General features: G+C 36.5%; 2 protein-coding genes across 4 annotated transcripts; both read right to left on the reverse strand.

Moving 5' to 3' along the window:
• Positions 1-1,186: 1,186 nt before the first annotated feature.
• On the reverse strand, positions 1,187-90,452 carry LRRC69 (leucine rich repeat containing 69). 3 transcript variants are annotated; one of them, XM_067711799.1, is made up of 8 exons: positions 90,270-90,452; positions 77,701-77,827; positions 76,090-76,162; positions 73,219-73,414; positions 70,468-70,539; positions 24,696-24,797; positions 20,449-20,628; positions 1,187-1,297 (listed from the first exon to the last, which is right to left on the reverse strand). In XM_067711799.1, exons 1-8 carry the CDS (start codon positions 90,450-90,452, stop codon positions 1,187-1,189), a joined length of 1,044 nt encoding a protein of 347 aa, XP_067567900.1. The 3 variants fall into 3 exon arrangements, 2 of the variants coding, with proteins under 2 accessions (XP_067567900.1, XP_067567901.1); XM_067711800.1 differs by lacking the exons at positions 70,468-70,539; positions 73,219-73,414; positions 76,090-76,162; positions 77,701-77,827; XR_010936292.1 differs by lacking the exons at positions 1,187-1,297; positions 20,449-20,628; positions 24,696-24,797; positions 90,270-90,452 and adding an exon at positions 73,977-74,040 and having other exon boundaries at positions 67,375-73,414; positions 76,090-77,965.
• An 8,699-nt stretch (positions 90,453-99,151) lies between these two features.
• Positions 99,152-115,575, reverse strand: OTUD6B (OTU deubiquitinase 6B). Its single transcript, XM_067711801.1, has 7 exons — positions 115,360-115,575; positions 114,540-114,691; positions 112,197-112,277; positions 106,871-107,183; positions 105,205-105,266; positions 102,283-102,389; positions 99,152-101,497 (listed from the first exon to the last, which is right to left on the reverse strand). Exons 1-7 carry the CDS (start codon positions 115,439-115,441, stop codon positions 101,413-101,415), a joined length of 882 nt encoding a protein of 293 aa, XP_067567902.1. The 5' UTR covers positions 115,442-115,575; the 3' UTR covers positions 99,152-101,412.
• Positions 115,576-144,179: the final 28,604 nt, after the last annotated feature.

Below are 144,179 nucleotides of genomic sequence, written 5' to 3' on the forward strand. Positions count from 1 at the left end.
GTAGATAACTAATAAGGACCTGCTGTATAGCACAGGGAACTCTACTCAGTACTCTGTAATGGCTTATGGGGAAAAGAATCTAAAAAAGAGTGGATATATGTCTATGTATAACAGATTCACTTTTCTGTATACCTGAAACTAACAGAACATTGTAAATCAATTATACCCCAATAAATTTTTTTAAAAAAATTACAAATAGAACTATTACATGATCCAGTTCTTCTACTTCTGGGTATTCATCTGAAGAATATAAAAACACTGGTTTGAAAAGATATATGCCCCCTATGCTCACTGCAGAATTATTTACAATAGCATATATATATATATATATATATATATATATATATACTACTCAGTCATAAAATATAAGATGCAATCTTTCCATTTGCTACAACAATGATAGACCTTGAGCATATTATGCTAAGTGAAATAAGTCAGAGAAAGACAAATACCATATGATTTCACTCACATGTGGAATATAAAACAAGCAATAATAAAATAAAACAAGCAAAACAAAAACAAACACACAGATACAGAGAACATATTAGTGATTACCAGAAGGGAAGTGGGGTGGAAGAGGGTGAAATGGGTAAAGTGGGTTAACTGTATGGCAATGGATGGAAACTAAACTTTTGGTGGTGAGCACACAGCAGTGTATATGGAAGCTGAAATATAATGTTGTATACATGAAACTTAATGTTACAAACTGTTACCTTAATAAAAGAAAGAAAAAAAAAGATGTTAGTGACACTTAGAAAATAAGAACTCAAATGAAATCATACAAATATAGTTGAACTATCTAGCACTAAAAAGTGATTCCTTTTCATTTGCAAAACATGCATAAAATAAACACTTGTCCCCATCAAAGTCCTTAATACTATTTAGAAATGGAGGGTGGTATTCATAAAATGACAGAAGAAAATAATACTCATTTTCCACATTGATCTTTATTTTTCCTTTTTTATTTTGTTTTTAAGTCAAAGAAGAAACAGCACACTTAGAGTCTAAACAATCTAAAGGTAGACTGTAATGCTTAAATTGGGACCTTCACAATTAAATTATTTTTCTTCCTTTACTCAAGGTACTGACAAAGAGAAGAGTATGGTATCCTAAGTAGGGCATAATCTGACTGTGCAGAGCTGACGCGGCAAGTCATGTGAGGCTCTAAATGAGCTTCTTACCTGCTCTACACTTGAGCAATTCCAAAGACATTAGGGTCACGTTGATTAAAACATTTGTAAGAACAAATTAATATTTGAAGTGGTACCAGCTGTAGATTTCTGCTTATTTTCCAGTTCTAAAAAGTAAAGATTAAAAATAAAATTAAGGCAGTACTCAATAAATATTTTTGAATAAAATAAATATTAACTATCTCAGAGATTTCAGAACATTGGTTTCTAAAGAACACACTAAAGTATTTATGCTTGATTTGCTCTTTTCCCACACACAAATAAACTTAACTAGCTAAGAAGGGCATACACAACACTAAACAAAATTCAATGATAAAAGATTATCTATTCTTTCATCCAAAGATATTATTACATTGCCTAGCTGTAAAGTGTTTGGGATGAAGGTGAAAAAATATACAGAATCCACACAAACCTGATTCTGATCTACAGGGATGTTAAGTTGATCAATCAGCAGAGACTAATTGAACACTCAGTAGACATCTCAGTTTTACCTGTCTAGCATCCATTTCTCATGGAAATTAATCTTGCTAATACTCTGTTCATTGTCTGCAATGTTCATTAAGATCTTCACTGGCTGGGTTTCAGGCAAGTTGACCAATATATGACTTAAGTTTTTGTACTTAAAATATCTCTGATCTTAACTTCTCAATGTACAAAAAAAAGACAGTCAAAAACCCTGTCAGCCAACTTAGTATACATGTCCTGACCACTATTTTGAAATAATGGCAACCTCAAAGCTTACTATTTATATGTTTTATAAACAACTTCTGAAGTTGTTTATAAACAACATAGCTCTCAGAGAGAGAATCCAAAACAGAGTCACAGTTTAATTTGTTGATAATGCTACTTAGTTTTATCATAACCCACTGGGCTATCATCATCACAATCCACAGTGAGAGATTTCATTATTGTTCTGTTCACTCTTCCATAAAAGAACTTTGAGGGCCTATTCAAAGGTTCAAGCACCTAAGCATAGTTATTAATCCATCCTTGAGAGAGTAATAACCTTTCAGCTCTGGTGATAAATCAATGGGGAGCCAAAGTCATACATCATATCACATTTACATCCACCTCCAAAAGTGACTAAGAAGGGCTCAGAGAATACACGGCACTATTCTAACAAGTATTTTGGATGAAGGTGAAAAAATGGAATCTCTACAAATCTGACTTCTTTCCTAGAAGTTTATGTGATCAACCAGGAAACATTTACTGAAATTCCCAATGGGCATCTTGTTTTTGCCTGTCAGCATCCATTTCCCATCTGTCAGCACAAAAGCCCACCTTTTCCTTTAAGGAACTACCCATTCTCCAATTTCAGTGCAAATGTCATGAAAGAGAGAGGGCAACTGATCCCACCCCCCCGTCTCAAGACATAACCATGTAACTCAGGCCGAGCACATGACCCCAAACCAATAATCATCAGCCCCAAAGCTTTCCCTGAATCTACTGAGAGAAGGAAGCTCTTCCTCTACTACTAGAAGGCATACTTTAGGGAGCTCTCACCTGAGAGCAAAGCCAAGACAAAGGAAAGCAGGAGGACAAATTCTTGATGAAAAATTTGGATACCTGATCCAGCATGACTAAATATTTAGCCAGACCCATCCCTGGACCTTCTTCATTACTTGAATTAGTGTTCCATTTCTTTAACTTGCAACCAAGAGTTCTGAAAAATTACAAGCAACCAAAAACCTGCACCCTGTTAGACAAAGTGGCAAAGATACAAAGATATATAACAAACAATTCCTGCCTCTTAGAATCTTTCAGCATCTAGTTGGAAAGATAAGACATAAACACAAAAAATAACTAGAGGGCTTCCTTGGTAGCACAGTGGTTGAGAGTCCGCCTGCCGATGCAGGGAACACGGGTTCGTGCCCCAGTCCAGGAAGATCCCACATGCCACGGAGTGGCTGGGCCCGCGAGCCATGGCCGCTGGGTCTGCACGTCCGGAGCCTGTGCTCCTAAACAGGAGAGGCCACAACAGTGAGAGGCCCACATACCACAAAAAACAAACAAACAAAACAAACAAAAAAATAACTAGAAACATAAGGCTCAATACAATGATAGGTTCTATATGAGTACAGAGAAAGGAGACACCACCACAAGCTGCACATTAAGCAAGACTTTACAATATAACAAAATGGTGAACTAGATGTTGAGGGATGTCCAGGATGTGGCTACCTGGAAAAGGTACGAAAGGACATTTAGAAAAGGTGAACTATGAGAGCAGTAATTCAAGAATGTGCTTTGGTAACTGGGGAAAAAATACAGTATAAACAATAAATGGATCATAAAATGTTGAGTCATGGGATATCAACAATAAACATATTAGTCCAGGGACAAAAAGAATTCATAAGTAGTTGTTCAATGATAAACACATTATGTATAATATTTCAGATCTACTTTATATGAGATCATATTGATTAATTAGATTATAATGGCTTAATGTTAAAATTGTGCTTGAAGAACTAGTGACAAAAGCCAAAACCTAAATGTGGCCTTTTCCTTTTCCGTATACATAGTAGATAACCCTCTCATCCAACAAGCTATTCTTGTCCACTACTGTAACCCATCTCATCTAGAACTAAAGGGCTATTAAAATAAACCATGCTACATGAACTTCACTCAACTTCTGTTTAAGAAACTAGGACAGAGGAGGTAAAAGACAAACATATACCAAGGAATTAAACGTGGCCATACAGCTATCAGATTTGCTTTGTCCAGTTTCTCCATGAGGTGAAAAGTTTATAATAGAAATTACTAAAGGCATTTTCTATTTCCACTGTGGTTTTAGCTATTTTCCCTTGGGTCATTAAGAAATAGTATGGGCAGTTTCCTTTGGCTCTTGTTGCAAGCAGAAACACAAAATGTCTGTGTCCCTCATTCTCCTACTCGAGGGTATTATTGTTTAGTTAATTAGAATACAATGTTTTATTAAACTTTTTTTAAATTTGTGGTACCAATCTGTATTTATAGTTGTCACATTCATGGTAATCTTTGTATAGGTTCAAACATTTTGACTGCTTCAAGCAGTCATTCACCAGTTACATTAATATTTTTTGAAACATCTTTATTGGAGTATAATTGCTTTACAACGTTGTGTTTCTGCTGCACAACAAATGAATCAGCTACATGTATACATATATCCCCATATCTCCTCCCTCTTGCATCTCCCTCCCACCTTCCCTATCCCACCCCTCTAGGTGGTCACAAAGTACCGAGCTGAATTCCCTGTGCTATGTGGTTGCTTCCCACCAGCTATCTATTTTACATTTGGTAGTGTATATATGTCAATGCTACTCTCTCACTTCGTCCCAGCTTACCCTTCCCCTTCTCTGTGTCCTCAAGTCCATTCTCTACAACTGTGTCTTTATTCTTGTCCTGTCACTAGTTCTTCAGAACCATTTTTTTTTTTAAGATTCCATATATATGTGTTAGCATACGGTACTTGTTTTTCTCTTTCTGACTTACTTCACTCTGTAGGACAGACTCTAGGTCCATCCACCTCACTACAAATAACTCAATTTCGTTTCTTTTTATGGCTGAGTATTACTCCATTGTATATATGTGCTCAATTTCTTTATCCATTCATCTGTCGATAGACACTTAGGTTGCTTCCATATCTTGGCGATTGTAAATAGTGCTGCAATGAACATTGTGGTACATGACTCTTTGAATTATGGTTTTCTCAGGGTATATGTCAAGTAGTGGGAGTGCTGGGTCATATAGTAGTTCTATTTTTAGTTTTTTAAGGAACCTTCATATTGTTTGCCTTAGTGGCTTTATCAATTTACATTCTCACCAACAGTGCAAGAGGGTTCCCTTTTCTCCACACCCTCTACAGCATTTATTGTTTGTAGAGTTTTTTCATGATGGCCATTCTGACAGGTGTGAGATGATACCTCACTGTACTTTTGATTTGCATTTCTCTAATGATTAGTGATGCTGAGCATCCTTTCATGTGTTTGTTGGCAATCTGTATATCTTCTTTGGAGAAATGTCTATTTAGGTCTTCTGCCCATTTTTGGATTGGGTTGTTTGTTTTTCTGATATTGAGCTACATGGGCTGCTTGTAAACTTTAGAGATCAATCCTTTGTCAGTTGCTTCATTTGCAAATATTTTCTCCCATTCTGAGGGTTGTCTTTTCGTCTTGTTTAAGGTTTCCTTTGCTGTGCAAAAGCTTTTAAGTTTCATTAGGTCCCATTTATTTATTTTTGTTTTTATTTCCATTTCTCTACGAGGTGGGTCAAAAAGGTTCCTGCTGTGATTTATGTCATAGAGTGTTCTGCCTATGTTTTCCTCTATGAGTTTTGTAGTGTCTGGCCTTACATTTAGGTCTTTAATCCATTTTGAGTTTATTTTTATGTATGGTGTTAGGGAATGTTCTAATTTCATTCTTTCACATGTAGCAGTCCAGTTTTCCCAGCATCACTTATTGAAGAGGCTGTCTTCTCTCCATTGAATATTCTTGTTTCCTTTATCAAAGATAAGGTGACCATATGTGTGTGGGTTATCTCTGGGCTTTCTATCCTGTTCCATTGATCTATATTTCTGTTTTTGTGCCAATACCATACTGTCTTGATTACTGTAGCTTTGCAGTATAGTCTTAAGTCCATGAGCCTGTTCCTCCAGCTTTATTTTTCTTTCTCAAGATTGCTTTGGCTATTCAGGGTCATTTTTTTTTTTAAGAAGATGTTGGGAGTAGGAATATATTTATTTATTTATTTATGCTGTGCTGGGTCTTCATTTCTGTGCGAGGGCTTTCTCTAGTTGTGGCAAGAGGGGGCCACTCTTCATCATGGTGCACAGGCCTCTCACTATTGCAGCCTTTCTTGTTGCAGAGCACAGGCTCCAGACGCGCAGGCTCAGTAGTTGTATCTCACGGGCCTAGTTGCTGTGTGGCATGTGGGATCCTCCCAGACCAGGGCTCAAACCTGTGTCCCCTGCATTAGCAGGCAGATTCTCAACCACTGTGCCACCAGGGAAGTCCTCAGGGTCTTTTGTGTTTCCATAAAAATTGTGAAATTTTTTGATCTAGTTCTATGAGAAATGCCATTGGTAGTTTGATAGGGATTGCACTAAATCTGTAGATTGCTTTGGGTAGTACAGTCATCTTCACAATGTCAATTCTTCCAATCCAAGAACATGGTATATCTCTCCATCTGTTTGTGTAATCTTTAATTTCTTTCATCAGTGTCTTATAGTTTTCTGCACACAGGTCTTTTGCCTCCTTAGGTAGGTTTATTCCCAGATATTTTATTCTTTTTGTTGCAATGGTAAATGAGAGTGTTTCCTTAATTTCTCTTTCATATTTTTCGTCATTAGTGCATAGGAATGCATGAGATTTCTCTGCAGTGATTTTGTATTCTGCTTCTTTATCAAATTCATTGATCAGTCCTAGTAGTTTATGGTAGCATCTTTAGGAATCTCTGCATATAGTATCATGTCATCTGCAAACAGTGACAGTTTTACTTCTTTTTTTCTGATTTGGATTCCTTTTATTTATTTTTCTTCTCTTATTGCCATAACTAAAACTTCCAAAGCTATGTTGAATAATAGTGGTGAGAGTGGGCAACCTTGTCTTGCTCCTGATCTTAGAGGAGATGGTTACAGTTTTTCACCATGGAGAATGATGTTGGCTGGGAACATATTTTACCAAAGGCCATTATCAGCTTTGTATTGAATAGGAAACTTTGCTTGCGATTATTCTCTAACTTAATAATTACTATTTCTGATATTATATCTCTCATGGCTAGTAATTGTTTCCTGGAAATTTTACTGAGAAAAATGGACTCATCATAATTCCTTGGTAACATAGTTTTCCATCTAGAGTCATAGAACTCAATAATGTTATATGAGAAAAGAACGTCTCTAATACCTTATCTCTTGATACCCATTTAAGTTTCTATTTTCATTTGTGGCATCATCTCCAGTATGACATATATTTCTACCAGTATAAAATATGTCCATTTGAAATAAGCTTTTACAAAGGAATTACAACACACATTCTTATAGTAGACATGTCTTCACAAACCTCAATTAACAAAACCTCACAACTCTGTCAAAGATAATTACTGCTTTGGTCATTGTTTACAGTTAGAAACTGAAACACTAAAAGATCCTTTCTGTCAAGCCAAAGTCAGAGAAGAGGCAAAGGAGTTGGTCTATGATTAGACATACTTTTATATCTTTTTATCCAAAGCTTTAAAATGTGAAATGCTATATAAAGTCTAATTTTCATTCTTTACTCTTTACAGTGAAATGCATTATTTCCTGAAACAAATAAACATATGATTATAATCTTCTTGCTATTTTATGGAAAAGTAGTCTTGTGCTTTAAGTTTGAATATGCATGTTTACTAAGTTTTATATTTGTTGAATGGTGGAATTGAGAGATGTTTTTAAAATATGCCTAAGTGATAATCACTACCATATTTTAAACTTTGAGAAATCAAAAATTAACTACATATATATTTATATCATACAGTATATCATTTATATCATACAGTATAAAGTAAATCTTTGGATAAAGTTTCAATATTACATGAAGCACAAGGACTAGGAAAGAAGAGATAGATGGTTTCCTATTTTCTCAATAAAAGTTATAATGGTAGGCAGGATAAAGGCTCCCCAAAGATGTCTAGGTCCTGTGACTACATATGTTACCTTACATGGAAAAAGTTAATCACACTTTGCAGGTGTGATTGACATAACTTAAGTATCTTGAGAGCAGGGGGTTATCCTGAATTATCCAGCTGGACCCAATTTCATCACAAGGATCATTAAAAATGGAAGAGGGAGGCAGAAGAGAAGGTCCAAGGGATGGGGTCTGAGAAGAACTAGATCTGCCAATGTTGGCTTTGATAATGCAGGAAGGAGACCATGAGCCAAGGAATGTGGGTAGCCTCTAAAAGCTGGAAAGAGTAAGAAAATGGATTCTCCCCTGGAGTCTCCAGAAAAGAATGCAGCCCTTTGATTTTAGCTTTGATTTTAGCTCAGTAAGACTCATATTGGACTTCTGACCTACTAAACTATAAGATAATAAATTTTGTTTTTAAGACTCCAAGATTATAGAAATTTGTTACAGCAGCAATAGAAAAGTAATACTAGCATCATGTTCCAAATTAATACTAGCATCATGTTCCAAATTAACAGGACCAAGAAAGGCATGACTATGAGAGCCCCTCTTCCCATTATGGAATCAAGGCACTCTGGAGCTAGAAGAGACTTTGGTCTAATCACTTCATTGTCCAGATGAGGAAACTGGTCCAGATATAATGACAAGTAAGGTGACTTACCTTAGACCTCATAGTTCGAGGCAGAGACATGACTAGAATATAATTTCACTAAATTCTAGATTATTTTTAGTCATAGTATGCTTCCCAGCTTCTTTCACCAATGTAGTGTTTTGATTATAGTTTAATAATAATTTGCAGAACTGTTTGCAAGAATGAACAGTTATTGGAAAGTGCACATATTTTCAAATAAAGCATAGAAGAAGCATATTGCTTTGCTGTTCTGGTCTATCTCCAACTGATGGCTAAACATATTCACTTGAATTATCCACCCATCAATTGAAACTCAACAAGTCTAAAATGAAACTTGAGTTCCTGCCTCCCAAATCAGTTCCATGTGGAATCTTCTGGTTTTCTCCCTCACACCCTCTGAGGTTTCCCACATTCAATCAATCGCCAAGTTCTGCCGTCCTTCCTCCCTCATGGTGCTTCCTTTCCTTGCATTTCTACTGCTACCCCTTATACCCCACTAGGCAAGCACTCTAACAGGTCTCTGTTCCTCAGTTTCTCTTCTCTTCAAACTACAATTAACCCAGCACAGTACGGCCAAATGATTCCTTCTAAAGTACATCTTTTTTTTGTATCATTGACTTGTCCCCACACATTCAGGAGGACTCCATTTCCAAACAGGATCAAGTTCAAACTCTTTATTCTATCCTTTGACAGGTTCATAGAATTTGACCCTAATTTTTTTTTTGTCTTTCTCCCACTCCCAGGCAAAAACAAACTTAATTGATTTACTTCCTTATGAACATGACTCATTCTCCAAATTGTTCTCTTCTCCTAAAATATTTTCTCAGCTTCCTTCTCCATGTATCTGAATTCTATCTATGTCAAGGCCCTGCACAAGTTCCAGCATCTGCCTGGGCACTTCCTAGGCCTGACAACCTACAGCGATCTCACCTCACACTTTGAAGCCCTAAAGCAATTGGTCTCATTTTACATTTTGTTTTTATAACTAGTGTCTGTTACATCTTTACAGAGTTTAAACTCTTGGATTTTAGCCATGGGGACAAACTAGGTTCCCTATTTATTTGCATTGTACTTAGCACCCAGAGTTCCCTGCTTTAAACAGGTTCTCAAATATTTATGGAATGACTGAAAGTAATTTAAAAATACAAGATGAACATTCAGAATGACAACTCCTCTATTCCATCAGTGATAAGCGCCAGCAATGAGCACTCCTCTAAAGTTAACTGCTCCATTTAGGAAGTGTAGCCATACATTCAGGATTGCCTAGGACAGTCCTGGCTTCCTGATGATTTTCCAATTATTAATAATGTTGCCCACCTTCACTCTCAAACACCTCTTGACTTAGATGATACATTATATATGGTAATTCCACCCTTAGGGTAGTTTGGACTGTAGTAAGGGCAGAAACCAGAAAGAAAATCCTGCTCATGTTCCAGCCACCCATCCAGCTATGTAGCATTCACTCTACTACAAAGTGATCCTGCTCTTCATCACCATCTTGGCATAATCAGTGTCCTCTGAATTTCACGTGGGAGGTTCAAACATTTTGGTTATGCACAGCTTCAGATAAATGCGCTGCAGTGAATACATCTTAAGATTCTTTAGCAGAAAAAAAAAATCATATATACTGAATACAACTGTTAACTCTACCTAGCAGTTTAAGAACAAAAGGGAGAGTTCCCTAAAGGGAAAGGGGAATTCAGTGAATTCCCATAGAAGTAGAAGCAATCAAGGGACAGTGTGCGAGATCATTTATACTCTAATTGTTTTGCTGTTTTCTGAATAAAATGATAAGAATCATTCATGCCATCTCAATTTTTCTGAACAATAAATACACATTATTTTCAAGATTGTTTAGAATTAGAAATGTGATGCCTTCTGATCCTCTAGGTGTTCAATTTACATTAAATTAACTAACCATTGCATGTTTTAAGACCTACATTTATTTTCACAGTTGACTGGTTGAAATGATCAGTTTCATAAATGAATGTCAGTGGTATATAAACAGTAATAACTTTTTATTGCAAAGCAAGATTTTGCTCTGTAAGTAGTGAGTAAAATTATTAAATGTAATCTTATGTTTCATTACTGACAGCTTGTCATAAAAAAGGAATCAAGGCTGCAATTTTTCATTTATTTTCATAAAGTAGATCAGCTTTTTCACTCATTTATAGTGAAACCTACTCAACCTAATCTCTTTTGAATGAAGTTTTAATTACATTACATCATTCAATACAGGGCTGAGAGTTCATGTTCCATACTGTTCCCTCCCTAAACTCTACAACTTTAAAGGAATCTAGGGAAATGTTACATTCAACTAGAGTAACTACGTGAAATGAAAATATCAAATTCATATATTGGGCACTGGATCACTCAAGTATTTGGAAAGAATTTTATGAGACTATTTAGTAACCTCTAAGTCACTGGTTCAATTATGACCCAAGTTGGTAGTAACTAAAAAGGATTAATTTTTGTTGCTGTTTTGAAGCATTATATCATTAGTAGTTAATACTTAAATATCAATTATATTGAAATTATTGACAATTCTGTAATTGTTAAGGACTAACTGAATGGCAAGGGCTATAACATTTGAAAAAGACAAAAGCATCTGAATGAATTATGGTAAAAGTTAATATTTGAGATTGTGTAAAATGTTTCATCAACTATTTCCAATCCTCTTCTCACTAATTCATAAGATAAGCATGGCATAATTTCACATTCACCTGAATAGAAGCAATTACAATTGGATATTTTGTTGTGTCTAGCCTTTTATATCGAGAACAAAGTCCCATTTGTCATCGTGTCTCCCTTCTTCAACTGTGCCCTCAGATAACAAACCCATCAGAGACAGAACATTCTGTAAAGCACAACAGGGTAACTAGATGTTGGCCTTATCAAATTGGGTTCTTCCTTCATGCTAAACTCTAAAGGTTAGCATCCTGAAAAGATAATAAAAAGCTGAATTTTTTTTAACAGAAAGGGAGGCTTCTAGGCAAACTAGTCTTTGTATACTCTCCCTTTACTTAAATAGGAAAATAGCATAAAATCCTAAATGTATGTAAAAGCAACTTTTTAATAACATGGTTAATCTGATTATCATCTCTATGTATTTTCTGTATGTTCTCACTCTAGAAACAGGGAACTAAACAACTCCATTAAAATAATGTTTCACAGAAACAGACTCACAGACATGGAGAACAGACTTGTTGTTGCCAAGGGGGGTGGGGGCGAAGGATAGACTGGCAGTTTGGGATTAGCAGATGCAAACTATTATATATAGAATGGATAAACAACAAGATCCTACTGTATAGCATAAGGCACTATATTAAATATCCTCTGATAAACCATAATGGAAAAGAATATGAAAAATAAAAAAGAAATATACACACATATATATATATATATATATATATAACTGACTCACTTCACTGTACAGAAGAAATTAACACAGTATTGCAAATCAACTATACTTCAATAAAATAAGTTAATTAATTAAAAATAATTAAAAATAATATTTTGATTGCCAAGCATCTAGTAATATATATTCCAACCTAAATTTTTATCCAATTGTTAGCCATTTTTAAATATCCTTATATTTATTTAGCATAATTTATAAATTCATACTATACACTTATTCTAATTGTAATTCCATTGTCATGGAATTACATGACACATTTTTTCACTACATATACTTACTGTTACCTGTTTAACTTTTTCGATTATTTTAAAGGTTAGAATCAGTGATTGTTTCACAGCAATTTTCCTTTAGAAAATTTTCTTCTCCCCAATTTTCCAACACTTCCATGTACTCTGCCTGTCAACTTATCTAGGAATATAACTCTATATTTTGAACTATTTTCTCTTTCTACACTGAAGATATTATGCTATCTTTTTTCTGGAATCTTCTTTCAGTTCATTGTCATTTCTTTGTAGGTGATCTATTTTCTTAAAAGTTTACCTTTTGCTCTAAATAGCTTCCCTTTGGTAGTGTACATTTTTACCAAAATGTGTCTAGGTATGTATTTATTCTTATTCTACCTGGCACTCAGTGTGCTTTTTCAATGTGAGGGATCAAGTCTTTCTTCAATATTTTAATATTTTATTCCGTTAATAAGAATTCACACCCAGGTCTCTGTTTCTTTCTTTTTTTAATTGAAGTGTAGTTGATTTACAATGTTGTGTTAGTTTCAGGTATACAGCAAAGTGATTCAGTTATACAAACATAAATGTCCATCTTTTCAGATTCTTTTCCCTTATAGGTTATTACAAAATATTGAGTAAAGGTCCCTGTGCTATATAGTAGGTCCTTGTTGGTTATCTATTTTATATAGAGTAGTGTGCATATGTTAATCCCGAACTCCTGATTTATCACTCCTCTCACCGCCTATCCCCTTTGGAAATGATAAGTTTGTTTTCTGTGTCTGTGGGTCTGTTTCTGTTTTGTATATAAGTTCATTTGTATAATTGTTTTTTAGATCCCACATATAAGCAATATCACATGATATTTGTCTTTCTCTGGCTTACTTCACTTAGTATGATAATCTCTAGGTCCATCCATGTTGCTGTAAATGGCATTATTTCATTCTTTATTATGGCTGAGTAATATTCCATTGTATGAACATACCACATCTTCTTTATCCATTCATCTGTCGATGGATATTTAGGTTGCTTCCATGTCTTGGCTATTGTTAATAGTGCTGCAATCGATGCAAAAATACTCAGCAAAATACCGGCAAACCGAATCCAACAATACATTAAAATGATCCTACACCATGATCAAATGGGATTTAGCCCCAGGATGCAAGGATTTTTCAACATCTGCAAATCAGTCAGTGTGATATATCACATTAACAAATTGAAGAATAAAAAACATTTGATCATCTCAATAGATGCCAAAAAAGCTTTTGATAGAATTCAACATCCATTTATGGTAAAAAAATACTCTCAAGAAAGTGAGCATAGAGAGAACATAATAAAGTCCATATATGACAAACCCACAGCTAACATCATACTCAACAGTGAAAAGCTGAAAGCATGTCATCTAAGATCAAGAACAAGACAAGGATGTCCACTCTCACCACTTTTATTCGACATAGTTTTGGAAGATCTAGCCATGGCAATCAGAAAAGAAAAAGAAATAAAAGGAATCCAAATTGGCAAACAAAAAGTAAAACCATCATTATTTGCAGATGACATGGTACTATACACAGAAAATCCTAAAGATGCTACCAGAAAACTACTAGAGCTCATTAATGAATTCGGTAAAGTTGCAGGATACAAAATTAATACACAGAAATCTCCTGAATTCCTATACACTAACAACAAAAGATCAGAAATAAAATTCAAGGAAAAAATCCCATTTACCATCGTATCAAATAGAATAAAATACCTAGGCATAAACCTACCTAAGGAAACAAAAGATCTGAACTCCAGAAACTATAACACACTGATGAAAGAAATCGAAGATGACACAAACAGATGGAAAGATATACCATGTTCTTGGACAGGAAGAATCAATATTGTCAAAATGACCATTGTATCCAAGGCAATGTACAGATTCAATGCAATCCCGATCAAATCGCAAATGGCATTTTTTATGGAACTAGAACAAAATTTTTTTTTTAATTTGTATGGAAACATAAAAGATCCTGAATAGCCAAAGCAATCTTGAGAAAGAAAAATGGAACTGGAGGATTCAGGTTTCCTGACTTCAGACTATACTACAAAGCTACAGTAATCAAAACAGTATGGTACTGGCACAAAAACAGAAATATAGATCAATGGAACAGGACAGAAAGCCCAGAGATAAACCCACACACCTATGGTCAATTAATCTATGACAAAGGAGGTAAGAATAGACAATGGAGAAAAGACAGCCTCTTCAATAAGTGGTTCTAGGAAAACTGGACAGCTACATGTAAAAGAATGAAATTAGAACATTCCCTAATACCACACACAAAAATAAACTCAAGGGCTTCCCTGGTGGCGCAGTGGTTGAGAGTCTGCCTGCCGATGCAGGGGACACGGGTTCGTGCTCCGGTCCGGGAAGATCCCACATGCCACGGAGTGGCTTGGCCCATGAGCCATTGCCGCTGAGCCTGCGTGTCCGGAGCCTGTGCTCCACAACAGGAGAGGCCACAACAGTGAGAGGGCCACGTACTGAAAAAAAAAAAAAAAAAAAAAAAAAACCTCAAAATGTATTAAAGACCTAAATGTAAGACCAGATGATATAAAACTCCTAGATGAAAACACAGGAAAAACACTCTTTGACATAAATTACAGCAATATCATTTTGGATACTTCTCCTAGAGTAACTGAAATAAAAACAAAAAATGGGATCTAATTAAACTTAAAAGCTTTTGCACAACAAAGGAAACCATAAACAAAATGAAAAGACAACCTACAGAATCTTTTGGGATTTTTTAACCATTATGTTTTTATCTCATGCTATATTCTTATGCCACTGTGTTGCAGTTTTTATAATGCACTCAGACATATTTAATTGATTAAAATGTATTCTTACTTTTAATTTTTAAAATGAAATTATGTAGATACAAAATCTCTTTATTCTCCTATTCTTTCTTCCATCCTTATTGTTTCTTCAGTGATGACTAATGTTAAGCTGTGCACACACTTGTGTGTGTGTGTGTGTGTGAGTGTGTGTGGGTGAAATCCTGAAGGAAAATTCTTCCATCTATGTGGCCTGAATACCAGTCAGTCTATGTTCCACTCCACAAGTCAAGAGAAGAAAAGCCTCATATCTCTTTCACATGATAGTCTTTTAAACATAAGAAGGCAGCTGTTTGAATAATTGTATTGATATCACCACCAATCAATGAATTTATTTACACTTTCTCTTATGGTTCAAAATAAAAACGTGCATGCAATCTACAGTGCAGCAAAAGTGACCTGAAGGTGGTATCAGGAGGTGTAAACTAAAGTTCTAATTCTGTTATTTCATAGATATTAAATTTGTGAAGAAACTATTTAACTAACTTAGTTGCCTCACCTGCGAACGGAGACAATGAAAAATAAGTCACAAAGTTAATAAAGAGGACCGGGACTCACATTACTCAAATGTCATCTTCTCAGGGAAGTTTCCCTTAAGCCTTCTGCTATATGCTGAAGGTTTGTGTCCCCCACAAAATTCCTATATTGACATCGTCATGACTAATGTATTAGGAGGTGGGGCCTTTGGATCCAGCAGAAGAAAAAGTAAAAATAATCTTATTTCTTGCACATCTGTCTTTGATAGCTTTAAAATTTGTGGGCACTCTACCTGGTTTTGCCCCTCCCCCACTGATTGCATTTTCTTATTCTCCTTTGCTGACTCCTGCTTCTGCCCACCCTTTAAATACTGTTGTTTTCAAGGGTTCTGTCCTTCTGGCCTTCTCACTTCACTGTGTAAATTTCCTCAGGCATGGCTTCAAGTGTCACACTTACATAAACAATCTTTTAATCCAAATCACCAGCTCCAACCATTCTTTGTCAAAAAACAAACAAAGCCTCATCTTGCTACTCCACTGCTTCGACAACTATAAGTAGCTGAATTGTATCCTCCCAAAAATTCATATGTTGTAGTCCTAACCCCCAGTACTTCGAAATGTGACTGTGCTTGGAGATAGTCTTTAAAATGGCAATTAAGTTAAGATGATGTCATTAGGGTGGGCCCTAATTCAATATGACTGCTGTACTTACAAGAAGAGGAAATTTGGACACACATTTGTAGAGAAGGGAGATAATATGAAGACAGAGGGAGAAGACAGCCATCAACAAGCCAAGGAGAGAGACCACAGAAGAAACCAAGCCTTCTGGCACATTGGTCTTGAACTTCTAGCTTTCAGAATTGTAAGAAAATAAATTTCTATTGTTTAAGCTACTCAGTCTATGGTACTTTGTTATGAGAGCTGTAACAAACTAATATAGTAGCTTTTGAAATTAAGTTCAAACTTTACATACAAGAGCCATCCTGATTTCATACCTTTCTCTAACCTCATGTCCCATACTTCACACTCAGTGAGTTCCCTGTACTCACTGTACAATTTATTTGTACAATATTACCTTTGAACAGGCAGTTCCTGCACCTAAAATGCCTGTCCACTGGTTCTTTATCTATTCTTATGCCTCCCTGTCATTCAAAGCACATTTACAAGCAATGCCTATTAAAATAATTTTAATGTGTATTAGGTATTCTCCAAGTACCAAGCACAATCACTGTGCTAGGACTCAGGGATACACCAGAGAATGTTCCCATTTAATTGAGATTCCTTCTTCTCATGCACCCTGTGCACACCTCTATCACGATACCTATCACAAGAATATAATCATTCTATCTTGTCTAAAGGTATTGATTTTTAAGAATACCCTTATTAAGTAGCTACTATGTACTACCTTTATTAAGCACCTGCTGTACTAAGCACTGCCTACCTCATGTCTCACTCATAACAGCTCCGTGAGAGAGGTACTATTTTTATACCAATTTTAGAGATGAAAACTTAGCTTCAAAGAGGAAATTAAGGTGACACAGGTGGTAAATGGTAGGGCTGGTCATCAAGCCCAATTTGTCAGATTTCAATTACCTTCCTATATCACTTCTCCTAGGAATATGTAAGTTCCTGGAGGGCCAGAGCTATTATAACATTGCAATTACCCTATTTGAAATGAGACTAGCAGCTCATCAGATGATTTTGACTTGGAATCTATCAGAGCAAGAACATCTTTCCCAAGAAAGATATTCATTGGGAAAAAATGAACATGGCAAGTTGTTGAAGGTGTTCATGTCATAGCCAGTGAAAAGTAGAGTGTTTTGGAAACTTTTGCCAAATAATATGACGTGTTATACTCATTAGTGTAATAATTTACTCCAGAATATAGATTGGAATATAACAATCTATTCCAGAAGGTGATGTGAATAATTCACAGATAGATTACATAAGCAATCAAGATTACAGATGTATTCCCATCTTGAGAACCAACATACATTTCAATTTTCATTTTCCACTGATGGTCTCTCTTATCTCTTGGTGTTTAATGTCCAACTGGTTTAACTTTTAAATTTCTCCTCAACCATTATCTCACTTTGACATTATCCCTCATTGGCAACAGCTCTGCCAGATTTTTCTCTACAATACATTTGATGCAACATATTAATAACCTAATAGAACACAGGAGCTGGTATTAAAATCCAGTTCTTGGGCTTCCCTGGTAGTGCAGTGGATAAGAATCTGCCTGCCAATGCAGGGGACATGGGTTTTATCCCTGGTCTGGAAAGATCCAACATGTCACAGAGCAACTAGGCCCATGTGCCACAACTACTGAGCCTGCGCTCTAGAGCCCATGAGCCACAACTACTTAGCCTGCACGTCACAACTACTGAAGCCTCTGTGTCAGCACACACTCTGCAACAAGAGAAGCCACCACAATTAGAATCCTGTGCACTGCAATGAAGACTAGCCCCCACTCGTCACAACTAGTAAAAGCCCATGTGCATCAATGAAAACCCAACACAGCCAAAAATAAATAAATAAAAGAAAAAGTTAAAAAACAATTTTTTAAAATCCAGTTCTTGTGATTCATCAGTCATTCTTAGAAATAAAATATGTACCAAGCACTCTGCTAAGCTCTCTCTATATAATGGATGCCCATTCTAACCACTCCTATTCAACATACTACTTGAAATCCTAACCAGAACAGTCAGGCTAAAAAATAAAATAAAAGACACCCAAACAGAAAAGAAAGAAGTAAAACTATCTTTGTTTGCAGATGATATGATCTTATATATACAAAGTCCTAAAGACTCCTCCAAAAAACTGTTAGAACTAATCAACAAATTCAGTAAAGTTGCAGAATACAAAATCAACATACAGAAAGTAGTTGCATTTCCATACACTAACAACAAAATATATGAAAAATAAATAAAGAAAACAATCCCATTCACAATAGCATCAAAAACAATAAAGTTCTTGGAATAAATCTGAGGAGTAAAAAAATCTGTACATGGAAAACTACAAGACTTTGGAGAAAGAAATTGAAGATGACACAAACAAATGGAAAGATATCCCATGTTCATGAATCAGAAGAATTAATATTGTCAAAATGTCCATATTATCAAAAGCTGTCTATAGATTCAATGCAATCTGTATCAAAATTCCAATGACATTTTTCAAAATTTCCAATGATATTTTCAAAAATAGCAAATATAATCCTAAAATTTATATGGAGCCACAAAAGACCCCAAATAGCCAAAGCAATCCTGAGAAAGAAGAACAAAGCTGGACATATCATACTTCCTGGCTTCAAACTATACAACAAAGCTACAGTAATCAAAACAGCACAGTACTGGCATAAAAATAGACACATAGACCCATGGGAAAAAAATGAGAGTCCAGAAATAAACCCCTGCATATAAGGTCAACTAATATTTGACAAGGAAGCCAAGAATACACAATGAAGAAAGGATACTCTCTTCAATAAATGGGTTGGGAAAATTGGATAACTACATGCAGAAGAATGAAATCAGAGCCCTATCTTACACCATTCACAAAAAAATAATTTGAAATGAATTATAGGCTCAAATTTAAGGACTGAAACCATAAAAGTTCTAGATGAAAACATAGGGGAAAAAACTCCTTGACATTGGTCTCAGCAGTGATTTCCTGGATATGACAGCAAAAGTACGAGCAAAGAAGCAAACATAAATAAGTAGGATTAAGCCAAACTACAAAGTTTCTGCACAGCAAAAGAAACTCAACAAAATTAAAAGGTAACCAATGGAATGGGAGATAGTATTTGCAAATTATATACTTAACAAGGTGTTAATATCAAAATATAATAAGAACTCACACAACTCAATAGCAACAAATCTAACAACCCAATTTAAAAATAGGCAGAGGAACTGAATAGACATTTCTCCAAAGAAGACATACAAATGGACAACAGGTATGTGAAAAAGTATGCAATATCACTAATCATCAGGGAAACGCAAATCCAAACCATGATGAGATATCACTTCACGCCAGCTAGAATGGCTATCATCAAAAAGACAGGAGATAACAAGTGTTAACAAGGATGGAGAAAAGGGAACCCTAGTGCACTGTTGGTGGAAATGCAAATTTGTACAGCTACTATGGAAAACAGTATGCAGGTCCCACAAAAAATTAAAAATAGAACTACCATATGATCCAGCAATCCCACTTCTTATTATATATCCAAAGAAACTGAAATCGGGATTTAGTAGACATATCTTCACTCTCATGTTCACTGCAGTATTATTCACAATAGCCAAGATATAGAAACAACCTAAGTGTCTGTTAACAGATGAATGGATAAAGAATATGTGGTATGTATATATATATATATAACAATTGAATATTATTCAGCCAAGGAACATAAGGAAATCTTGCCATTTATGCCAACTTGGATGGACATTGAGGGAATTATACTAAGTGAAATAAATCAGACAGAGAAAGCTAAACACTGCACAATAACACATATGTGGAATCTAAAAAAGACAAACTTAGAGAAATAGTAAAGTGGTAGTTACCAGGGGTTGGGGGCTGGGGGAAATGGAGATACTGGTCAAACTGTAAAAACTTCCAGTTATAAGATAACAAGTTAGAGGATCTAATGTACAGCATGGTGATTATGGCTAATAATACTGTATCACATATTTGAACATTGCTAAGAAAGTAGATCTTAAATGTCCTCACCACAAAAAAGAAATGATATCTATGTGACAGGATGGAGATAGTAGCTGATTCTATGGTGGTAATCGTTTTGCATTTATAAATGTATCAAATCAACACATTGTACACCTTAAACTTACACAATATTATCTGTCAATTATATCTCAATAAAGCTGGGAAAAAAACCCATTATATCATCATAGAGGTCAATTCTTAGATACAAATGAAGTTAGTACTTGTCGACTTAGATAAGGACAAAGAATAAGAGGAGGTCTTATGCTCATATTCACACAAAAAACACCATTTACCTTTGATGGAGGAAAAAACTCAACACATTCCAGCCATGTGGTTAAAAAGGACTTTCCACATATTGCACATTTTCTTCCCTGCGAGATTATGTTCCTGACCTGTGGGTACCATTCTATGGCTTGCATTAGGAAAGGATCCTTTTCTGCTAGCTGATTCATTATAAATCTTGATGTTATTTCCTAGATTAAAAAAGAATATGGTTCCTCAGATTATTCTCAAAATAACTGGTTTATATTACATTGATTCCCATTTCACTAATTTATATTTTTGGCTTATTCCTCAGTTTCTGTTAAATTAGTTTTCAATAGTATATATAATGAATTATATTGTCAATGACTGGCATTGTAAGTTTAGTGTTCAACATTATATGAAAAGGAAGTTACTTCCATTGTAATATCTCTATGTCTCTGACATACAGGAATTCAAGTTACAATAAATTTACATTATTAGATAAAGTTTAGGTTCAAATTTTGTACCTCTCATTACAATAGGCAAGGACAATACAAATATTCAGACTGAACCCAAAAACTGAGTCTGTCATATTTACTAAGCTCTAAACCCTTACTACTTAAACTGTAGATCATGGATCAGTAGAATCTGAATCACCTAGAAACTTATTAGAAATTCAGACTTTGCTGCACTTTCAGACCTACTGAACCAGAATCTGCAGTTTAGCAAGGTTCCCCGGGTATTCTGTATGTATTCTGTATGTATGTTAAAGTTTGAGAAGCACTGGACTAAGTTATCTACTGCATTGTCTGAATTGAGACAGACTGGTAAAGAGTACAGATTTCTATTACCCAAATCTCTGAATTTGGTATGTATTAAACCTACCCACATAAATATTTCCAGATACTTCACTTTAGATAATAATAATATTATAATATTAAATAATAAAAGGGGTGGTGAGGATGGTCACGATGACCATCAACGTCATCAGCTTAAAGTAAAAATATATATATATATATAATACATAACTATATCTTCACTGACCAAGCAAACAAAATAAACATTTGATTTACTCCATTAAATGCCCCTCATTGTTTGTGCCAATAGCATGAAGTTCTGTGTAAATGTTACAAAAACACTGCATGAATTTTAATAGTGTATAAGACTTTTTTCCTGGCCAAAGTGAAAGATTTCCCAGTGGTATTAAGGTAGTCCACATCAGGTTCTGATAGGAATCTTTGGAAATACATACCTACATACATACATATTGGGTTGGCCAGACCGCTCATTTGTTTTTTTCTGTAAGATGGCTCTAGTAGTGCTTAGTTGTCTTTAACTTCATTCAAAACAGTTTTGTTAGATTGTATTGTGACAGCTGTCATATCAGCGTGCATTTAAAATAAAACTTACCAAAATTGGTGAGTTTTTGTGTAGCCATTTTAATACTGAAGATGGAAGAAAAAAAGCAACATTTTCAGCATCTAATGCTTTATTATTTCAAGAAAGGTAAAAATGCAACTGAAATGCAAAAAAAGATTTGTGCAGTGTGTGGTGAAGTTGCTGTGATTGATCGAACATGTCAAAAGTGGTTTGCGAAGTTTCGTGCTGGAGATTTCTCGCTGGACGATGTTCCACGGTCAGGTAGACCAACTGAAGTTGATAGCGATCAAATCGAGACATTAATTGAGAACAATCAACGTTAAACCACATGGGAGATAGCTGACATACTCAAAATATCCAAATCAAGCATTGAAAATCATTTGCACCAGCTTGGTGTTGTTAATCGCTTTGATGTTTGGGTTCCACATCAGCTAAGTGAAAAAAACCTTCTTGACCATATTTCCGCATGTGATTCTCTACTTAAATGTAGCAAAACATTCCATTTTTAAAACAAATTTTGACAGGCAGTGAAAAATGGATACTGTACAATAATGTGGAATGGAAGAGATCACGGGGCAAGTGAAATGAACCACCACCAACCACACCAAAAGCCAGTCTTCATCCAAAGAAGGTGATGTTTTGTATATGGTGGGATCGGAAGGGAGCTTCAAGAAAACCAAAGTATTAATACCAACAAGTACTCCTCCCAATTAGACGAACTGAAAGCTGCACTCAATGAAAAGGTCTGGAATTAGTCAACAGAAAACACATAATCTTCCATCAGGATAATGCAAGACTGCATGTTTCTTTGAAGACCAGGAAAAGACTGTTACAGCTTGGCTGGGAAGTTCTGATTCATCTGCTATAGTCACCAGACATTACACCTTCGGATTTCCATTTATTTCAGTCTTTACAAAATAGTCTTAATGGAAAAAATTTTAATTCCCTGGAAGACTGTAAAAGGCACCTGGAACAGTTCTTTGCTCAAAAAGATAAAAAGTTTTGGGAAGATGGAATTATGAAGTTGCCTAAAAAATGGCAGAAAGTAGTGGAACAAAACGGCGAATACATTGTTCAATAAAGTTCTTGGGTAAAATGAAAAATTATTTTTACTTGAAAACCAAAGGAACTTTTTGGCCAACACAATACATACAGACATAATTTTTCACTCATCTATCCCAATTAAAATCTTTTAAATAATAACAAAATCCTATAAATTCCTGTGTCTCTTTCCCTTATTTCTCTATCCATTCCACTTAACAAACATCTGGGAAAGATGCCATTATACAAAAACAGCCCTGAGCATTGGTTCCTAACTGCCTGATCCTTCAACAGCATAACCTCCTACACACTTCAGCTTATTCTCGGGGATGGTTACATAATGAGGTCATCCTCATTAGTATTATTATTAGTATTAGTATTAGTATTATAATACTACATCCTCAGTAGTATTATTTTACTACTACTATTCTGAAATACTTGATTCAAGGAGATAATTAGGTTACAAGTAATTAAACAAATTAAATACTTCAGTTTTTTAAATTATTTACAATTAAAAGTCAAGTAAGTTTTTTTTGACTTGAGAGTGGGAAATAATACTGTTTGTGGAAATATAGATTGATTCTCTGGAAAAGAATTTGGAAAGAGCTAATCAGACTTTAAAAGATGAAAGTTCTTTGGCCCAGGAATTTCACTCACAGGGATAATATAGACATAAGAAGAGGACAGTCATCGTAGCCTTGTTTATAAAGGCCCAAAAGTTATAAAATTATTAATAATCTAAACAGCCAACAGTAGGAAAGTAGTTTAAAATATTATGGTGTAATCATATACCAGAATATTATTATGTATTCATCAAAAAAGATGTCATAGGTATATTTCTTATTGATTGGAAAGATATTCACAATATTTTGAGTAAAAAAAGCGAGTCTCTAAATAGTATGTGGAGTTTGAAATCATCTTTGATAACAGAAATTTCAGGATTTATGGAAAGTTCTAGCAGAATAAGTGTCAGAGAGAACAGTGATTGTAACTCTGCATATTGGATTTCTGAGTATTTTTTTTATCAATTTCTATTGCCTTTTTTCTAATTTCTCTAAATAAGTTTGTATTACTTTTATAATAAATTTTTAAATAAGTATGGCATTATAACTAATATTTTCTTCCTCACTCATCTGTATTTTCTACTTTTCTGTATTAACCATATATTACTTGTGCAATAAGGGGGAAATGTTATTTTTTTAAACTAAATTGTCAAACAAGGTTGGTTGTTTCCTGTAACCAGGCAACTTGAATCCTATGCAATTCTTGAAAGTTTTAAGACAATTCTGCATGTTCAGCTACAGACCTTAAAGGACCTGAGGAGTCCAAATTCACAATGGAGACTCATACTCAAATGTGGAAAGATCTGAAATCTTTAACTCATCTATCACTAAAATACTCACAAAGAGAGTCTCGTAATGTATTTCCCTATTCCTTCCTTTAATATCATCAACTTGTTGACTAAAGGGAACACAGTTTCTGGATCATATTCATTTATCCACTAGGAGTGGGGACAAGTGAAAAGGGGATGGAAGAGACAAAACACCCCAGTAAGAACTAATCAAATATATCCTTAGATAATACTGAAAAAATACTTGGAGGTTAAAGTGAAAACAAATTCCTTTGTTTTCAACAAAATGTTTTCATCCAATAAAATGTTTAAATGTCTCTGAATTTGGTCACTCTGGAAATCAGATAGGATTACAATGGATTCTGCAAGCAAGTCAAAAAGATTATGACTAGGGTCCACAATGCCAATGGATTATGGTTGTATGGATCGTTCGCTGGCTTGGCAAGAATGCTTTAGAAGAAAACTCTTTAAAACTTAAATCATGGCTTTAGTTTGAAGACCTGTGTGAATGCTATAAGGCTTCACCTGTAGACTCCAGATGTCCTCGTGTTTTACAGCATTAACTGGCTGCTTCAGGAACAGTGGGTTTCCCTCACAGTAGAACTCCCTCAGCTTCAGGTATTGAAACTTTCAAAACAAAATAAAAACTTCACTACACAACAAAATAAACTTCATTTCTGAGCCTACATCGTCAATAAAATTAGACTAAAATTACTTTATTTATGACATATTCCACATTAGTATTTTAATAGCAGGGTGTACTCTAGTTATAAGAAGCATAAGAATCTTTATGTTGGCATGGATGGCAATGACCTTAGAGGTCACTGGTGACATCCCCCATACTAGACAGCTGAGAAAAGTTGTTCAGGATCAGAGAATTGTTAGTAATAGAAGAGAGGTTAATTAATAAAATGCTGGGAACAGTTTGCAAATAATACGTTTGTTAGGAACCAAGTATGATGAAAAATAACACTCTAATATACACCAAAAATTTAGGTCTCAAATACTGTCCTATGATCCATTCATTTATGATCAGTGAGGAAGGTAAGGGAAACAGAGGAACATCAAAAAATTATCATTATATTGAAGTACAGTTGATTTCTCTGTTGTGTACAATGAAAAGAAAAAAGAAAAATATATAATTCACAAGGATATTGAATCTTCTATGAAGAAAACCTAAATTCAGCTGGATTCTACCCCTTGAGTAGAAAAAAAGTAATTCTCTTATGTTCATATTATATCTTTTTGAATTATGGTTTTCTCAGGGTATATGCCCAGCAGTGGGATTGCTGAGAAAACCATAATTCAAAAAGACATACGTACCTCAATGTTCATTGCAACACTATTTACAATAGCCAGGACATGGAAACAACTTAAATGTCCATAGACAGATGAATGGATAAAGAAGGTGTGGTACATATATAGAATGGAATATTACTGAGCCATAAAGTGGAATGAAATTGGGTCATTTGTAGAGATGTGGATGGACCTAGAGACTGTCATACAGAGTCAAGTAAGTCAGAAAAAGAAAAACAAATATTGTATATTAATGCATGTATGTGGAATCTAGAAAAATGGTACAGATGAACCTATCTTCTGGGTAGGAATAGAGATGCAGATGTAGAGAACGGACATGTGGATATGGGGGAGGGAAGAGGAGGGTGGGACAAACTGGGAGATTAGGATTGACATATATACACTACCATGTGTAAAATAGATAGCTAGTGGGAACCTACTGTATAGCACGGGGAGCTCAGCTCGGTGCTCTGTGATGACCTAGATGAGTGGGATTGGGCAGGGGGAGTGGGAGGTCCAAGAGGGAGGGGATATATGTATACATATAGCTGATTCACTTCGTTGTACAGAAGAAACTAACACAACGTTGTAAAGCAACTATATGCCAAAAAAAAAAAAAAAAAGGAACAGGGTAAAAAAAAAAAAACTGTGCCAGCAGAAAAAAAAAAAAATTACACCTTGACTCCCTTGAGTTCACATGACTTTGAGCTCATGTGGTTTTCAAAGTTAAACTCATTTAGGGAGTTACTTTTCTGAGACTTAGTTTCAGCTGTGAAATTGGGACAATAAGACCTATCTTCAGTGGTGTGCAGATAAAACAGTTCTCTGGAAAGAAAAAAAAAAAAAAGCCCTGATTTGTGGCATGCTTTGATTCTATGGTGTAAATACTCCTACCATAGCTGATTCCAGTCACTGAACACAGAGTTGGGAAGAGATGTTGAAAATTGGTTCTTGTGAGCCAGGATGAGGTAGCGGCATTACACCACTGCACCTCACAGTTATGGAAGAGTTAGAGATTTCCTTGATTTCAGCCCATGGTTTGAAACACAGCACTCAACAAATTAAAAATAATTGATTTAAAACATCTTTCCAGGGCATCATGTCATCAGGTCTAAATGTCTCACGAAATTTCTACAACATAGACAAGGTTTAAAAATAAAATAAAGAGTTTAAGGCTACATTGGAATCACCTACAGACATTCTGACTTTCTTAATTCAGTTTCCTATGTTATCCACCAACAAGGAGCAACCTAGAGAGTTGAACCTAATGGTAGCCACAAGTCAGTGCTGGGTGTGCTGAAATGAAAAGAGCACTTCTTCTGCTTAATGGAAACATCATTTTTTCCTTCTGGCTCTAAAGAATAACATTCTATAATTTATACCTTAACTCACATTCCTTTTATAAAAATATGATACAAACTTGACTAACTTGGTATCTGCAAAAGCATTAACATATGTGAAACTCATTTCAAAGTTGACCACAGTTCAAAGGGCATACATTTTTCTTTAGGGGTCATGTTTCTCTTCCTTCAAATCCTATCACTATTCTTCCATCAAACATGGTAGTGAGTTACTCAGCTTGCTAACTTACTACACATAATATACCAGAAAGAAATTATCTTAATGAAAAGAAATTAATAAAGAAATTCATTAGCATGTGTTTTGCAGCAGGTAAGTTTCAATAACCTGAAGTCACACAATCTCTCAAAGTCCACTCTGAATATTCCCCAGAGCAACATTTTTTAATACCTTCTCTATATGCACTACTAGGTTTCCTGCCAGCCTAGCTTCTTAATAGAACAATATTCTTTGCTAGTCTCATCACTCCAGTAGCATAATCTCTTCTGCTAATAAAACGTTGTTACGGGGCTTCCCTGGTGGCACAGTGGTTGAGAGTCCGCCTGCTCATGCAGGCGACACGGGTTCGTGCCCTGGTCTGGGAAGATCCCACATGCCGCGGAGCAGCTGGGCCCGTGAGCCATGGCAGCTGAGCCTGCGCGTCCGGAGCCTGTGCTCCGCAACGGGAGAGGCCACAACAGTAAGAGGCCCGCGTACCGCAAATAAAAAAAAAAAAATGTTGTTACAGCTTTTCAGAGTCTCTTTGCACAGGCTTACTCAAACTACCAGTGTTATGGGTTTAATATCAACAGGAACAATTTTGTCCCTCCCGCCCTCTCAGGGGTCTATGGATATTTTTCATTGTTACAACTGGGGGAGGGGGCAGTATTACTGGCATCTATTTAGTAAATACCAGGGATGCTGCTAACCATCCTACAATGCACAGGATAGCTCCCACAGCAAAGAATTATCAGTCCCAAAAGAGGGTTGAAGTTGGGAAAACTCTGGTTTAGAGGTATAAGGTCATAAACATTCACTGACCATTTATCTGGAAAGGGGACTTGCAGCTGAAGAGAAATGACGGTTCAAATGAGGGTTTTTATTTTTTTTAACGTGAAGACTTGATCATGTAGAAGGTAAGTACCAACATAGAGAAATTAATTTAGAGGAGAAAGGAATAATTGAAAGAGTAACGATCAGGTGAAGAACACAGAAAGACTTTTGGAAATTAACATCTTTGAATTATCCTCTCCTCCGCAGCCAGAAGATGCAGGCATGAATGAGTTTGAAGGTGTGGAATTGGATGTGAAGGAATCAGACATGATCCCTTCAATTTTGTCTTTGAAATAGAGAATAAGACCATTTGCTAATTGAGTTGTGAAGCAAGGTGTCGATATGGAAGGAGGCATGAAGAAGGTGGTGAAAGTATCGAATAGGTTTTGGAAAATGAACCTGGCATGCAACAAGCAAAAATATTATACAGGGGTGCTGAGGGAACACACATTTGTGGCAATCCCTGTCCATAGATTGTGTGCTCTCCTTTAACACCCAGCAGTCTAGATACAACATTAAGAATCTGCAGAAGTATATGTCAGAAAGCAAGGGCATGAGCTCATACATATTAAAAAGTAACTGAATTGGACTGGGTCCTTTATGGTTTAGACCAGATAGAAAAAGAAATAGTACGAAGTTTTGATGGACTATGAGTAAAAGAAGATGTAGAGCGACATGAAGTCTCTGATCTAAAAGGAAAGATATGGCTATAAAGCAATAAGAGAGCTGGAACATAGGAGGAACCAGGGGTCAAACTGCCATACTGGACTTTAATTCTTCATATTTAGAGCAGCTGAAGATGATGTTGTGATCTAGACATGACTGTGATGGTGGTTTGCTGAACTGAAGACCTGAAAATCTCATTAAAATCAAGGAACTTTGAGCCTAAGTTGTTTATATTGACCACCTTTACAAAACAACTTCTTGAGTAATGTTCTCAAATATTTGGCTGCCTACTGCACATCTTTAGATGGAAGTCCCACAATCACCATAAATTCTAACATTCAAAAGTTGAACACTAATTTCCCACAGTTTTCCTTGCTCCTTTCCCCACATCAAATCTCCTGCCATGTCCTGTCAATTCTACCTTCTTAAAACTTCTAGAATTTATCCTTTCTTTCCATCCCCCTATCCACCCACCTCCTCGCCACCTCTGCACAATCTCTTCTCCTACTCCCTGACCCAGCCACTAATCCCTCTGGCTTGATTGAGGCCCTCATTTTACAGGAATTATTGCAATAGTACTTATATTGGTCTCAGTGCAAACTTTTGCTGCCAAAGTGGTCTTTTAAAATGAGAAGCTAGTCAAAATACAACCTTGCTTAAAACTTTTCAAGGCTCCCTTTAGTCCATAGGATAAATTCAAAAGCCCTAGTATATCATACTTGGTTCTTCTTGGCCTGTTTTTCCAACGATATATCCTAGTAAGCTCTACTTTCACCCTTATACAACAGCCATCCTGTAGTACTTAGGGGTCTCATAAGAGGCCTGTGTCTTAACTTACAATTATTACTCATGCTGTGCCCATTACTCAGTCCACTCCTGGATCATCTCTTCACGACTAAAATACCACCCCTGTAAGCTTCTGCAACTTCTATCAAATGTTTCTATATCTCCTTAGGCCTAATTAATCATACCACCTGTAAATACTATGAGACAATCATTGTTGAAAAGTTTGTCTTCATCTCTCAGGTTTAGTCTCTTTAAGAGCTATATCTTAAGTGACTATTTAATTCTAGCTCTAAATTCAGTACCTAGTACATAGCTGAGGCCCAATAAATAATCAATCACACACAACTCTCCCTGGGCACTCAGGATTTGCAAAGATCTTCTTCTCCAGACTTGGTCAATTGTTATAAGTGTTCCTGCAAAGCCCCAGGACTCAGGAACAATATATAAGTTCAGCAAGCCCTTCTATTGCTTCAGGCCAGCCTTAAGTAATGAGGGAGATCAGAAGGGGGCTAATTTAGGAAGAAATTTGTTAATGTAAACAAGGAGAAGGGAGGCTGAGATTTCACATGAGCTCAAAAACAGAACTGATAAATAGGTGATGGCAAATAACCATGGACCCTTCAGACCATCTCAAAGCTCACAGGGTTACACTTTAGCAAGAATTGGAATTTATAAATATGCTAACAGTTGACTTGTGAGGAGGGTAAGGTTTTAAGTGTTGGGACTATGTCATCCAAAAACATATAATTAGCAATTCTAAAAAAAGGACATGAATAAGATCTGTGACCAATGAGAAATTCAAGAAAATGTATGATAAACTTGATATCTAATCAGAACTGTGGAGTGATTCAGCTGATGATATCATTTGAACATAAGGAAGCCAAAAATTCTGTTGTGGGAACTCCTCTCTCACACACTGTGCATGAGTGGGAGGGAAAATAGGCAGAAAGTGACCTAAAATAAGAATCCTTCAGTATCTGCTGGATAGTTGACCCAAGAGAAGACCCCCGGAGGGAGTTGAAGAGAAGCTGCCAAGAGAAATCTGGAGGGAAGGAGATAACTGAACCCCCAGGATCTAAACATACACACACACACACACACACACAAACACACACACACCCCTTCCTCATTTTGGTGGCTAGGGAGAAGCAGCTGAAGGCCCTTAAGCTCATGCTTCTCCCTGCCTTCAATATCCTGGGCCTTATAGCTGATGGGACAGTAGCTCCAGCATCCTCTTCAGCCTCTTGATTTAAACATTGTAAAAAGGAAAATTGATCTGGGAGGACTTATTTGTTATTGCCTCACAATCCTCATCCATACCTGCTTAAGACCCCACTTCTATCCTTGAACCACCTGAGAACCGGTGACTGAAGAGGCCTCTGCTTCCACTCTGCCCTGTATGTTCCACCTCCAACAGTGTGATCTTACAATGTAAATCAGATCACAGCAGTACCTAGCTCAAAACCATCCAGCACTACCTTGCTCAAAACCATCTCATTTCTCATTCAGAATGAAATGCAAAGCCCTCAAGCTGGCCTACAGGACTCTGTTATGATTGGACCCTGTACAATCTCTTTGACCTTATATCCTACCATTCTGCCTATCCCTCTTCCTTTCCCCTCCCCTTCCCCCTCCTCCCTCCTCCCTCCTCCTCTCCCTCCCTCTCTCTCTCCCTCTCTCTTTATTTCTCTCTCCCCTCTGGCAACATTGGCTTTCTTTCCAAGTGTTTTTTGCCTTGGGACCTTTGCACTTCCCTCTTCTTGGAACACTTTTGTCTCAGATTTGTCCATACCATTAACACTCAGAATAAAATGAAATCATATGTTTAGCAGTTTGAGAGGGGAAACATTTATGACCCAAGGATTTGATAACCAGACAAGTTTTCATTAATGTGCAGAGGCAATGGAAAGACATTCTCACATGCATGAGCTATGTACCTTAACCAAAGAAAATTACTCAAGACACAGTAACTGAAAGAGAGTAACAAAAACCAAGAATTTGGGTAATACATTCATTTTGCCTGTCAAAATGCAAAGAATAAAAAGTCGAACGCACACTGCCCCAATACAAACAAGACTGGGGCAATCTGTTTTTTGCAAAAAAAGAAAATTTGCAATGTCATTAAAAAGTGTGAAAATTGTTTGTACTCTTTGTTAATTCTACTGATAGGAATTCATCCAAAAAAATATTTGAAATGGGAGCAAATATGTATACACGATATGTGTTTCTCAGAATTATTTAAAATTTTAAAATCCTTTCCTATATTAAAAAAATGTATGATAAGTTATATTACACATGTAATATTCAGGTATTCTGCCTTTTCACTCTCTATGTCTAGCAAAACCTAAGCCTGGGTCATCCATGCCATCAGCTTTCCCTGTCTCTGTACACAAGCAAATAAGTGCTGTTTGCAGTTACACCTTAGGGCAGGCTAGAATCACAATAAATTCATCTTCACTAACTTCCAATATGCCCTCAGTGATTGCTGGAAATTCTCCTCTAGTCAACACAACTCCATGTTTTCTTTGTTGGCTCATCTTTCTTTGCCCAACCATGAAATAGTTCTCCCCTGAGCCTAGCACATTCTCTTTTCACTTTATTTTTTTTCCCTTGGCAATCTTAACCATTTCTATGACTCAATGAAATCTCTATGCCAATGACTCTGGTTCCACACCCTACAGCCAACTGTTTACTCAAAATCTTCACTTGGATGTCTTAAATATATGTTAAATTCACTGTGTCCAAGATTGAACTCATGATCTGCCCTCCTAGAGTTGGTCTTTTTCCAGTGTTTTCTATCTTAGACTATAGAAAGTTCACAAGCCCATCACTGTTTCAAATTTACCTCGTAAATGTCTCTTGAATCTGTTCAGGTCTTTCCATTCCTAATCATATACTCTTTGTGGAATTTGAACCAAGAAACACGGAAATTTGCCATTTAGCTCTGGAAACTGGAACAGAACAACTATTATGGCAAGGAGCTGGAGAGTCCACAGTGGGCTATGTATAGATTGATGTTAAAGGGGAACAGAAACAAGGTATAAGCAGAGCAAGCATTTGGAATATGGCTACATTATTCCAACAGTATAATAAGTGTGATGAACTAACAGTTCATGCTGCTAAGAATCCCAGAAGCTTGTTGACCTGAGAACCACACACTTGCTTCAGTATCTCTGAGCTCTGCCCAGCCTTACCATATTCCCTGCTTGAATCCCCATGAGATCCTCCTTACTCTTCCTTCTGAAACTTTAATTAAACTCCATTTAAAATGCAGCCAAAGAACCAAAAGAAAACATGCACATTAATTTCAACATCATAGAATTCTCTTGCTCTACTATCAGCAGATAGACAATTCTAATGTCTCTGAATTGCTCAAAGTAACCTTCTTATGTGCTTTTCTGTGAATCCTCCTTTGCAAAACACAAAAATCTACCTCTTACTTCTCTAAATCTAGACAAGACTTCCAAACTTTAGTCACTCACTCTTTAGAAGTAATCTTCTTTTCAGGTTTTGAAAGCAAAATATATAATTAGTACCTCTCCACTGGATAGGGGAGCCATATGTCTAGAGACGCTTTTTCACCCATATTTCTAAACCTCACAGACCTGGTTACAGAGAAAAAGCAGAAAGTAGTAGTAAGCAAACTATAAAAGGCAGTAACAAAGAAATCAAAGTTCCCAACCCCTGCCCTGGGATAGTCTATGATTTAAACTGAAAAATTCCACTTTAAAATTTAGTCAGACCAGGCAACAATTCAGACCACTGAACTAGAAGAAAGATATTCAGAGTTTGTGAAAGCTGTTTATGGTCTGAAAACCAATTGTGAGATCTTTGATCTTCTATTTTTTTATTCTGACAGGAAATTAAAGTTTGAGTGACCAGATTCATAATGGGAACCACAGAAAGAACATCAGTTTGTAGCTTCTCCCTTGGTTTCCAAATGAGCCCCAATGTTGTTTTAAATAAAGCCTCTCAAAGGCGTAACACCTTTAATTCCTCCTGATATATCTTTGTTCTTCTTCATTCATATTAAATATCACTGTTTCAAGGGATTCTTGACTGTTTTTATTTACCTTCTCTTAAGTGACTGCTGTTTTAACCAAACATTCTTTTCTTTTAAGCTTTTCATATAACTTCATCTATACTTAATAGTAGAATAGAGAAAACACTGGGCTCAAATGCTGGGGACTGGTTTCAAATCCATTTCATCCACACAACCCCTCCATACAAGTCATTCAGATATCTGAGCCTGTTCTCCATGTATAAATAGATATGATAATATCCATCTCACTGGATTTTAAAGATCAAATAAGGAATGTATAAAGTACTTGGTAAACTATGAGACATCCTAGAAAAATGAGGTACTACACCGGCATGTAGTCCATTGTCTAAAGTAGGCAAGTCATATTTATTACTTTTCTCTCAACAGAAGAGTCTTGTTAGGGTCAGCTAATATTTTGTCTTCCATTTTTCTCATTACTTTGCTTCATTTAAGCTCTACCAGACAAGGATAAAGGCAATTTCATATGCTGCAAATCTGATTAGCAAACTGATACGTGTACTTCTAGTTTCAAGATGGCAAAACTAAGCACATTTAACACTCTTCCTCTCCCAAGCCAAATCCTAGAAATGATAAGAAGATAACTTTCAAGAAAATAAATAACCACTTAAAAACAGGACGATAAATTCTCACAGGAAGAGAAACTATGTGTAGACAGTATCAAGTGAAGGAGGAAGCATCAACCCAGGATGAACATGGAAGCCAAAGGAAGAATTCCTACAAAGAAATGGAATTGAGGTAACTCAGTACACAGAGGTAGTAGAGGCCTCCAGAGAAGTATGGGATAGTAGAACAACAAACAGCAATATTACTGTACTCTTTCAGAAGCAGGAAGACACGTGAACTCACCTACCCACTCTCATCCCCATGGCCACACTCTACCTCCCACTCCTATAGCTCCTTTCCCTGAATCCCACACACCTATAGCCTGGTGAGAACAGTGCTTTGAATAGAGAAAGGTGGAGGAGCTTCAAGACGGCAGAGGAGTAAGACATGGAGATCACTTTCCTCCCCACAAATACATCAAAAATACATCTACATGTGTAACAACTCCTTCAGAACACCTACTGAATGCTGGCAGAAACCTCAGACTTCCAAAAAGGCAAGAAATTCTCCACATAACTGGGTAGGGCAAAAGAAGAAAAAGAGACAAAGGACCTGCACCTCTGGGAGGGAGCTGTGAGGGAGGAAAAGTTTCCACATGCTAGGAAGTCCCCTCACTGGAGGAGATGGGAGGGAGGGGAGCCCTAGAGGTGAGGGCAGCAACAGGGGTGTGGAGGGAAAGTGGAGAGAATCCTGCACAGAGGATCAGTGCCAACCAGGTCTCACCAGAGTGAGACGCTTATTGGTTCACCTGCCGGGGCGGGTGGGGGATGGGTGCTGAAGCTCTGGTTCTGGAGGTCAGACCTCAGGGAGAGGACTCGGGTTGGTGGCATGAAGACAGCCTGAGGGGTCTAGTGCACCACAGCTAGCTGGGAGGGAGTCCGGGAAAAAAACCAGGCCTGCCGGAGAGTCAGGAATCTATTGTTGTGGTCTGCATGAGGAGAGGGGTGGGCCCGCCATAGGAGCTTCCTGCTCCGTGTGCTCACAGACAGCTGGGCACCACCTACGTGACCTCCAGAGGTGGGCACAAACCATGGCTGTTATCTCTGACATGAGAGGGGGGCAATGGCTGCCACCGCTGCCACCAAGTGTCCTGTGTGTAAGCACAAGTCACTGCCCACACCTTCCCGGAAGCCTGTGCAGCCCACCACTGCTGAGGGTCCCACAATCCGGGGCTAACTTCCCTGGGAGAACGCAAGGCGCACCTCAGGCTGTAGCAACTTCACACCAGCCTCTGTCGCCACAGACACTCCCTGCATATCCCAATTGTGACTGCCGTATCCCTCCCTCCCCTCCCCTGGCCTGAGAGAGCAAGTGAGCCCTAATCAGCCACTGCTTACACAGCCTCTTGCCTGGGCAGGGAACAGACACCTGAGGGTGGCCAACAGACAGAGGCAGGGTGAAAACCAAAGCTGAACTCCAGGGGCTGTGGGACCAAAGGGAAATCTCTCCATGCAGCCACAGGAGCAGCAGATTAAACCCCTGCAACTGGCTTGGTAAAGCCTGCATCTGTGAAATATATGAATAGACAATGAGTGTTCCCACAATCGAGGCTGTGGACTTTGGGAGCAACTGTGGACTTTGGAAGCAATTACATGGGGGAGGTAAGGCCAGATCAGAGTCTGAGCTGGTCCCACAGTGCCCACAGCAGGGCCAGAGACCTACTTAGAAATATTGGAGGATTTCCTGGGTAGGCAGGGAATAACAGTGGCTCACTGTGGGGGCAAGGACACTGACAACCAAGGCCACAGGAAAATATAACTACTATTACTATTATATATACTTTCTCTTTTTTTTATTTTGTTCTATTATTGTTCTTTTTTTATTATTCTTTTAATTTTTTAATTTACTTTTTCTTTTCTCTTTTATGCTTTTTTAAATTTTTTTTTATTTTTTGCAGTATGTGGGCCTCTCACTGTTGCGGCCTCTCCCGTTGCAGACCACAGGCTCCAGACGTGCAGGCTCAGTGGCCATGGCTCATGGGCCCAGCTGTTCCGCGGCATGTGGGATCCTCCCAGACCGGGGCATGAACCCGTGTCCACTGCATCGGCAGGCAGACTCTCAACCACTGTGCCACCAGGGAAGCCCCCCTCTTTTATGTTTTTATTTTTTAATATGTTTTTTATCTTATTGTTTTCCTATTCTACTGTACTTTTTCATTATATTGTGTTTTTTCCTTGTTTTTCTTTTTTCCTTTGTTTTGCTTTGTTTTTGTCTTATTTTTAACTAAATTTTACATTTTTCTATTTTTACTTTACTTCTTTGTTGTTTTCTATTTATCTTTTTATTTTCCTCTTTCTTCTGTTTTTACTTTTTTTTTTTATCATTTTTGTGTTTCTTTTATGCTTCCTTTCCTTTTTTTAGTTTGCTCTGCATTTGATTTGTTTTAGATTTTTTGTTTTTGTTAGTTTAGTTTTTAGTGTTTGTTTTCATTATTGGCTTTGTTTATTGGTTTGGTTGCTTTCTTCTTTTTTGTTTTCTCTTTTTCTTTTTCTTTATTTCTTTTTCTCAGTGTGGGTGTGTGTTTCTTTACATGTTTTTGTCTGTTCAGTTTAGCTTTTACCACTTGTCTTGGGGTTTTGTTTGTCTGTTCATTTTCTTTTCTTTTTTTTCTCTCCTTTTCTTTTCCCTTTTCTTCCATGCCATGCAGCTTGTGGGGTTTGGTGCTCTGGGCCAGGGATAGGGCCTGAGCCTCCAAGGTGGGAGAGCCAAGTCCAGTACATTGGACCACCAGAGAACTCCCAGCCCCATGGAATATTAATCGTTGAGAACTCTCCCAGAGGTCTCCATCACAACACTAAGACCCGGCTCCATGCAATGGCCAGCAAGTTCCAGAGCTGGACGTCACATGCCAAACAACTAGCAAGACAAGAACACAACCCCACCCATTAGCAGACATGCTGCCTAAAGTCATACTAAGCTCACAGACACCCCAAAACACACTACCAGATGCGGCCCTGCCCATCAGAGGGACAAAATCCAGCTTCACCCACCAGAACACAGGCACCAGTCCCTCCCACCAGGAAGACTACACAAGCCACTGAATGAAACTCACCCACTGGGAGCAGACACCAGAAGTAAGAAGAACTAGGAACCTGCAGCATGTGGAAAGGAAACCCCAAAAACAGTAAGTTAAAATGAGAAGACAGAGAAATATGCAGCAGATGAAGGAGCAAGGTAAAAACCCACAAGACCAAACAAATGAAGAGGAAAAAGGCAGTCTACCTGAAAAGAATTCAAAGTAATGACAGTAAAGATGATCCAAAAATCTTAGAAATAGAATGGAGAAAATGCAAGAAACATTTAACAAGGACCTAGAAGAACTAAAGGGCAAAATACAGTAATTAACAACACAATAACTGAAATTAAAAGTACTCTAGAAGAAATCAATAGCAGAATAACTGAGTCAGAAGAACAGATAAGTGAGCTGGAAGATAGATTGGTGGAAACATAAAAAGAATAAAGAAAAAAGAATGAAAGGAATGGAGGGCTCTCACACAGACCTCTGGAACATTAAGCTCACTAACATTTGAATTATAGGGGTCACAGAAGAAGAAGAGAAAGAGAAAGGGTATGATAAAATATCTGAAGAAATTATAGTCAAAACTTCCCCTAACATGGGAAAGGAAATAGTCAGTCAAGTCCAGGAAGTGCAGAGAGTCCCACACAGGATAGGAGAAACACGTCGAGACACATATTAATCAAACTATCAAAAACTAAATACAAAGAAAAAATATTAAAAGCAGCAAGGGAAAAGCAACAAATAACATACAAGGGAATCCCCATAAGGTTATCAGCTGATTTTTCAGCAGAAACTCTGCAGAGCAGAAGGGAATGGCAGGACATATTTAAAGTGATGAAAGGGAAAAAAACTACAACGAATATTACATAGCCCAGCAAGTATCTCATTCAGATTCAATGGAGAAATCAAAAGCTTTACAGATAACCAAAAGCTAAGAGAATTCAGCACCACCAAACCAGATCTACAACAAATGCTAAAGAAACTATTCTAAGTGGGAAACACAAGAGAAGAAAAGGACCTACAAAAACAAACTCAAAACAGTTAAGAAAATGGTAATAGAAACATACATATCAATAATTACCTTAAATGTGAATGGATTAAAAGCTCCAACCAAAAGTCAACTGGCTGAATGGATACAAAAACAAGACCCATATATACACTGTCTACAAGAGATGCACTTCAGACCTAGGGACACATACAGACTGAAAGTGAGGGGATGGAAAAAGATATTACATGCAAACGGAAATCAAAAGAAAGCTGGAGTAGCAGAGCTCATATCAGATTAAATAGACTTTAAAATAAAGAGTGTGACAAGAGACAAGGAAGAACACTACATAATGATCAAGGGATTAATCCAAGAAGAAGATGTAACAATTATAAATATATATGCACCCAACATAGGAGCACCTCAATACATAAGGCAAATGCTAACAGTTAGGAAAGGGGAAATCGACAGTAACACAGTAATAGTGGGGGCCTTTTTTTAGGGTGCATTTGATCTTCATTGCTGCATGCGGGCTTTCTCTAGTTGTGATGAGCAGGGGCTACTCTACATTGCAGTGCAAAAGCTTCTCATTGTGGTGGTTTCTCTTGTTGCAGAGCATGGCTCTAGGCACATGGGCTCAGTAGTTGTGGCTCATGGGCTCTACAGTGCAGGATCAGTAGTTATGGCGCACGGGCTTAGTTGCTCCTTTGCATGTAGAATCTTCCTGGACAAGGGCTCGAACTTGTGTCCCCTGCATTGGCAGGTGGATTCTTAACCAGTGCACCACCAGGGAAGTCCAAAGTTTTTATTTATTTATTTACTGGCACCAGGTCTAAGTTGTGGCTTGGAGGCTCCTTAGTTGTGGCATGTGAACTCTTCATTGCAGCATGCATGTGGGACCTAGTTCCCTCACCAGGGATTGAACCCCAGCTCCCTGAATTGGGACTGTGGAATCTTAACCACTGTACCACCCCATTTACACCAATGGACAGATCATCCAGAAAGAAAATTAATAAGGAAACACAAGCTTTAAATGATACAATAGACCAGATTGATTTAATCAATATTTATAGGACATTCCATCCAGAAAAAGCACATTGCACTCTCTTCTCAACTGCACATGGAACATTCTCCAGGATAGATCACACATTGGGTCTCATATCAAGCCTCAGTAAATTTAAGAAAATTGAAGTCATATCAAGCATCTTTTCTGACCACAGTGCTATGAGATTACAAATCAATTACAGGAAAAAAAAACTGTAAAAAACAAAAACACATGGAGGCTAAACAATATGCTAGTAAATAACCAAGAGATCAATGAAGAAATCAAAGAGGAAATCAAAAAATACCTAGAGACAAATGACAAAAACACAACAACCCAAACCTATGGGACACAGCAAAAGTAGTTCTAAGAGGGAAGTTTAGAGCAGTACAATTCTACCTCAAGAAACAAGAAAAATCTCAAATAAACAACCTAACCTTACACCTAAAGGAACTAGAGAAAAAAGAACAAACAAAACCCCAAGTTAGTAGAAGGAAAGAAATCATAAAGATCAGATCAGAAATAAATGAAATACACACAAAGAAAACAGTAGCAAAGATCAATAAAACTAAAAGCTGGTTCTTCGAGAAGGTAAAAAAAAAATTGATAAACCTTTAGCCAGATTCATCTAGAAAAAGAGGGAGAGCACTCAAATCAATAAAATTAGAAATGAAAAAGTTACAACACACACCACAGAAATAGGAAGCATCATGAGAGTACTAAAAGCAACTGTATGCCAATAAAATGGACAACCTGGAAGACATGGACAAATTCTCAGAAAGGTATAATCTTCCAAAACTGAACCAGCGAGAAATAGAAAATATGAAAAAAAAATCACAAGTACTAAAATTGAAACTGTGATTAAAAATCTTCCAACAAACAAATGTCCAGGACCAGATGGCTTCACAGGCGAATTCTATCAAACATTTAGAGAAGAGCTAACACCCATCCTCCTCAAACTCTTCGAAAAATTTGCAGAGGAAGGAAGACTCCCAAACTCATTTAACGAGGTCACCATTTCCCTGATATCAAAACCAAACAAAGATATCACACAAAAAAGAAAATTATAGACCAATATCACTGAACATTGATGCAAAAATCTTCAACAAAATACTCCCAAACAGAATCCAACAGCACATTAAAAGGATCATACACCATGATCAGGTGGGGTTTATCCCAGGAATGCAAGGATTCCTCAGTATATGCAAATCAATCAATGTGATACACCATATTAACAAATTGTAGGAGAAAAACCATATGATCATCTCAATAGATGCAGAAAAAGCTTTTGACAAAATTCAACGCTGATTTATGTTAAAAACACTCCACAAAGTAGGCATAGAGGGAACTTACTTCAACATAATAAACACCATATATGACAAACCCACAGCCAACATTGTCCTCAATGGTGAAAAACTAACCATATCCACTAAGATCAGGAACAAGACAAGGTTGCCCACTCTCACCACTATTATTCAACATAGTTTCGGAAGTTTTAGCCACAGCAATCAGAGTAGAAAAAGAAATAAGAGGAATCCAAATGGGAAAAACAGAAGTAAAACTATCACTGTTTGCAGATGACATGACACTATACATAGAGAATCCTAAAGATGCTACCAGAAAACTACTAGGACTATTCAAGGAGTCTGGTAAAGTAGCAGGACATAAAATTAATGCACAGAAATCTCTTGCGTGCCTATACACTAATGATGAAAAATCTGAAAGAGAAAGTAAGGAAACACTCCCATTTACTATTGCAACAAAAAGAATAAAATACCTAGGAAGAAACCTACCAAACGAGATAAAAGACCTGTATGCAGAAAACTATAAGACACTGATGAAAGAAATTAAAGATGATACAAACAGATGGAGAGATATACCATGTTCTTGGACTGGAAGAATCAACATTGTGAAAAATGACTATACTACCCAAAACAATCTACAGATTCAATGCAATCCCTATCAAACTACCAATGGCATTTTTCACAGAGGTAGAAAAAATATTTCATAATTTGTATGGACACACAAAAGACCCTGAATAGCCAAAGCAATCTTGAGAAAGAAAAACGGAGCTGGAGGAATCAGGCTCCCGGACTTCAGACTATACTACAAAGCCACAGTAATCAAGACAGTATGGTACTGGCACAGAAACAGAAATATAGATCAATGGAACAGGATAGAAGGCCCAGAGATAAACCCACACACATATGGCAGAGATAAACCCATGCACATATGGTCACCTTACCTTTGACAAAGGAGGGAAGAATATACAGTGCAAAAAAGAGAGCCTCTTAAATAAGTGGTGTTGGGAAAACTGGACAGCTACATGTAAAATAATGAAATTAGAACACTCCCTAACACCATACACAAAAATAAACTCATAATGGATTAAAGACCTAAATATAAGGCCAGACACCATCAAACTCTTAGAGGAAAACATAGGCAGAACACTCTTTGACATAAACACAGCAAGATCCTTTTTGACCCACCTCCTAGAGAAATGGAAATAAAAACAAAAATAAACAAATGGACCTAATGAAACTTAAAAGCTTTTGCACAGCAAAGGAAACTGTAAACAAGATGAAAAGACAACCCTCAGAATGGGAGAAAATATTTGCAAATGAAGCAACTGACAAAGGATTGATCTCCAAAATATACAAGCAGCTCACACAGCTCAATATCAAAAAATACAAACAACCCAATCCAAAAATGGGCAAAGACTTAAATCGACATTTCTCCAAAGAATACCTACAGATTGCCAACAAACACATGAAAGGATGTTCAACATCATTAATCATTAGAGAAATGCAAATCAAAACTACAATGAGGTATCACTTCCCACTGGTCAGAATGGCCATCATAAAAATATCTACAAACAATAAATGCTCTAGAGGATGTGGAGAAAAGGGAACCCTCTTGCACTGTTGGTGGGAATGTAAATTGATACAGCCACTATGGAGAACAGTATGGAGGTTCCTTCAAAAACTAAAAATAGAACTACCATATGATCCAGCAATCCCACTACTGGGCATATACCCTGAGAAAACCATAATTCAAAAAGAGTCATGTACCACAATGTTCATTGCAGCTGTATTTACAATAGCCAGTTCATGGAAGCAACCTAAGTGTCCACTGACGGTTGAATGGATAAAGAAGATGTAGCACATATATACAATGGAATATTACTCAGCCATAAAAAGAAACAAAATTGAGCTATTTGTAATTAGGTGGATGGAGTTAGAGAATGTCATACAGAGTGAAGTAAGTCAGAAAGAGAAAAACAAATTCTGTATGCTAACACATATATATGGAATCTAAAAAAAAAAAATGGTTCTGATGAACCTAGGGGAAGGACAGGAATAAAGTCGCAGACCTAGAGAATGGACTTGAGGACATGGGGAGGGGGACTGGTAGGCTGGGACGAAGTGAGAGAGTAGCATTGACATATATACACTACCAAACGTAAAATAGATAGCTAGTGGGAAGCCACTGCATAGCACAGGGAGATCAGCTCAGTGCTCTGTGTCCCGCTAGAGAGGTGGAATAGGGAGGGTGGGTGGGAGACACAAGAGGGAGGGGATAAGAGGATATATGTATACGTATAGCTGATTCACTCTGTTATACAGCAGAAACTACCACACCATTGTAAAGTAATTATACTCCAATAGAGATGTTAAAAAAAAAAAACACACATGCACCCCAGTGTTCATTGCAGCACTGTTTACAATAGCCAGGTCAGGGAAGCAACCTAAATGTCCATCGACAGATGAATGGATAAAGTAGATGTGGTACACATATACAGTGGAATATTACTCAGCCATAGAAAGGAATGAAATTGGGTCATTTTAGAGATGTGGATGGACCTAGAGACCATCATACAGAGGGAAGTAAGTCAGAAAGAGAAAAACAAATATTGTATATTAACGCATATATGTGGAATCTAGAAAAATGGTACAGATGAACTGGTTTGCAAGGCAGAAATAGAGACACAGATGTAGAGAACAAACTTATGCACCCCAAGGGGGGAAAAGGGGGTTGGGGTGAATGGCGAGATTGGGACTATCATATATACACTAATATGTATAAAATTGATAACTAATGAGAGTCTGCTGTGTAGCACAGGGTACTCTGCTTCACTTTGCTGTACAGTAGAAACTAACACAAGATTGTAAAACAATTATACCCCAATTAAAAAAAAAGAGGGACTTCCCTGTTGGCTTAGTGGTTGGGAATCTGCCTGCCAATGCAGGGCACACGGTTCGAGCCCTGGTCTGGGAAGATCCCACATGCCGTGGAGCAATTAAGCCCGTGCGCCACAACTACTGAGCCTGCGCTCTAAAGCCTGCGAGTCACAACTACTGAGCCCACGTGCCACAACTACTGAAGCCCGTGTGCCTAGAGCCCGTGCTCTGCAGCAAGAGAAGCCACCGCAATGAGAAGTCCGCACGCGGCAGTGAAGAGTAGCTCCCGCTCGCCACAAATAGAGAGAAAGCCCGCGTGCATCAACGAATACCCAACGCAGCCAAATAAATAAATTTATTATAGAAAGACTAGAGGAAAGGTGAGATTGGGCCCTGCGGGGCTAGCAACACCAGGGAAGACTGAGGACCTATCAGAATGCAGTATACCTGCTGGAATATCCAACCATTTTTGCACTCTCAATACACTGACCAATGCAAGCTCCTGTAAGAACTTTTTCTTCTCCCATAACTTGAACTGAAAAGACAGCTGGCAGTCTTTCAGGTAATCTCGAGTGTCTCAAATTAAATAAGCTGAAAATTGAAAAATGAAATTACCTGATAATCAGTGTGCCAATATCATTAGAGATAACAGATGCAAGAATTTATACCAGGAAATAAAACTAATAGGACAGGACTGTAAAATAAATAGTATAATTAATATCTTCAAACTAGATATGTGAAACATTGCTTGCTCAAAGGAAGAATAAGAACCAATTTTAAAACTTGGAAATGCTGAATTATATAAGCTTTCTGAATCAAAATTTGGCAATATTTATCAAGTCAGTAAAAGCATGCACAAGTTTTGATCCAGCAACAACACTTCAAGAAATCTTTCCTAAGGAAGTAATCAATGCCCTGTACAAAGGTTAGCTACAATGGCATTCATTGAAGCTTTTTTTTATTGTGGCAAGAAGTTTGAAATAGCCTACCTGTCAAAAAATAGAGGACTGCTTAAATATATACAATATCAATGCTATGCAGCCATTAGAAATAATGATATAGGAAAATACTTTAAACCATGGGGAAATGTTTATAATAAAAACTGAAAAGGCATGTTATGAAACACCTACATGAATAATACACTAATACAATAATATTAATAATACTAACACATTAACATGTGTGAATACTCCATTTTGGGGAAAAAAACTATATGTGCATGTGTACACATGCATTCACAGACTTTAAAAAAAAAACCTGGAAGAACAGGAAGAACCACAGTGAAAAGAAATTTTTAAATGTTTTTCCAGGAATGATATAACTTACATTACCCTAATTCTGATTACCAATCTGCAAACCTTCAGAAGATAAATTTGGGAATGGCAGCAACAGACACAGACTCATCCTATACTGGGTTAAAAGACTGGAAATACAACTACCCTGAAGTGAATAAAATTTTCCCAGGGCTAAAACTATTTCAAGGATTTCAAGAAAGCTATCTCAACATCTGTGGTGATTCTAAGATTTTCTCAGAAGTTTGAAAACTCTCCCACGTATCTTGCCCATGAAGTATAAAAGTAGGAATGTAAGAAATACTTTGTCAAGTCCTGTGCTGGTTCAGCTCATACATTTCAACAGTAAGGGTCGGAGCTGACAGCACCCCCCAAGGAGGTGAAAATTGGTTTGGGGGGAGGAGATAAAAATATTACATATTACAATGGGTTGTGGCCCTCAAAGCTCAATACTGCCTGACAGTATAAACACATATACAGTATATATCTGGTACTAAAATTTAATGGGGTTGGGGAAGGGCTATTAGGGGGAAAAATGTCTAAAATGCTCCTGGAGGTGAGGAGGACAATGAAAAAAAGGCTGAGAAACACTGGTTCAGCTTTAGAACATAAAACTCAAATTCTTTTTTTTTTCTTATAACCTCTCTCTTGGTTAGAACTTAGAATAAAAGTATTCACTACTTTTATTTTTTAATTATACATGTGCACACACATACATGTACACATGTTTCTTTGTGTTAGAAAGCTCTATCATTTGCTCTTCAATAGTTCACTTCTATATTGAACTTTCTAGACCAAAAAGAATATTTTATAAAGTGCTAGATTTTTTTCTAAGCATTGTATTGCTTTTTGTTTGCAAATATGTGTTTAAAGCTTTGAAGAAGTGTACACTTATAGCTATTAACATTACCCCAAGATCTCAAAGTTTTTTAAAGTTGACTCTGGAATCATTCACATTATTATGACTCCTGTAATAAAGCACAAATTAGGGGTTAAAAATATTTAACCATTTTTTATCACTTATTGAGTCCTTTATAATATGAAGAATATGAATTAATTAAGATATATTAATAAATTATAATATTGAGTATGCATTATAATATTATCTTCATGTTTGTCACTTTATAGTCTCATAATAGCTGATAATTCTCAATCAAGTCCAAGCAACTTAGAGAAGGAAAGATCTAAGTTGGCGAGAGGTAAGAGAGATTAGTGCGAACCAGATAAGTCTGTCCAATTTTACTGGGAAAATAAAAGTTTTCCTAGAAGTCTCACCCAAAAGATTTCTACTTATTTTTCTCTGGCCAGAGCTATGACACATGGCCACTCCCCCTGTAAGTAGTTCAAGAGAAGAAGGTTGGAGATGGGGGCTTCAACCAGCTACCCAAAAGCACTTAAGTGTCTTTGATTACATATCAGCCCCTCAAAGTGCCTTTCTTGACAGTACCACTTAGAGTAGCAGACCCCTCCTTTATGTCCTGATTTGTTCTTGCACTGTTGTAAGCACTCAGAATAAAGAGGTGCACAAAACACACAAAATGTCCTCTCCTGGGCTTACAGTGCCCTATGTGTTTTCTTTATAAACTACCTAAAATTATAATATTTTTGTTTACTTGCTTATTATCTGTCTTCCCTCCTAGAATGTAAGCTCTAACAGGGTAAGGAGTTTGTTTTATTCAACTCTGTCTTCAGATTGTCTAGAACAGTTCCTGGCATACAAAAACATGCAAATGCATACTGAATAAATGAAATACTGAAAGAGGAAATTAGGCTTGGGGAATTTAAGGGTTTCTACCCAAGATTAGACAGCTAATAAGTGGCAAAGCTAATATTTTAAGAAACTCTGACACAAAAGACATTATCTTTTAAAATTCATACCAGATCCTCCTTAACTCAATCAGCAGTGCCAAGGCTACTACTATTGATGTGCTGACTGGTATTGGCTCAGGAGAGCTAATTATGAGCATCAATTTGCAACCTAGCTTTAAGTAATATCATGTTGGTAACTTGAAACAGTCTATGTTGGAAATATTTACTCCCAGCAACTGGCAGATTCCACAAATCAGGGCTCCCTTCCCTGACCAGAGCGCTGGTTACTAAACATTTGCCAGCAAACCACTGGATATTTCCTTCCCACCCCACTTCCTTGTCTCTATTAATGCTAAAAGCACATACGTGAGCTATCCAGATTTCTCTCCCTATGAGCAGTCTTTATTTGGCTGCTTCTGTGGAACTCACTGAGTTTTCAGCATGATGCCCTTCTTTTGCTTTCCCAAATTTCCAAATCTCTAAATCTTTGAACAAGAATCACAGCTCAACCAGGGTGGAGCAAATAAAAACTAAAAATTGTGACTATTCAACAAGCAAAGCGGGCGAGGTCACTGGGATATAGGTGGGGAAAGAGAGCAACAGAATTTATAACCAGCTCTGTGTCTATGAAAATGGGCCGGAGCAGAACCTTTGAAAGACAGCTCATGGTTGGCAGTCCTGGGCTTACTCCAAGGAGGAGTTAGTGCTGGACTGACTCTATTTGTTATTCCCCAAAAGACATTCAATGGAATTTGTATTCTAAAACAGTGAATACCTGAATAAAAATTATATGGGAGTGCTGTAAAAGAATTTCATTAAGTGGCTGCTTCCACTCTAATATTAAACACTAGATATATGTTTGTTTTATTTTATCTTATTCTTGCTTTACAGAGTATGTCTTTGATCCAGGAACATAGATTATAATTCATCTTCCTGCCATACAGTTTTTTTTAAACTTCTAATATTAAATTAGATTTTCAACAATATTCATCCGGTGTTCAATTTTTTCCCAACCCTTTTTCCCATTCATTCGTTCACAGTCTGGGTCAGATTGACCCAGGTATATGTAAGGAATATGTAAGGAACCCTAACCCTAGGAGAAAAAGTAAGGGAGGAAGCAATAATTACACTTTCTAGCACAACTTATCTTAAGACCTCAACATCATGGTGGCAGTCTCATATCACTGTAATAGTGTGTATGGGGTGGGAGAACATTCTTGTGCTTTGATGGTGATAGGCAAAGATAGGAATTAGGACAAAAATAACACATAAAGCACTAGTTATGTTTCTGGTGATTTATATTTGCTAGCACAGTCATTTATCATAGCAGCCAGTATCATCTGTATTAATATCCCATTTTTTTTGGATAAGGGAACTAAAGTTCAGGGCTTTAGAAAACTTGCCTATAGTCACACAACTAGGAAGTTCCAAAACTGGAATTCACATACAGCCCATGAAAGTTCATGTGTCTTCTACTACACAATGCTGCCTCCAGTGAAGACAGCACACTAGCTGCTCTTCATTCTGTTATGACCTAAAAAAGAAGTCACTACCAAAACCTTGACTCACCACATTTCCCTTGGAAAGCTAACTTGTAAATCCACCAAGAAAAACCTGTCTTCTTCTATGGCCAACTCAGGTATCTCTTGCAATGGCCTGTTATCTGTGGGAATCATAGGAAATCAAACATAAGTGTCAGAGCCAGAATTCAAAGCCAGGCTTGTCTGGTTCCAGATTCTGTCTGTCTGCTGTTTTCACCCATCATGCTTTTCCACTAATGTAAAAAAGAAAGATCAAAATATATCCAATAGGGCTTCCCTGGTGGCGCAGTGGTTGAGAGTCCGCCTGCCGATACAGGGGACACGGGTTCGTGCCCCGGTCCGGGAAGATCCCACATGCCTCAGAGCAGCTTAAGCCTATGAGCCATGGCAGCTGAGCCTGCACGTCCGAAGCCTGTGCTCTGCAACGGCAGAGGCCACAACAGTGAGAGGCCCGCATACTGCAAAAATATATATATATATATATATATATATATCTCCAATATTACATGGAAATGGAATACTTATTAACTGCATGTGTTTATTAGAGTTGTGCATGTGACTTGATGCAGCTGTAATTCTTGGGACAGAGATACACATGGAAGAAAGTCTCAAGAACAGATAACCACTCAAACACTTGGAAGAATCTAGCCACCAAGCGATTTTAAGAGATTAGCACCAACACCCTACTTAAAACATAAGAAAGGGAAAGTAAGCAAAACTTTTATATTTTGAAACAAAAAACTACAATATCAAAAGCCTCACAGTCTTCCCACAGTGACACATTCAACTTTCCTCAGTGTCACCTACTGTCTTCACACCTTTGAGTCAGTTCCGTGACTTCCACTGCACAGCTTAATTGTCTAAGTCTTCTACTAACACAGTGTCTTCTCTTTGTAATTATTTCCTTGACTTATAGCTCTGCTTTCTTGTTAAGTGTATCCTCCTAGAAAGACACACCTGCAATCTCTTTGAAGTTCCCCTTTATGCCAGGAATGCCAGCAACAGACTCTCAGATATGGTGTCTGAAAATACTGTCCAGCTCCAATATCCTTTCCTCCTCTCAACAGTTAAATTTAGAGGTTCCTTTTGCAGGGGGGGACTCCGGATGCTACCAACTGTTCCTCCTAATTACCAGGCACAAAAAGTCTGTTTCAGCAAGAGCTTTCAGAGTCAACTGCTAATCTCAACTCCTCACCTCAAATGAACTTATGTTTATAGTTCCCCTAAAGAACACATTTCTGGGAGTCTTGACTTCAGTTTTGTAAAGTAAGCTAGAGACTATAGGAGTATAGGGGGCTAGGCAGCAGGGGAAAGAGGGTTCAGAAATCAGTCCTTTCTCTGGCTAGTTCAGCTCAGCCATGCCTTCCAAAGTAATTAAAAGACCATACAATCTTAACAAACAGGAACAATATACGATAATCTGGCATGGTATGTTTCTAAAAGTACTACTAGTAATTAAGTATATTTTGGCTTTGAAGCAATCTAGGTTTTAATTTCAGCTCTGCTATATAATGTTGGGAAAAGTACATTAATCTTTTCCAAAGCTCAATTTTCTCATCTGTAAAATGTCAATAGTAATAGTACTTAGTTTATAGAACTATAATGAGGATTAAATAAGATGATGGTCCTAAAGTGATTAGCACAAAACCAACCACATACTTTTCAAAGAATATTATTTATTATTGTTTGTTTTTATATAGTAACTTTTACATATCTCCCTTGGCATATTACTGTTTCTAGCAAGCATCTGTGACCTAGGTAGATGAAACTCTCACTAACAATCCCGAGTATATCCCTCCTGTGATGGCCTTTGCCTATCCCTGATGGTTTTTCCCTAATTATCCATGGAACTTTCTTGCCAGAATTTCCTAAAGGAAAACTGCACTAGTTCTAACAAAAGAATGAACTATGTGCCTTCTGGGCCTAGTTCTCTGACACTTCTGGGTAGTTGTCTTCTTGATAGAGAAGTGACTTTTTCCCTTTATTATGTTCTAGAACCTTCTGTCTTTAGTGTCACTAATCACTATACCTGTTTCACCATTATGCCTTCTCTGTACACTACAGTGTGATTTTCTGCTTAATGGCACTTAGAGGAAAAAGCAAGAGAAAGCTAAATTTTTGGAGTAGCAGGCAGTTTTCCATAAATTTATTTGATCCTCACTTCACAAAAATCCTAGGAATAATGAGAAAATTGATGTTCCTCCCTCCTACCCTGATTGCTGATTACAAATAAAATGTTCTGAAATGCCATGCAATTTTATATAGAGAGCTTTGAAATTCTTTTTTTCTTAAACATCTTCATTGGAGTATAATTGCTTTACAATGGTGTGTTAGTTTCTGCTTTAAAACAAAGTGAATTAGCTATACATATGCATACATATATCCCCATATCTCCTCCCTCTTGCGTCTCCCTCCCACCTTCCCTATCCCACCCCTCTAGGTGGTCACAAAGCACCGAGCTGATCTCCCTGTGCTATGTGGCTGCTTCCCACTAGCTATTTTACATTTGGTTGTATATATAAGTCCATGCCACTCTCTCACTTTGTCCCAGCTTACTCTTCCCCCTCCACATGTCCTCAAGTCCATTCTCTACGTCTGTGTCTTTATTCCTGTCCTGCCCCTAGGTTCTTAGGGATACCTTCTCAGTCAGAACTTGAGTTTTTATTTTTGTTTGTCTTTTAATATATTCTCAATTATCTTCCAAGAACTTTAGATGGTTTATTATATAAAGAAGACCTATACATTAATGCCAATAAAATTAGAGTTCAAAAATATAGGAAAAGATGATTCTAAAACTGTAATCTCTAAATTTTGTTCTGAACTTCTTGGCATCCAAGTCAAAAAGATTATTAAAGGGCTTCTATAATTTTTATTATCTTTTAAAATTAAAAAGGAAATAGAACTTTAATAGAAATGTAATGCAGCTATTAAACAGAGATTTACCTTAAGTAAGTCTGGAAGACAGGAACACAGAGTCCTCTGGAGGATAAATGGAGCAGGAAAGCAGTATCTGACCAAGCAAATAAAGTAGAAGTTTAGGGACAAAATGCAGATAAGTGTTCTCACACCAAACAGAAGATTTATTGAGACCTTCTCAATGCTTGTGACTTATAGGCATTATAAGAAGAGTAGGAAAATCAAACAATGGCTAAGATCATGCCCTTCAGTCACTTACTCATTCAACAAATATATACTGCATGCTTACTACTTGCCAAGCACTATTCTAGGCAATAAGGATATAACAATGAATAAACAGGCAAGTGTCCTGTTCTCATGGGAACTACATTCCATTGGGAATAAAAGAATGGAGCATGAAGACAAACAATAAACATGTAAACAAATAAATAAATAAACATATTTATAACAATAGTAAGTGCCATAAAGAAAATTCATAAACTGTTTTAACAGAATGATGAGATAGATGGCTACTTTGTTGGGTGGTCAGGGAAGATTTTTCCGAAGAGTTAATATTTGACCTGAGACCTGTTGTGATACAAAAGAGCCAGCAATAGGAAAATCAGAGAGAAGATTATTATTCCTCAGAGAGGCAGGAGAGAAGGAGACAATAATGCCACCAGACCTAGACCTAGTACCTATGCGTCCAGAACCAGACCTAGTACCTATGCCACCAGAACCAGACCTAGTACCTATGCGTCACCAAGAGAATGGTTTAAGCCAGAGTAAGAGTGTTTTGCAACTTCAAATTTTGATACCTGTAGAACAGTCCTAGAAATGAGCAGAGGTTAGTGCTCATTAAAGAAAAGGAAATGTATAGGTTATTGAGGAAGGTAAGTAAGTTTTTCAGAATGAAGTTACTTAAGTTTTCTCAGTATCTTAATGAAATCTATCAAAAATGCCCAATTCTCAGTAACGGAAAACAAGGTAACTCAGACAAAACCTCCCAGTACATTTTACATAAAGTAAAAATATATTAAAAATCTTCTTAAGGGCATCAAAGAGCTAATAAGACCATCAGGAATAACCAAGACAAAATCTAGGAGCTGACAGATATCTAGAGAAATGAGTCCTACATTTAAAACCAGTTTACCACACTGAGACCAGAAATGGATTTTCACATAAGAATAAAAGTAAATCAGCCCCCCACAGATAGAAGCCCAGCTTTGAATTTTCTAGGTGACTCTTAAGCATTGAAACTAGACTAAAGTAGTACCAAATTATTAATGTCACCATCTTACTAAAGAGGTATCATATTGCTTCCACATGGCAAAAGCAAATGAAAATTTCTCTAGGAAGTTACATCTGAGGTCTCAAGTTATTTTCAAAAATAATGTTTCAAATACAATGTCCAGGACGCAATCAAATCTAAACAAGCATATGAGAAGAAAATATGGTGCACTGTGTTGAATACTGTCTCTCTGGAGAACTCTGATATGGATAAATGAAACTTCACAAATAACAGAGAACAGAAATCAACCCAAAAATACTCTCTGATATTGGATCTACCAGACTCAGATATTAGAACAACTACACTTAACATGTTCCAGGAAATAAAAGCCAGGCTTAACAATTTCAGTAGATAACTGAAAAATATAAAAAGTAACATAGTAGGGACTTCCCTGGTGGTCCAGTGGTAAAGAATCTGCCTTACAATGCAGGGGATGCGGGTTCAATCACTGGGCGGGGAACTAAGATCCCACATACCACGGGGCAACTAAGTTCACGTGCCACAACTACTGAGCTCACATGCCTCAACTAGAGAGCCTGTGTGCCACAAGCTACAGAGCCCATGCACTCTGGAACCTGCGCATCACAACTGGAGAGAGAAAACCCTCACGCCACAACTAGAGGGAAGCCCACACGCCACAACGAAAGATTCTGCATGCCTCAACAAAGATCCCGCATGCTGCAACTAAGACCCGATGCAGCCAAAAATAAATTAAATAAATAGTTAATAAATAAATCTTAAAAAAAAAGTAATGTAGTAGATTTGAAAAAGAACCAACCAGAAATTGTAACACTGAATAAAACTGAAATCAATAAAATTTAAATAGCACATTAGACACAGGTGAAGAGTAAATTATTAAACTGTGAAATATATCAGGAGGAACTATCTAGAATGAAGCACAGAGAGACAAAATGATCAAAAACAGAGAAGGGAAAGATAAGACAAAAAAAGATAAAGTGAGAAGTAATAACATATAGGGAATTAGAATTACCAAAGAAGGAGAGAGGAAGGCAGAGCAATACTGGAAAAGACAATGACTAAGACTTTTTCAAAAATAATGAAATATATCAATCTACATATTTAAGAAATCAAATAAATTCCAGGCAGGATAAATAAAATGAAATTTACACCTACACACATCATAATTGAAGTGCAGAATATAAAGATAATGAGAAAAATTGTAAAAAATTGTAAAGCTGCCAGGAAAAGAAAAACAGATTAAGGAGGAAAAACAGTAGTGTTTGCAGCAGACCTATCAACATCAAAGATGGAAGCTAGAAGATAGTGAAATGAAATTTTGGAATTAGTGAAATATAATATTGTCAATTCAGAATTGTATACCATGTAAGAATTATTCTTCAAGAATAGGCTAAAATAAAAATACTTTAACCCAAACCAAAACTGGAATAATAAACCATCAGTAGACTCATTCTAAAGGAACGGCTAAAAAATGTAATTTGAGCTGAAGGTAAATATAGGATCCCTAAAGGAAGATTGGAGATACAGGAAAAAATGAATAACAACAAAAATGTTAAACCTGCAGATAAATCTAACTGAATATTATTTGTGTAAAATAATAACAAAATCTTTGAAAATACAAAAAGAATTATAATACACACCAAATATCAAAGAATGGAGGTGAGTAAATAGATTAAAACTGTCATAAAGTTCTTGCATTGTCTAAAATGAAGAGTATAAGTATCAATTAATAATTAACTTTCATAAAGCAAGTAATATTTTTTTTTAATTTTAAGGTAGTCAATTAAAAAAAAAAGTTTGTACAAAATTCCCTTAGACATATTTTTAAATGGATTTGTAAAAATATCCAATCATTTCAAAAGGAAAGAAGAAAAGTTAGAAAAAGGAATACAGAACAAGTGGAACAAATTAAATATATATAGGAATAAATTGATTTAGTCCCAAATAAATCAGCAATTACATTAAACTCAGATGAACTAAATGCTGCAATTTAAATACAAATATTATCATGCTGGACTTTAAAAAATGAAGAGTCATATACTACTTATAGGGAATATATCTAAAACCTAAGGATAGAAAAAGGTTGAAAGTAAGGAATTAAAATAGATGTATCCTGCAAATATGAATCAAAATAGAGCTGATATAGCTAAATTAATATAAGAAAACTAAACTTTAAAGCAAAAAGCATTAGCCATATTCAGAATATATGGGCATGGGCCAAGGCATCAAAATTTTAATAAGCACCACTGATTCTTATGTACTCTAAAATCTATTTGATAACGATATATTTTATAAGAATTATAGCCTGGAAAACCATAGAAGAATAAATAGAAAATCCCTAAAACCAGGGTTTCATAGAGCTTACATTTACATTGTTGATGGGTATGCGGAGGAGGGGTCAACAGAAAGGACTCAACATCTAAATGAAAACCAATGCCTAAATAGGCTTCATAAGAGCTGCATTACTGGATTTCAATCAAAGCCTTTCTTTACAATTTTTCTCATTTTTTATTAGGTTTACTCCTTGAAAAATATTGGCACCATTTTGAAGTCATTTAAACTCCACTTTTATCACAAAGCATAAAAGATAGCAGCTCTGACTCTCTTTATGAGCAAATAACCTTAACCTCCCTTTCTCCCAACAAGTGAAGTGGGTGTAGCTTACATTTTGGAATCCCCATTTTGAAGATAAGCAGCGTCACTTTTACTTCTTGAATCATTTTCTTTATATACTTGACTAGAAGAAAAACATTTCCAAGAATAACTAAATGATAGCTAAACACTGTTCACCAACCACCATAAATGTGGAATAGGGTCCTTTGAAGCACTTACAGGCATCCAGGACCAGCCTGTCTTTAATTCCATAGCACATATAGAAGTTGACAGGCAGAACCCCGATTATTTAATTTAGCTAAACAGGGAAAAACATTTATACCCCCTAACTTAGATTTTTTTAAGCCCTCAATTTTTGAATCAGAGTTTTAACAAAACCCTCATGGCATCCAGGGTAATATTTTATGGATTTTCTCTATGTTTTTCATTTCAAAACATCTATCTCATGAAATTTTAAAATTAGAATGGCAAAAGAAGCAATCACATATAATCCAACACCCTTTTCCTTGCCCACTGCACCCCCCCCCCTCCATATAAGAAAGCAGAAAACATGATCTCATTCTCGTAAAAGTAGTGACAGGCGAAGCATGTAGTCAAGTTTTGGAACTCACTAATTCTATATTAGCTAAGCTTACATCACTTACATAAAACGATAGAGCCCACAAGCAGTTTTCATTAGTCAAGCATTGACTTGTGTCCCATTTTTTAAAGGTAATTGAATGTTGTTTTAAATGTGTATCTCCTAATAAACTGAGTCACTGAAGGCAGCACTGACAAGGAAAAATATACTATTTTCAAATTAAAGTCAAATTTTAGAGAGGATGTAATAAGCTTCAAGGATAGGGTATAGTCTTCCTTAATATTCAACTGAGACAGAAAATAAACTATAGACATGGAACAAGAAAAAAGTTGATCTCTAATGTTGCTATTCAAAAGAGGCAGAAAAGCAAAGGGGATGGAGGTAGACAACTGGAATATCTCATGGCTATTTGAGCAGAGTGAATACTTCAAACCAAATCACTAGAATGTGGAGATATTTGGAGACGTTCTTGTCCACAGCTTTATGAATGTTTCCCTGAATATCACTTTTTTTTTTTTTTTTTGCGGTACACGGGCCTCTCACTGTTGTGGTCTCTCCCATTGCGGAGCAGGCTCCAGACGCGCAGGCTCAGCGGCCATGGCTCACGGGCTCAGCCGCTCCGCGGCATGTGGGATCTTCTCAGACCAGGGCACGAACCCATGTCCCCTGCATCGGCAGGCGGACTCTCAACCACTGCGCCACCAGGGAAGCCCTCCTGAATATCACTTTTATACTTGCAAAAGAGTTTCAAAAGTCTTGATAGAAATTTTGGTACAAGTCAAACATCACAATTTCATTTTCCCAAGTGCCTTTCCCACAACTGTCTTGGGCTTTTGACCACTCAAGGACATTTTTGGTTATAGACATGTTGAAACTGTATATAACAATTCTCAAAGTGTCCAGTCTATTTCACAAAAATATTTATCTTAATCCAAAGCTAAATGACCTCCCTGTGTGTATGTGAACATATTTTTGTGTAACTGCTCATACTTGGAAATAATTCTACTGAAGCCAGTTGAGATCATTTGGAAACGATGAGAATCATACAAAAATAAAATGGCTTTCATCACTTGACTTTGGATTAAGCACAAAAAAGTAAAGAAGCAAAAGGCACTAGAACATTTGTGAAATATTTAGGCTTTAGAAATTAGACAAATATGAAGCCAAGAGCAACACTAAACCAGGTTCTATAGGGTGCAGTGGTTAAGAATCCACCTGCCAACCTGCAGGGGATGCAGGTTCGAGCCCTGGTCAGGGAACTAAGATCCCACATGCCATGGAGCAACTGAGCCCATGTGCCACGACTACTGAGCCTAAGCTCTAAAGCCTGTGAGCCACAACTACAGAGCCCAAGTGCCACAACTACTGAGGCCTGTGTGCCTAGAGCCCATGCTCCACAACAAGAGAAGTCACCACAATGAGAAACCCATGCACTGCAATGTAGAGTAGCCCCCGCTAACCACAACTAGAGAAAGCCCACACGCAACAACGAAGATCCAGTGCAGCCAAAAACAAACAAATAAATTTATTTTTTAAAAAAAGTCTACAAATAACAAATGCTGGAGAGGGTGTGGAGAAAAGGGAACCCTCCTACACTGTTGGTGGGAACACAAGTTGTTACAGCCACTATGGAAAACAGGGGAGGTTCCTCAGAAAAGTAAAAATAGAATTACCATGTGATCCAGCAATCCCACTCCTGGGGCATACACCCTGACAAAACTATAATTCAAAAACATGCATGCAGGCTTCCCTGGTGGCGCAGTGGTTGAGAGTCCGCCTGCCGATGCAGGGGACACGGGTTCGTGCCCCGGCCCGGGAAGATCTCACGTGCCGCGGAGCGGCTAGGCCCGTAAGCCATGGCCACTGAGCCTGAGCGTCCAGAGCCTGTGCTCCGCAATGGGAGAGGCCACAACAGTGAGAGGCCCGCATACTGCAAAAAAGACAAAAAACAAAAAACAAAAAAACATGCATGCACCCCTATGTCCATAGCAGTACTATTCATACAATAGCCAAAACATGGAAGCAACCTAAATGTCCCTTGACAGATGAATGGATAAAGAAGATGTGGTACAAATATACAATGGAATATGGCTCAACCATAAAAAAGAATGAAATAATGCCATTTGCAGCAACATGGATACAACTAGAGATTATCATACTAAGTGAAGTAAGTCAGAAAGAGAAAGACAAATACCATATGATATCACTTATATGTGGAATCTAAAATATGGCACAAATGAACCTATCTACAAAACAGAAACAGACATAAAGAACAGACTTGTGGTTGCCAAGGGGAAGGGGGGTAAGGGAGGGAAGGACTAGGAGTGTGGGATTAGCGGATGTAAACTATTATATATTGGTTGGATAAACAACAAAGTCCTACTGTATAGCACAGGGAACTATATTCAATATCCTGTGATAAACCATAACGGAAAAGAATATATAAAAAAAGGAAAGTCTATGTGTATAACTGAGTCACTTTGCTACACAGCAGAGGTTGGCACAACTTTGTAAATCAGCTATACTTCAATAAAAAAAATCAATCAGCATTGCTTATGAACAGAGAAACCATTTTGTTTATTTTTTTTACTTTTAATTTTTATTTTCATTTTGAAACAACATTAGAATAAAAGAACATTGCAAAAGAAGTACCAAGAAGTCCCATAAACCATTCACTAAAATTCCACAAATGTCACTATCTTACATAGCACTGTACATGGCCCAAGCCAGGGAATTATCAGATACAATACTATAGGTTGTACTAATACACAGGCCTTATGCAAATTTCACCAATATTCCCACTAATTTCCTTTTCCTAGTCCAAGGTTGAGTCTGGGGATCACACAATGCATGTAGTTGTCATGTCTCCATAGTCTCTCCAACCTGTGACCATTCCTCAGTCTTCCCTTCTCTTTTATGATCTCCACATAATTGATCACATATGATCTTCAATAATAATTGTCTATTTTTTAACGTCTTTATTGGAGTATAATTGCTTTACAATGTGTGTTAGTTTCTGCTTTATAACAAAGTGAATCAGCTATACATACACATATATCCCCATATCTCCTCCCTCTTGCATCTCCCTCCCATCCTCCCTATCCCACCCCTCTAGGTGGTCACAAAGCATGGAGCTGATCTCCCTGTGTTATGTGGCTGCTTCCCACTAGCTATCTATTTTACATCTGGTAGGGTATGTATGTCCATGCCACTCTCTCACTTCATCCCATCTTACCCTTCCCCCTTCCCATGTCCTCAAGTCCATTCTCTATGTCAGAGAAACCATTTTAAATTAAAAGTATTCAAGGAAGGAAAGGACATAGAGATAAGTAGTAGGTGACAAGTTGTGTAAAGGGTCTAAGAAAAGGAGAATTCAGTTAACAAGGGGTCCTGTTTTCAGCGGGATCTCGTTTGACAATCAGAAACCAAGTCAGCCAGGAGGAAGGGGGAAAGGATGAGACAGAAATAAACAGAGAATCAAAGGTTAAGATCCAGGGAAAGAGGGACCTCTTTCAGAGAGATAGTTTATTAGTACTACTTTGTTGATTAAAGTAGGCCAGAAGAATGTATTGGACTGTAGAGGAAAATAACCCAAAATAGTGTGCTGCTAACAGAGACTGCACTCCCCCCCTCCCCCTATACCCTTGCATACAGAACAGTTTTTACCCTGCAAATTGCAAGTTAGAAACTTGCAGGTGCTCTCGTGGCTTTGAAAGACATCCCTGCATTTGGGATGGATTCAGCAGCAGGTAGCTCAGACCAAACTTTAAAATTAAAAGAAAATAACATTTAATATCTATCATGGGCCAAGCATTAGTAAAGGATTTATATATGTTATCTCATTTAATCATTTGTTTGTTCTATATTTGCTAAGCACCAACTGTTGTGTCATATACTTTCCCAGCAATGTTATGATACAATTGTTTATTACTATCCTCAAGTTACAGAGCGAAAAGGAGGGGGGGGGGGCAAAGAGTAATTGAGTTATGTGCTCAGGGTCACACAACTGGTAAATTGATAATCTAGGCATATTTAATTTTTGTTTGGGAACAGTATATTCAAATCTTCTCTTCATCCAAACGATTTGTGCTTCTAGGAAAGTTGCTTACATTTTTTTTTCTCTCCTGTGTTTCTCAAACTGTAAAAGGGAAAGTGCTCACACTATTCTCAAATTTGATTTATGATAACTCTGGTGTTTCCTGAAGGAAAAAAAGGAGCACTGATGAAATGGACTAAGTACTATAACCATTATCCCCCTTAAATAATCCAAACATAATTTTTCTCATAAAAACACTATGTTCCCACACAACTTTAGGATATACAAATACTTTAGATTCTTAACTCTGACACAGAATCTGTTTATGGAGAGCACAGATTCAAATGAATATTGTTAATATGAATTTGAAATTGAAAGAGCAGCAACTTTAGAAAATGTAGCATTGGCTGTGATTTATATCTTTTAAGAACATTTCTTCAATGTCTATTCACCACAAAGTGCTTCTCACAAGTTGTCATATTTATACATGTCCTTGTAAATGTTTTAGCTAAACCTGAGTTTCACTTCTAGATCCAATGTAAATAGGAAACTTTATGAAGACAAAACTCAGAAACAACTAAAAGTTACATGGTAAAGATTTGGCCTTGCCAAACTTTCTCCAAAATAAAACTTAGTGTTTAAAGTCACATGCTAGAAACCTCTCCAATTTTTAGATTGATGAATACATATTTAAGAGGTTATGTAATGGCATATATGCACCAACTACATCCAGAGTGGCTGAAGAGGATTCAGCTTCCAACTTTATAGGCATTCATTGTGCTCACATACCAAAATCCTAGTTTCTATGTAAAGTACTTTCCAGAGTACACAAGAATTCTATAGTTCCTTGAGTATCATTTTAGTCAAGGACACAGGGAAATCTTCAGAACCCAAATACTCACTGAGATGAAAGAAATGTCTTATTTATTTGTGTAACATAACAGGAATTGCCCCTGCCTGTCACTCCTGAGACAAAAAATAGATTCCTCAGCATTTATTTTCTCTCAGAGGCAGGCTTCTAATATGGGCTTGCAGCAAAAATCTTGAGTGCAAGTCCAAGCACTACCACAGCTCTATACGTCAGACCAGTGGCTCTCCAAGTGTGGTCCACAGGCTTAAAGCAATAGGATCACCTAAGAAATTAATGGAAATGAAAATTCCTGGACTCTCCAAACTACTGAATCAGAAACTCTAGGGGTAGGGCCCAGAAGTCTCGGTTTTAACAAGCACTCCAGAGATTTTTTTTTTGGGGGGGGGGTATAGTTGTTTTACAATGTTGTGTTAGTTCCTACTGCACAGCGAAGTGAAGTAGAATTCCCTGTGCTATACAGCAGGTTTTCATTAGCTATCTATTTTATACATATTAGTGCACATATGTTAGTCCCAATCTCCCAGTTCATCCCACCCTCCCCCTTCCCCCCTTGGTGCCCATACATTTGTTCTCTACATCTGTGTCTCTATTTCTGCCTTGCAAACCAGTTCATCTGTACCATTTTTCTAGATCCCACATATTTGCGTTAATATACGATATTTGTTTTTCTCTTTTTGACTTACTTCACTCTGTATGACAGACTCTAGGTCCATCCACATCACTACACATAACTCAATTTCATTTCTTTTTATGGCTGAGTAATATTCCATTGTATGTATGTGCCACATCTTCTTTATCCATTCATCTGTCGATGGGCACTTAGCCTGCTTCCATGTCCTAGCTATTGTAAATAGTGCTGCAATGAACACTATGGTACATGACTCTTTTTGAATTATGGTTTTCTCAGGATATATACCCAGTAGTGGGATTGCTGGGTCATATGGTAGTTCTATTTTTTAGTTTTTTAAGGAACCTCCATACTGTTCTCCATAGTGGCTGTATCAATTGACATTCCCACCAACCGTGCAAGAGGGTTCCCTTTTCTCTACACCCTCTACAGCATTTATTGTTTGTAGATTTTTTTCATGATGGCCATTCGGACCAGTGGGAAGTGATATCTCATTGTAGTTTTGATTTGCATTTCTCTAATGATTAGTGATGTTGAGCATCCTTTCATGTGTTTGATGGCAATCTGTATATCTTCTTTGGAGAAATGTCAATTTAGGTCTTCTGCCCATTTTTGGATTGGGTTGTTTGTTTTTTTGATATTAAGCTGCATGTGCTGCTTGTATATTATGGAGATTAATCCTTTGTCAGTTGCTTCATTTGCAAATATTTTCTCCCATTCGAGGGTTGCCTTTTTCTCTTCTCTATGGCATCCTTTACTGTGCAAAAGCTTTGAAGATTCATTAAGTCTCATTTGTTTATTTTTGTTTTTATTTCCATTTCTTTAGGAGGTGGGTCAAAAAGGATCTTGCTGTGATTTATGTTATACAGTTTTCTGCCTATATTTTTCTCTAAGAGTTTTATGGTGTCTGGCCTTACATTTAGGTCTTTAATCCATTTTGAGTTTATTTTTTGTGTATGGTGTTAGGAAGTGTTCTAATTTCATTCTTTTACATGTAGCTGTCCAGTTTTCCCAGAACCACTTATTGAAAAGGCTATCTTTTCTCTATTGTATATTCTTGTCTCCTTTATCAAAGATAAGGTGACCATATGTGTGTGGGTTTATCTCTGGGCTTTCTATCCTGTTCCATTGATCTATATTTATGTTTTTGTGCCAGCACTATACTGTCTTGATTACTGTAGCTTTGTAGTATAGTCTGAAGTCCGGGAGCCTTATTCTTCCAGCTCTGTTTTTCTTTCTCAAGATTGCTTGGCTATTCAGGGTCTTTTGTGTTTCCATACAAATTATGAAACTTTTTGTTCTAGTTCTGTGAAAAATGTCATTGGTAGTTTGAGAGGGATTGCATTGAATCTGTAGATTGCTTTGGGTATTATAGTCACTTTCATAATTTTGATTTTTCCAATCCAAGAACATGGTATATCTCTCCATCTGTTTGTATCACCTTTGATTTCTTTCATCAGTGTCTTATAGTTTTCTGCATACAGGTCTTTTGTCTCCTTAGGTCAGTTTATTCCTCGTTATTTTATTCTTTTTGTTGCAATGGTACAAGTGAGTGCTTCCTTAATTTCTCTTTCAGATTTTTCATCATTAGTGTATAGGAATGCAAGAGATTTCTTTGCATTAGTTTTGTATCCTACTACCTTACCAAATTCATTGATTAGCTTTGGTAGTTTTTTTGCTAGCATCTTGAGGATTCTCTCTATATAGTATCATGTCATCTGCAAACAGTGACAGTTTTACTTCTCTTTTCCGATTTGGATTCCTTTAATTTCTTTTTCATCTCTGGTTGCTGTGGCTAAAACTTCCGAAACTATGTTGAATAATAGTGGTGAGAGTGGGCAACCTTATCTTGTTCCTGACCTTAGTGGAAATGGTTTCAGTTTTTCACCATTGAGAATGATGTTGGCTGTGGGTTTGTCATATATGGCCTTTATAATGTTGAAGTAAGTTCCCTCTATGCCTACTTTCTGGAGATTTTTTTTTATCATAAATTGGTGTTGAATTTTGTAAAAAGCTTTTTCTGCATCTACTGAAATTATCATATGGTTTTTATCCTTCAATTTTTTAATATAGTTTATCACATTGATTGATTTGCATATATTGAAGAATCCTTGCATTCCTGGAATAAACCCCAATTTATCATGGTGTATGATCCTTTTAATGTGCTGCTGGATTCTGTTTGCTAGTATTTTGTTGAGGATTTTTGCATCTATGTTCATCAGTGATATGGGCCTGTAGTGTTCTTTTTTTGTGACATCTTTGTCTGGTTTTGGTATCAGGGTGATGGTGGCCTCTTAGAATGAGTTTGGATGTGTTCCTCCCTCTGCCATATTTTGGAAGAGTTTGAGAAGAATAGGTGTTAACTCTTCTCTAAATGTTTGATAGAATTCACCTGTGAAGCCATCTGGTCCTGGGCTTTTGTTTGCTGAAAGATTTCTAATCACAGTTTCAATATCAGTGCTTGTGATTGGTCTGTTTATATTTTCTATTTCTTCCTGATTCAGTCTTGGGAGGTTGTGCTTTTCTAAGAATTTGTCCATTTGTTCCAGGTTGTCCATTTTATTGGCATAGAGTTGCTTGCAGTAATCTCTCATGATCCTTTGTATTTCTGCCGTGTCAGTTGTTACTTCTCCTTTTGCGTTTCTAATCCTATTGATTTTAGTCTTCTCTCTTTATTTCTTGATGAGGCTAGCTAATGGTTTATCAATTTTGTTTGTCTTCTCAAAGAACCAGTTTTTAGTTTTATTGATTGTTGCTATCACTTCCTTCATTTCTTTTTCATTTATATCTGATCTGATCATAATGATTTCTTTCCTTCTCCTAACTTTGGGGGGTTTTTGTTCTTCTTTCTCTAACTGCTATAGGTGTGAGGTTAGGTTGTTTATTTCAGATGTTTCATGTTTCTTGAAGTAGGATTGTATTGTTATAAAATTCTCCCTTAGAACTGCTTTTGCTCCATCCCATGGGTTTTGGGTTGTTGTATTTTCATTGTCATTTGTTTTTAGGTATTTTTTGATTTCTTCTTTGATTTCTTCAGTGAGCTCTTGCTTATTTAGTAATGTATTGTTTAGACTACATGTGCTTGTATTTTTTACAGTTTTTTCCTGTAATTGATATGTAGTCTCATAGCCTTGTGGTCAGAAAAGATAGTTGATAATGATTTCAACTTTCTTAAATTTACCAATGCTTGATTTGTGACCCAAGATATGATCTATCCTGGAGAATGTTCCATGAGCAATTGAGAAGAAAGTGTATTCTGTTGTTTTTGTATGGAATGTCCTATAAATATCGAGTAAGTGCATCTTGTTTAATGTGTCATTTAAAGCTTGTGCTTTCTTATTTATTTTCATTTTGGATGATCTGTCCACTGGTGAAAGTGGGATGTTAAACTCCCCTACTATGATTGTGTTGCTGTTGATTTCCCATTTTATGGCTGTTAGTATTTGCCTTATATATTGAGATGCTCCTATATTGGGTGCATAAATATTTACAATTGTTATATCTTCTTCTTGGATTGATCCCTTGATCATTATGTAGTGTCCTTCTTTGTCTCTTGTAATAGTCTTTATTTTAAAGTCTGTTTTGTCTGTTATAATATTTTGTTCTATACTTCACATCAAAAATAAACATCATATACCACCTGATGATGACCATTAAAACTTTTTCTCACTTTTGTCAGGTCAACTTTTTTTCAAATGACTGCAGTTTGAGAAATAACCAGTCTCCTGAGGGAAACAGGAGCCAGAGAAAAATCTTTCTTAAAGATAAATATATATATATATAAAATTGCTTCAAGGTAACTAAAAAACTCAGTGACTTACTTTTCTCCCTGTTGAAATGGCTGAATCATAACTACTTCAGACTGAGTTTTCTATTCTTTCTTTTAGAATCTAGAAAGAGGTTGGTAACCCTTTCCTCCTAGAAATCCCTCTATAATATCTTAATCCAAAGCCCTTCTGCAGCAAATCACAGTGTGGGTTTTTTTTTCTCCATCATTAAAAGTTAAAAAAAAAGTTATTAAGGCAGCTGGTTGCTGTCTCCCTTCATATAATGAACTCAACAATGAAATTAGCACCTACCTACCTCCCTTCTCTTTCCAAGATAATTAATGCCACTTTCTTTAATTTTTCTACTTTTATATTTCTGTCTTTATATTTTTCTTATGATCTCTCTAAGGCCCACTTCAAACATGAAATCCAAAGTTCTTACAGGACAACATTCATATTTGTTTACTTGTCTCCTCAGAAATTCCTGAGGATAGAAATTCTTCAAATCTTCATGACCAAATCACAGAAGAGAGTTTAGCTTGGTTGAACTGAATTGTCATATAAGCCTCACTTAGGAGAGTTATATCTCTCACACATACAGGTGCTAGATAGAATACTAAAACTCATTGTTTTACCCAGATATAATGAGTTGTTCTACCCAAATATAATGAGACATACCCCCAAAATGTATGTCCACCTAGAACTTCAGAATGTGACCTTATTTAGAAAGAGGTTTTACAGATGTAATTTGTTAAAATGAGAGTATACTAGATTAGGGTGGGCCCTAATCCTAGGGCTGGTGTTCTTATAAGAAAACAAAGACATGTTATTTTAATGCCCAGTTTGTGGTACTTCATCACAGCAGAACTAGGAAACTCGTAAACCAAGCATCACTATTTCCCCCTATCTGAGCAACTGGCAATGTTTCCTTATGGTTCACTATCCATCACAGGCCATGTCTCAAAATTGTTACTCCCCCCAAAAGAGATACAAATAAAAGACATTTTGTTTCAGATCATCCTTTTCCTCAAAGGCTTGTTCATTCAAAATCCACATCCAATTCCATCAATATAATAAAAAATGTAAGAAAAAGTGAACATATGATTAGAAAAGGTAAAAGGGCACCCAGTCATTAAAAGTCACATATTTTAAGAACTTTCATTTAAGGAAAGTGCTCAATATATAACGTTAAAAGAAAAAACAAGATACATATTTCTTATGAAATATGCTTTCAATTTTTTAAGTGCACATATAAAAATAAGATACTTGAGGAAAAAAAACCAGCAATAAATACTCTTTGGGAGACAAACCTAAAGCTACCTTATATTTGGCTCTTTCTATCCTTGTTTATTTTCTGGATTTTCTACAATGAATTAATTACTTCTATGATCAGAAAAATGTTATTTACACAGGTTATTTGAAGACAAGAGAACTAAATGGGAGAAAAAAAAATTTATTTAAAAAAAAATCTTAACAATCCCTATTCATCCAAGAAGCACAGGACACTTTGTAAACTATTAAAATGAATAAGTTTGACATGTCTTAGATAGGAATTGGATATCAAATAATTTTATCTGAGGCACTGAAAATTTCCTCAAATTGTGCAATGGTATATCAAATCAAGAAATCAGCCCCAGAGTTTTGTTTTCTCTCTACTGATCTTTCTACTACCAATGACACCTTTTACATACTTGGATGGTACTTCTTTAAAAAGAAAATTCAGGGACTTCCTTGGTGGTCCAGTGGTTCAGAATCTGCCATCCAATACAGGGGACACGGGTTCAGTTCCTGGTCGGGGAACTAAGACTGAGTGCCACAACTACTGAGTCTGCATGCCACAGCTAGAGAGCCCACGTGCTGCTACTACAGGGCTCATGTGCTCTGGTGCCTGCACACTACAACTAGAGAGCCTGCACACTATAACTAGAGAGAAGCCCACATTCCACAACTGGAGAGAAGCCCACGCACCACAACTAGAGAGGAGCCTGTGTGCTGCAATGAAAGATCCCATGTGTCACAACGAAAGATCCCGTGTGCCACAACTAAGACCCAACACAGCCATAAATAAATAAATAAATAAGAAAATTTATACTGGGAAATTAAGTATCATGAAACCAATCCAGACATACCATAACGTGAAAAACGTATTATTCATTATTAACCACCTTCTTCAGTGCCCACATCCACACACTTTCTTTTTTCCATATATCTAATTCCAAAAATGGCACATGTAATCTCATTCAAATACCTATGCCCAACTGAAAATGTATCATCCTCTTCTCAAAGAAAGACACCAAAATCATGTCCAGTTTCTGAATTGTGCTCTGAGTTTAAGATCTCCATGGGCTGTGAATTCCTCTTGGTGGGTTTCAAATGTGGCTCCTCATGGTCCAGCAAATGGTAAATGGTCCAGCTAAATGATGAATGTGATCATCCCAACAAGCTCACAATACACAGGAAAGGATAAACAATATCATTATCACCAAAAGATCTTCCATTTGAAAGATAAAGAAGGAGAAGGGCCATGGAGAGGTGAAGTGACTTCCTGCTCTGTATTAGAATGAAGTCCTTAGGGGACAGCCTGATTTTGAGGACCTTCCTGCCACACCTCAAGGAAGCAGGAGGAAGACTCCCTTTCTGGAACTACATTGCTTTGGCACCTCTCTGCCTGTTGGCATATTTTGAAAGGATGGTGATTACCTTTGCTTAGGAGCATTTATGGTTCTCTTTTCAGATGCTGGCACTTTCTGGCAATAAACTCCCTTAAAATTCTTTAAAAAATATATATATGCTTTAACAGACTTTTCTAAAGAACACACATGTAGACATCCTGGAATGGATACTTTTATTATTATTCTGTATTTCTTTGTTGTTTGAAACTTTAAGAAGAATGTATAATTTGTACAACTTTCAAAAAAAGTTTTAAGTTTAAATCAAGAAGAGAAAAAAAGAGATAAGGAAAGAAATTAAAGTCTCAATGTACTAGATCTGACTACATGGTAATAAAAGGACCAATGCACTTCTAATACAGCTAACTCACTATCTGATCATGATGGCATTTTTCTTAATAATCTAGAAATTCTTTTTATTCAACACATATGAACAAATAATTATAACAGTCCCATTGTCTTACTGCAGATCTCCATTTAATGTATACTCTTATATAAAAATCCTGGTGAAAATTCAGTTTCAAATATTTAAAAGCCATATGAATAAAAACTAAACTTCTGTGAAACAACTGCATTTTCCAAATAGCACACCAAGTTTCAGGTCATAAAATAGCAACAGACTTAAATAAAGCCCTATTTAAAAAAAGAAAAAGAAAAACAAAAAGCAATAGCTGTAAACAATAAGCCACTTAAAGAAACTTCTACAGAGCACATTTTCAAATCTTTGGGTTAATACTACACTTCAGGGCAATAGGTATATGGAATTGCCTTTTGCTTTTCTCTCTGTTTTTATGTATGTTTGAAAAATTTTATAATAAAAATAAGTTTTTAGAACATGCACCTCACAAGGTTAATTCTTCCTATTAATGCTAGTAGACAGTGGATGATCACTATAATTATACATATTAGTAGTATTTCACTATTGGTATATATTGTACATACAACATATAATCATTAGAGCTTCCATTCCTTGAATGCCGACTGTGTACAAAATGCTTTAAATCATTATGTAACTTAACAACCTTCCTAAAGTTAGTGGTATTAATATACCCATTTGACAAATAAAACAGCAACTCAGAGAAGTTAAGCCACTTGTTAGAGATTACAAAGTTAGTAAATAGAAAATTAGAACTTTAAACTCATGTGTATATGACCCCAAAGTCCATGTTCTTCATTTCTATACTATGTTGCTTCCTGAAAAGGATGGTCTAATTGTTTTTAAAGTGCACTACCATTATTTTGAAACTTACTCTCTTTCACTGATAATCATGGCATAACCTAGAGTCAGTCATTTATCCTCTGTGTTCATCATTTCCCCATTAGTTGTCCCATCTAATAAAATGTGGAAATTTTATTAACTTGAACCAGTTGGACCAAAGCTCAGATGAATTCACAGAATATCTTACTTCAGAGTTTTCAGAAAATTCTGAAATAGATGTTACAAAGGTGATACTAATTCAGATTCTGCCAAAATTACTCTAAATTAATGGGATCTAAATAATGGTGTTTTATCAAAATTGTAAGTACAGAATCACTGTAGAAGAAACTGTGAATTCACGATACTACGAAGGCAAATACTGAATGTAGTTTAAGAACATTATTTTTATTTATTTGTTTAACATTTATTCAATTGAAATTTAAGACACTGCAGGTATAAAGGTTAAAAAGAGTACTCCTTTCCTCTGTAAGATTACAGTCTAATGGGAAGACAGACTTAAAAAGAATTACTCTACTTTGTGGTATGTACAAATTATAATGGTACCAGAGAAGAATTAGCATCAGAAGGCTGCTTTGGCAATCAGAGAAGGCATCATAGGGCAGAAAAAGAGAACTAAGACATGAATAATATCTTGTAGCAGGATGAAAAAAATCTTGCATCATTTACCAGGTCAACATTAACAACATCCAGTGCTTATTAAACATTCAAAACTGTACTTTTGGAAAACAGTTTGGCAATTCCTTAAAAAAAACTAAAACATGGAATTACCATATGACTCAGCAATTCCACTGCTTGGTATATACCCAAAAGTGAAAGTAGGGACTTGAACAGATATTTGTACCCCATGTTCACAGCAGCATTATTCTCAATAGCCAAAAGGAGGAAGCAACCCAATTGTCCATGGGCAGATGAATGAATATACAAAATGTGTCATATACATACAATGGAATATTATTCAGCCATAAAAAGAGGGAAATCTGACACAGGCTATAACATATACAGATTTTGAAGGCATTATACTATGTGAAATATGCCAGTCACAAAAGGACAAATATTGTATGATCCTATTCATATGAGATTCCTAGAGTGCTCAAATTCTTAGAGACAAGAAGTAGAATGGTGGTTGCCAGGTGTTAGAGGGAGGGAGGCATGGGAAGTTATAGTGTTTAATAGGTCCAGTTTCAGTTGAAAAGATAGAAAACTTCTGGAGACAGGTGGTGATGATGGTTATGCAACAACATGAATATACATAGTGCCACAGATCTGTACACTTAAAAATGGTTAAAATGGTAAACTTTATGTTATGTATAATTTACCATAAAAAAAACTCTACATTTTTTCTAAAACACAGAAATTACACTCATTTTTCCTATTTGAGTCATCTTCAGTGTAAAATATTGCTCAGTGGGTAAAAAGGACTGAAATCTCAATTTTGTGTTGATCAATCAGAAAAAGTAATTAATGGACTGACAACTATTTATTGAATACCTTGTGGATTGATGGGCTTCTAATTATTACCTTGCAGTGGAAACATGCTCATGCCAACATGAAAAACTGCCTTTTCTTTCCCAGAAGTTAAAAGTTGCTAAGACCAACTGCTTCTCAGTTATTTGAAATAAAGCAAAGTCAAAATTCATCTCCAAATGAAAAAAAGTGCATTTTTCACTGTTTATGGCTTAAAAACAACTAATAGTGGTGTCTCTTTTGGATTAATTGCAAGGGATAAAAATACGCTCTGGAACGTAATATTTTCAAAAAGTCTGAGGTGACCAAAAACAGTATATGATTAAAAAAAACACTTAACCATAGCTAGTATATTAAAATATTTATGATAACAATCAGAGTTCACTCAGTTCAAACAAGTTCAGCAGGCACAAAGGAAGAACACAAGCAGAACACAAAGGAAGGAATGGGAAAGAACAGGTCTTGAAATTCCAGAACAAAGCAAATCTTTGAGTTATCTGTGTAATTCAAGGTTCCAATTACTATAGGTTTTACTGGCTGCCTATTTTTCCTATTCCCAATAGCATAAACAAAATTATTTTTCAATTATATTTCAAGTTGACTCTACTTACTCCTGGTGGAAATATCTGAATAACATTTCCAGCTATGTCTAGGATTCTTAGGTTGAAAAGATCACAAAGTTCCTGTGTCAGGAAACAAAAGAGGGAGAGAGCTTTTTAAAAGTCTAATATGTAGAATCACAAACATTTCTTGTAAGTTTAAACTTGATGAAGTTGACCACCTTTCCTAATTACCTGGTCAATTCTTCAGTATATCTCCCCAGGGAGATCACTAGGTCTGGATCACCAGATTCTTTCAATTCTCCATTTCCTCTGACCACTCCAGGGCAACATACATGGTGACCAAGAACTAGACTATTTGTAGTAAATATCTGTAGGTTCAAATTCACCTCCAACACTTACTATATATCTATAGGCAAATTTCTTAATCTTTGTACTTTAGTTTCTCCATTTGTAACATGGAAATGTTAATGGAAGCCACTATCTTCAATATGGATGCTGAATGCATTAAATAAATTACTAATCAAAAGTGCTTACTAAAGGGCTTAATACAAAGTGAGCACTTAGTAGACATTTCTATCATTAAAACAGAAAGAACCTTTGGGAGACAGAACACAGACGTAATCTTAGAGAGCTATATCTATCAACAATTCCACTGGTATTTATTTCACATCTACCTTTTGTGTGGCATTGTGCTAACACAACCTTTTCCTTATAAGGGAAATCTGTTAGTCTAGCCACATGCCCGATGTGACTGGATGGGCATATACCTTCATATGCATGTGTGCAGACATATACATAATTTATAATGTACCAGAAAATGATTCATAATATGTTTAGTAACAAAACAAATGAGTATTTTCTGTAATGTCTTATCATTTATAATTCAGACCAAAAAGAACAATGATAGACTGAAACGTATTAAATGTACAAGGACATAAATGATTATAGGCATTCTTTACATGATAATTCAGGACAGGACTTACTAGCATTCAAATTTTTTAAAGTCTAAATGCCTTGGGTTTATAAAATTGTGGTAAGACTATTGATTTGAAATACAGACTTTTAAGTTAGACAGACATGGATCTGAGCTCTTTTTCTGACTTTTGCAAACTATGTTCAAGTCACATAACCTCTTTGATCTTTATTCTAAAATGGGCATAATAAGAGATACATTATAAAGTTGCTATGAACACTAAGTAATGTAATGCTTCATGATGATCCTATTGCTGCTGTTATTGCTTTTCCCTCAAATGAGGGAGACATGCTTTTAATAGGTTTAATCTGTAATTCCAAGACATTTTCTTACTTGTTTATAGTAAGTCAAATTTTTAAGGAATATAACAATAAAAATTTTGAAATATACTTATTTATAGCCTATACCTTGGTATATTTTTACATATCACATTACAGGGTGCACAGAACTTTTAAAGGGAATATATTCTTTTTTAAAAAAATTATTCATTTATTATTTATTTGGCTGCATCGGGACTTAGCTGCAGCGCAGGCTCTTCATTGCAGCACACGGGCTTCTCTCTAGTTGTGGCGCACAGTCTCCAGAGCACACGGGCTCAGTAGTTGCAGTAGGCGGGCTCTCTAGTTGTGACGCGTGGGCTCAGTAGTTGCAGCACACAGGCTTAATTGCCCCACAACATGTGGGATCTTAGTTCCCCGACCAGGGATCAAACCCGCATCCCCTGCATTGTAAGGTGAATTCTTAACCACTGGACCACCAGAGAAGTCCCAAGGGAATATCTTCTTGAGAGAAAAGTGAAACAGTAGGAATTAATCTGCTTTTTTTATTCCTCAAGTTACTGTATGACATGCATTTCCTCCTATCAAATTAATTCTAATTTGCATAAGTAAGGAAGGTAAACCCATTGACAGGTTCTTAACAGGAACCGGTACTCTTAAACTGGGAAATTTGAGGAGAGTTTAATAAAGCCACTATTTATAAAAGTTTGACAGGGTTCAGGGAAATCAACGAGGTTCCCTAAACCAAGAAAGGTAGTTCCCTAAAACCACAAGGTTCCCAAAAGCTAGCAACAGCAGGGAGTTCTTTAATACCACAGGCCTAAAGAGTCAAGGGAATGTAATAATGTCGATTGAGATTCACCTGACATTTGCTATGACCCTCCAGAAAAGCATGCAGGCAACTCACAGCACCCTATTAGAGAGAACACCAGGGGAAAACTATATGGTACTCAATATCCCCCTGCCCTTTCACCTCCTGCTACTGCCCCTCATTGGCCATATCCTAGAGGAAGCCTGAGGACAAAGGAGCTCATTGATGCCCATACGGGTCAGTCTCCCAGGCACAGAGCAGGTTGGAAAAGGATGGAAAGTGGATGTAAAGAAAAAATGGAAGATATCTAGCACATACTTGAAAACCAAAAAGTACTAATATTTTGTGCTGTATATAGAGTTGCCAGATAAAATACAGGACACTCACTTAAATTTAAATTTCAGACAAAAAAATAAGATTTTTAACACATATAAGTATGTCCCATGCAATATTTGGAACATACTTATACTAAAAGAAATTCTTCATCGGTAATCTGAAATTCAGATTTAAGCATTCTGTATTTTTATTTACTAAATCTGGCATCCCTAGCTTTGTGAAAAAATCCAAGTTATAACCTTCCTTTGTCATAGGGATTTGGGAACTGATTATACCTAATCAGAGGGAAAGCAAATGACCTCTTGTACTCAGATGCCCAAATCTATTCTACAACTGCTCCTTATCATGGTGTAATGAGTTCTTCACCAACAAAAGAAAATTTGGGTCCATCTTTTGCTTACCTCTGGCAAAGATTCAATGTTGTTCCTGACCAGAAGAAGCTTCTGGAGCTTCTTCAAGAAATTAATCTCTTTGGGTATACAAATGAGCTGATTGTAGTTAAGTTGAAGTTCAGAAAGATTCTTAAGGAAACAAAGTTCTCTAGGAATGCTGGCTAGCTGGTTATGATTTATACTCAGATATGTAAGGCTTTTTAATCTAAAAAATAAACAAAGTGTATGAATGAAATTCACAAGAATAAGAAAGTCCATTGTACAGACCCCACTTATCAGAGCCATGTATCAATTCATATTTTTTGTAGCTCACCTGAGCTTTTCTTCAGTCAAGTGTTCACAACTACTATGAATCATTTGAGCATAAAAAAACTTTGTTGTAATTTAACTTTTAAAGATTTTTATAATCAGATGGTTTATGTTAAAAGTTAAAATTTTATCTAATCAAAACTTATATTTAAGAAAAAAAATTCTATCTTTATTCTTTGTACATATACAGTAGCTATGCTGAAGAGGAAGCCAGAGGACAAAGGAGAACATATACACACACATGGATATAGACAGGTATAGATTTAGATATAGATTATACATCCTGTACCACTTAGTTGCTGCGGAAGATGCAAAGACAGATCAGCCACAAATTCTGCCTTTATGTATATCATTGTCTAGAAGGAGATATTAGATAGAGCCATAAAATGAGGATAGAAAATGCCAACAAACAAGGAGAAAAGGGTTAAGATTTGAGTCTGTAATTGCAGATATAGTACCTGAGGTCCCTCAGAAGCATTTCGGAAGAAACAACATTTTGAACTTGGCCTTGAATAATAGAACCTGTAAAATTAGGGCAACAGGAAGGCATAACAAACTGAGAAAATATTAGTGTTTTGAATAAAGAAGCAGGAACAAATTAGCACTACTGAGCACCAACTACGTACTTGTGCATTAAATTTAATCTACAGCACAACCCTAAGGCTGGAGTTATCACCCTTAATCCAGAAATGAGGAAAATAAAGGATCAGAGTCAGTGAATAACTTGCCCAACTTAAACATCAGAAAACCATGTCAAGATTCAAATGCAGATGTGTCTTCTTGCAAAGCTAAGAATGAAGATTTATAATGCTCTTAAGCTGTTGAAGTTAAATTAGTAACATAATGAGGTGACATTTCTAGACAGTTTAAAATGGGGGACTGTTGCTTACAACAATAGTCAGTGCTAGTAAAAGAGATTTGGGGGAAGATTCTATGAATTCTATCGTGGAAGCCATGTGAATACATGAGACTGACAGAAAGAATAACAACTACAAAAGAGCAGAAGGAGATAGAGAGGAAGCAGATGGAAAGATTCTTGAGAAATATGAACATCTGACAAACAAATGAAAACCAAAGGCACCCAGAGAAGGCATGAGCAGAAAAATAGATGAACCTGGTTAACAAGGAATTTCTAAAGGTATGAGAGGAGAGTATTTCAAAATTAAAAAGATAGTCAAAATGTTAAAGAGAGGTACTGCAAAAACAAACAAACAAACAAACCTACTAGAACTAAAAGAAGGGTCACAGACTACAAAGTCACTCTTAAAAAAATCTACTTTATGTCTATATTGTAGCCACAAACAACTGAAAATAAAAGTTTTCAAAATTCCATTTACAATAACATAAAAAAGCACTTAAAATAGTTAAGGATACATTTAACAAAAGACAATATTGTACTTTGTTCTCCAAACAGAGCTAAGTTTACTAAATTGTGAAATCATAACATGTTATAGCTGCAAGAATTTCAAAGTTCATTTCCTCACAATTCTTCCTTTAGAGATGAGAAAACCAAGGTCCAAGACAGTTAAATTACTTGGCCAAGGTCATAAGGCTAGTTGCACAAAGTTATGACCTGAACCTAGTTCACCAGATCTTCCAAGGTGTCCTTTTTTCATTACATGACCAACACATAAATCAGTTGATAAGCTGAATGAGTGAAAAAGTAAGCAGACAACTATTGGCATTTTCATTACCATAAATATTCCTCTTCTTCATAAATTAGATAGCTTCAAATTTTTTTCTAGTTGCTCTGATTTAAAACATTACTTTTTCTGTAAAAATCTATCTGGGGAAAAATACATTAGCTAGAGGTATAGACAAGTAAATTGGAATAGACTTTAGGTGTTGCAGAAAGCCCTTTGTTGAGAACTATTAATAGTTTTGTATCCTTTAAAAATCTAGATGTTCTTATGTTGTAATACATCTGTTTCTGTTTGACAGGCAATAAAGAGAGTCTCCAAAGTAAACCTGAATAGGGTTCTGTCTCCATCTGTCAGAAGAAAAGCCCAAGAGGGTGTTTTGCCTGCAGAAGGACAAGGCCCTCAGCTGGCTCCAGAAAGTCACTGTAACAGCAGCCCATCTGTGCAAATGTGCAGGATAAGGAAAAATAGCATTTTGTTTTTGTTAATGATAATAAAATGTGTTTTTTTATGAAAATGACATGTTGGTTTTAAAGTCTTTGCTTTCGTATTACCTTTTCCATCAAGCTGAAAATGTTTTACAGTAAAGTTTAATGTCCCCAATTCTGTAACAGAGCAAGCTCCAAGAACCCCCCAGTTAGGAAATCAATAACACAATCAACTTTAGAACTTTGTTTCAAACCCTCACTTTTATACTTAGACTACCAAGTCATGCTGTTTCTCATTTCTCTGAAGTGTTTAAAGAATCGTCTGCTTAAAATCAGTAGCTTGCCTCAGTCCTTCAGGTGCCTCTTTGCTATGTATAAATCCCACAAGGACTAGAGGCTAAGCATACCATGTTAAAATGACCAGGATGGGGAGAAATGGCAGTTTGGGGGTGGGGGCATTGTGGGGAGTAGTGGTAACCAGCTCTCACTAGAAACAAAATTACCTGCTGATTTCTTGAGGAATCCATGTAAGCTGATTGTTGTTCAGATTAAGCAGGATCAAATTTTGTAAGCCATCTGTTAGAAAACAATTTTAGTCACTTTAGATATCCGTTAGAAAATAATTTTTAGTCACTTTTCTGTACACCTTTGTTTTCCTTCTGGTTTCTTGCCTTGGCCAAGGCTCTTTGGGTTGCTGGTAACTGATACCCTCTCAGATTAGCTTAATCAAAAAGGCATAATTTATCCCAGTTAGAAAGCTAAGTCTTGGCACCTGAGGATAGAGGGCCAAACTCACCACAAACTGGAACCAGAAACTATTATAAAAGGCACTGGAACCCAGGGTTTTAGTTTTGTTTTTGAAACTCAGAACCGTAGTCCCACAAATGTTTGTGAAATGCATGAATGACGACCAAAGGGTCTTCCTGACAAGCCGAACTCATCCACCAAACAGGAAAACCGCATGGGAAACCAGCCAATGCACCACGGCCCACAACTCCCTGGCGAAGAGGGTGAAGTGGACGTAGAGTGTGTTCAACTCTATTCCAGAGCCAGAGTCTCCTTGAAGTGGAAGAAGTAGATGGGCGCTGGTGCGTGAAACAGCTACTTGCTGATCTTCACCGGAGACTGGAAGGAGCTGGGGAATTCTCTTGCTGTATTTAGTGGGGAGCAGGTCCTCTTGGGTCACCAGCTTCTGCAGGGAGCTCAAGACAAAGTCGACGTACTAGGGGACTATGCACTTGAGTTTCATTTTTTGTGGAAAAATATTTCTGCAAGATACATGAGCTAATATTTTAAAGTACTTTAAAGAGATAGTACCAGAATCTACCTGTGCTCTTTCCTATATACCTCTAACCGAGGGCCCATGAAATAATACCCTTACTAAATGCTGCTCAATGATAACAATGATAATATATAGCACCCATGCCTCAAAAGTTCACAGAACTTTATAAATTCTATTATATAGTTCTAATTTTACTATTGGGGACACAAAGTAGTAAAATGCCTTACATGAGTTAATGAACCTATAAAAATTATCTGGATCTCTGTCATGTGTTCTGTCCTTAAGCATACTTTACCCATATTAAATAGGAAAAATGTCATATTAAATGGAGAAATTATTAGTTTAAGGGAAACACAAAGAAAAAAATAAAAAATGCCATTTATTGAATCTCATATCTTTTCTTTAAAATTCTCCCCAAGTTGATTTATGCTTAACATCCTGAGCAAAGATTGTGACTTAGTGTTTGAGACAGTGTAAAAAGTGTAAAGAACAAGGAGAGCTGTGCAGAGCTTTTCTTGATTTGATTTTCAACTAGTTTTCTCTCTGGGCCAGAGAAAGGGTGCCCAGATTTGAGAGTCTAAATGTACACTGATTCTGAAAAGGGGAAAATTTACTAACACTAATGCTTATTTATTTTCTTAGATCTATATGTAAAGAAATATATAATACGGTAGTCGGGAAAAAAGTTGTTCCCCAAATTCCCTAATTTCAAGTGTAAATATCTCCAACCAAAAAAGATTAAAACATGAAATTCCTTTTTCCCTTTACTTTCAAATTGTTCAATATAAGGAAATTAAGTTTGACACTATAATTATGCTCGTCTTTGACTCACCACATACTCCAGATGCAAATCTATGAATCTTATTTCCAAATAAATGGAGCTTCTTCAAGGATGTAAGGTATTTCATCTCTTCTGGAACTTCTTCCAAAAGGTTGTTTCCCAGATTTAGTGCTGTCAACTGCAAACATATAGAGATTTAATGAACTCGTACATTATCCACTTTACATGAGAAAAAAGAAATAATTAAGCCCCTTCGTTGAGATACATACAACCTAAAAAAATCAAATAATCTTAATTATTTCACATGTACCTAAGATTATCTATATAAATAAAGGTCATTTGAGTTCATGTTCAAACAGTTTATGTTAATTTAAGCACAATTTAATTCTCAATTAAAGTACTTAACTTCATTAAAATTGTATTACAAACCATTTCACGGGTTCTCAAAAACACAATTAATGATCCATTCATAAGTCACTTGAGCAACTCAGGAGTATCCTAACATTAAAAATTCAGCAAAGGGGCTAATTTCCTGAAATCAGAAATTAGCTGAAGATCTGAGGTCCTTCTGTCATACTAATCCCAAATGAGCTTTTTCACTTAGGCCAATAAGATTTCTATAATACATGGATGGGGGTGGGGTGGGAGGGTGGCCTTTAACATCACTCTGTGATCACAAAGTTCATAAGAGAAACTATTGACATGATATGGTAGGGTAGGGAAGATCTGCCCTATGTACCTACTAACATCAGATTGGTCAGACATAGGAAGGATACATGAAAGGAGTTAGAAAGATCCTCTAGATCCTCTAATCCAGGGGTTCCCAACACACCCCTATTTTAAGGAGGAAGATTCGAGTCAAATCCCAAAGGAAGGTTAAGTAAAATAAAAGCATACAAGTAACCACTGGACTTAGCAACATGAAAGTTATTGGTGACCTTGATAACAGGGGTGAAGTGCTGAGGAGGAAACTGAAGTATGCTGTGGAGAAAATGTGAGAAAGTGAAGACAATGACTAAAATACAATTCTTAAAGAACTTTTGTTATGAAGGGACACTAGAAAATTAGGAGGGAGCTGGAGGGTTTGTATTTTGTTTAAAATAAAATATAGTACAGCTTATTTATATTTATTTATATTTATTTATATTTATTTATATTTTATTTATATTTATATTTATTCAACTCTCATTGCAATTACCCTAACACTAATCCTCATTACTGCCTGCCTATGGCATTACCTAACTTAAGAATGTAAAGAACGGGCTATTTTATCATTTAAATTCCTTTTACCTGTCCTACTGGATTATATATAAAGAGTTGCCCAAATAATCAGTCCATGAGGAATTTCCCTACTTAGTATGTCCTAAATGTTTCTTGTCTCCCTGTGGCCTTTTCCACATCTTTGTATGCTTGTCCCAAATAGTGTCTGTGTATCCCAACTCGTCCTAAATTTGATTTGATTTATTTAATTGCATTGGCCTACTCATACCTCTAAGTTATAACCTGTCTGTAGCCTGCCTTGAAATGGACGTGTGTGTTTCCTCTTACATTTTGGATATGAGGTAAGCATGTCAGTGTCCATTGATGCCTTTGGGTTATAGACTCTAGATTTAATGTGTAGCAATCTTTGGATAAAGAGAGAAGAGGATAAGAAGTTTGAGAAGAAAAAGTACTGATTAACTTATTAATACTAATGACTAACATTTAAATAGAATTTAATATATGCCAAATACTGTGCCATGCAACCTTGTACATTGCCTCAGGTGGACTTCAAGTTACCCTTAATTTACAGAAAAGGGATCTGAGGTACAGGCTGTGATTTATGGTGAAATAACATAGCTTCACTCAATGGCCTATACTCTTAATTTCTACATTACACTATTTACTTTAAACTGTTTTTAAAAAGAATTTATTGTTGCTCAGAATGATCATATATATGGACATAATATATACATTCATTCATACATACATACACCCATTACACACACACAATAGAATTGTATGCAATATATGGATTTCTCATTTTAAATATTCTTGTTCTGTGGGTTACACCATTTAGTCAGTATTTTGCAGTAGGCAAAAGCACAGGCTTTGGAGACCATCTGCTATGCAATATACTCACTATGGGATCCTAAGAAAGTCATTCAAATTCCTGTCTCCCTTTCTTTTCTTTAAAATGGAGATACTAGCATCAACTTCTCAGGGCTGCCTTAAGGATTAGAGACAATATAATGAAGTACCTGGCAAATAATGGATATTATGAAACACTAACTATAATCTTTTAGACTCAGGAGAAGACCATGGAACAAGATGTTAGACATACATGATGCTAGGAATGCTTCATATAGTATATATGTTGACACTTTGACTCAGTCTTCAATTTTTAAACCTGTTTTCTTAATGATTTCTAACTCCTTTTTTCAAAGATTTCTAAATTCACAGCCACTTATGAATGATATTTTCAGGAAAGAGAAAATTATCTCTGTTATTCTGTTGGCCACAGGAATAATGACTTTCTGTTAATCAGTTAATTTTGCTGGAATTTTTTTTTATTATTTCTACAGTGATAATGTGGTCAGGATTCTCTTTCCATTAAACTATCACTATACCTTGGTTCTCCAAATATTATAATGGATTTCTGTGTTTAATGCTCCCCCTTGGAATATATCACCTTCTCCAGGAAGCCATCTTCCTTTTGTAGTTGCATAACACTGTGTACTTTCTATGGCCAATTATTATCTTCTGCTGTGTATTACAGTGACTCATGTATATATCTTACCTTTACTATAAAGTTGGAAATTTTGCAATGATAGGGTATCTGTAATTCATCCAGCATTCAAAAAACAGTGTCTGGAATACAATAGCTGTTCAATAAATGTTAGTTGAATGCTGTCTGCTTAGATCATTTCTTTAATAAGCTAATGGTTCAAACTGTGAAGATACTCATTATGGCTCCACACCATTTGTCTTTTTTCAAAATCAAGTATCTATTGAGCTCAGTCAGTGCCAATCTACCCAGCTGGATTCACTTCCTTCTAATGGGCTGCATGCCTTCTTTATTCTAACCATCTGCTCATTCTCAATAACCCCTATAATCAATTCAATGTGATACCTATCATATGTATGCCTAGAACTTGGACCAGGTAACCTAACATTTAATTATGCTGTGCTTGTAGCTATTAATTATCACTAGAAAACTCTATGCTATTTATTATATCTTTCAATTACTTTTTTGACTTTTAAAATGATTTCCATGACTAACTTGGATAAATTTTTTTTTTATGTAAAAAAATACCAGCTCAAATGTCCATTTTTATCGGGAAGTCTTTCTAAACTAAACTATGGCTTGGTGATACCATTTTGGAACAAACTGTTAAATCATTCACCTGTAACATGTACAAATATGTTTGAGCTGGTATTTGAAATATTAATCCTTAAATTCCTTAAAAGACAGGGAATATTTCCATTCACTGTACCTAAATAGTACATAACATAGTGTCACATTCTGTAAACTACTTAATAAAATAATTGAATCAAATTAATAAAAGAAAAATAAGACATTTACATTTTTTAATTAGTTATGTATATGGCCAAGGTATGTGGGACAGGGCAGCATTAAGGCTCATTCTACTAATTCTTTTTTTTTTAATGGACAATTTTTTAAAAATTTTTATTGGAGTTTAGTTGATTTAGTGTTGTGTTAGTTGCATGTGTACAGCAAAGTGAATGTTATACATATACATACATACACTCTTCTTTAGATTCTTTTCCCATATAGGCCATTACAGAGTATTGAGTAGAGTTCCCTGTGCTATACAGCAGGTCCTTATTAGTTATCTATTTTATATATAGTAGCGTGTATATGTCAATCCTAATCTCCCAATTTATCCCTCCCCCCCTCCACCCTAGCAATCATAGTTTGTTTTCTACATGCTTATTCTCGGGTAATTTCAAAACTATTATTTAATTTTTCAGGAACTTTGTGTGTGTGTGTGCAGTACGCGGGCCTCTCACTGTTGTGGCCCCTCTCGTTGTGGAGCACAGGCTCCGGACGCGCAGGCTCAGCGGCCATGGCTCACGGGCCTAGCCGCTCCGCAGCATGTGGGATCTTCCCGGACCGGGGCACGAACCCGTGTCCCCTGCATCGGCAGGGGGACTCTCAACCACTGCACCACCAAGGAAGACCCTCTGCCCATTTTTTGATAGGGTTATTTGTTTCTTTAATATTGAGCTGCATGAGCTGTTTATATATTTTGGAGATTAATCTTTTGTCCATTGATTCGTTTGCAAATATTTTCTCCCATTCTGAGGGTAAAAAATCACCAATTTTGATAAGTTTTTTTTTTTTAATGCACGCTGATATTACAGCTGTCACAATACAGTCTAACAAAGTTGTCTTGAATGAAGTTAAAGACAACTAAGTGCTACTAGAGTCATCTTACAGAAACAAAAATGAAAGAGCTGTTTGGCCAACCCAATACATCAAGTCAGATTTCTCAAAACAATTATAGTTTCATTGGAAATAGTTTCAAGGTCCATCTAATCTCTAGAGAATCCCTGTGACCCCTAAGACCTGTTCCCTTAGAACCCAAAATTAATCCCAGTGTCATGAAATTGGCACTTCCTACTCAACAGTATTACAAGGAATCTCTGGCATTCACAGCAGAAGCATTAACAAGGCATTACCTTTTAGCATCCTGTCAGAAGCTTCTAAAGGAAAGACTAAAGAAGCAAGGATAAGAGTTTCAAATCTTGGAAAAGGGGAATTGCAACACAAAACTCATTCAAGTAAAATGTAAAACTTTCAAGTGTTTGGAAAAACTAAGCATTTGGATGTTTGAGTTGGGGTAGAGGCTAAAATTTTCTGAGTAACCAACATGGTTAAGACACTATACATGAGATAAATCAAGGGAGGCACAGAGAGATTATGTGCTCAGTTGGCAAGTCAGAGAAGAGGGTTGGGGCTCTTCTAGACATCTGACAGCTAGAGGAAGAAGCAGAAGTTCCAGTAGGGGTTCAAGAGGCTTAATGCAGGCTTGGGCATAAAAGCAGAGGCAAAGGAGGAATGAAAGTAGTGTAGAGAGAAGGAATTCACTAGGTGTCTGTGTGCCAGGACAGGATACAATAAACAAGTATAAGAAGGCCCTGTTTTTATAGCAAAGCCAGGCTTAGAAAACAGGAGGCGTTACCTACTTGATGGAGGAAGAGCGCATTTCCAGTGGATGGGACAGGGAAAGGACAGGCTTGATGCTGACAAACAGTACAAACAATGTCAGATCCTTTCTCTCTGCCAGACTTAGTGAGACCCAGAATGCCCAAGGAGGAAGAGATTGGGAAAGTTGTTGCATATGCTTTTCCTCTTGTGTTCCTCTGCATAACTCCCATCCTTCAGATCTTATCTCAGTTGCACTTCTCAGGTCTACCTTCCCTGATTTCTCTGACTACAACTCCTCATAACACAATATAATTCTTCTTCATGACACTTTTCACAATTATAATTTTACATGTATTTGTATATTTGATTACCTTTTTCCACTAAACCTGAGAGTTGGGACACATGATGTTTTCATTCCTTTTTGTATTATCAGCATCTAGCAGAGTGCTAGTCTACTACTAGCAGGTACAATAACTATTTGTTAAACAGAAAAGAAGGAAGGCATGAAGGGAGGGAGGGAAGGAGGAAGGGAGGGGGGTGATTGGGTTAGGGGGTCATCCAAAAGGACAGTAAAAGTATGAAAAGGAGAGACTAGGGATGCAATAACAATTTACAGACTACCCAACTCTGCTTAGAGTTGCCTTTATTTACTGTCAATTGTTTATGGTCAAATAAAAAGCTATGGCAGACCACACCTTTGTCCTGGGCAGCTACACGTGTGAACCACTTAAGGTGAACATTGCTGTACTACCATTGGACTTTATGATGCATGTCAACAATGCTGTACACAATTAGAGATAATGGCTATTTGTTTCTTTGGAGATTTTAAACCTATCATGATAGCTCTGTGTTTGACTAAGTTGGACTTTGAAAATGGCTTACATCCCATTTCACTCAAACTGACATTCGATGGTTTACTAAGTGCCAGGCACTAGGAACAAGACAAAGGTCTCCACCCTCAAGAGTTATAATAAAGTGCATCTTTGAAAATTGTTGATATACCAGCACTTCATTAGTCCTAGGCCAAATGCATTCACCATAAATTATAGGACATTAATCTATTTTTATCATGTCATTAGAAGTGAGTGAAAATTTCCAGTTTCATTAGTCAAATTAGCAAAGAAAAAAAGAATAGAATCTGTATTCTCTAAAGAATCTCCTTCCATTTTATCATTGTTGCTAGTTAGACCACCATAGCAACTCTAGCTTACATATATTAACATTTAATTTAATTCCCAAATGAAGACAAAGACCTTACTTTTTTTTCACATCTGTGTCCTCAGGACCACCATAGACACAAGAAGATGAATGGTAAATATTTGTCAAAAGAATGGATATCTAAACAAATGGAGAGTGGGAACAATTCATGTATTGTTCAAACCTGCCACCTTTAGGCAATCCAATTTTTGTTTTTAGGAACTATAAATTGAACAACACACCCTGGTGAATTTCACACTAAGTGTATAGAATAATAAGACAATACAGCTGAAAACAACCTCAAAAGAGACCTCAGGGCTTCCCTGGTGGTGCAGTGGTTAAGAGTCCGCCTGCCGATGCAGGGGACACGGGTTCGTGCCCCAGTCCGGAAAGATCCCACATGCCGCGGAGCGGCTAGGCCCGTGAGCCACGGCCGCTGAGCCTGCGCGTCCGGAGCCTGTGCTCCGCAACGAGAGGGGCCACAACAGTGAGAGGCCCGCGTACCGCAAAAAAAAAAAAAAAAAAAAAAAGAGAGAGACCTCATTTTATACATGTATTCACTGGTTGACCTTGGCAAATGACTTAACCTTTCTGAATCATAAATTTTATTAACCATATGAGAGTGATAATTATAACTTCCTTGAAAATGAACAAAGAGTTCCTAGCATTGTGCCTGGCTCTCAGTGTATGGTGGATGCCGTTATTCCATTTGATACCATTTTGTGAGTGCAAAAATTTTCTAAGTATTACTTTTGTTTTAGGAAGTTAAATATCAAGACTATTTTAATGCTGTGCATTCTGTGGCAAATATAACCCAAAAAATCAGTATATTGGGGCAAACTGGACTTCCTATAATGATAAAAGAAAGACTAACCCAAAAGTCAAGCAGAGTATAGACCCAAAAGAAAAAAAAAAAAAAGATAGGGGGAGTTTCAATCATTATTGAAAGCACGACCTGTAGCACCACAAGAAAGAATTCAAACTAACTTTTAAAAAAACACATTCGGGGATTTTATAGAAAATTTTTAGAGTAAGAATCATGATCATCTTTGAACTATGACATAAGTATCATCAAGATATGAAGACCACAAGGATACTTGGCAGCATTTCAGCTGAATGCCGCAATGCACCCTGCCTGCTTTATCTGCTATATTTTTCTCCTTAGCACTAATACTACCTCCCACCTGTTTTGCATGTTTCTTTCTTGCATCTCTTTTGACTAGAACATAGCTCCATGAAGGCAGGTATTTTCATCTGTTTTTTTTTTTAATTGCCAAATTACCTGAGACATAGATGGTGCTCAATACTTAAGTGTGGCTTTGAATAAATGAAGGCAGAAATTGAGACCCAGTGAGATTAAATATCTTATGTTTAGTTGGTGAGTGGCTGAAAAGGTTGAAGTATCAGGACTTGCAGACACTCTTCCAGGGCTCTTTGCAGCTCTCTAAGCTCTCTCTTTTCTGAGAGTTTTGTCTTCCCTTTCTATTAGCAGCTGGGAGAATGAGCAGTATTTCTGAACTGTGTAAATAATCTCTATCCATCTTTTGAGGGTTTCTAGCACATTTTATTCAAACTGCTTCTAGAACTCCCATTATAAAGGGAAAACAGATTTTCTTCAAAACTCCACAACATTGGAAACTCTACATGAAAAAAATAGCTAGTTCATAGCAGTGAAACAATAATGCCATTAGCCTGAGTCTGACTTGTAAAGCACTTTAAAGATAGACCACAAGAAGCCTAGTTTCTAATCAGTTGAATTCTTCTTTAAAAGTAAAATGTGACTTCTTCTTTCAAAGTAAGGGCTGAGCTGAGCCAACACCCTGTTTAAGGAAATTGAATTGGGAAGTCAAAATTTAGGATCTCTCCTAAATAGTCAAAGGATGAGGAGGAGAGTAATGCGGGAGCCACAAGAAGACAAAGTGATAATGATCAGACTCTTCGGCTTTTTTTCCTGAGGGAGTATAATTTACAATCTGTAACTTTTTTACTAAACAACTATTAAACAGGAGAGAAGGATGCACATGTTTTCAGATATGCAAGAGTTCAAAAAATTTAATTACCACATACCTAGACTAGGGTGCTATCTGGAGAGTTATTTCTACAAAATAAGTGAGTAAACCAAAAAAGAGGGAAAACATGGTTCTAGGTAACAATGGGTCCAAGTCAGGAGCCGCAAAGGGATATCCGGGCTGACAGTATTCAGCAAACCTAGATAGTAAGCAGCTTAAATTGGGGCAGGAGGACAGAGGCTCCTGGAAGGAAGTTACTCAAGGAAAAAGCACATTTGATAGGGTATGTAATATGATCACATTTAAAATAAAATGAGGCCATGATAAAGGCAAAGGCACAAGAATAAGTGAAAGACAATTAGAAACCCCAAGGAAACAAAAATGGTATATGAGGAAGAAAATATAATCATAGTATATTAATTGGTTCCATATAAATGAGATTTACTTATTAACAGTATATGTTTTAGAATTTTAGAATTCTCCATGAGACAAAGATTTAATCATGGTGATAACTGAATAGATTATAAATACTATACATCTCATAAAAGTAAGAAGTTTATAATTTGTGAAGAGGAGGAGGGAAGGAGAGCTGAAACTGGATTACAGATGCCAACATTGCCATCTTACCAAGTGGGGAATAAAAAGAGATTGTAGTTGATGAAGAAAGAAACAAAGGTTGGGAGATTGGGATTGACACATACACACTACTATATGTAAAACAGATAACTAATAAAAACCTACAGTATAGCACAGGGAACTCTACTTGATACTCTGTAATTACCTAGATGGGAAAAGAATATAAAATAGAGTGGGTATATGTATATGTATAATTGATTAACTTTGCTGTCAGCAGAAAATAATACAACATTGTAAATCAACTATACTCCAGTAAAAATTAACTTAAAAAAAGAAACAAAGGTGTAATAATATTAAATATAAAAGATAACTATGGAGAAACTAAACATATTAATATAAATATATTTGGAAGATGAAGGAGTGTGATATCTAAAATGGACAAATCAAGAAAACAAAAAAATTAAAAGTGGTTATAAATAGAGGTCAAAATTGTGGGTGAGAGGGAGTGGAACAGAAGAGAGTTACTTTTTATTATAAACCTTTTATATTATTTGATTTTCTTAAAACAATGCACTGTTACTTTAATGGAAAAAAATTCAAGCAGAGGTGGAGAATTGGCTCTTGGTTCAGTCAAATTTTAAATTCCTTTGCAAAGAAACTCCTCTGTCTCATTAGAAAAGTCCATATCCCAAGGATATCCACTCTCACCACTATTATTCAACATAGTTTTGGAAGTCCTAGCCATGGAAATCAGAAAAGAAAAAGAAATAAAAGGAATACAAATTGGAAAAGAAGTAAAACTGTCACTGTTTGCAGATGACATGATACTATACACAGCGAATCCTAAAGATGTCATCAGAAAACTACTAGAGTTAATCAATGAATTTGGTAAAGTTTCAGGATACAAAATTAATGCACAGAAATCTCTGGCATTCCTATACACTGAAAAAGAAAGATCAGAAAAAGAAATTAAGGAAAAAATCCCATTCACCACTGCAGCAAAAAGAATAAAATACCTAGGAATAAACCTACCTAAGGAGGTAAAAAACCTGTACTCAGAAAACTATAAGACACTGATGAAAGAAATCAAAGATGACACAAACAGATGGAGAGATATACCATGTTCTTAGATTGGAAGAATCAATATTGTGAAAATGACTATTCTACCCAAAGCAATCTACAGTTTCAGTGCAATCCCTATCAAATTACCAATGGCATTTTTTACAGAACTAGAACAAAAAATCTTAAAATTTGTATGGAGACACAAAAGACTCCAAATAGCCAAAGCAATCTTGAGGGAACAAAATGGAGCTGGAAGAATCAGGCTCCCTGACTTCAGACTATACTGCAAAGCTACAGTAATCAAGACAATATGGTACCAGTACACAAACAGAAATATAGATCAATGGAACAGGATAGAAAGTCCAGAGATAAACCCATGCACCTATGGTCAACTAATCTATGACAAAGCAGGCAAGCATATACAATGGAGAAAGGACAGTCTCTTCAATAAGTGGTTCTGGGAAAACTGGACAGCTACATGTGAAAGAATGAAATTAGAACACTCCCTAACACCATACACAAAAATAAACTCAAAATGAATTAAAGACCTAAATGTAAGACCGGACACTATAAAATTCTTAGAAGAAAACATAGGAAGAACAGTCTTTGACATAAATCATGCAAGATCATTTTGACCCACCTCCTAGGGTAATGGAAATAAAAACAAAAATAAACAAATGGGGCCTAATAAAACTTAAAAGCTTTTGCAGAGCAAAGAAAACCATAAGCAAGATGAAAATACAACCTTCAGAATGGGAGAAAATATTTGCAAATGAATCAACAAAGGATTAATCTCCAAAATATATAAACAGCTCATGCTGCTCAATATTAAAAAAACAAACAACCCAATCAAAAAATGGGCAGAAGACCTAAATAGACATTTCTCCAAAGAAGACATATAGATGGCCAAGAGGCATATGAAAAGCTGCTCAACATAACTAATATTTAGAGAAATGCAAATCAAAACTACAATGAGGTACCACCTCACACAGGTCAGAATGGCCATCACCAAAAAATCTAGAAACAATAATTGCTGGAGATGGTGTGGAGAAAAGGGAACCCTCTTGCACTGTTAGTGGGAATGTAAACCAATACAGCCACTGTGTAGAACAATATGGAAGTTCCTTTAAAAACTAAAAATAGAACTACCATATGACCCAGCAATCCCACCCCTGAGCATATACCCTGAGAAAAACATAATTCAAAAAGACACATGCACCCCAATATTCATTGCGGCACTATTTACAGTAGCCAGGTCATGGAAGCAACCTAAATGCCCATCAACAGATGAATGGATAAAGATGTGGTACATATATACAATGGAATATTACTCAGCCATTAAAAAGAAATGAAATTGGGTCATTTGTAGAGACGTGGATGGATGTATAGACTGTCATACAGAGTGAAGTAAGTCAGAAAGAGAAAAACAAATATCATATATTAATGCGTATATGTGGAATCTAGAAAAATGGTACAGATGACCGGGTTTGCAAGGCAGAAATAGAGACACAGATGTAGAGAACAAACTTATGGACACCAAAGGGGGAAAGCAGTGTGGGGGGGTGGGAGATTGGGATTGACATATATACACTAATATGTATAAAATAGATAACTAATAAGAATCTGCTGTATAAAAATAAATAAATAAAATTCAGGGGAAAAAAAGTCCAAATCTGTTCTACAAATGCACTTTTGGAAGTTATTATTAAAGGGGGAGTTTTTGAGTATTACCATATTTCTTGGAAAGATATGGCCACAGACTACAAACTCAAATAATTTTGGAAACCTAAGAGGAAATGAGGTAGGTGAAGGTAAGAAACTAGAGTTTTGTTTTGTTTTTTTTTTGTAACTCTGAACTCAAAAGTAATGAACTATAATGAACTACAATGACTTGGCTGGTTATAAGGTTGTTTCAGTGCTGATGACAGTTTAGAAGTGAAGAAAAAGAAAACTGCAAAGTTAATATCCCTTGCCTTCTCCCAACCTCAAGATTTTAGCAGCTGGAGTTTCACATTGTTCAGCAGAAATGTTTAACACAAGCATCTGGGATTCATCCTGTTGCTCTTTAAGGATATTCTTTATTTAAAATACTAACCTTCTTTTAAAGACTACTTCAGAAAAAATGAATGTTCCCTCCTTCCCATTTCCTGCCAACACTCCATTTCAATGTTCAGCCTGCTCCAGGAAATTGAAAAGAACTCCTTTCTTACATCAGAAATATCTCTTCATTCCATATGCAAAAGCTTCAGGATGGTCCCCAGGGTGAACAGCATCTCCAGGATCCTCAAACCCACTTCCAGATGGAACCCCCAAGGTAGACAAGTAGATCCAGGCTCCCCACCCCTTTCCAGATGGCAGCCTCCAGAAAGATGAGTATAGCAGAGACCTAACCCTCTGATTCCAAATGTGGGTCATAGAACACATGGATAAGTTGAAACATCTTCTCTCCCTACCATATGTAATTCACTAAGGGAGAAAGCCTTCTGATCCCTTTCCAGCAACCATCCACATTAGTCTCCAGGGAGCTAAGTCTCCAGAGACTGAAGGCTTCTTGTTTTCTCAACTCTTTTCTCTCCTCCTATTTTCCATCCTCAATTGAAAAAGATAATGCTGTTCCTCACCTGGGTCAAGGTGCTTATCTCTGGGCACACTTTGGGGATTCGGTTATTCTGAAGGTGTAGAGTCTTCAAGCCAGGCAGTTTTTCTAACATTGAGGGCATCTTTGTCATGTTCTTTCCATTTAAGGTAACAATTTTAGTGCTTTTACCACCCTTCAGTGCTCTTATTAACAACTTTTCAGCCATGGGCTTGGAAGAGAAATAGCTTCCTTATTACACATCTTTAGAACCTCTAATTGTAGAATTGGTGTGTCATGGAAACAAAAACATTCTGAGATCTACCATGTTGAAGGTGGGAGGCATTAGATAGTTTCCTGTGTAAAAGGTACGGAGGGAAAATAACTGATTCTGGGTTTGGGGCAGGAAATGTACAAGATGAGCCTAGAATATCTTGTGCCAGAGACAAAAGTTACCAAGGACTAATGAGATCACATCAAAGGACACAGAAGCCACTTCTAAGGGCTCCCACTAGTCTAAAATGGGAATATTTGAGTATCAGAAAGAATGATGAGTGGACCGAAACATCAAAATAATTAAAATCTAAGAACTCATAATGGTATTATAAAAATAAAAGAAACCCATTGACTACCTTGGGACTTGCTAGGGAACCAACTCATAAGACTGAAAAATGATAAAGGAAAAAAAATGAAGCATTTATTCTGCTTTTCCAGTACAAACTGCATTTTGGTGTAACCTAATAAAGTTCTTACTCATAGAAAAATAGAAGCCAATAAATGAGGAAGAAAAAAAATGATTTAGAAAAAAATCACCATTTGGTAAATCTAATGAAATAATGGATATACGTAAAGATCATAATTGGGTGCTAAAAGCATTAGGTGAAAGGTTGATGAGGAAATTTGCAAGTAAGAAATCAGGCTAATAACTTAACCTACTAATCAATTTTAGCACCACTAAAATTGAGACAATCATATATTGTTTTTAAGTCTCATGATGTCATACAGTAAAAATTACACAGTGCCACCTATAAAATATTCTTGCCTAAAAACTGAATCTGAGTTTAATCATGCTTCTATATCGAAATACCATTTACAGAAAATATGAGGACTAGAAAACAAGCTAAATTAATCTCAGACAAGCAGTCAGCCAAATCTAGAACACGGGAAATTCTGCAAGGCAAATGACACAATGTTTAACCAACAAATCAATGTCATTAATAAAAAGAAGGGGAAACTGTTATGAAATGAGACTTAAGAAAAGTAACAGCCAAATGCAATTTGTGAATCTTGTTTGGATCCTTATTTGAATAAAAATATTTCTAAGTCGACTGAGGAAATTTGATCATGGACTGGGTATCAGATGATAGGAACTGCTACTTCTGTTATGTGTAATAATTACATGGTGGTAGTATTTTTTTTAATGTACCTAACATTTAGAAATGCATCTGAATTTTCAAGTGAAAAGCCATGATGTCTTGAATTTTTTTTTTTAAATAAGCAGGGCAGAAACGTGGGTGGAAGAAACAGATCAAATAAGATTGACCAAACATTGGTAATTATTGATGCTCAGTAATGGGTACATAGGGGTTGATTATACTATTCTTATTATATTTTGTATAATATTGGAAAATTTCCAAGTGAAAGATTCGGACAAAGACAAAAGAGTTACGGGAGAGGAGATGAAGCCAATGATATTTGATTAGAACCCCATTTGGGCCAGTTATGAGGCTTGGAGGCATTTGGGCTACATATGTATATCACATTTAGACTGCTGATTTTCAAAAACATGAATACTGTAAAATGTATTCCACATTGAAAGTAGTCAGAACACAATTCCATCTTCCATTGTAATTCACAAATCCCTTTATTCATTCATTCAACAAACATTTAGGAGTAGCTACTATGTGCGACACTGTTCCAGACACTGGGGATAGAGGAGTGAATTAAAATGACAAAAACCCCTCTCTCAATGAAATTACATTCTAGAAAGGGGAGAAAAGAAAGCAAGATAAATAAGTAAACTTAGTACATTAGATGGCGCTGGGTGCTTAGGAAAAAATAATAAAAACAGGTAAAAAAAAACTAGGAAGTGTAGGAGTGAGGAGTTTGCAATTTTAGGATGACCTGAGAAGGCTTTACTGCGAGGGTACTATTAGAGACAGGAGCTTTTCCAATAAGAGGGCAAAGCAAGTGCCAAAGTCCTAAAGAAGAATCATTAAATTTATAACAGGCTATTATAATGAACATCAATATAACAGTAAAAAAAGAGGTGCTGATTAATAGATTTCCAATTGCTAAAATGATAAAATCATTTTTCAGATACTTAATCACTGCTCTTTTTATCTCTTCCAAACCTATCTTCCAATGTCTTTGTTTTGATATTCTTTTAGTTTCCTAAGAACAATCATGCTATTACTATCTAAACAAAGTGATCATAAAGCTTTGGTTCTTTTTTTTTTTTAAAAAAGTCTCATGGACACTCATCTCCTCTAAAGTAACACTGTATGGCCTGTACTGCAGCTGACACTATCTAAACACTGGTGATTTCTTCATGCTTTAAATGGGTAAAGAGGCCACCACAATCGAATACTGCTTTTTTATTAATTTGCTTAACACAGAAAATCTGGTAAACATTCTTAATTCCTCCTCCTGTCTTACTTCCAATATGCAGTCAATCCTATTAATACTGCCTGTTCCAGTTATTTATTGCTAAATAACAAACTGCTGTGAAACTTAATGGCTTAAAACATTTATTTTAATGTTCAATGGGGACAGCTTGTCAATGTTCCTCTTGGTGACAGCTGGGGTCTGGGGCAGAAATTAAAGGCTCATTCACCCATATCTGGTGGTAGGTGCTGGTTGTTGGCTGGAACTTTAGGGCAGTTAGCCAGAACACCTACCTGTAGCCTCTCCTATGTGGCCTAAGCTTCCTCCCAACACAGTGGCTTGGTTCTAATGGAGAGCATCCCAAGAGAGAAAATGGAGCAGAAGTTATATTGCCCTAGCTTCAGAAGTCATGCAGCATCACTTCTGCCACATTCTATTCATTAGAAACAAGTCACTGAGGCCAGCCCATATTCAAAGGAAGAAGAATTAGACCCAGACTCTTGATGGTAAGTAGACATGTCTTAAAACCCAAAACAGTCTATCCCCGGCCATGAGTTACATACATTCCTCCAACACACAAAATAGAGTTGCCTTCTACCAAGAGCCCACCTCCCCAAAAGTTTCAGTTATTTAGAGCATCAAATCCCAAAATCTTGTCATCTAAATCAGGTACAAAGTGAATGTGGCTTCTCAGGGGCAGTTCCTTAAGTCCAGCTCAAGTACAGTTCATCTTGATCTGAAGACCTATGAGCTAAAGAGCCAAGATATCTGTCCCCACATAACCAGAATTTAACAACTGGTGAAACATGGAACAGGCAATAGACAGTTCCACTCAAAAAAGGAGAAAATTAGAGGCACAAAGCAGCCACTGGATCATAGCAATTCTGGAACCCAGCTAGATATATGTTGTCAGTTCCTTGATTAGGGCTCTTGAATTGTTTTTCTCTTTCCATAAAACACAGCCCATGTTTGCTGAATTTCCTCAGACTGCTTCCTGTCCATAGAGGAGTCCAAAGGCCTCTCCTCATTTTCTTATTTTTTTGTAACAACTTTGAATTATAATTCACATATCATACAATTCAGCCATTTAAATGTATAATTCACTGGTTTAAGTATATTCACCAAGTTGTTCAACCATCACCACAATCAGTTTTACAATATTCTTATTACTCCAAAAAGAAACCCTGGATCCTTTAGCAATCACTTCCCCATTCTTCCCGTCCACCCAGCCCTAGTAACCACTACTCTCCTTTCTATCTCTATAGATTTGCCTGTTCTGGGCATTTTATATAGATGAATCATATAATATGTCTTTTATTCAACATATTGTTGTCAAGGCTCATCCATGTTATAGCATGTACCAGTACTTCAGTCCTTTTTATTGACTAAAAATATTCAATCATATGGCTATACTATATTTATCCACTTATCAGTTGACTTACATTTAGATTGTTTCTACTTTTTGGCTATTACAAATAATGCTATGAACATTTGTGTACAATTCTCTTGGGCATATATATAGGAGAGGTCATATGGTACCCTTTGAGGAACTGTCAGACTGTTTCCCAAAGTGGCTGCATCAGTTTATATTGCTACCAGCAATGTATGAGGGTTCATCTTTTCACTTTATACTGTCACTTTTGACCCAAACTGATACAATCCCTTTAAAAACTTTGTATATTTGCCTTGAAACAGTTCATAATTCACTCCATCAGACAAAAGCAACACCCCAAAATCTCTTTGCAATAGCCCTTCTCTATTTTGGGTTCCCATGTGAAACTACTGTTGGACAATAGCCTTAAGAATTTTAGAAGCTCTCTCACCTGTTGTTTAGAAAATGTCTTTAATCTTCCTGAGGTCTTAACAAAGCGTTTTACAGTCATGCCTTTGGCTTCATCTTTGGAGTTCATTTTCGTGACAGTTCCCTATCTGGAATTCATTCCTTAATTTTAGCATCATTTACTGTCTGGAGAGGCTAGGAATGAGAAAGTTTTGTTTTGTTTTTCAAACCCCAAAATTCGTGGCTCATTTATATTTAATAATTTGTCATCTTGCTTGTCTTTTCCGTCATTTACTATAGGCAGCTAGAAGAATCCAGATAGTTCCTTAGGTAGATCATCCAGTTGATGAGATATACTTCTTATTTTCCATGTTAATGCTGCTGGCATCACTGCTAAACTTTCTTCTACTATGTAAGAGAAGTCACCTTTCTTCCAGGTTCCAATAACATTTTCCTCATATTCCTTTAAACCCTCACCAACAGCCTCCTGGACTGACAACAGGCCCCTGCTAACAATCTCTTCAAGGCCTTTCTTACTTACACCTGAGGCCCAGTCCCAAAGCCCATTACGTGGTTTAGATAATTTGTTATAACAGCAAATTCTGTATCAGGGTTCAATCAGAGAAAAAGACCAACTAGGAATCATATAGACTTTGACCTTAGGTAATTATAGAAGCTGGTTAAACCATCTGTGTAGGTCTGTTGCTTTTGTGTCTGGTGCTATGCCTGCCCCAGAACTGAGATGCTTAAGGAAATATCCAACAGAAGTGGGAGAAGCTACAGGCTCAACTGTTAGTTCACACTAGTGAAGTGAGCCAGTAGACTAGAAACAGGATGCGTGATATTAACACTAGATGCCTCCAGTTTTTCCAGTTAACATTGTAAGCTTTCCAGTTAACATTGTAAGCTTTCCAGTTAACATTGTAAGTTTTCCAGTTAACATTGTAAGTACATAAGTTTAAGGTGTACAACATAATGCTTTGGTATATGTATATGTTGCAAATATTACAATAATCACATATTTATCAAGTGCCCATTACATGCTTAGGCAGCATTACAGCACTGCGGCATGGGGGACATAGTAAGGAACAAGATAGGTCATTTCTTTCATGAAGCCAACATTTCAATATAATAAATGCTAATTTAAATAAATACACAAAGTGGCAAAGAATCTGATTTGTTGGTTCAAGGAAGATTTCCTGCTGTTGACTGCTGAGTCCAGTCATAATGTGTTTAAAAGGACTAACTAGTTGATGAAATAAATGTGAGGGGGGAAAGAATTTAAACAAAAGGAGCATGAAAAAATGTTCATGGCATGAAATACACAGGGCCATGGGGAATATAAATAATTCTAGAGCGTAAGTCTAAAGAAAGGAGTGATGGAAGTTGATGCTAGAGAGGTATGTAGGACCAGTCGTGAAGGACCTCCTTTAAATGCCACAATAAGGAATGTGGACTTCATCCCATAGGAATGGGGAGCCACTGGAAAGTTTAGGTAGGGAAAACAGTAGCCAGATTTGCATTTCTGGCAGTTCACAGCAGCATGAAGGGAGAGTTTATGAGAGTTAAGACTGGAGGAGGGACAGCAATTATGAGGCTTCTGTACTATTCTAGGTGAAAGAGAAAAAGGGATAGAGAGGAAATGATAAAGCATAATGTGGGTAAGATTGTGACTAGAACCTGATCTCATAGGTACATTAGATGGGGTGAACCATAATTTAGGATGTGAGTGGGGAAATAAGAGTTGGGCAGGGTCAGGCTGTGGCACAGGTCCAGCTTTATGAAGACATAGGAAAAGTAAAAAAGATGGGGTTTACCATTTCGACGTTTTGAGTTTTGACCTGCATCTTAAACGCATTCCCTATGGAAGCCCAGCTGAAAGGGTTGCTAATTTCTTTGCTGTATGTGTTAGCTTTGTGGAATGTCAGCATCCAGAGCTTTCCTAGCAACCAGAAATCAATCTATTTGGCAGGATAATCTGATGAAAAATCACCAGGTTTTGAGACAGCATCATCCTGTGAATTCAGCACAGGACAAGGAACCTTAAATTGAATGTTAATCTAAACGGCGCAATTGACTTATTATGGAAACTTAAATAAGTCAGTCAAACTAAGCTATATCTGTCTTTTCATCAGTAAAACAACAAGAAAGAATACCAAACTATTCCACCGAGATGTGTGAGAAATATCTAACTAATGACTGTAAACTACTGTGGAAGGATAAAGTGCTATAAGAATGCTAAACTATACAGCATTCTAGAATCTCAAGGACCTTAAAGTTAAAAAAATCACTAATTTTATTAACACAGAGAGGGCTTGTTCCATTTATTTATACTCTATAATACAGAGAACCTGGGTAATTCCTACTCTTATAGGGGTCCCTATGACAAATTAAAAAGGCTTTGAATGCTACAAAAATGCATGGAAAACTGGAGTTCATAAATACAGGTTATGGCAGAAACCAATACACTTATTTGATTTGTTTTGGCAAGCTTATTTTGTGATGAAAATGTGGTCTGAGACTTGGGGCACAGGTAGAAGTTTCCAAACATAAGCAGATGCTTCATGCACTAGAAATCTACTGTAGAAATTCTCTCTTCTGTAATAAACAAGGGTATTGTATTTCTCTTGGTTTTCTGTTTAAATATGGAAATGGAAGTTTATATTTAAAGGGTTTTGGATTCTCAAAGGCCTGTCTTCTATGGTCAGCCTTGCCATTTACTAGCAGTATGGTTTAGCAAGTTATCCATTCTTAACCTCTTCAAGTCTCATCACCATTATCTATGAAAACAGGGTATTGGGCAAACCAACCCCTGCTGGACCTTAGCTCCACTATCCTCTTCCTTATCCACCACTACTTCAACCTAACACACAGCAGGGAGACAAGTCCTTGGTGCAAGAGGCATATGTTAGCACCTTCTATCAGTCCCAAGAGTAGTACTTGCACACTTTAGATTTAACAAAAGGTGAAGATCTTGATTTAAATGTCTATGTGAAGCTGTACAAAAGAAAACATAACTACCTTTACTGAGAATTTACTGTGTCAGGCAGTGTACTAAGTTCTTTATATAAGTGGACTTATTTAATCCTTACAGAAGGCAGGGGTTGGTATTTTAAGCAAAATCAGGAGAAAGATTATAAGTCATTCCTGTTCAGAAAAATAATAAATTCAGCAGGCTTGTACAAAGGCAGTAATTTGTTTCAGTAAGGTATACTAGTCATCCTGATTACAATGAAATAAGACAACTGTAATCTTCTTCCTGGTCAGTATATTAACCAAGGTTTTCTTTTTGGTCTGTATACTTATTTTAGAGGACCATTATATTTTTTAGATTCGTTAAAATCAAATTGTCATAATTGACACATGAAGGTAAATTAACCGTAACACACTATCAGAAGTTAAGAAAAAAGAAAGCTCTCTTGGGTTCCATTCTTCCTTTCTTGGATTCCATTCTTCCTTTCAACTAACTAGAAGACTTAAGAATTCATCCAAGGGTAATATAAATTAGAAAGCAGCCCTTCTGTGAGCAAGCAGAATTCTAAGTCACTATCTTGTCCTATTCCTAACAGCCCATTAGCCTAATGAAACTCCTCAGAGTCATATCCTATCCTCTCAGCTGATCTTACAACAATCAACAAACATTAAGCATTTAATATATAGGCCAAGCAATGTGCTACATATTTTAATAGTAATCAGCAAGTCCTTGTTTCTAAGCACTTAAAGACTAAGGGGAAATAATAACAACAATAATAATAATAAACAACTAAATGTAAATAACTAATTATAAGTGCATAGTTACTAGAAAGCAACATGCATCAAGTGGGGTACCTAACCTAGCCCAGGTAGGAGAACTCTGGGGAGCTTACCTAGGTCGGTGCTATTTAAGCTGAGACCGGGACAGTAAGCTAGGTGAAGCAGGTTGCACCCAACTCCGAATGTCAGTTCAAAGGTCTTACAGGAGGGAACAAGATGGGGTAAAGAACAAGAACTGATGTTTCTAAAACTTACTTTAAGAAATGAATTAGAAACCCTGTGAGTTCTACTTTTTCCATAAGATAGAGAAAGATATATTTCAAACAAGACTTAGAAGAATCAACGTATGTAAAAACACACGGACATGAAGAAACATCCCTCTCTCATTTGTTCAGTAAAAGTAAAAACAGTATGAAATTACAAACTAAATTTTCAGAAAAAAACTGTCCTTCAGCTAGTTCATGACCATCTATACCAAGACAATGTATTAACAAATATGTGGCAGCACTAATTTGCACAGATTTCCTTCTTACTGCTTCATATTCTTACACACGGATGTTTATTCATTTTTCTTTTCTTCTTTAACACCCAATAGTCTTAGATATTTTTCTAATTAATTTGCCTTTCATAATTTTAAAATAATAAAATAATATAAATGTTATAAATATTAGAATCTGTGACTATTATTTTCAATTATATATGAGGACAAAATAAAAGCTGAATAAAATTCTAAAACAAAAGTTTTCTGTACTTCTAAAATTATTAAAGAATAACAATTTGAACAAATGTTGATTTAATTCACTCATCTTTTATTTTAGCAAACATCAGATAATATGAACAAAATTTTATTGCTCACTATAGTTACACACATTCTCTTTTGCTTTATATAAGTTAAAAAACATATTTAAGTGGATAAAATTCTTGGCTAAAGACATATTCCAGAACGCTAACATATACTTTTCTGAGTTAGGACAAAAGAAAGCTTATCAAACTTCCCTAAGAGACCAGCATCATACAGCAAATTAAATTAGTATATGCTGCTATTAAGTTAACAGCTGCCATTTTTTAAAGACTTTAATTTTAGTGTTTAGGTTACAGCTAAAATAATTTTTATCTCAAGTTTTAAGAAAGAAGAGAAGCTGACCATACAAACCCTGTTCATTACCATATTGGCCATTTAAAAAATAATAAAAATTAAAAAATATATCTACAATCAAGACAATTCTACTCATCCTGCTAGAAAAAAAATAGCTACCAATAAGTTATTTTAGAACACTTTAAATATAGATGGAATTTATAATAACTAGATATCTTTGTATCTTGTTTTATTACTTCTTAATGCTTCTCTTTTAAAGTAACAGATTACTTCAAAATAAAGCCAAGCTGCTTAGTATTTTACAATATCATTATTTTATAAATTTCAGACCCCTCAAAAAATTCAGATCAAGGATTACAAAGCAAGCAGCCTTCAGAATATATTTTGTTTGGCAAGCAGAATGGTTTTAATCTTTGGCAGTTGAATACCTTCATGTAGTACTTATTTGCTCTAGATGACCAGAACAGCTCCTGCCAGGTTCCCACACAGTCACCTGCTGGGCATGTGATACTGATACCCTGTTTTTAATATTATAAAACCCAATATTTACTTATAAAAATTAGTCGCATTCATGGAGAAAAAATTCAAATTTTATAAACTTGATGCAAAATTTTACTAGTTATTTTCTTATTTGAGAAAAACAGATCAAACCAGAAAGGTTTCATTTTTATAATACCCCCTTACATAACAAATTATCAGACACATTTGTACATATGGGTACTATCTTCTTAGAATACTGTTACAAGTAACCTAAAATCTGAGCTAGACAAATCATTCAACTGAAAAGTATTGTACTGATTTTATTATACAGTCTTGGCTCAACAGTGGCTTTCAGCCACATAAAAAATGCCCAAATACTTGAGACAAATATTCTCAAATATTTGAGGAAAGGTGACATTAATAAGGCTAACAAAATAAGTTAACGAAGGCATTCTGTAATCCTAGAGAATGAAGCAAAGGGAGAGATCTTGTAAGACAAATTGTAAAAGAGGAAGAATTTGAAGTAAATTTGGCCTTGGACCCTTTTATATTGCTACTCCTTCAATTTTCACAAGTTAAAGAATAAGGGAAACTAAAAACTATTTCTTAGTGTAAAAGACTGCAAGGCAAGCAAAGTAGCTGAGTAGTGATGGAGAAAATACAACAAAGATATAAAAGTTTATAGTTAAGAAGATAATCAAGAAATGATGGTACAACCATTCTGAAGTTAAGAAACAGAAAGGAATAACAAATGAGTTAGAAAAGCAATAATCTGCTGAGTCTTTTTAAGTTATATACAAATAAAAGACATCTGTACTTCTTTAGAGGTTTAAATCTGATTGGAAACATATTTACCTATGAATTTGTCTCATTTCTTAAAATATAACAACTGATTCCCATCTGAATAAATATTTTTTAATTCTTTATTAAAGCAAGCTTCTTAGCTGCACTTTGATGGGGCTATATAAAAAGCGTCAGAGCATTAATCCCATCAACACCAAAGTTACTGCAATCACGTTCATTTATAAGCACTCATTAAATTTGCTATCACCATCACCACATTATTGCAATGTCAAAGAGACTGAGTCATTTCACTTCTTCAAGAAAAATTACACTGACACGGTTACTGAAAGCTTTCAGTAATAGGGAGAAAAAAATTTTTTAACTATTTCAACACAGAACAGAATGTTCAGGATCCTATATTTAATAAAAATATCAGCAAACAGGGTACCATCTTGGTCTATAAATTATGTTCTCCACAAGGGACTTACAACTGTTTTTTAAAACACCACTAAGGGGACATTGGTGAAAGTTTATCTTTGACACATTTTTAAAAAACCTGTTAGTAGCTTTGCCATAAAACTGGTTTAAGGTAGTTGTTTTTTTTCCAGAAACATTTAGAACAATCCAACACTTGGTATTAATACTCAGATCAGCACGCTGTACTAAAACATAACAGCAACATTTTATAGACTAGCTGCAATTTTCACTAGCTGTGTTCACCAACCGTTTAACAGAATTGTAGTGTTCTCCTAAGCCATATGCATGTCTCATATAACTGAAATAAAAAAAGGAGAAATAAGTAATTTAGATAAAAGTAATTCAATTCACTGTATATAAATGTTTATTATGTATATAAAACCAAGTAATTTGAATTAATCACTTCACAGGGTATCATTCAATAGACTTCATTACTTAAAAGTTCAACACTATTTGAAAAGCATCAGCAGTCAGTAAGATCTGGTTCAATAACTCTGTCTGCTGAGTTTGTCAGGTAAAACACAATCATTGGAGTGAAAAAGGAAAAACTGAGATGCTGAGTGCTCAACAAGCTTAAATTATTACCTAAACCCAAGCCATTAATGACTACCTTAGTAGGCTTAGCTAATGAACACTAAAGCCAATGGCAAACTCTCCATGCTGTTTCAGAGAACTCTCAATTATGTAACATGTTTTTACAATATGAAGAAAAAAATCTCTAAGGAATAAACCATCAGGCAACATGAATGTATTTCAGCTTTTACACCTGTTGAAACTTTTAGCATTACCGTCAAACCAGAACAACATGAGAGCTAATCCTAAAATTTTGTAACCTTTAGAAATGACTTTATTCTTAACTCATATACAAGATTAAATCATTAGAGGTTTAAACAATTATCTAAATCACATGTTTTGACAATGCTTTCTAATTCTGTAATTGCCTTTTACATAAAATAAGCATAATTAATGCTGCTGAAGATGGACTTGTTTCGATTAATCAACATATATAACTTAAAATTTTTTCATAATCCTTTTTGTCTTAATCATGAAAAATATTAATAGTAGGAATTTCTAGGTACTTACACAAGTATTAATGGGTTTTTTGGATATTCTTCACCAACTACAAGAGGAGGAGAATCTGCCTGTATTATCTCTATTGGTGTTCGTAAAATGTGAGACAGGGCTCTTAGCTATAAAAGAGAAAATGTAAAACCAAAAAACAAACAAACAATATATATATTAGTAAGGGAAATAAAGAGGTAAATCTTATTCAAATCATGAACTACTGAATTTATGCATGAATAGGGCAACCAGTCAGAGCAGGGATCTACTCTTTTTCCTTAATGTACACCAAGAGCCCAGCACATAGTGGGCACTTAACACGTATTTGTTAAAAATCAAATAAATATAATGTTTACTAAATCAAATGCATAAGTTTCAAGCCCTGGATGTACAACAGCTTTTTGGAAATATCTATGCCATAGTTAATGAAGCATGGGGATGAGTAAATTGAATTCATTATACTAGTCTCTCTACTTTTGAATATGCCTTGAAAATTTCCATAATAAAGGATTTTTAAAAATACTGTTACTCAGGCACCAGATCAAATCAATTACAATTGAGAGGGGGTAGGGGAAGGACAGAGGAAGCAGGAAAGAATAGGAGGTTTATTTTTTTAAAAGCTTTTCAGATGACTCTATTGTACTAATGCTGAGAACAACTGCTCTATGATTTTCAAGGCATGAGTAGAATGAGCTTAGGAACTGCACTATCCTTTCATGGAATTTCCAACTGATTAACATATAATTTTAAGTTCATGACACATGATATAAAATTAGAGCTTAAAGTTGGATGAATAATAGTTAATAATGAATATTGGTAGTAACATTTTTTTAGACTTACTTTGACCAAGCATTCTAAGTGCTTTATGTGTATTAATTCATTCAGTCTTCACAATAACCTTACGGGATAGGTACTACTGTTATACATTTTAAAGACTATAATTACAGGTAGAGAAAGGTTAAGAGAAGTCAAGCACAAGGAAACAAAATGACTTGCAACTGAACTGAGAAGTCTGACTCTAGAGCTCAAGTTCATAAACAAATTAATCATTTAACAGTTTTCAGTCATAATGCACTGATCTGTTTATCTGCCCCATTATAACAGAACATGGACCTTTTAGGAAATTTTAAACGAAGGTAAGAAATTAATTCAAGAATATGGAAAAGGTTCTGTGCTACACAGTAGCAAATTTAATCCCATGTTCTATCTCGTAAAATATTCCTTTGAGGTACTTTTTTCTTATACCTCAAATAACATTTTTTAAAAGGCAGCATGGAATGGAGGGTGCAAAACAAGCTCTGGAAATCTTAATATCCCATCTAAGTCTTCAGAAATCATACAAAGAATTTCTCTTTAATAATTTAAATTTACCCCATTGTGAAAACAGAAACTCATTTCAAATGAATTCACAAACAATGTGAGAAAATGTCCTTCAAAAGATGTTTTAAAAGGTTTTTCTCAATTTAAAAAGAGTCACTTAGGTCTCTAGAACTCAAATTAATTTGAGATTCTTATTAAAAATTTCAAGCATCTTTAATTACTCCTAATGTAGTCACAAAGGTAACCTTCTCGAGTTTCAGAGACCCAGGAGAGGCATACAAAACAAGTGGACACAGTTCCCTCTGGTGGCTCAGAAGAGGTACAAATATAGCACTGCTAAGAAAAAGACTTTGAAGAAGCAATTATGTCATATCTCCAAACAACATAGTTCTTGAAGTGAAATAGTCAGAGCCACAAACTATTTAAGATGACTAATCATAATTACACAATAATATTAATTATACTGCTAGATTCATCTATCTGGCACTTTAGCTTACAAACTTCTATGCATATACTCTTTGCCTTATTTAATATCCACAAATGGCCTACCATATACACATAGGGGTTTTATTATCCCCATTCAATAAGGAAAATGGAGCTCAGGAGGTTGGCTGACTCCCCCAAAGTCACAAAACTGAGAAGCACAAGGAAAAACCACGACCTAGGGCTTCGCTGGTGGCGCAGTGGTTAAGAGTCTGCCTGCCGATGCAGGGGACACGGGTTCGTGCCCCGGTCCGGGAAGATCCCACATGCCGCGGAGCGGATAGGCCCGTGAGCCATGGCCGCTGAGCCTGCGCGTCCGGAGCCTGTGCTCCGCAACGGGAGAGGCCACAACAGTGAGAGGCCCGCGTACCACAGAAAAAAAAAAAAAAAAAAAACCCACAACCTAGCCCCAAGTCTTTCCCCCTTACTCCCTGACTTCTAATACCCCAGGCTATCTCATCACCACTTGGACCACTTAGGTGTTTTATTTTGCTTTAATGAAACAAAGTTAACAGTAAGATAAATAATTAGAGCTTAAAAAAAATCGTGATTAACTCCCTACAAGTGACTAAATATATTGTTTTCTTACAAGTGAATTTTAATGCATCAAATACTGCTTTCAAGTCAGTCAGTATCGACTAGGAACTCAAGACACAATTGTAATTGATGTATTGTGGGAGGATTTGACGTGTATTCTCACATTAAAATATTGTTTTCTATTTCTGATGTAAGAGATGTTACTTTTCCAATAGTGATTTTCATCAGTTGAGCCACTTGGGTAAATTTTACTGTACTTGAGTAAAATCTTCACTTTCATATGTCCATAAATTCAAATATACGGCCAGTAGCAATATCACAAATGGAAATACGCAGATGCAACACTAGCCTCACCAACACAATGATCAAACACTGGGCTATTTAAAATGAAATAGTGCTTCAGTTCCCAAAGGTACATACTTAAATTAAAGGCCTAAGAATATTAACTCCCTTTTTCAATGCTTCAGTAGAGAAACAGCAAATATATAAAGAAAAGGAACCTTGAAAGGGAAATTTGGATCATCTGAGAAATATGTCTGAAAACTACAGAAGGGATTTTTTAAAATAATTTAACAATGCCACTATGAATAATAACAAACTTACCTCAAGCTGACCTCCCCATGAAGCGGTGTTTATGATATCATCACAGTATTTTCCAAACTCTTCTGTAGAAAATAGATCAGAATATAGCACTGAATAATTTTTAGAACTCATGTTAGTCCCTTTTATACCTCCCACAATTTCTGATGAAACTGCCCAAGTTATGAACTTCCTCCTTCTCTACCTATATTCTCCAGAATTTAATCCATTTCCCAATCCAAATTTAATTCACTCAAACTTTCCATCGAAGAGCAAAGCAATTCATCTCTGCTTCTCTCCCTCAGCCTAAGGCCCAGCGACCTCAACTACATTATAAGCCTGCCTCTCTCTTGACCCAAGCAATGACCCCAAGATTGCCACCATATTCACATTTTAAAGTCCAAATCTGCATCTGAAGGAATATGTTGAAAGACTAAAAAATGCATCCTTTATAATATCAGGTTCACTATAAGACACTGTAAGAAATGTGAGAAGAGAATCAGAGTAAAAGTAAAATGAGTTGAAACTCCTTTCCCAGTGATAGCATCAAATAGTGCCTTCACATATTTTGGAAACGTCTACTTTATTTGTTATCAGTATCAGTTCTAGCCAAAGAAGGGTCTTCCTAGATCAGTCCTGAGAGGACATAAAAGACCTAACTGCAGAGTTTAATGGCATATCTTGAGCATACACACTTTTATACAGAAAGTTAACATGGAAAACTAACACCTCTAACTTCCTGTTTAGAGAAAGGGGAAAGAATTATGGGCATCTAGGAGAAAATATGTCCCGTGTATCTGTCTCATTCACTGTCTCATATCCAGTGCTCAGAACAGTGCCTACAGTAGTTCTTGCCACACTGTGGCCTTCAATATTGTCTAAAGTCTAAAGGAATGAAGGTAATTAAGTCTTTTGTCTTTTTCTCTGATTCACCATGCTGAGTTGCCACCTCCTCTCCACTGCCCTACAACTAGCAGTTGGGGACTCCATTAAACAAGTCACCCTTAACCATCCCCTCCCTCTTCAATACATCCTGTATTGCTCCCAGTAGATACTGACACACCTGCTGTCTTATCTCAAGGACTAACTTTCTCCCTTACTCCCCTTTCTCTTTAAGAAACTTTTTCAGATTTTCACTTGCTCTCTCCTTTATTTGCTCGTTGTACATTGTTTTACCTTCCCAACTATCAAAGGTATTATAGAGAATAACAAGGCAGGTTATTAACTCATCTGTTTTTCGTTTTGCAAAGTCAAATTTTGCCTGAATATTATAGCTTATTGAGAATAAAATTAAATCTCCCAAACTACAGGATAAAAGGAGGAATTAGTTTTCCTAATCATTCTATACTGGTGGTCTTCAGGCCCTATACTTCCAGAGACTAGTCAAAGCTTAACTTTGTGAAATAGAACTTATTAACACACTTTTAAAAATAGTAATAATGAATCCTATTCCTATCTTAGATAAAAGATTAATATATTTTAACTACAAAATAGTTAAGTACTTAAAAGATCTTAATAAACCAAAATGTGCTAGTATCTATTAAAGTTATAGAAAATAATTTTGCCTAAATGTTGAGATTTTTTTCCCCCATAAGGACCATTCAGGTTATTTTTATTATCAGTTCCAGGAAGCACTTTATTTAACAACCACCACAACCACAACAAGACATAGTAAAGAAAAATAAATTACCTGAAGTATACATATCTCCTGTATTAGGATTTGTTAAAAATGGCAGAAAGTCTTCCACGTGGCTTTGCATATAGTCAGCAGTCTGACATCTTAAGGCAGCCACAGTCAGACTGCAGTCCTGTTCTTTCAGTTGATCTTCAATGGCTCTATACATACAGTGGCCATCAGATGGAATCTGTTTAATTTCCAACTGTCTAGCTGCCAATATTTGAGCAAGTTTTTCACTTTCTACATGTCTAGCTCCAGTTAAGTTTTCAATTTCAGCTTCAGCTATCCTTTCTTCCCGCTCCTTTTCCAGTGCAGCTTTTTTGTCCTATGAAGAGGACAGTGTAGGAAGGTTAATTCCTAATAATTAGGACTAATTTACATTTATTATGGGGATGAAATATAAAATTCTCAGAAACATTTTTCTCCCATCTCCCACAAGCATTATCATATTGATGATCTCATCACTTGTAGAATTTTCTATATTGTGAACTCCTTTAAAGGCAAATGTTATTTCTCATCTGTGTGTACAGCACCTAGCTCTGTACTAGGACAAAAGAAAGCCCTCAAATTTTTCTTTGAAGTCTATTTAAAAACTACATGCCGGACTTCCCTGGTGGCGCAGTGGTTGAGAATCTGCCTGCTAATGCAGGGGACACGGGTTCGAGCCCTGGTCTGGGAGGATCCCACATGCTGCAGAGCAACTAGGCCCGTGAGCCACAACTACTGAGCCTGTGCTACGCAACAAGAGAGGCCGCGATAGTGAGAGGCCCGCGCACCGCGATGAAGAGCGGCCCCCGCTTGCCACAACTAGAGATAGCCCTCGCACAGAAACGAAGACCCAACACAGCAAAAATAAATAAATTAATTAATAAACTCCTACCCCCAACATCTTCTTTAAAAAAAAAAACTACATGCCAAGTATCTACAAACTTTACTTACCGATTTCAAAGTACTATCTTAGGACTGAGTTGTCCTAGGCCTTAAAGCAACATCATTGTCATACTTAAGTCCAAGCTAATCCAAACTTTTTAACTTATCACTCCACCAGTGAGGTCTTAATGTGCTAAATCACCAGCTCACCAGCGAGGCATTAGATGGCTAAGGTCTTTAGAAGGGTATAGGAGCTCTATATATCCAGCTTTAAAAAAAAAAAAAATGTGTACATACAAACACACACACATTTAACTAAAGTAACATAAAAATATTCTTCTCTATAAAAAAGTTAGAATATTATAGATAATCTAAAGTTCCCCTGCCAATCCCAGTGCCTGCTCTAGAGGTCTGATGTGTATCCTTCTAGATTTTTTTTCTATGTATTTTAATAAATACAGATGTACTCATAGAAAATGTACAGAAAACAGTATTTTAACAAAAGTCCTATCATACATTACACTCTGCAGCTTGCTTTCCTTATTCAAATGTTATAATGGGATGGGGAGAGGGTAATGAGAGATTTGTGACATGAAGGGTGGATAAGAAGTAGAGTGGGAAGGTTGGGAAAAAAGAGAAAAAACTCCTGACACTTGGAATAGCAAGGATCAAAAGACAGAAAGCACTATATGTTTCATAGCTGAACACGGTTCATATAGCTAGAGTACCAGATAAAAGTGTCAAAAGATGAGGTTGGGGGGCCAAAACGATGGTATACAGTTAATATATATTAAGTCTATGCATACATAGTTTAAAAAACAACACTAGAAGGAGATACACAAAATATTTACAGTGCTTTTCTCTGGATGGCAGGATTACAAAATAAGTTTATTTTGCTTTGTGTGTGTGCCTGCATGTTTGTGTGTGTGAACATCTTTCTAACTCTCTATGGTATGTTTTACTTGTATACTGGGAGCAAGTGCTTTTCAATTTAAGAGAATAAAAATTGTTAAACTACATTCTATCAATATAAATCTTGATATTGGTAGCAAACTACAGTGAAGCATTTAGATAAGCCAAGAAAAAGAAGGAAAAGGTAAAGATTTTTATTTCCCCAATCTAACCTTTCCTTACGACAGAAGATGTGAATGGAAAGGCAATTTTCAATTTCACTTAATGCCACCTGCTTCTACTACATGCCTGTTATGTGCTGTCCCAGATAAACCTAAAGTGATTTCTAAGTTACCTGAATCAAAAGCAGTATTATCTTCTTAATAAAACATAAACCTATTTGCTTTTTCTTCCCAACTCCAACCATGCCAGAAATACCATGAAACAATTTATTTCACTGCATACCTACAACTGTGGATCACAGTGGCATAAAATCTTAAAACACAAGATGGCACTATTACTTTTTAAAAGACTATAAAAAACATTTTCAGAGGGGAGAGGAAGGATAAGCACCTTGAATATCATCTAATCCAAAACCCCTCATTTTCCTCTTCTGAGGAAACAGCACGTAGAAAGATTTCCAAAGGCCATACAGCTGGTTAGAAGCAGAGCAGGGACCAAGGACAACACAGAGAGCTCCTTCTATCCAGGCACCTGAATCAGAATAAAAGTTGGAGTAGATGGGAGCTGGAGTTAATGACGTCAGGTACTAGTTCCTGGAAGAGTGGAACTTTATACTATCTGTAAAACCTTAATTTAAGCCTCTAAAATACTAATCCAATCATTTCATTTTTTCCCTCATGCTCTGCTTCAATATTACAAAGCAATTGTATTTCCTTTTCAGGGCACTAGGTGGGAAACACATTGCATTGTTTTCCCAACCATGCAGAGTTTTCCAGTGGCATGAGGCACTTTCCTTTCTACAACCCTAGTCCTGGAGGTAGAATGGCACCAATAAATTCTAGTGAAAATGTATGTATGATGAAAATAGCACATAAATCATAAATATATTGTCAGTAAAACTAGAGCCATGTGGTAATAGTATAGTAATACAGCAAAAACAACTCTGAAGAGAAATCTTAAGAGCTGGGTACTAGTGTAGGGGTTGTATTAAACTTTCAGCATGCCACTGAGACAACCTGGGCCTCAGCTTTCTCATTTATAAAATAAATTGAACTAGATCTCATTCCAGCTCTCAAATTTCTTATTTTTGGACCCCAGTTCTTCTAAGTTCTACTTTGGGCTCTTTCCACCATACCAATAAGTTTTCACTGAAGTTCTTGGAAGTAAATAAAATACTCCCTATGCTTTTCTAGATTGAAAATACGGGATTTGCTCTACAATATTCCAATAATAAACCTTCATAACATTTTGTCATGTTTTTCTACCAGAGAGTTGTATCTCTCCCATAGATGACATCATTAGTTAGCTGACTTTTCATTCCTTGGTGCCTCTGGGGGAAAATAAAAGTGGTTTGGCATAAGTCTAATACCCAATTATCTACCCTGTCTTCAGTTTCCATTTTCTTAAACACTATAAACTTTCAGTGTTTTCTGTCCCCAAATCCTATTAATATAACAAAGCAATAAGAAACTTTGGCCATTACTTATAGGGTGTTTTCTCTGCCAAGTGTTGACTCAGCAGAGAAGTGTTGCCAAGCAGCTGACTATAAAAGATACTACATTTTTTGAGAGTATAGCTGGAAAAGGTACGCATTTCAGCTATACAATATTTTAGGAGAAAAGTAAGAAAATGTTTGAGAAACGTAAGGGAATTAGTTTGTTTTGTTGCCTAAGGGACCAGGTAGGGTGAACAAGTGTTGATAAAGACAGGAAAGAGTTGTGTCATGTTTGCCAGAATTAAATAGTTGCTACTCTAAGATATAGCAATTACTAGGTAGAGGCAACTCCAACAAATATTTTGTTATGTTTCTGCCAAGCAAAACTTCTGCCCTTCACTTTTGATCTATAGAAAATAGATGACAATAATAAGGCTATAACAGAATACATATCATAAGTATAGAGGTGGTGAACTAAATAACCTCCAAAATACCATGAAACCTAAATTTCATCAGTCTATGAAATTCACAGTTATAATAATTACTCAAGAACAAAATTTTACAATAGTATGAGAAATGTTTGACAAGGTGCAACTTAAGCAACTTTCAAGCAAACAAACAAAAAAACTTGTCTTAGGTTGAATTTCTTAAGAGGTGTACTATGCAGTATTTAACACAGTGAACAATACTATCACTTGTTGACCCAAATCATAGTAAAAATGTTGTTTTAGGGCTTTGGAAACAGTAAATTATTTAATATTCACAATAACTCTATGAAGTAGGTATTATTTTCCCCCATTCTATACATGTGAAACTGAAGCTTAAAAAGGTTAAGAATCTTACCCAAAGCCACCACAATGGGATTAAAACCTCCATCTGACTGACACCAAATTCCATGCTCTATTAAATTATGTACTAAATTATAAGACGCAAAGCTCATTTAAACATTTAAATCCTAGAAAATATCAAGTGTTAATAAAACAATATTTGGGAAAGAAAGATTGGATTTAAACCCCTTGTTCTTTTTCAAAAGCCCTTACCTATCTAATCTCACGCCCATAATTTTGATATCATAAACTTATTACGTCCAATAAATCAGTTTCCTTACAGATCTTTGGTGAGGCAAAATTTCATTCCCGTATTTGTTTTTGTGCATGCTGTTTCACTGACTTTAAATATCCTAACTAAATAACTATATTTCCTTAAATACCAACTATGTAACACTTAGTACAATGAATTTTTCCTTCTCTGAATTTTCATCACAACTAACCAATACATATATAACTACATAATTCTGATATTTTTATATCTTGCTTAACTTCTAGATTCAAATTCTTATTTTACCACTTAATACCATAGTTTTTAACCAAAGCTATACATCAGTATCACCTGGGCTCACACTCTTCAAATTCTGAATTAAGTCTGGAATAACATATTTGTAAAAAATATCCTTTGTGGGCTTCCCTGGTGGCGCAGTGGTTGACAGTCTGCCTGCTGATGCAGGGGACAGGGGTTCGTGCCCCGGTCCGTGAAGACCCCACATGCCGCGGAGCGGCTGGGCCTGTGAGCCATGGCCGCTGAGCCTGCGCATCCAGAGGCTGTGCTCCACAACGGGAGACGCCACAACAGTGAGAGGCCCGCGTACCGCAAAAAAAAAAAAAAAAATTTATCCTTTGCACCTCCCCTTTCCTAGCCCCACTCTCCTATGAGAACTGCAAACTGGACATGTTATTTTATACTGCTTCAGGGCTATTTTCTTCTCTATAAAATGGGGATAAGAAATCCTACTTCACAGGATTACTGTCGGGACTAAATGAGATTTCATATAATCTAAAGCCTAATAAATATTAGTTCAGGTCCTCTGGCAAGGAACTCCATTTTTTTTCTATTCACTTCCAATACAACACCTAAGATAGTATTACACACACAGCACTAACAAATACTAGGTGACTTTCATACCCGTCTCTTTTGTGCTTTTGATATCCGAAACGGCTGACTCTCAAGAACCAAGTTTGAAATATTGACAGCAACAGAATCTATCTGAGGGAAACAAAAAACATTAACAAGTTAATGAAAAATACCTTTAAGTTATTATTCAAAGTATTAGATTATTAAATTATTATCAAAAGTCACAAATATGTGTCATCCCACAATTCAAATTTGAATAACAGCACTAGATACAGCACAATACTAAATGAGACATGGTTCTGTCTACTTTCTCTGTATTTAAGGGAGAACTGTCAGATTCCCAAGAACTTTCCTTATAGCTCTTCAGAGACAATGCTCATTCCTGCATGGTTTCCTTCCTTCTTAGAATGCCTACTCCATTCATCTAAATACTTCCTATAAGGGCCACAACTCATTCAGCATTCCACCCTTCTCTTCTCTAAATGTTATACTTATAGAATATGTAAGGTTCTGTCATTACTACTTTCATAACCTCAAATGTGGTGGCAAAGGCCTTTCTCTATCTTAATTAGCCAGAACCTGATGAGCACTGCTTCTTGACCCTGGTAGGAAGTTGAGATTTTTCTATCCTTTCCCATCTACAAACTGAAAAACTTTTAGGTAGAAAATTTAATCTATAATTATTGTTAGGATATTACAACTAATCTTAATCAACAAATGGCTGTTATGTGTTTGCTAAAGAATAAACTGCTAGACTTAAAACTATCAGGATTAGTAGCTAGTAGTTTATTACCACAAGTATAAGTTAAGCTAGTTTTTAGTATGACACATACATGAAACATATCAAGGCCTCTAATACCAGAGTCAGCAGTCCCTAAGGCTACGGACCAAATGATTAAAATATCAAAATCAGATTAAGACTTCAAAGAGCAGTTATCAACTTTAGTGAAATTAGGATTCTTATATTTTTCAGAGGAATGTGCTAATTTTACAAACTGCCATACTGACAACAGGCAAGATACAAAAAAGCATCTAGAAAAAAAAGGAGAAAGCAGTGACAAAAGAATTCAGGTGACATTCAGAAAGAAAACAGGCTTCAGTTTAAGAAAAAAAAGATAAAGTAAAATGAGAGTTTGTATTTTAACAGTTGGACAATATGTAGCTTAACAATTAAACATTTTTGTCCTTGGAAAACTAGGAAAGAAATCTCAAAATTGAAAGGCCTGAGAGAGCAAACAAATCTCACTAATAGAAAAGATAGGGAGACAATTAGGAATACCATGATTGTAACAACACAAACACCTAGAGCATCATGCCTTGTTACTTGGAAATAAAAGGCACGGAAAGCCAGGCTCTTGACAAAAAGTTAAAGAAAATAAAACTATGTTTAATACAATAACTGTAAATCAGTACAGACAAGCTGTTTTCCCTGTCAACAGCAGACCAAAAATGAACCAAATAAAATTTATTTATGGTAGATAAAATTTTGCATAGACATAAGAACTTTCTAACTATCAATAATGAGAATGAGGTTATGGAGTCTGTGATCTTTGGTATCTAAAACCCATGTAATAAGCTACCACTCTAGATAAAATTATAACAGAATTCAGTATTCACATTCTGGAGTAAGACAGCTCTCATTTTGAATTCAGGCTTTGGTACTCAATGGCTGTTATAAATTTAGAACAAAGTTTTAAATCTCTCTGAGTCTGTTTCCCATTTGAAAAATGGGATTATCTACACTTACTTCAGAGGTAATACTTTATAGTGTGTTATTATGAGAATTATGAGAAAATTAATGTAATATATTAAACAAAGTGTGTGGCATACAACACATTGTGTATGGCTACAATGATGAAATAAATATTAGCTAAAATGATGACAGTTAACATGCTACAATTTACCCAAGAAACATCAGTAAATTTCATCTTTTACAACTTGTTCATAAAGCACTTTTAACTTAAAAAATGATTTCACATTTGTTATCCCATTTCTTAAAAAAAATCTTGTGCTTAAACAGCAGTACTATTGGTATCATATGATATGTGAAGAACTTATGCTCAAGAAGATTAAGTAAATTTGCCCAGGTTACAATCCTATTTAATGGCAATTCTGAGACTAGGAGACTGGTCTTCCAACTTTCATTTGGTAAAGCTTCCTTTAGTCCATTTTATCAATCTGTTCATCTTTGGGGCAATAGTTTTCTTTGCTGGCCTTCCTTAAAAAACACACTACCATGTAAACCTGGTTGGAAAAATATCAATGAAAGGTGATGGCATGAGCGTGACTAAGTGACTTCTTTCCCTCCGATTTTATGATTTTATATAATAAACAGTGTAGTAGAAGTGGCAGTTGCTTTCAAAGGTAGACAAAGAGAAACATTACTTCACCTACTTTACTCTCCTTAGAAGTCTGCTTCAATTGCTCCAGCTCCTCTTTATGTTTCTGTTCCATTTCTGCTTCTAACTTAGCAACATCTTCAGTAAGTTGCTTCCTCCTCTTTTTGTCATTCTTGGGGACAGCATTCTTCATACCCTGAATTTTGGCTGAAAAGCCACCAAAACCATTAAGTCATAAACCCTGGGATTAAGAATAAATATGAAATAGTAACAATAAGGGGATGGTAAACGGTGAAGAGTTTAGAAAAAGTAATTATGAAAGCAAGAAGAGTAATTACACAACAGATAGTTACAGAGAAGGGTCCAGATGGAGCTAAGACACCCCCTCAAAAAAAAAAAAGAAAAATTTTATTAACATAACCGTGAGTTTGTTTGGTGTGGGAGGTGGAAAAACTTTAAAAAAAAAAAAAAGTAGATTTTTAAATCTTTCAAGTACCCCTTCCGAGTCCTCAAAATTTAGGTGAGATATTTCAAAACGCACCGAGTAGGGCAAGTGTCGGCAAGTAGGGTAGGAACAGGAAGGGGAGACAGGAAAGGGGGTCTGGGTCCAAGACGGTGGCTTCCCGGTGTTTTCAGAAACCCACACCCGGGCGGCGGCGCGGGGTAGGGGGAACGCGACGGACCGGAGAAGAGGAAGCTTCTGAAGGTCTGGGGGATTAAGGGACCTTGGAAAGGCGGGAAGGAAGAGACCACTGGCTACTTTGGAAAAGCGTTGGAGGATCCAGATCAGAAACCCCTCAAGATTTCCCAGAAGCGACCCGCCACGCACCCTTCCCTGGGTCCTGGCGACTTCTAGGTTCCCATTCCCCCGTCACCTTGCAAATCCTTCTTCTCTTTGCGATGCCTTCTCACCAGCTGCTCCTCCTCATCAAGCTCCTCAGTCAAGACTGCCTCCATGACGACCAGGTAACCCAGCACAGCTGCTGAAAGGAACCAGCACAACCGGCAAGGAGCACCTTCCACCTTTCAACCCTCACCCCGTGCGCCATTGGCCGCAGCTAGGATCCAGCCCCGCCTTCAAGGCGGTACCGGATCTAAGCTGAGTCATCGGAGAGAGGAGGAAGAAGAACCGGATGCTGCGCGTGCGCACTCCCGTGACCCGCGCTGATGCGGCAGGGCCTGGCAGGTTGGGGCGGGGTGGGGCGGGGCAGGTTGGGGCGGGGCGGGGCGGGGCAGGTTGGGGCGGGGCGGGGGTGGAGCGCGATGGCGTGCTGGGGTTTGTCTTAGCAGGCTGAAGTTTGCAGCCTTGCAATTGATCCGCGCTACAGCCCCTTCAGCAATAAAGCTACACCAGTCTATTGGCCCTGACGTGAGGCGGGCAGAGATGACGTAGGAGCACTGTTTTGGACGTTTGTTTTGTTTTGTTCGGTACTTCGGAACATCTATTTTAATGGGACCACTTTTGGTCCCATTGCTAAGAAGTACTATTCAAAAGGTAAGAAGGAAAAATAAAACATTTCAATAAAACCGTGAATAATTATCGGTGAGAATCTTTGTGCTGATTCAAACAGTCGGGAATTCAGTTCTGTTTATTATTTTCAAGGTCGTAATACCGCATTTCGGAAGAAAGACAACTAAGTAATTGAGAAAATGCCGCCTCTTGAATATAGCGGTGGAAATAGATGAGGTAGTAAGGATTGAGTATCATATCACACAGGAGCCTAAAGACCTATGCTCAATGATAAAGAGGCTATTGCCAGAGAGATTGAAAAGTATCAGGAAGCTCATAGAGATAACAGAAATGTGCAAGCCTCATAGGGCACAAAATGGAATTACTGAAGTTAACGCAAAACAAGAGAAATTTTCATGCAGAAAAAAAGAGAAAAGAAATCAAGTAAAGAGAAGAAGAGAGACCTAGAGCACCTGCCCAGGAGATAAAATCTACGTCGAATAGGGATACCTGAAACAGAGGACAAAGCAAATGAAGCTGAAACTATAAGGAACTAACTGAAGAAAAATGTCCAGAGTTGAAGAAGGAGCTAGATCTGCAAATTGAAAAAGTTCACAGGGTACCATTAAAATTTAATGAAAAGAAAGCAACACCCAGACATATCCTGGTAATATTTTTTAATTGGAAGGATAAATAAAATATTCTACAAGCATCCCAGACAGAGAAGGCAAGTTACTTATAAAGGCGCAAAGTTAGGCTGACCTCAGATTTTTCTCTTGCAACTGTAAATGCCAGAAAACAGTAGAACAATATCTACAGTTTAAGGGAAAATAATTTTAAACCAATTATATACCCTGCCAAATTATTTCTGTACCAAGGCAACTAGAAGACATTCACAGATATGCAGGGGTTGAGAAAGTATGTACCATACTTGAAAAATTTGCTGAATTATGTACTGCAGCCAACAAAGAACATGAATTAAAATAACAGAAAAGGAGGCAATTGTATGAAAAAATTAGTGGTAAGCATTAGTTAAACAGCATTAAGGTTACATTGTTAGGTAGAGTTATAAAACTAAATGCTAAAATTTGTAAGTTGGGTCTAAAATTTCAGTTTATAAACTGTGAAAAGGCATGCTAAACGTTCAATATATAGAGCAAATAAATACTGTTTTATTTTTAGCATGCAATGTAGATAAAGATATTCATGTTCTTAAGCTAAACATAAGTAAAATAAAAGGACTTTGTCACTGTGCACAGAACCTGTAGAATAAAGGCATACCAAATGTTAATCTGGCAAAATGGGAAAACCAGTCAGTACAGTTTTGTTTTCCCTAGTTTTAATTATAGAAGGGGGAAAAGTAGCAAATTTGTGTGTAATGCTAATACTGGTAGTGTACAAATAAAATTTTTTTAATTACTCATTGGAGAGATCGTGAATTAAAACCTTGTTTTATGTGCATCTTGCCCTCAGAAAATCAATACCTACTGCTTCATGTAGTAGTAGATCATTGTAAGTGAATTTGACAATGAGATGTGTTACAAATAAAAATAGAGCACATATTCCAATTGTTTGGATTATAGAGGAAGTGGTGAAAAACAACAAGGAAGCATTAAAATTGGCATAAGATAGATTGACACAGGTACTGATGAGTCATCACACTCGTAAACAGGTTAAATAGTCCTATTTAAAGAGATTAAAATTGGGTCAAAAATCAATCTATAACCCTGGATACTCACATTTGTATAAAGCAAATGATAAAAGAGTTTAAAGATAATGGAAACGTTAAGTCATAGAAATGGAAGTAGGGAGCAATATTTTTATTAGAACTCAAGCTATAACATATTTATAAAACGTACAGTACAGGTGGTAACATTTAAGAGGCTTTATGTGGCAAATAACATGGCATTCATATGTAAAATAAATGTTCAATACCTTCATGTGAGTGATAGTTTTACTGATGTATATATGTTTTAAAAAATTGTACATTTTAAATTAGTACATTTTAGGTACTTAAAATTAATAAAGTAATCCTTTAATTAAAGAAAATACACATGGCAAAAATTGTTGGACTATGACTTCAGTACTTACAATCTTTAATAAGTCAAGTAAATGAAAAGTTGAGATAGTTAAGGAGTAGTTAAGTAATTCAGAGGTGTGTGTATTTGCGTTCTTTTCAGATTTTCCTGAAACATTTCTAAGTGACATATTAAGGTGCAGGGAAAACTTTAATATATTTCTAGAAAGCACAATGATCACATTGCAAAAAAGCCTAGGAACTAAATCCAAATGCTGAAAAATCACATATTTGGAATTTTTTTAATGTTATTAATTACCTTTGGGTCAAAGAGGAGATTATAATAAATGTGATAATTTAGGATCTGCAACAATAAGGACATTATAAGTTATATGTTATGTGATGGATGTACAAAAGTCAAGGAACTAGGAATGAAAACACTAGATGAAGAATGGAATATGCACATAAGAAAGACATAGTTACTGGACTTTCTAAATTTTGCTACCTTCCAATTCTAAGTAGTGGATTTACTTCAATATAAGCTATTCTAAGTGCCATAGTTAACTTCTTAGTGACAGATTTTTCCCAACTGAATTTTACCATAATGGATTCTAAGGAGCTAACAGTTGACTCTCAAAGAGAGAGAAGCCAAATTCTCTTCTCTCACCACCACCTACTGCCCTCCTCCCCATCACTGTTTTTGTTCTTCCTTTCTCAGACTTCCGTGTAATACTTCTTGTTCCACAATCTTTTTATTGAAAAGTATGGTCCTCAGAAAAGCAGCATAAGCATTGCCTGGGAGCTTGTTAGAAATGTGGTATGTCAGGATAATAGCAACACAAGATTATATTATAAAATGTATTATTAAGCATCTATAAGCCTTCTCAGTTCACACAGTGCATTGTATATTATGAATGTTTAATAAATGTTAAGTAGTATTAGAATCTAGAAACAGTTTTGCTTAAGCAGTGTTATTGTATGAGAGATTTTGTGCTTGAATTGTAAGCTATTGCAGCATCCCTATTTGAATCAAAGATTTGGTTGCATTTTCCAAATATTTCAGGTGAGAACTGGTACTTCTATTTTTCCTTGTAAGGATGGGACACAAAGAAAACTTCAGATTGAACAATCCAAATTTTAAAATGTTGAGGGAGTACAATTTAAAATGGTAAATGAAGAATGAGCCTTTCTCTAGTGAATAAAATAAACATGGAGTCAATTTAAATTAGATATTTCAAGGTTTCTGGTTAAAATCAAAGATCCATTTACAGCAGCTATATATAGTTGATAATGGGTGGATAAACAGGAGCATTGGCAATACTTGGAACAGTAGCTCTAGTAAGTTATAGACAGGACTTTTTCTATTCTTGAATGATCTACTCCCCTGAAGGTGATGACACCCTTGTATTAGCAAGGGTGGGCAAGACCAGCGATGCTCAAATTTAAATATGCAAACCATTTGCCTGGGAAGATCATATTAAGTCACAGGTATTGATTCACCAAGTTTAGGGTAAAGTTGATATTCTGTATTTCTTGCAAGTCCCTGTGGGCTGTTGATGCTGCCACTTTGGGTACCTACCATACTTTCAAGTAGAACGATAATAAAACCTATATTGTATCTACTGTCCATGAAAGTGAGGCTCAAAAAAAAGTAATTGGCTTAAGACCACACAGTAAGTATCAGAACCAAATATGATTTCAAGACTAATTCATGTCATCTGTACAACCCTGCCCTCATCCATACTACAGCACCTACTTAGAAGATTGTTGTGAGGATAAACTTTATATAATAAGGAAGAAAGCTCATTACTTCAGGTAAGTTACATATTGCAGAAAACAATGGCTCATGCAGGGGAAAATGAGTTTTGTTTGTAACATGTTGAGCATGATTTGTGACAGGGACATTTGTGGATAAGTCAGACAGGTATTTAGAGATTCAGGTCCAGAGCCAGCAGAGATGTCATGGTTGGAAATTTTGGTTTTAGTTTTCTGACTTGAAGGTGGTATTTGAGGCCATGAGAAATCACCCTGGAAAGAATGATAGGAAATAGAAGAGAAAAGGAAAGGAGGTTAAACCTTAAGGGCCACACCTATATTTGATGGGTAGGTAATACAGAGGAATGGAATATTTCAATTTATAGTTCCAACTGAATTAAACATCAAAAATAAGGCACTTCCGAGAAGTGTCTGGAAAGAGAGAGAAATCTAATGAAACATGAATGGTTGAAGAAAGTGTGTGCATGTCATCTGCCCAAGGATTGGAATGTGTGTGATTCACCCACCGTATGACTTGGGGACAGATAATTAAGCCGCTGTGAACCTCAGCTCCTTCACAAAGTGGGATGGGCAAGTGGCCTCCCACCCAGGAGTTTGTGAGAATCCCTTTTCTTTGTGTTCCTCTGTTTCTCTATCCCTCTCTCTCCCCCTTTCTTCCATCCGTTGAGCATCTATTACATGCCAGATACCTGGAAGAGCCCTGGGAATGCAGCTTAAACGGGGCTGGGTAAGGATGAGCCCCAGTGCTGGGGCCCAGGTGACTCAGCCTTGGCTGGCCAGTCAGAGAGCACTTAGTTCCAGGTGTGAATGGGCCAGTGGTCCTCCAGGGAGCCCGGGGCACCACAGGATGTTGACAGCAGGCATCCCTGTGTCAGAGGGATGCCTTTCCTTCTGTAGTTCTCTTTGACTCTCTCTCTACCTCTCTGTATCTCTTGATCTGTCTTGCCATCTCCCTGTTCTCTTGGTTTTTATTTCTTTCTGTGTCCTTACCTGTCATCTTCTCTCCTAGATTAACTCTCTCTCTTTTTAAAAATAAGTCTGGCTTCCTCATTCTTTCTCTGTTGACTCTATCTTCTATATGTTCTCTCTTCCTGCTTGATATCTTCCTGTCTGTATTTCTGCTTCTTTGACTCTATTTAGGCCTAGCTTCTCAGTCTATTTCTCTCTCTCTCTCTCCCCTTCTCCTTCTCCCTCTGTCTGTTTCTGTCACTGTCTCTCTCTCTGGCTCCCTCTCCTTTCCAATCTCCTGTCCAGACACCCAGAAACAGGACTTGTCCAAGGGATGGGAACCAGCCAGAGACCCAGCTGCCTTCTCCCCTGTGACTGGACCTACCAGTAACCAGTTGCAGGAGCTTTACAGTAGGGCTCACTCACCCTTCAATGAGGTCATTGATGTGAACTTGAGTTGTATGCCTGTCTTCTGGAGTATTTCTCTCAGTAGCTCTGTCTAATCAGGTTTGGGTGTTAATTAAATAACTGATATTTGCATGTTTGGTGGCAACTTGATGTCATATTAAATTTTAATTTGGTCTAAAAAAAAAAGCACTACAGTCAAACCTATACTTTGAGTTGAATAATGAGCAGGAGGGTCTTTTATCTTTGTACTAAATTTTTTAACTTATAATTTGCAAACTATAAAATAATCTGTAATAGCACACATTATTCCATTATAGATTCTAATTTTTTAGTTCACTGCTACATATCTACATCTAGTTGATTTTTGTTACTGGTGGTAGTTATGTTCTTTAAAGTTTCTCAAACACTGAATTAGTGAATACTATATCATTGTCCCTAGGAGAAATATAGCATTAGGTTTCTGCAAACCTCTGGTCACATTATTGTCACCAACAGATGAATACATAACCTTAGGGTGTCACCTTATTTTAAGATACCTTATTTAATATCTGTTGTTCATTCACTAACATTGAACTCATGGCCAACAGAACTATAACTCATAGCCTGAATGAATCTTATCTAACACATATTTTCTCTGTAAGGTACTTAGGAACAGTACACAGCACTATACTTAGGGACCATTTTAAAGAGCAAAATCACCCATAAAAAGCACAAAATTGCAAAAAACACACTAAATATATCCTGAAAAGGACACTAGTTTACAGTATGAGAACTGAGACAAGATAGGGTGTCACCGTGTTCCACTTCATCAGGGATTATACATGTCAGATGACAAATTTTTTTTGCTGCTCTGCACATGCACATACCCATGAACGGGCCATTAGTTTTGATTTGGGGGTTACTAACCTTAGTAAACAAATTCACAAATACAGATTCTGTGAAAAATAAGTATGGACTAATTCATTCAATGTGTTTTGTTCAGAATTTTTCCAACTTGAGTTTGGGAAGCCATGTTTCCTTAATGAAGCTTAAGAATTCTGGCTTTTTTTTGAGAGCGTACAGCACTCCCATAGAATTAAGGATTGCTACAAAGGTTCTGAAGGACTTATACATGGTTACCATGAACTGCTCAGAAGACTCTGCTGTGTTCCTTTCTGTTGGCACTGAGCCAGAAAGTCTAGATTGCCAGTAACCATTATTTTGTTGTCCTCTCTGGGACAAAAGGAGAAGAATATTCCTAACGTGAAACAGGACAAATTGAAATCTAGAATACCTGTCCCAAATGTTAATTTCAGAGAACTCTCAACAAGACTAAAGGATGGTACAAATCTATATGCCAAAAAAGATACAGGAAAATTGAGGGTTTCCATTTTCTGTTTGGTTGACAAGACTGCATATTTGAGAGATATCATGTAACCATTTATGAAACAAGATTAATATTCAACAGTCACAAGTTACCTCAGCAGGGTTACACACACAGCAGAAGGAAATCAGGCCTCAGTTTTGATTAACTGGAAATTTTGAGCCTCTCATCCTAAAGGCTATCATAATGATAAAAAAAGAAATATGTTTCTTAGTCTATGTGGGCTGCCATAACAAAATACCATTGATTGGGTAGCTTAAACAGCATACATTTATTTCTCACTGTTCTGGAGGCTGAGAAGTCCAAGGTCAAGATGCCAACAGATTCTGTTTCCGATGAGGGCTCTCTCCCTCGCTTGTAGACAGCTGCCTTATCATTGTTTCCTCATATGTTTGGGAGTTGGAGGGCAGGGAGGGCAAGGTGTGGGAATGGGAGAGAGAGTGCTCTCTGGCATCTTCTTAGGAGGATGCTAATTCTATTGAATTAGGGTTCCACCCTTATGACCTCATTTAACCTTAATTACATCCTTATGCAGCCATACTGGTGTTAGAGCTTCAATATATGAATTTTGGGGGAGACATAATTCAACCTACAGCAATATGGGAAGGCAATAATATATTTTGAGACATGAAGCCTAAAACAACTGCTAGTTTACCAACACTGAGCTCTTAGGCAGCACCTTTTTACTCAGCTATTATATGCTAAATATTTTATAATAATAAAATGTTGAATGAAAATCAACTTGGAAGTGTGAGTTTAAGAGCTTTTTGGCTTCTGAAAAAAAATTATTTTAACTGGACTTCTACATTGTTTTCTTTTAAAGAAGAGCTGAAATATTCAATTTATTTCCATAATATACCTTCTACGATTGCTAAAATGGACACAGTGCTTTATGATTAAAAAATCCTTATATATTATTACTATTTTAAAACCTCAATTCATTAAGATAAGAAAAAACTACTACCATCATCAACTCTATGTTAGAGATAAAGAAAATAAAGTCCAAGAGGTTCAAAATGGAGCAACTAATATAACAGTGATGAAATGATCAATAAATTCATTCAATGTGATTAACCTTTTACATTTTTTGAAGGCAGCTTAATAATTCATACCAAAACCAACAATTTAATTTCTATAAATTTATCCTGGAAAACAATAAAAGAATATACAAAATTTGGAAAAATTGGAAACAATGTTTATGTCCAGTTATAAGGACTTAGTTAAATACATTAATGTATAACCATTAAAAAGAGTAAGATCTATACTGATTGATAATGGAAAGGGCCTCATGACATGTAGGAAGGAAAAAAGCCAGTTAACAGCAAATACAATAATACTTTTTTTACAAGTTTTTTTGTGCTCATATATCTTTGTCTCTCCATCTATCTAGAAAATGTAGAAAAATATTTGGATATTGTAATGTTAACAGTACTTACATCTGAGTGGTAGCTTTTTGAATAATTATTTTCTTCTTTATCTTTCATTAGCATGTTCTTGTTAACAGAAAAATAAAGCTATTTTACTCTTTTTAATTAAAACATTTCTGCAGAAATTTTGAACAAAGTATAGATGATGCTAAGTGTTATCCATTATCCCACCATGCAGAGATGTCCTGAGAACAGGATATTTCTTTCTGGAAATTAAATTACTTTTCATCTTTAGAATAATACTACATATAAATTTCTGCTTTTTGTTCACTTGCAATTATAGTAATTTCTCTAAGTCATTTACTCTTCAAAAGCATTTTTAACTGCTGCATATTTTCCCATCACATAAAACAGCTGGCAAAATCACCACTTTTCAGCCTATAACTTGCTTAATTTCTCAGTAATATTGGACACTATTGACTATCCCTTCTGTCCACATTTCTACTCAAATGTGAGTGAAGCCTTCCTTGTCCCTGCATATAAAAAGAAAACAATGTGCTCTCCCCACCCAGCTTTCCTATTTCCCTCTTTAACCTGCTTAATGTCTCTCCATAACAGTTATCACCATCTGATATATATATTCCTCTTGAGTGTTGTCTCTCTCCTCCCTTAGCTTCCATGACACACCCTCTCCTGCTTTTTCTCCTTTGATTTTGGCTGTTCCTCTATCACTCACTGAAATTTGCTGGATCCCTAAGCGCTCTGTCCCAGAAACATTTGTCACTCTATACACTTTCTGCCAATTTCAATTCCCATGGTTTAATTACTACATCTATGTGCCAATTGGACCTTTCTTCCAAGTGCCAGGGTCATACGTACATATACAGCCCCCTGGGTGATTTCACTTGGATTGCCTCTCAGGTACTTTGGACTTAACATGATTAAACTCATCTAAATTTGTTCTCCAGATTTTTTGTTTGTTTTGGGTTTTGTTCTTTTTTTGAAAAAATTTACACATTTACAGAATTTTTTTTAAAAAAATCAGTAAACGGCATCACTCCACATCCTAGAAGACCCCACCTGTTTTTGTTCCTGCATTTATGTCTGATCTCATTTACTCCCAACCCCAGACTTCAGCAATTTTGGTCTTTTTTTCTGTTTCTTCTTGCCACAGGCGTTTTTCCGTAAGTGCTTTTTCAACTTGGGAAAAATACTCACCAAATTTTGTAAAACTGGCCTTTTATCATCATTCAGGTAAAAATTCATATGTTTCACTTTATCAAAGTTGCCTCAACTACACAACAGCCTACATGGCACCCCTGCCATCAAGTATATAGCACCTCTCTCAAGGCACTGCCAATCACTTTACCTGCTATATCACTGTCATAGCCCTAATTACTCTCTAATAGCATCTTCTTTTAACCTTTTATCTTTTTAAAGTTTTATCTATTGAAGTATAATTGACATACAATAAATTACAACCAATCAACCAATAAATGGCACCACTGTTGAGAGGACAGTTGCTTACATCAAAAACCTGGGGATCATTCTCGACTACTTTTTTTCCCGTACCCTTTACTTGCAACAAATCATTAAGTCCTACCTTTTAAATATATCTCATATCAATCCACTTACCTCCAGTTCCACTGGCACCACTCTAGGTCCAAGCCTGAATCATTATTCACCTGTATTACAAAAACATGCCTCTCTCAAACTTATTCTTTATAACACAATAAGAGTTATCTTTAAAAATTCAAGCCAAATTTAAGATTCAACTCTTAACTACTTTTCCAGTAAGTGTATACTTCTTAATATGCTTCTCAAGGCCATCTCCAGTTTCATCCCATGCCACACTCTGTTATAATCTGTTTAAGCCATCTGGACTTTGGTATCTTGAAGTCCCATACTTTTTTTTACGAGGAATGGGATACCTTTGGAAACAGTGATTTCTCACCACTGCAAATATTGATCTGTCATCACTCCCCGACCACACTATCTAAAGTAATTCACAATTCTTATCCATTCATTCTCTATTGGAAGTACCCTATTTTTCTCCTTTGTAATACTTTTACTTGTCTTCTCTGTTTCCTGCACTTGAATATACTTCCATGAAGCAAGTACTAACTAGATCTGTCTTCTTCACATTTGTGTCCTCAATACCAAACATGGTGCTTAGCATATAGAATTCCTTCAGTAAACATTTAAATAAATCAAGCATGGACAGGATAATAATTTAGCAATAGTAAAGGTAGATAAAAGAGCATTTAAGGTTCATTTCATCTTTGAACTATACAGTTATGGAAATATTTTCTTACATTTTATCTTCAATATTTCTCAGTGGTAATTATAAGATGAAAGATCAGATCTTGTCCCTGTGATGAGGTTTTACCCAATGGCAAATAACAGAATACCAGTAAATGAAAATAAACACCTTACAGAACTTTCTCTTTTGCCCTTTTAACTTTCTAGTATGTCTCTTAATTTATATTGTTTCACTTTCTTCAAATATTTTCAGTTGCAATGTTTTAAAATCTCTCAGTTTTGTTTTCTCACCCATTTCCAAATCCTTTTTGCTAAGTTATTTTTCTGCTTTTTTCATGAATCTTTTTTGGCCTGTTATAAAAAATTATGTGACATTGAGCAAGAATCGTAACATGGTGGAACCTGGTGTGGTGGATACGGCAAACTTGTACTTAGCATCCATTCCATCTTCTCCCTAGATGTGAAAGAAGTTTTCAAAGACTTGAAAGTTAAATACTATACTTCTCATATAGGCTTCTGGATGCAAATTTCCATCTATTAGAGACACTTGCCCAAGGCTAAATTAGGTGTGCTCTTTTTTCTGTTATTTCAGCTGTCATTACTAATTAGGACATTTATGGAAAAGTTGGGTGGAACTGCAACAGTGTTGCAGTGTCCAGTGCTTTAGCCTCATCTCTGGGTATCTTTAGGGTCTCTGATCAAAGCCACAGCTGTATGTTCTTAAATTGAACATATCTTGTGGCAGCCTCTGTATTAGCCTCTTTACACCTCAGTTTCCTATTTTAAACTGAGGGGGTAGAAAGATGAAAAGTCATCTGTTTTGAATTATTTTTTACTATAAACGTATTTTTTCAAATGAAATCTTATACAGAGGTCCAATATATAAAACAGATTAAAATGGAGCCAATGAAACTAAAAAGAATGAATAATGTGGACTCCTACCTACTCTTCAGTAAACTTCAGGCACCTTATGGAACCTATAGAAGTTTAGTTTGAATATCACTGGGTAAATCTAAGGCAGAAGTTTTTAATCATCTGTACTTTGGAATCAAATGAACAGCTTTGCTTTGATTAGTTTTATTTCTAATACTGATGTCCTGGCCTCTCTCCCAAAAAGTCAGCTATTGAGAACAGGCAGGTATATTCTTTTAAGAAACTCTCCAGTGACTAATGGGATTGGAAATAATGTCTCTGGATAGAGTTTTCCTGATTCTGAGTGCTTGTCTTTTCACTGATTTTCATTAAGGCAAGTCTCTCATCTCAATCTGGGTACTTATTTGTTTCCTCCACCTACAACATCTCCAAAAGTCCTTGGATTTCCCCAAATTCTTATATTCCATTATACCTCTATTCTTTATTACCTAACTTATCCCAAACCAGCATCATCTTCCAAAACAAAACACTGTTTCTTAGGCTTTATTACGAGCTTGTTGTTCTTCATACAAATACATAGAATAATTATTTAATTATTAGAAGATGAGCCTTCGAGTCATTGTTGAATTATTTTATATCTCTTCTCCATATTAACTCTAAAGCTTATTAACTCTTTGGACAAGTTAGGGAAAAGTGATAGTATTACTACATAGAATTATCATAATAATTTGGTAGGGTGAGGCCTACAAATTGTTTGCATGGTGACGAGCACATGGAAAGTGCTCAGGTTGTTAACAATGGTTCCCATACTAAATGCTCCAATCAAAAGATGAAGGGTGAGACAAAGGGTGTCTGATTGGAATAACAAAAACAAGACCCGGGCTTCCTTGGTGGCACAGTGGTTGAGAGTCCGCCTGCTGATGCAGGGGACACAGGTTCATGCCCCGGTCCACAAAGATCCCACATGTCACGGAGCAGCTGGGCCCGTGAGCCATGGCCACTGAGCCTGCGCGTCCGGAGCCTGTGCTCCACAATGGGAGAGGCCACAACAGTGAGAGGCCTGCATACCGCAAAAACAAAAAACAAGACCCTTCTCCATGCTGCATAAGAGAGACTCACTTCAGAGCTAAAGACACACACACACCAAAAGTGTAGAGATAGAAAAGATATTTTATCCAAACAGAAATAACAAGAAAGCAGGGGTAACAATACTGATATCAGACAAAATAGACTTTAAAACAAAGGCTGTAACAAAAGACAAAGAAGGGCATTATATTACTATAAAGGAATCAGTACCAGAAGAGGATATTACACTCATTAATATGTATGTACCCAATACAGGAGCACCTAAATATATAAAGCAAATACTAATAGACATAAAGGGAAAAATTGAAAATAATACAAAAATAAAAGGGGACTTTTTTTTTTTTGCAGTATGTGGGCCCCTCACCGTTGCAGCACCTCCCACCGCGGAGCACAGGCTCCAGACGTGCAGGCCCAGTGGCCATGGCTCATGGGCCCAGCCGCTCTGCGGCATGTGGGATCCTCCCAGACCAGGGCACAAACCCGCATCCCCTGCATCAGCAGGCGGACCCCCAACCACTGTGCCACCAGGGAAGCCCAAAAGGGGACTTTAACACCCCATTTACATTAATAGACAGATCATCCAGACAGGAAATCAATAAGGCACAAGTGGCCTTAAATAACACAAGAGAACAGATGGACTTAATAGATAGCTACAGGACATTCAATCCAAAAACAGCAGAATACATTCTTTTCAAGGGCACATGGAACACTCTCGAGGATAGATCACATCATGGGCCACAAAACATGTCTCAGTAAATTTAAGAGGATTAAAATTATATCAAGCATTTTTCCAACCAGAACTGTATGAAACTAGAAATGAAATACAGAATGAAAAATGGGAAAAGTATAAACGTGGAAACTAAACAGCATGCTATCAAAAAAACAATGGATCAGTGAAGAAATAAAAGACAAAATCAGAAAATATGTCAAAACTAACTCCAAAATCTATGACATTCACAAAAAAAAAACAGTTCTAAGAGGGAAGTTTGTAGTAATACAGGTCTTCATCAAGAAATAAGGAAATCTCAAAAAAAAAAAAAAAGAAAGAAATAAGAAATCACAAACAAGCTAACCTACCACCTAAAGAACTTAGAAAAATAACAAACAAGCTCAAAGTAAGAAGAAGAAAGGAAATAATGAAGACCAGAGAGTAAATAAATGAACTAGAGTCCAAAAAGGCAATAGAATAGATCAAAGAAAACAAGAGCTGGTTTTTTGAAAGGATAAAAAAAAATTAATAAATCTTTAGGCAGGCTCATTAAGAAGAAAAGAGAGGACCCAAATAAACAAAATAAAGAATGAAAGAGGAGAAATAACAACCAATACCACAGAGATACAAAAAACATGAGAATAATATGAACAGTTATATACCAACAAATTAGGCAACCTAAAAGAAATGAGCAAATTTCTAGAAACATACAACATACTAAGACTGAATCAAGAAGCAACAGACAATCTTAACAGATCAATTACTAGAATTGAAACTGAATTTTTAATTAAAAAATTCCCACCAAACACTCTTCCACTATTGGTGGGAATGTAAATTGATATATCCACTATGGAGAACAGTATGGATGTTTCTTCAAAAGCTAAAAATAGGACTATGACCCAGCAACCCCACTACTGGGCATATACCCTAAGAAAACCATAATTCAAAAAGAGTCATGCACCACAATGTTCATTGCAGCACTATTTACAATAGCCAGGACATGGAGGCAACCTAAGTGTCTGTCAACAGATGAATGGATAAAGAAGATGTGGCACATATATACAATGGAATATTACTCAGCCATAAAAAGAAACGAAATTGAGTTATCTGTAGTGAGGTGGATGAACCTAGAGTCTGTCATACAGAGTGAAGTAAGTCAGAAAGAGAAAAACAAATACCATATGCTAACACATATATATGGAACCTAAAAAAAATAGTTCTGATGAACCTAGGGGCAGGACAGGAATAAAGATGCAGACGTAGAGAATGGACTTGAAGACACGGGAATAGGGAAGTGTAAGCTGGGACGAAGTGAGAGAGTAACATTGACATATATACACATATATACCAAATGTAAAATAGATAGCTAGTGGGAAGCAGCCGCATAGCACAGAGATCTGCTCAGTGCTTTGTGACCACCTAGAGGGGTGGGGTAGGGAGAGTGGGAGGGAGATGCAAGAGGGAGGGGATATGGGGATATATGTATACATATAGCTGATTCACTTTGTTTTACAGCAGAAAGCAACACAACATTGTAAAGCAATTATACTCCAATAAAGATGTAAAAAAAAAAAAAATTCCCACCAAAAGAAGTCCAGGACTGGATGGATTCACAGGAAATTCTGCCAAACATATAAAGAAGAGCAAATACATATCCTTCTCAAACTATTCAAAAAATTGAAGAGGACAGAACACTCCTAAATTCATTCTATCATTCCCCATTACTCTAATACCAAAACAAAGACACTTAAAGAAACAATTACAGGTCAATAACTTTTACTGAAACATCTTCAAAAAAATGTTAGCAAACCAAATCCAACAATATATAAAACATACACCATGATCAAGTTGGACTTATTCCAGGGATGCAACAATGTTTTAATATTCACAAATCAATCAATGTGATACACCACATTAACAAAAGGAAGGATAAACATCACATGATTATTTCAATAGATGAAGAAAAAGCATTTGAAAAAATTCCACATCAATTCATGATAAAAACTCTCATTGAAGTGGGTGTAGAGGGAACATATCTCAACATAATAAAGGCCATTAATGACAAACACACAGCTAACATCATACTCAGTGGTGAAAAGCTGAAAGCATTTCCACTAAATTCAGGAAGAAGAAAAGAATGCCCACTTTTGCCACTTCTATTCAATATAGTACTGAAAGTCATAACTGTAGCAATCACACAAGAAAAAGAAATAAAAGGCATTCAGATTGGAAGGGAAGAAGTAAAACTCTATCTGCAGATGACATGATACTGCTAAAGTATCCACCAGAAAAACGATTAGAACTAGTAAATGAATTCAGCAGTATTGCAGGATATAAGATTAATAAACAGAAATCTGTTGCTTTTCTATACACTAATAATGAACTAACAGAAAGAGAAAGTAAAAAAGAAATCCTGTTTAAAACCACATCAAAGAATAAAATGTCTATGAATAAACTTAGCTAAGGAAGTGAAAGACCTATACTTTGAAAACTATAAAACATTGATGAAAGAAATTGAAGATAATACAAAGAAATGGAAAGCCAACCTATGCTCTTGAATTGAAAGAATTAATATTGTTAAAATTGCCATACTACCCAAAAAAAGTTACACATTTAGTGCCATCCCTGTAAAAATACCCATAACATTTTTCACAAACTTGAACAAATAATCCTAAAATTCATATGGAACCACAAAGACCCCAAATTGCCAAAGAAATCTTGAAAAAAAAAAAAGAACAAAGCTGGAGGTATCACCCTCCTAGTATTCAGACTACACTACAAAGCTACAGTTCTAAAAACATCATGGTACTGGTACACATAGCTCAATGGAAGACAATATAGAACCAGAAATGAACCCTCACACCTACAGTCAATTAATCTACAACAGAGGAGGCAACAATATACAATGGAGAAAAGAGTCACTTCAATTAGTGGTGCTAGGAAAACAGGACAGCTACTTGTAAAAGAATGAGATTAGAATATTCTTCATACTGTATACAAAAATAAAGTGGATTAAAGACATAAGTGTGAGACCTTAAACCATAAATCTCCTAGAAGAGGACACAGGCAGAACATTCTTTGACATACACTGTAACAATACCTTTTGATCTGTCTCCTAAGGCAAAATAAATAAAAGCAAAAATGAACAAATGGGACCTAATTAAACTCAAAAGTTTTTGCACAGCAACAAAAACCATCAACAAAATGAAAAGACAACCTATGGAATGGGAGAAAATATTTACAAATGATATAACCAACAAGGTCATATAAAGATAAATATACAAACAGCTCATATAACTCAATATCAAAAATAAACAACTCCAATCAAAAAAAGGGCAGAAGATCTAAAGAGATACTTTAAAAAAAAAACCTGTCCATGGCTATCAGACACATGAAAAGATGCTCAGCATTGCTAATTATATAGTGAATAGTGAATCAAAATGACAATGAGATACCACCTCACATCTAGCAGAATGGCTATCATCAAAAAGTCTAAAAATAACAAATGTTGGCAAGGATATGGAGAAAAGGGAATCCTTGTACACCACTGGAGGAAATGTAAATTGGTGAAGCCACTGTTTAAAACAATACGGAGATTCCTCAAAAAACTAAAAATTGAAATACCATATGATCCAGCAATGCCAATCCTAGGTATATATCCAGAAAAAATGAAACCACTACTTCAAAAAGACACGTACACCCTAAAGCTCATAGCACAATTTACAATAATCAAGATATGGAAACAAGCCAAATATCCATCAACAGGTGAATAAATAAGATGTGGTATGGAATATTACTCAGCCATAAAATAGAATGAAATACTGCCATTTGCAGCAGCATGGATAGACCTAGAAAATATTGTGCTAAGTGAAAAAGAGTCAGACAGAGAATAACAAATACCTTATGATTTCACTTGTATGTGGAATCTAAAAAATAAAACAAATATACATAACAAAACAGAAAGATATACAAAACAAACTTGTGGTTACCACTGGGATTAGGAAAGGGGAGAAAGACAGGGGTATGGGATTGAGATACAAACTACTATACATAAAATAAATAAGCAACAAAGATATATAAGACAGACTTCCGGGAAGATGGCGGAGGAGTAAGACGCGGAGATCACCTTCCTCCCCACAGATACACCAGAAATGCATCTACGCGTGGAACAACTCCTACAGAGCACCTGCTGAACGCTGGCAGAAGACCTCAGACCTCCCAAAAGGCAAGGAACCCCCCCACGTACCAGGTTAGGGCAAAAGAAAAAAATAAACAGAGACAAAAGGATAGGGACGGGTCCTGCACCAGCGGGAGAGAGCTGTGAAGGAGGAAAAGTGTCTACACACTAGGAAGCCCCTTCGGGGGCGGAGACTTCGGGTGGCGGAGTGGGGGAGCTTCGGAGGCGGAGACTGCGGGAGGCGGAGTGGGGGAGCTTGGGAGCCGCGGAGGAGAACACAGCAACAGGGGTGCGGAGGGCAAAGCAGAGAGATTCCAGCGCAGAGGATCGGGCCGACCAGCACTCACCAGCCGAGAGGCTTGTCTGCTCGCCCGCCGGGGCGGGCGGGGCTGGGAGCTGAGGCTCTGGCTTCTGTCGGAGCGCCGGGAGAGGACTGAGGCTGGCGGCGTGAACACAGCCTGCAGGGCGTTAGTGCACCGCGGCTAGCCGAGAGGGAGTCCGGGCAAAAGTCTGGACCTGCCGAAGAGGCAAGAGACTTTTTCTTCCCTCTTTGTTTCCTGGTGCACGAGGAGAGGGGATTAAGAGCGCTGCTTGGAAGAGCTCCAGAGACGGGCGCGAGCCGCGGCTGGAGGTGCGGAGCCCAGGGACGGGCATGAGACGCTAGGGCCGGTGCTGCCGCCGCCGGGAGGCCTGTGTGCGAACACAGGTCACTGTCCACACCCCCTTCCGGGGAGCCTGTGCAGCCCGCCACTGCCAGGGTCCCGGGATCCAGGGACGGCTCCCCCGGGAGAGCGCACGGTGCGCCTCAGGCTAGCAACGTCACGCCAGCTTCTGACGCTGCAGGCCCGCCGCAGGGCCGCCCCACACTCCGTGACCCTCCCTACCCCCCGGCCTGAGTGAGCCAGAGCCTCCGAATCAGCGGCTCCTTTAACCCCGTCCTGTCTGAGCAAAGAACAGACGCCCTCCGGCGACCTATACGCACAGGTGGGGCCAAATCCAAGGCTGAGCCCCTGGGAGCTGTGAGAACAAAGAAGAGAAAGGGAAATCTCTCCCAGCAGCCTCAGAAGCAGCGGATTAAAGCTCCACAATCAACTTGATGTACCCTGCATCTGTGGAATACATGAATAGACAATGAATCAGCCCAAATTAAGGAGCCCTGTGGATGAAAGGCTCTTGGTACTGCAGCCAGGAGTCAGTGCTGTGCCTCTGAGGTGGGAGAGCCAACTTCAGGACACTGGTCCACAAGAGGCCTCCCAGCTGCACATAATATCAAACAGCAAAAATCTCCCATAGATCTCCATCTCAACGCCAGCACCCAGCTTCACTCAACGACCAGCAAGCTACAGTGCTGGACATCCTATGCCAAGCAACTAGCAAGACAGGAACACAACCCCACCCAGAGAGGCTGCCCAAAATCATAATAAGTCTACAGACACCCCAAAACACACCACCAGACGTGGACCTGCCCACCAGAAAGACAAGATCCAGCCTCATCCACCAGAACACAGGCACTAGTACCCTCCACCAGGAAGCCTACACAACCCACTGAGCCACTGGGGACGGACACAAAAAACAACAGGAACTACGACCCTTCAGCCTGCAAAAAGGAGACCCCAAACACAGTAAGATAAGCAAAATGAAAAGACAGAAAAACACACAGCAGATGAAGGAGCAAGATAAAAACCAACCAGACCTAACGAATGAAGAGGAAATAGGCAGTCTACCTGAAAAAGAATTCAGAATAATGATAGTAAAAATGATCCAAAATCTTGGAAATAGAATATACAAAATGCAAGAATCAGTTAACAAGAACCTAGAAGAACTAAAGATGAAACAAACAATGATGAACAACACAATAAATGAAATGAAAAATACTCTAGATGGGATCAATAGCAGAATAACTGAGGCAGAAGAACGGATAAGTGACCTGGAAGATAAAATAGTGGAAATAACTACTGCAGAGCAGAATAAAGAAAAAAGAATGAAAAGAACTGAGGACAGTCTCAGAGACCTCTGGGACAATATTAAATGCACCAACATTCGAATTATAGGGGTTCCAGAAGAAGAAGAGAAAAAGAAAGGGACTGAGAAAATATTTGAAGGGATTATAGTTGAAAACTTCCCTAATATGGGAAAGGAAATAGTTAATCAAGTCCAGGAAGCACAGAGAGTCCCATACAGGATAAATCCAAGGAGAAATACGCCAAGACACATATTAATCAAACTGTCAAAAATTAAATACAAAGAAAACATATTAAAAGCAGCAAGGGAAAAACAACAAATAACACACAAGGGAATCCACATAAGGTTAACAGCTGATCTTTCAGCAGAAACTCTGCAAGCCAGAAGGGAGTGGCAGGACATATTGAAAGGGTTGAAGGAGAAAAACCTGCAACCAAGATTACTCTACCCAGCAAGGATCTCATTCAGATTTGATGGAGAAATTAAAACCTTTACAGACAAGCAAAAGCTAAGAGAGTTCAGCACCACCAAATCAGCTCTACAACAACTGCTAACGGAACTTCTCTAGGCAAGAAACACAAAAGAAGGAAAAGACCTACAATAACGAACCCAAAACAATTAAGAAAATGGGAATGGGAACACACATATCGATAATTACCTTAAATGTAAATGGACTAAATGCTCCCACCAAAAGACACAGATTGGCTGAATGGATACAAAAACAAGACCCATATATTTGCTGTCTACAAGAGACCCACTTCAGACCTAGAGACACATACAGACTGAAAGGAAGGGAATGGAAAAAGGTATTTCGTGTAAATGGAAACCAAAAGAAAGCTGGAGTAGCAATTCTCATATCAGACAAAATAGACTTTAAAACAAAGACTATTAGAAGAGACAAAGAAGGACACTACATAATGATCAAGGGATCGATCCAAGAAGAAGATATAACAATTGTAAATATTTATGCACCCAACATAGGAGCACATCAATACATAAGGCAAATACTGACAGCCATAAAAGGGGAAATTGACAGTAACACATTCATAGTAGGGGACTTTAACACCCCACTTTCACCAATGGACAGATCATCCAGAATGAAAATAAATAAGGAAACACAAGCTTTAAATGATACATTAAACGAGATGGAGTTAATTGATATTTATAGGACATTCCATCCAAAAACAACAGAATACACATTTTTCTCAAGTGCTCATGGAACATTCTCCAGGATAGATCATATCTTGGGTCACAAATCAAGCCTTGGTAAATTTAAGAAAATTGAAATTGTATCAAGTATCTTTTCTGACCACAGCGCTATGAGACTAGATATCAATTACAGGAAAAATCTGTAAAAAATACAAACACATGGAAGCTAAACAATACACTACTTAATAACGAAGTGATCACTGAAGAAATCAAAGAGGAAATCAAAAAATACCTAGAAACAAATGACAATGGAGACACAACGACTCAAAATCTATGGGATGCAGTAAAGCAGTTCTAAGAGGGAAGTTTATAGCAATACAATCCTACCTTAAGAAACAGGAAACATCTCGAATAAACAACGTAACCTTGCACCTAAAGCAATTAGAGAAAGAAGAACAAAAAACCCCCAAAGTTAGCAGAAGGAAAGAAATCATAAAAATCAGATCAGAAATAAATGAAAAAGAAATGAAGGAAACGATAGCAAAGATCAATAAAACTAAAAGCTGGTTCTTTGAAAGGATAAACAAAATTGATAAACCATTAGCCAGACTCATCAAGAAAAAAAGGGAGAAGGCTCAAATCGATAGAATTAGAAATGAAAAAGGAGAAGTAACAACTGACGCTGCAGAAATACAAAAGATCATGAGAGATTACTAAAGCAACTCTATGCCAATAAAATGGACAACCTGGAAGAAATGGACAAATTCTGAGAAAGGCACAACCTGCCGAGACTGAATCAGGAAGAAATAGAAAATATAAACAGACCAATCACAAGCACTGAAATTGAAACTGTGATTAAAAATCTTCCAACAAACAAAAGCCCAGGACCAGATGGCTTCACAGGCAAATTCTATCAAACATTTAGAGAAGAGCTATCACCTATCTTTCTCAAACTCTTCCAAAATATAGCAGAGGGAGGAACACTCCCCAACTCATTCTACAAGGCCACCATCACCCTGATACCAAAACCAGACAAGGATGTCACAAAGAAAGAAAACTACAGGCCAATATCATTGATGAACATAGATGCAAAAATCCTCAACAAAATACTAGCAAACAGAATCCAACAGCACATTAAACGGATCATACACCATGATCAAGTGAGGTTTATTCCAGGAATGCAAGGATTCTTCAATATACGCAAATCAATCAATGTGATACACCATATTAACAAATTGAAGAAGAAAAACCATATGATCATCTCAATAGATGCAGAGAAAGCTTTTGACAAAATTCAACACCCATTTATGATAAAAACCCTCCAGAAAGTAGGCATAGAGGGAACTTTCCTCAACATAATAAAGGCCATATATGACAAACCCACAGCCAACATCATCCTCAATGGTGAAAAACTGAAAGCATTTCCACCAAGATCAGGAACAAGACAAGGTTGCCCACTCTCACCACTCTTACTCAACATAGTTTTGGAAGTTTTAGCCACAGCAATCAGAGAAGAAAAGGAAATAAAAGGAATCCAAATCGGAAAAGAAGAAGTAAAGCTGTCACTGTTTGCAGATGACATGATACTATACATAGAGAATCCTAAAGATGCTACCAGAAAACTACTAGAGCTAATCAATGAATTTGGTAAAGTAGCAGGATACAAAATTAATGCACAGAAATCTCTGGCATTCCTATACACTAATGATGAAAAATCTGAAAGTGAAATCAAGAAAACACTCCCATTTACCATTGCAACAAAAAGAATAAAATATCTAGGAATAAACCTACCTAAGGAGACAAAAGACCTGTATTCAGAAAATTATAAGACACTGATGAAAGAAATTAAAGATGATACAAATAGATGGAGAGATATACCATGTTCTTGGATTGGAAGAATCAACATTGTGAAAATGACTCTACTACCCAAAGCAATCTACAGATTCAACGCAATCCCTATGAAACTACCACTGGCATTTTTCACAGAACTAGAACAAAAAATTTCACAATTTGTATGGAAACACAAAAGACCCCGAATAGCAAAAGCAATCTTGAGAACGAAAAATGGAGCTGGAGGAATCAGGCTTCCTGACTTCAGACTATACTACAAAGCTACAGTAATCAAGACAGTATGGTACTGGCACAAAAACAGAAATATAGATCAATGGAACAGGATAGAAAGCCCAGAGATAAACCCACGCACATATGGTCACCTTATCTTTGACAAAGGAGTCAGGAATGTACAGTGGAGAAAGGACAGCCTATTCAATAAGTGGTGCTGGGAAAACTGGACAGCTACATGTAAAAGTATGAGATTAGATCACTCCCTAACACCATACACAAAAATAAGCTCAAAATGGATTAAAGACCTAAATGTAAGGCCAGAAACTATCAAACTCTTAGAGGAAAACATAAGCAGGACACTCTATGACATAAATCACAGTAAGGTCCTTTTTGACCCACCTCCTAGAGAAATGGAAATAAAAACAAAAGTAAACAAATGGGACCTAATGAAACTTAAAAGCTTTTGCGCAGCAAAGGAAACCATAAAGAAGACCAAAAGACAACCCTGAGATTGGGAGAAAATATTTGCAAATGAAGCAACTGACAAAGGATTAATCTCCAAAATTTATAAGCAGCTCATGCAGCTTAATAACAAAAAAACAAACAACCCAATCCAAAAATGGGCAGAAGACCTAAATAGACATTTCTCCAAAGAAGATATACAGACTGCCAACAAACACATGAAAGAATGCTCAACATCACTAATCAGTAGAGAAATGCAAATCAAAACTACCATGAGATATCATCTCACACCAGTCAGAATGGCCATCATCAAAAAATCTAGAAACAATAAATGCTGGAGGGGGTGTGGAGAAAAGGGAACCCTCTTACACTGTTGGTGGGAATGTAAATTGATACAGCCACTGTGGAGAACAGTATGGAGGTTCCTTAAAAAACTACAAATAGAACTACCATATGACCCAGCAATCCCACTACTGGGCATATACCCTAGGAAAACCATAATTCAAAAAGAGTCATGTACCAAAATGTTCATTGCAGCTCTATTTACAATAGCCCAGAGATGGAAACAACCTAAGTGTCCATCATCGGATGAATGGATAAAGAAGATGTAGCACATATATACAATGGAATATTACTCAGCCATAAAAAGAAACGAAATTGAGCTATTTGTAATGAGGTGGATAGACCTAGAGTCTCTCATACAGAGTGAAGTAAGTCAGAAAGAGAGAGACAAATACCGTATGCTAACACATATATATGGAATTTAAGGGGAAAAAATGTCATGAAAAACCTAGGCGTGAAACAGGAATAAAGACACAGATTTACTAGAGAATGGACTTGAGGCTATGGAGAGGGGGAAGGGTAAACGGTGACAAAGCGAGAGAGAGGCATGGACATATATACACTACCAAACGTAAGGTAGATAGCTAGTGGGAAGCAGCCGCATAGCACAGGGAGATCAGCTCGGTGCTTTGTGACCACCTGGAGGGGTGGGATAGGGAGGGTGGGAGGGAGGGAGCCGCAAGTGGGAAGAGATATGGGAACATATATATATATATATATATATATATATATATATATATATATAACTGATTCATTTTGTTGTGAAGCTGAAACTAACATACCATTGTAAAGCAATTATACTCCAATAAAGATGTTAAAATGAAAAAAAAAAAGATATATAAGACAGTACCCGGAATTATAGCCATTATCTTGTAATAATTTTTAATAGATTATAATCTGTAAAAATAATGAATCACTATGATGTACAACTGAAACTAATATTATAAATCAACTATAAATCAATTAAAAAAACTATTACAGTTACCAAATATGTCAGTAAACGTATTCAGTTTTCTCTCTTCATATAATTTAATAACTGATTTTTTTGAATTTTATTTATTTATTTTTATACAGCAGGCTCTTATTAGTTATCTATTTTATACATATAATGGATATATGTCAATCCCAATCTCCCAATTCATCCCACCACAGTAACTCCGAATTTTGAACCATATAACAAAGTGTGGATGATTTCTTCATTTAGCCTAGTCAACAGAATTTATTAAGTACCTGTTATGTAATGTGAAAGGAACTCAATAGTCATTCTCTCCTTAAATATCCCAAGTATATGTGATCAAAGGTTCTATCAGCTGAAACTGAGAAATACCCATTAGGATGGAGGAAGCATACATTTTGAGGGATGCATCTAGTGTAATAGAATATGTGTTTCACCTACACAGTATTTCCACATATTTATTTTTTAGGCAACCAATAAGAATGTTTTTATTATTTTTATGTTTTATTTTTTTTGAAATATAGTTGACAGCCACATATTTTTAATTAAAGTATAATTGACTTACAATATTATATTAGTTTCAGGTGTACAACATAGGGATTTGGTAGTTTCATATGAGAAGGGCAATAAGAACATATGTATCAATAATTACCTTAAATGTAAATGCATTAAATGCTCTGACCAAAAGACACAGACTGGTTGAATGGATACAAAAACAAGACCCATAAATATGCTATCTACAAGAGACCCACTTCAGACCTAGGGACACATACAGTCTGAAAGTGAGGGGATGGAAAAAGGTATTCCATACAAATGGAAATCAAGAGAAACCTGGAGTAGTAATACTCATATCAGCAAAAACAGGCTTTAAAATAAAGAGTGGTACGAGAGACAAGGAAGGACACTACCTAATGATCAAGGGATCAATCCAAGAAGACATAGCAATTGTAAATATATATGCGGCCAACATAGGAGCACCTCATGATATGAGGCAACTGCTGATGACCATAAAAGGGGAAATTGATGGTAACACAATAGTGGGGGACTTTAACACCCCACTTACATCAATGGACAGATCATCAGGACAAAAAATTAATAAGGAAACACAAGCCTTAAATGACATTTTAGACCAAACAGACTTAATTTATATTTATAGGTCATTACATCTGAAAGCAGCAGAACACACTTTCTTCTCAAGTGCACACAGAACATTCTCCATGGTAGATCATATCATGTATCACAAATCAAACCTCAGTAAATTTAAGAAAATTGAAATTATACCAAGCATTTTTTCCAACCACAGTGCTATGATATTACAAATCAATTACAGGAAAAAAAATGTAAAAGACACAAACACATAGAGGCTAAACAATATGTTATTAAATGACAAATGGATAACTGAACAAATCAAAGAGCAAATCAAAAAATGCCTAGAGACAAATGACAATGAAAACACAGAGATCCAGAACCTATGAAATGCAGCAAAAGGAGTTCTAAGAGGGAAGTTTATAGCAATACAATCTCACCTCAAGAAACAAGAAAAATCACAAATAAACAAACTGACCTTACACCTAAAACAACTAGAGAAAGAAAAAGAGAAAAAACTTTGTAGAAGGAAAGAAATCATAAAACTTAGAGCAGAAATAATTGAAATAGAGATGAAGAAAACAATAGCAAAGATCAATGAAACTAAAAGCTGGTTCTTTGAGAAGATTACCTAAATTGTTGAAACTTTAGCCAGACTCATCAAGAAGAAAAGGAAAGGGTCCAAATCAATAAAATTAGAAATGAAAAAGAAGTTGCAACAGGCACCACCGAAATACAAAGGATCATAAGAGACTAGTACAAGCAACTATACATGAATAAAATCAATAACCTGGAAGAAACGGACAAAGTCTTAGAAAGGTACAACATTCCAAGACTGAAACAGGCAGAAATAGAAAATATGAACAAACAAATCACAAGTACTGAAATTGAAACTGTGATTAAAAATCTTCCAGCAAACAAAAGTCCAGGAGCATATGGCTTCACAGGCGAATTCTATCAAACATTTAGAGAAGAGTTAATCCTTATCCTTCTGAAACTCTTCCAAAACATTGCAGAGGAAGGAACACACCAAAGCTTATTCTACGAGGCCACCATCACCCTGATACCAAAATCAGACAAAGATGTCACAAAAAAAGAAAACTACAGCCCAATATCAGTGATGAACATAGATGCAAAAATCGTAAACAAAATACTAGGAAGCAAAATCCACCAACACATTAAAAGGATCAAATATCATGATCAAGTGGGATTTATCCCAGGCATGCAAGGATGTTTCAATATCCACAAATCAATCACTGTGATACACCACATCAAGAAATTGAAGAATAAAAACTATATAATCATTGCAATAGATGCAGAAAAAGTTTTTGACAAAATTCAACACCCAGTTATGATTAAAAACTCTTCAGAAACTGGGTATAGAGGGAACTTCCCTCAAACATAATAAAGACCATATACGACAAACCCACAGCAAACATCATTCTCAGTGGTGAAAAACAGAAAGCATTCCTTTTTGTGAGTGTGTATGTGTATGCTTCTCTGGGTGAATTTGTCTGTATAGTTTTGCATTTACCATTTGTCCTAGGGTTCTGTCTGTCCTTTTTGTTTGTTTTGTTTTTTTCATATAGTTTTTAGCACTTGTTATCAGTGGTGGATGTGCTTTTTGGTTTGGATGCTATCTTCTTTCTTCATTTTTTTATTACTTTTTATTTTTTTTATTTATAATAATTTTTTATTTTAATAACTTTTCTTTCTTTCTCTTTCTTTCTTTCTCTTTCTTTCTTTCTCTTACTTTCTTTCTTTTTTTCTTCCTTCCTTCCTTTTCTTTTCCCTTTTCTACAGAGCTGTGTGGCTGACAGTGTCTTCATGCTCTGGCCAGGTGTCAGGCCTGTGGCTCTGAGGTGAGAGAGCCAAGTTCAGGACATTGGTCTACCAGATACCTCCCGGCTGCACATAATATCAAACAGGAAATGCTCTCCCAGAGATCTCCATCTCAATGCTAAGAGCCATCTCGACTCAAGAACCAGCAAGCTACCATGATGGACACCCTATGCCAAACAACTAGCAAGACAGGAACACGACCTCACCCATTAACAGAGAGGCTGCCTAGAATCATGATAAGCTAACAGACACCCCAAAACACACTACTGGATGCAATCCTGCACACCAGAAAGACAAGATCCAGCATCATCCACAAGAACACAGGCATTAGTCCCTTCGACCAGGAAGCCTACACAACCCACTGAACCAACCTTACCCACTGGGGGCAGACACCAAAATCAACGGGAACTACAAACCTGCAGCCTGCAGAAAGGAGACCCCAAACACAGTAAATTAAGCAAAATGAGAAGACAGAGAAACATACAGCAGGTGAAGGAGCCAGGTAAAAACACACCACACCAAACAAGTGAAGAGGAAATAGGCAGTCTCCCTGAAAAAGAATTCAGAGTAATGATACTAAAGATGATTGAAAGTCTTGGAAATAGAATGGAGAAAATACAAGAAACGTTTAACAAGAACTAAGGAACAAACAATGATAAGCAACACAATAAATGAAATTTAAAAATTCTCTAGAAAGAATCAATAGCAGAATAACTGGGTCATAAGAAAGGATTAGTGACCTAGAAGATAAAATAGTGGAAATAACTACCACAGAGCAGAAAAAGCAAACTAGAGTGAAAAGAACTGAGGACAGTCTCAGAGACCCCTGGGGCAAAATTAAATGCACCAACATTTGAATTATAGGGGTCCAGGAAGAAGAAGTGAAAAAGAAAGGGACTGAGAAAATATTGAAAGAGATTATAGTTGAAAACTTCCCCAATATGGGAAAAGAAATAGTCAATCAAGTGCAGGAAGGACAGAGTGTCCCATACAGGATAAATCCAAGGAGAAACACACCAAGACACATATTAATGAAACTATAAAAAATTAAATACAAAGAAAAAATATAAAAGCAGCAAGGGAAAAACAACAAATAACATACAAGGGAATGCCCATAAGGTTAACAGCTGAACTTTCAGCAGAAACTCTGCAAGCCAGAAGGGACTGGCAGGACATATTTAAAATGATGAAAGGGAAAAACCTACAACCAGGATTACTCTACGCAACAAGGGTCTCATTCAGATTCGACAGAGAAATTAAAACCTTTACAGATAAGCAAAACCTAAGAGAACTCAGAACCAGCAAACCAGCATTACAACAACTGCTAACGGAACTTCTCTTGGCAGGAAACAGGAAAGAAGGGAAAGACCTACAATAACAAACCCAGAACAATTAAG

The sequence above is a fragment of the Pseudorca crassidens genome, chromosome 17 (genome assembly GCF_039906515.1).
Source record: "Pseudorca crassidens isolate mPseCra1 chromosome 17, mPseCra1.hap1, whole genome shotgun sequence".
In the NCBI taxonomy this organism is placed as follows: domain Eukaryota; kingdom Metazoa; phylum Chordata; class Mammalia; order Artiodactyla; family Delphinidae; genus Pseudorca; species Pseudorca crassidens.

Excerpts from the sequence above, each read along its gene's own strand:
- LRRC69 (XM_067711799.1), bottom strand. The coding sequence starts at position 90,452 with ATGGCTGAAAAGTTGTTAATAAGAGCACTGAAGGGTGGTAAAAGCACT. Across the intron at positions 76,163-77,700 it reads ATTTGCATCTGGAGTATGTG|ATGGCTTACAAAATTTGATC; the intron begins GTGAGTCAAAGA and ends GTTTTCTAACAG. Across the intron at positions 70,540-73,218 it reads ACATTGAATCTTTGCCAGAG|GAACTTTGTGATCTTTTCAA; the intron begins GTAAGCAAAAGA and ends TTCCTGACACAG.
- OTUD6B (XM_067711801.1), bottom strand. The coding sequence starts at position 115,441 with ATGGAGGCAGTCTTGACTGAGGAGCTTGATGAGGAGGAGCAGCTGGTG. Across the intron at positions 107,184-112,196 it reads CAAAAGCACAAAAGAGACGG|GACAAAAAAGCTGCACTGGA; the intron begins GTATGAAAGTCA and ends TCCTCTTCATAG. Across the intron at positions 105,267-106,870 it reads AGGAGATATGTATACTTCAG|AAGAGTTTGGAAAATACTGT; the intron begins GTAATTTATTTT and ends TATTTTCTACAG.